This window comes from Ranitomeya imitator, chromosome 8, assembly GCF_032444005.1.
Source record: "Ranitomeya imitator isolate aRanImi1 chromosome 8, aRanImi1.pri, whole genome shotgun sequence".
Classification (NCBI taxonomy): Eukaryota; Metazoa; Chordata; class Amphibia; order Anura; family Dendrobatidae; genus Ranitomeya; species Ranitomeya imitator.
The window spans coordinates 38,269,600-38,413,778 of record NC_091289.1 but is presented as its reverse complement, the minus strand read 5'-3'; the positions used below and the strand labels follow the sequence as shown (position 1 = coordinate 38,413,778).

Genomic DNA, 144,179 nt, shown 5'->3' with positions numbered 1-144,179 from the left:
GACAGGTTCCCTTTAAAGGCTATGCACAAAGACAAAGCCAAGAAACAATTATAAGCAGAGGAATACAGTAATCTTCTACAGGTGTCCGCTACTTTTTCTCCTTCCTCTTGAGGATGGGGGACTGCCTCCCCCTTCTTCCTGAAGCTCGATTCCCAGATACCTGGGCTGTAAGTGACCTAGTTACAGGTAGTGACGGTGCCGACAAACAGAAATGGGCAACAGCCCCTTGTGTCACCTGCACCATCGGCTACTCACACATAGGAGGTGGGGAACCCCAAGGACAGTACGATCTCTCAGGAGTGGTAGTAGCGCTGCCTCAAGCCACCTCAAGGAGTCTCTCCTAGGCCCAATCATTCCTCAAGAAGGGTTCATCATGGTCCCTTTCTTCTGGGATCACATCCACTGCATACCAGCGATGTTGGCCCTCCATCTGCAGTCCGCCAAAACCCCAGCAGTAAAGGATGCGACCTGGGTTAAAGGGAAGGTGCCACCATTTTTTTAATTAAAAATTATTGTTTATATAAACAATTATTTTTAATACAAAATTATTTTTTTTTAACTTTAATATCTTTTTTATTATTAATTAGTTTTTTAGCCACTGGGCGCCGCCATTTTGCTTTGCCGGAGTGTTAGAGTTCCAGCATGACATTTACACTCTGCAAATACGGCTGCCCTGGGCATAGGAGACTGCGGTTGGCGTCCAACCCTATACTTTACATTGAGCTGCTCCCTGCGCTGATCTGGCCATGTCCCCTGGGCCATCCACATCACAGCAGATGCAGATGATCGGCACCATCTTTCTAGAGTATCTGTGAGCTCCACTTGAGAGCTGTGCTGTTGGAGGGGCAGCTCCATCTGTCTCCCCCTTCACACTGTCAGCAGTAGCCATTCCCTGCCCTCTTCTATGCTGCATGTGCCCGGACTGTAATCTCTAGAATCGCTATAGAGGGTGAAGGAGTGCTGCGGTCTGATGTTCTCTTATCAGGAGCTACAGAGAGGTAACAGAGGGGGAGGGGGAGAATCTCTATGCTGCTCCCGCCCTGCCTCTCACTGCAGCTCTTCATCAGGACATCAGACCATGTATCTAATTCTATACTGTGTGATACTGACTGCTGACCCGTGTATCTAATCCTCTCCTGTGTGATACTGTCTGCTGACCCATGTATCTAATCCTATACTGTGTGATACTGACTGCTGACCTGTGTATCTAATCCTATACTGTATGATACTGTCTGCTGACCCATGTATCTAATCCTATACTGTGTGATACAGTCTGCTGACCCGTGTATCTAATCCTACACTGTGTGATACTGACTGCTGACCTGTGTATCTAATCTTATACTGTGTGATACTGTCTGCTGACCCATGTATCTAATCCTATACTGTGTGATACAGTCTGCTGACCCGTGTATTTAATCCTCTGCTGTGTGATACTGACTGCTGACCCGTGTATCTAATCCTCTCCTGTGTGATACTGTCTGCTGACCCGTGTATCTAATCCTCTCCTGTGTGATACTGTCTGCTGACCCGTGTATCTAATCCTCTCCTGTGTGATACTGACTGCTGACCCGTGTATCTAATCCTCTCCTATGTGATACTGTCTGCTGACCCGTGTATCTAATCTTCTCCTGTGTGATACTGCCTGCTGACCCGTGTATCTAATCCTCTCCTGTGTGATACTGACTGCTGAGCCATGTATCTAATCATATCCTGTGTAATACTGCCTGCTGACCCGTGTATCTAATCCTCTCCTGTGTGATAATGCCTGCTGACCATGTATCTAATCCTCTCCTGTGTGATACTGTCTGCTGACCCGTGTATCTAATCCTCTCCTGTGTGATACTGACTGCTGACCCGTGTATCTAATCCTCTCCTGTGTGATACTGTCTGCTGACCCGTGTATCTAATCCTCTCCTGTGTGATACTGCCTGCTGAGCTGTGTATCTAATCCTCTCCTGTGTGATACTGACTGCTGAGCCATGTATCTAATCATATCCTGTGTAATACTGCCTGCTGACCCGTGTATCTAATCCTCTCCTGTGTGATAATGCCTGCTGACCATGTATCTAATCCTCTCCTGTGTGATACTGACTGCTGAGCCGTGTATCTAATCCTATCCTGTGTGATACTGACTGCTGAGCCGTGTATCTAATCCTATGCTGTGTGATACTGTCTCTTGAACTGTGTATCTAATCCTCTGCTATGTGATACTGACTGCTGAGCTGTGTATCTAATCATCTCCTGTGTGATACTGACTGCTGAGCCATGTATCTAATCCTATCCTGTGTGATACTGACTGCTGTGTTGTGTATCTAATCCTATCCTGTGTGATACTGACTGCTGAGTCGTGTATCTAATCCTATACTGTGTGATACTGTCTGTTGAGCCGTGTATCTAATCCTATCCTGTGTGTCACTCTCCGCAAGGAGAAACGATACTTCTTGGATCCTGGTCAGACGCCTCTCACCCAGCCAAACCAGATCTCCACTTTGCACTGACGAGCGGCACTACCCCGAAACACAGTGTCGGCAAATTGAGATTTGGTTTGGCTCTTATAGTGAGTCATGTGACAAGGCTCATTAAAGGGTAGACATTGACTGTTAGGATTGCTACTTCCAATAGGTGGCACTAGAGTTCTAGTCCTCTTCCTCTCTGAAGAGACAATTTGTATATTTCCCAGAGGAGCATTGCAGCTTTAAGTCTCCTCATCTCAACATGCTTAACGTGTCACTCTCTGCAAGGAGAAAAGATACTTCTTGGATCCCGGTCAGACGCCTCTCACCCAGCCAAACCAGATCTCTAATTTGCACTGACGAGGTGCAGTACCCTGAAACACAGTTTCTGCAAATTGAGATTTGGTTTGGTAATGCAGCTAACTTTTTCAACACTTTTTTTTAGAGTGTTAGATATCACTGAAATGTACCACAGAACATATGAAAGTGTATGGCTGAGAAATTTAAGATTGAACATTTTTAACACTTTTTTCAGTTTTATAGATCACAGGAAATGTAACCCAGATGATGGAATAGTGTATGAATGAGTATTGTAATCCAGTCAGTTTTTTAACACTTTTTTGTACTATTAGGTAATATCACATAAATGTATCCCAGATCACAGAATAGTGTATGTGTGAGAAATGTAATCCAGCTAATTTTGTAACACTTTTTTTGTAGTGTTAGATAATTTCATAGAAATTTACTCCAAACTATGGAGTAGTGTATCGATGAGAAATGTAATGCAGCTAATTTTTTTCATCACTTTTTTTTTAGAGTGTTAGATATCACTGAAATGTACAACAGAACATGTGATACTGTATGGCTGAGAAATTTAAGATTGAACATTTTTTAACACTTTTATTCAGTTTTATAAATCACAGGAAATGTACCCTAGATGATGGAATAGTGTATGGATGAGTACTGTAATCCAGACAATTTTGTAACACTTTTTTGTACTGTTAGATAATATCACAGAAATGTATCCTAGATCATTGGAATAGTGTATGTGTGAGAAAAGTAATCCAGCTAATTTTGTAGCACTTTTTTGTAGTGTTAGATAATTTCATAGAAATTTACTCCAGACTATGGAGGAGTGTATCGGTGAGAAATGTAATCCAGCTAATTTTTTAATGCTTTTTTAGAGTGAAAGATATCACAAAAATGTACAAAAGAACACGTGAAACTGTATGGCTGAGAAGTTTAAGTCTGAAAAAAAATAACACTTTTTTTTTCAGTTTTATAGATCACAGGAAATGCTCTGAAAACCACTTATCTAAAACACTTAGGCTACTTTCACACTTCCGTCAGTATGGGGCCGTCGCAAGCCTTCGGCCAGACTAAATTTAGCACAACGTGGGCAGCGGATGCAGTTTTACAATGCATTCGCTGCCCATTGTGATGAGCGGGGAGGAGGGGGCGGAGTTCTGGCCACGCATGCGCGGTCGGAGATGGCGGACACGTCGTACGAAAAAACGTTACATTGAACTTTTTTTATGACGACGGTCCGCCAATTACTGACGCATCCAGTGCACGACGTATGGAACGTGTGTCCATGCGTCGTGATGCGTCAGTAATACAAGTCTATGTGCAAAAAACGCATCCTGCGGGCAACTTTGCAGGATGCGTTTTTGGAACGGAACGACGCATTGCGACATCTTTATGAAGACGGAAGGGTGAAAGTAGCCTTAGGCTAAACTTATGAACAGCTAAAATGTTGAGCATCAGTTGATTTAAATCCATATGAGGTAAAGATTCACAGAATTCTCAGACATATCTCAGACAGACACACTGTTAGCAAATCATTTTGTCCAACATGGAAAGTTAAGAAACTTTGTTACCTGTAATACACACTGGCTGCAGCAGAACATTGCAATCACCAAAGATGGAAACATCAAAAAAATAATCTTGGCATGTTCCTTTACCTCCAGAAAGACAAGAAAAACTTTGTTTTTTTCAGTTGTGGTTTGACAAGAAAAAAAAAAGCAAAAACAATTGAGTTTGTATGCTATAATTATACCTGCCACAGAATATGTCTCATAAAACAGGAATAATCTGTCTGTATAAGAACATCCAATTATGATCTATTGATGTGATGAACAGAAGCGTTTGTTAAAAGTGCAACTGATACATGCTGAATCTTTGGAGAAAAAAAAAATCAAATAAAAAGTGGATTTTCATAATCTCTCTATGGAATAAAACTGACTGCTGAAAATGATCCATCATAGTGAGAATTTCATTAAGCTCCTTTCTGGCAACATAACAACAAACATATTGGATGAAAAGTAGAGTTAACTTGAGATACCAGGGATGATGCTTCGATCTTAAGTCTGAATTTCAATGTTTTTTTTCACCTTTTCCAGTAATGTAGATACTATTTGCGATTTAAAAAATTTAGCTCAAGAAAAGTGAAAGTCTTTGTCCCCCTTCCCACTGTATTTATGGCCTCCTCTTGGTGCATACATTTATCATTCATCACAGTAGCACAGTATACATTTTTTGCTGTATACTAGAGATAACCGAATCGACTCAATGTGAACAAAATCGGTGTTGAATCTTTAGGAATTCGCTGAATCAGCAAATTTGAAAAAAATTGTGATTCAATGTGCACAAACTGTATAAAATAGCCAAGGCACATTGGAGAAGATTGCGTCAGACATAGAAGGCTTTCCTGACCTTGAGCAGCTTTTCCCATATAGCCTTTTAGTTATCACATGATTTAGAACAGCCAATCTGAAGGGAGTATCATAGTTATAGCCAATATAAAAGCTGAAACAGGGAAGGCAGCAGCCACTGTGGTGAATCTTGTTCACGTGAGGATGTCACAGATCAGAGTTTAGCGATATCTCTCTAGAGATAGGGAGAGAAAGCCATAAGACGCCAAATAAACATTACAGATAGTGTGTGAAGAACAGTTACCATCTACTTACCAATAGCAAAATAAAGTGAGCACACTTTAACATGACTAAAATTGTGTTTGCACTAAAAGGGCTTAAAATGAGTTAAATGAAGTCCTAGGAGAACTCTGAGTGTAATTCATGTCTTTTCAGGTCAATTGATGTGCTTCAAACTAAATTTTTGTTAAAAATTCCGCAAAGCTAAGAAATTAAATGTAAAAATATTCAATTATCTATGCTGGATACTATTAACTAGAAAAGCAAGTGTAGTCTACTACAACCAACACAGGCCTCTCTAATGGAGCCCTAAAAGTATAGGATAAAGTAATGGGACACACGTCTAAATCATTGTATTTGAGATTTTTATTGAGTCTCATTGCCGCAGATGTATAAACCAAAGCCATGTAGTCTGCAGTTATAAAAATTTTGATAAAAAAAAGGATAATTAAAAAATGTCCCTGATACCAGTGTGGTCTTGTTAGAGGTAGATACCATCCTTGTAAAAAGACAGTTCATGAAAGTTCTTCCCTCTAAAATATCCCATGATCAACTATGAGTTCTATTATTGAGAAGTTGAAGCATTTTGGAACCATAAAAACTCAGGCATGAGGTGGAGACCACGTAAAGTTACAGAGCGGGGTCACCTGAGTGCTGAGGAGCAAAGTGAAGTAAAGTCACAAACGCTCTTCAGACCCCATAACTGCAGAGTCCAAAACTCCTCAGGTAATAATATCAGCACAAAAACTGCGCCCCTGCTAGGAGTTTCATTGCCAAGTAGCTGCATGCAGTCTTACATCACCAAACACAATGCAGGAGCATCAAATGGTGTGATGTGAAGGCGCCATCACTGGACTATGGAGCAACGGAAATGTGTTCTGTGGTGTGGTGGATCACACTTCTCCAACTGGCACAATGATGAATTCCAGGAGAATGTTACCTGCTTGACTGAATTGTGCCAACTGTTGAATTTTGTGGAGGAGTAATAATACCATGGGGTTGGTTGTCAGGGGTCGGCAATGGCTCTTTAAATGCAGTGAAGGGAAATTGCAATGCTTTAGCGCACAAAAAAAATTGGGACAATTGCATGACTCTAACTTTGAGAGAATACTGTAGTTTTGGGAAGGATATTTCCAATCTTACTGTGTTCAGTGAAAAAATAAAGTCAATAAAGGACCTCAACCCAATGGAACATTTTTAGGATGAACTAGAATGGAAACTATGAGCCAAGCCTTCTACTCCAACATTATATGATCTCACAAATGCTCTTCTTGAAGAATGGGAGAAAATTCGAGACACCTCCAAAATCTTGTAGAAAACCCTCCCAAAAGAGTGGAAACTGTGAAAGGTGGAACTAACCCCATATTAACACCTATGGATTTGGAATGGAGTGTTATGTTATCTCCTGTAGGTGCCATGTGGAGTTATGCAAATTCTTTTTGTTTGGAACTTTTCCCTTGTAAACTAACCAGGCTTAGGTCACACAACCGTTTTCTCCACATCCAAGAAAAATTGACTGATTATTCTGATCAGACTCTGATCAAAATTTTTTTTTCTCCACATCTGAGAAAATCTGATCCTACACTGGATCAGATTTTTTCGGACATGGGGAAAAAAAAAAAGTTTCTCCACCTTCTCCATTCTCAGTCCGTGATAATCGGACCGCACTCAGATGTCATCTCAGATGTCCCGACACTCAGACATGTCAATGATATATTCCAAAGACAACTTGGTCAGAGGAAAAAAAAAAAAGCAGACGTGCACAACAACATAGAATATAATGCGTACGAGTGCCATCCATGAAAACCAATAAAATAGCACTTGCATGAGAAAATCGGTCATGTGCACGAGCCTTGTTGGAAACAATATGACCCTAAGTAACAATTGCATAGGTATTTCTAATTATCACAAAAAGCACAAAAACCATTTAAAAAAACAAATCTCAGCATCACTTAGTAAATGGCCCTGTTGCCTCCAATAAACTGAAAGTTAGGCACTTTTTATTTTGCCTTTTCTGGGTAAAGGACAAGAAAGATTTAAAGCCAATAAAGACCGAATAAAAAAGGAATGAATGGAATAAGACTAAAAGGAATTAATCAAATTTTAATACACCCATTCAGGGAGACATTCCAGCCTTCACCCTGTGACCAGTTCATCTCAGGGATATTCAGCAGCACAATGCAAGGACTTCGTAAAAAACCGTAGGGGGAATTTTTTATTTGGTCTTTTCCCTATAACATGATGATTATGGACTGACTGCACAGTTAATTTCAGTTTCTCGACTCAATCAAAATAATTGAATTTGACGACTGAATTAGTTTACAGTGGTAATGGGGAAAATGCTTTGGAAAAACTTGATTGTCTCAATCGGAGAGCCAGGGATCCGGTCACTACTTTATAAGCTCTAAAATGTCAATGACCTTGAATAAAATGTATCATACTTTATTTTTAAAGTAATTTTTTCCAAAGATTACTGACAGCATCGCAGACTACTAGATGATGCCAGTGTAGTCATTGTGTATATCCTGCATATATTTACTTAAAAGGAGCTGTCCAGGCATGGAGCTCAAATCTGCAGTCAATCTATGTGGTTGCAGACTTGTCAGTCCTCGCAGTGTGCACTCTTAGGATTTTCTGGTGTTGGGAGTGCAAGTAGGGGATTTGCATTCATACAGTCATGTGCTGCCTAGACCAAGTGAGTTGAGTGAGGCCGGACACGTCAACTTGGATTGTAGCCGGAAGTATGCAAATCATGTTTGGAAGTACGGAATTGTACAAAAAACATTTCTAGCTTTTCTGGAATCAACTTTTCTGATAGTTTAGCAATCTTGAACAATTAAAAAAATATTCAAAAATGTATCAGTTATTTGTGTTTTAGATAGATAGAACAGATCTTATAGGCTGTAAGCCCACAAGGACAGGTCCCTCTCCTTTTTGCACCAGTCTGTCATTAGTTTCTTGACTATAATTTTTATTTGTACTTTGTATGTGACCCCTTCTCATGTACAGTGGGTGCCAGTAGCGTAGCTACTGGGGGGGCAGAGGGGGCCGTTGCCCCGGGCCCAGTAACCTGAAGGGGCCCACCAGGAGATCCACTGCCGAGTCTGAGGTGTCAGGGAGAGAGCAGCACAATGCCGGCTGCAGAGCCCTCCTCCATGCAGAGTGCGATGTGGTCTCACCCGAGGAGTCTCTTCCTGGCTGGCAGCAGCAGATGCAGTTACTTTCTGGCTGTGCAGGCTTGGTTTGGCTGAGGCACGCTGGGTCCTAGTGCCCTCCTTGCATCTCTCTGGACACTTCCTGGTTCTCCTCACTGCCTGAAAACTTCATCAGTAAGTGGGGATGGAGTTTGTTAGAGTAATTCGGTTTAGGCATATCATGGTCACTGTGGGGGTGAATGTGAGAGGATTGTGGTATTGTAGGGGCTGAAGTGGGAGAGGAGGACAGGGCACTGTGGGGTAAATGTGAAACGATGGGGGTTATTGTGGGTGCGCAGGGGGACAGGGCACTGTGGGGTAAATGTGAAACGATGGGGGTTATTGTGGGTGCGCAGGGGGACAGGGCACTGTGGGGGTAAATGAGAGAGTTTGAGGGTATTATGAGGGCTGACGTAGGTGAGGGGGCACTGGGGGACTGATGATTATTATACTGTTTAAAGGGCCACTGTCACCCCCTCCAGCCGTTATAAACTAAGAGAGCCACCTTGTGCAGCAGTAATGCTGCATTCTAACAAGGTGGCTCTTTTAGTTTTGTGCTCATGTATTACTAAAATAAAGCGCTTTGAAACTTTTCAAAAATACCTGTCTTTGTACACGGAGGCAGCTCTGAAGCCTCCTCTGTGAAGCGCCCGACTGCCGTCACTCATCTCTTCTGGGGCGATGGTCGCCCCCTGTTCTTCTTAAATCCGGCGCCTGCGCTGTGCGTCCCTGCCTGGGGCAGGCGCATTGAGAATTGGCAGTCATAGCTCAGATGCCGGGTTCCTGACTGCGCCTGTGCGGGCAGTGCGGCCACCCTGTTATGCATTATGCACAGTGCGGGGCTGGGATTCCTGGGCATGCGCACTGCGCTTGTCAGACGCTCCCCCAGGTTCCCTGCCTTCCAGCATCTGTCTGTGCAGGAATCTGCCCAGGAATCCCAGCCCCGCACTGTGCATAATGCATAACACAGTGCGGGGCGGGGATTCAGTAACAGGGTGGCCGCGCTGCCTGCACATGCGCCGTCAGGAACCCGGCATTGAGCTATGACTGGCAATTCTCAATGCGCCTGCCCCAGGCAGGCATGCACAGCGCAGGCGCTGGATTTAAGAAGAACAGCACGCAGGGGGCGGCGACCATCGCCCCAGAAGAGATGACTGACGGCAGTCGGGCGCTTCACAGAGGAGGCTTCAGACCCGCCTCCGTGGCTTTATTTTTGTAATACAGGTGGCTCTTATGTTTTTGTTCCCTAATAACGCTGAAATATTCACTTTTATAAATTGCGTGCCATACCTGTATTGAGTCTGGGGGGTACGTCTTTTGTCCCCAGACACAACCGCCTCCCAGCCGTCCATCATCCCACCGGGCGCCGATGCCTGGGCTCTCATTTTTCGGGCATGCGCCGTGTGCGCTGCCCTGGAACTCACATCAGCTGATGTACTGATATTGCGTGTAGCTGAGGCCCGAGATCCCGCCCCGCAGTGTGTTATGATTTATTCACACTGTGGGGCTGGGAATCTGGTGCTATGCGCAGGTGCGATCTACTTACATCACTTGATATAAGTTCCAGGGCAGCGCACCCTGCGAATGCTCGAGAAATAATTGCAGAGCGCCAGTGACGGCACAAGACAGAGAGGAGGCAGTGCTCGGTGGGATGATGAACGGCTGTGAGGCGGCTGAGTCAGGGGGAGAAAACGTACCCCCCAGACTCAATACAGGTATGGCGCACAATTTATAAAAGTGAATACTTCAGTGTTATTAGGGATCAAAAACATAAGAGCCACCTTCACAGAATGCAGCCTTAGTGCTGAAGAAGGTGGCTCTTTTAGCTTAATAGGCCCTGGGGGGGTGACAGGTTCCCTTTAACTTATTAAAGGCTTGGGATAATTGTCTGCAGTCACTCTACAGACTGCCAAACCATGATGGGGGTGCACCTGCCGTCATGAGACCCCAAGACCACTGGTGTGATCAGGCGTCATGCGACCACGTCTGCTATTTGCACGTGTTCACTAGACAAGTTTGACTTCTCTCAATAGAAGAAAATCGTCACGTGACCTCCAGCTCTCATCAGCGATGCTGGGGCCATTATTACTGTACATAGGGGGACTACTAAATATTAAGTAGGCACTTACGAAGCATTGAAGCCTAACTACTGGGTGCCAGATAGTGCTGTACCGGCTGTCAGTCTGTCCCGGGGCATCAGTTACAGTCGCCGCTCTCTATACAGAGCGGTGACTGAAAAATGTTGAAGTAATAGTATACACAGAGGTGAAAAGTGAATGGCTCCACTGGAAAGAACGTCCTCTGTAAGTCGCCATCTATAACTGTACTGTGATCTCTCTATGTCATGCAGGACTGGTATCTACCACTATATGGTATTACCGTATGGCGGTAATATCAGTGCTGGTTATTGTATAGAGATTTATTTTGTCTGTGGACACAGACAGAAAAGGGCCTATGTGCAAGAACAATATATGGGCCCTTTGCAGCCCAAGAACTTCTAAAAATACAAAATTGCACCTTATTTAGAGGTAGAAAAGGGCCCCCTTAACTCTTGGGCCCATGTGCTGCCGCATAGTTTGCACTAATGATATGTCCACCTGTTAGGGGCCCACTCACATGTTTCGCCCCCCCTGGGCTGAACCCCTAGCTACGCCTCTGGTGGGTGCGGAAAGTATTCAGACCCCTTTACATTTTTCACTCTTTGTTTCATTACAGCCATTTGGTAAATTCAAAAAAGTTAATTTTTTATTCTCATTAATGTACACAAAGGCCATTCTAGTAACATGCACAGATTGTAATAAGAGAATGTTAAAGAAAGGTGAAAAGGCACAGCAGGTGGGCCCTAGCCAGTTTGTCGACTGCTACTGGCCACCGCACTGCTGAAATTAGCACACCAAAACCAGGTAAAAAATGTTCCCTGCAGTGGGATTTATTCAGGTAATGTCCTGATGACAGGCGACGGGTGGTTTTTGCACAATGTGCCATCAGAGCCTGAAACGAGGCATAAATATTCTGAATTTCATACAAATTGTTATGTCCCAGGGTATCAGAAAAAATCATAATGAAAAAACCCCATTAAAAAGATATAACCTTTATTTTCTTTCCACTTAAATCACCTGAGGAGGTTATAAGTGCACACTACTGATGAGCGAATATGCTCGTTACTCGAGATTTCTCGAGCATACTCGGGGGTCCTCAGAGTATTTTTTAGTGCCAGGAGATTTAGTTTTTCTGGCCGCAGCTGAATGATTTACATCTGTTAGCTAGCATAAGTACATGTGGCGATTCCCTAGCAACCAGGGACCTATAGTTTTTCAAAGTGTTTTTGGTCCACTGTGTTTTTTGTGTTTGGTGTGCACTTATCACCTCCTCAGATAAATATTCTGAACCTGAGCACCACCTCCATGGTGACGCATCTGAATTCCAAGCAGTGAAGTACACACCTTGAAAAGCATGGCAGACCTGAGCCTCCTCATGCTCACTCTTCTGCTGCGGTCTCAGCCACTTCTTCACGCTCACGATCAACAGGGCCGCCTGCCTCCCCGCAAATAGAGGATGTCACAGCACCACCACAAGCAATGTCACCGAGCATCTCCAGACTGTCCCATGGAAGTGTTCAGCTCTCCATCCCCCAAACCCTCCAAAGAAAGAGGAAATACCCCTCTACCCACCCATGGACCATGATCCTGAATGACAGCATTTTTAAATTATTGGCCTTTGAAATGCTGGCATTCTAGCTGATGGAGATGAACAGTTTTAGAAAACTGATGGCAGTGGGCTATCCCACAGTATGTTGTTCCCAGCCACCATCCCTACCCTGCACACACATGTTGTGGACCAAATAAGGTGTGCACTGCACAAAGCCATCAGTGCAGAGGTCCACATATCCAACAATACGTGGACCAGTAACCACGGCCAGGGATGTTACATCTTCATAACAAACAAAAAAGAAAAAATTGAGTCCGCACCAACAGCACGCTAGATCATCAGCACTTACTGGTCACTGCTGACTTTGCATTATATTGCCAACTAGCTGAAGAGCCCGGCGTTGCCTGGGCATAGTAAATATCTGTGGTTAGTTATAGCACCTCACTTTTCTTATTTTCCCATCACGCCTCTCATTTTCCCAATCACATCTTTCATTTTCCCCCTCACATCTCTCATTTTCTCCCTCACTCCTCTCATTTCGACCTCACATCTGTCATTTTCCGATCACTCCACTATTTTCCCTCACTCCTCTCATTTTGCACTCACACCTTTTCATTTTCACCTCACACCTCTCATTTTTACCTCAGTATATACATGTTTGTCATCTCCCTTATATATAGTATACACCTGTATGTCATCTCCTGTATGTAGTATATACCTGTATGTCATCTCCCCTGTATATAGTATATACCTGCTGTGTGTCATCTTCCCTGTATATAGTATATACCTGTATGTCATCTCCTCCTATATATAGTATATACCTGTATGTCATCTCCTCCTATATATAGTATATACCTGTATGTCATCTCCTTCTATATATAGTATATACCTGTATGTCATCTCCTCCTGTATATAGTATATACCTGTGTGTCATCTCCCCTGTATATAGTATATATCTGTGTGTCATCTCCTGTATATAGTATATACCTGTATGTCATCTTCTATATATAGCATATACCTGTATGTCATCTCTTCCTGTATATAGTATATACCTGTAGGTCATCTGCTCCTGTATATAGTATATACCTGTGTGTCATCTCCTCCTGTATAAAGTATATACCTGTATGTCATCTCCTCCTGTATATAGTATGTACTGTTCTGAACAGGTAATTCAGAACCACAATGGACCTTGAAGTTCAGAGCACAGAAAGTGACCTGACAATTACCAAAAACATAGGACGAGCTCTGAGACGTGGGAACTCTGCTGACCGCAATCCCTAATCCTATCCAACCACACTAAAGGTAGCCGTGGAGCGCTCCTGACCAGTCCTATGCGCCTCGAGCACAGCCTGAGAAACTAGCTAGCCCTGAAGATAGAAAAATAAGCCTACCTTGCCTCAGAGAAATACCCCAAAGGAAAAGGCAGCCCCCCACATATAATGACTGTGAGTTGAGATGAAAATACAAACGCAGAGATGAAATAGATTTAGCAAAGTGAGGCCCAACTTACTGAACAGACCGAAGATAGGAAAGATTGCTTTGCGGTCAACACAAAACCCTACAAACAACCACGCAGAGGGGGCAAAAAGACCCTCCGCACCGACTAACGGTACGGAGGTGCTCCCTCTGCGTCCCAGAGCTTCCAGCAAGCAAGAAAAACCAATATAGCAAGCTGGACAGAAAAAATAGCAAACAAAAATAACACAAGCAAAACTTAGCTTATGCAGGACAGACAGGCCACAGGAACGATCCAGGAGAAAGCAAGATCAATACTAGAACATTGACTGGAGGCCAGGATCAAAGCACTAGGTGGAGTTAAATAGAGCAGCACCTAACGACTTAACCTCATCACCTGAGGAAGGAAACTCAGAAGCCGCAGTACCACTCTCATCCACCAAAGGAAGCTCATAGACAGAACCAGCCGAAGTACCACTCACGACCACAGGAGGGAGCTTGGCCACAGAATTCACAACAGTACCCCCCCTTGAGGAGGGGTCACCGAACCCTCACCAGAGCCCCCAGGCTGACCAGGATGAGCCACATGAAAGGCACGAACCAGATCGGCAGCATGGACATCAGAGGCAAAGACCCAGGAATTATCTTCCTGACCATAACCCTTCCACTTAACCAGATACTGGAGTTTCCGTTTCGAAACACGAGAATCCAAAATCTTCTCCACTATATACTCCAACTCCCCTTCAACCAAAACCGGAGCAGGAGGATCAATAGATGGAACCACAGGTGTCACGTATCTCCGCAACAATGACCTATGGAACACATTATGGATGGAAAAAGAAGCTAGAAGAGTCAAACGAAAAGACACAGGATTAAGAACCTCAGAAATCCTATATGGACCAATGAAACGAGGCTTAAACTTAGGAGAGGAAACCTTCTTAGGAATATAACGAGATGACAACCAAACCAAATCCCCAACACGAAGTCGGGGACCCACACAGCGCCTGCGGTTGGCGAAACGTTGAGCCTTCTCCTGGGACAAAGTCAAATTGTCCACTACATGAGTCCAAATCTGCTGCAACCTATCCACCACAGTATCCACACCAGGACAGTCCGAAGACTCAACCTGCCCTGAAGAGAAACGAGGGTGGAACCCAGAATTGCAGAAAAACGGCGAAACCAGAGTAGCCGAGCTGGCCCGATTATTAAGGGCGAACTCAGCCAAAGGCAAAAAGGACACCCAATCATCCTGATCAGCAGAAACAAAACATCTCAGATATGTTTCCAAGGTCTGATTGGTTCGTTCAGTCTGGCCATTTGTCTGAGGATGGAAAGCCGAGGAAAAAGACAAATCAATGCCCATCCTAGCACAAAAGGCGCGCCAAAACCTCGAAACAAACTGGGAACCTCTGTCAGAAACGATGTTCTCTGGAATGCCATGTAAACGAACCACATGCTGGAAAAACAATGGCACCAAATCAGAGGAGGAAGGCAATTTAGACAAGGGCACCAAATGGACCATCTTAGAGAAGCGATCACAAACCACCCAAATGACCGACATTCTTTGAGAGACGGGGAGATCCGAAATAAAATCCATAGAGATATGTGTCCAAGGCCTCTTCGGGACTGGCAAGGGCAAAAGCAACCCACTGGCACGAGAACAGCAGGGCTCAGCCCGAGCACAAATCCCACAGGACTGCACAAAAGAACGCACATCCCGCGACAGAGACGGCCACCAAAAGGATCTAGCCACCAAATCTCTGGTACCAAAGATTCCAGGATGACCAGCCAACACACGAACAATGAACCTCAGAGATAACTTTATTCGTCCATCTATCAGGGACAAACAGTTTCTCCGCTGGGCAACGGTCAGGTATATTAGCCTGAAATTTTTGCAGCACCCGCCGCAAGTCAGGGGAGATGGCAGACAAAATTACCCCCTCTTTGAGAATACCCGCCGGCTCAGGCAAACCCGGAGAATCGGGCACAAAACTCCTAGACAGGGCATCCGCCTTCACATTTTTAGAGCCCGGAAGGTACGAAACCACAAAGTCAAAATGGGAGAAAAACAGCGACCAACGAGCCTGTCTAGGATTCAACCGTTTGGCAGACTCGAGATAAGTCAAGTTCTTGTGATCAGTCAAGACTACCACGCGATGCTTAGCTCCTTCAAGCCAATGACGCCACTCCTCGAATGCCCACTTCATGGCTAGCAACTCTCGATTGCCAACATCATAATTTCGCTCAGCAGGCGAAAATTTCCTGGAAAAGAAGGCGCATGGTTTCATCACCGAGCAATCAGAACTTCTCTGCGACAAAACAGCCCCTGCTCCAATTTCAGAAGCATCAACCTCGACCTGGAACGGAAGCGAAACATCTGGTTGGCACAACACAGGGGCAGAAGAAAAACGACGCTTCAACTCCTGAAAAGCTTCCACAGCAGCAGAAGACCAATTGACCACATCAGCACCCTTCTTGGTTAAATCAGTCAACGGTTTAGCAATACTAGAAAAATTATTGATGAAGCGACGATAAAAATTAGCAAAGCCCAGGAACTTCTGCAGACTCTTCAGAGATGTTGGCTGAGTCCAATCATAAATGGCCTGAACTTTAACAGGGTCCATCTCGATAGTAGAAGGAGAAAAATGAACCCCAAAAATGAAACCTTCTGAACACCAAAGAGACACTTTGACCCCTTCACAAACAAAGAATTAGCACGCAGGACCTGGAACACCATTCTGACCTGCTTCACATGAGACTCCCAATCATCCGAGAAGACCAAAATATCATCCAAGTATACAATCAGGAATTTATCCAGGTACTCTCGGAAGATGTCATGCATAAAAGACTGAAACACTGATGGAGCATTACAAAGCCCGAATGGCATAACCAGGTACTCAAAATGGCCTTCGGGCGTAATAAATGCTGTTTTCCATTCATCGCCCCGCTTAATACGCACAAGATTTTATGCACCACGAAGATCTATCTTGGTGAACCAACTAGCCCCCTTAATCCGAGCAAACAAATCAGACAGCAGCGGCAAGGGGTACTGAAATTTGACCGTAATTTTATTTAGAAGGCGGTAATCAATACAAGGTCTCAGCGAACCATCCTTCTTGGCCACAAAAAAGAACCCCGCTCCCAATGGCAACGATGACGGGCGAATATGACCCTTCTCCAAAGACTCCTTCACGTAACTCCGCATAGCGGCATGCTCAGGTACAGATAAATTAAACAGTCGACCCTTAGGAAACTTACTACCAGGAATCAAATCGATAGCACAATCACAATCCCTATGCGGAGGTAGGGCATTGGGCTTGGGCTCATCGAATACATCCCGGTAATCAGACAAGAACTCTGGGACCTCAGAAGGGGTGGATGATGAGATAGACAGAAATGGGACATCACCATGTACCCCCTGACAACCCCAGCTGGACACAGACATAGATTTCCAATCTAATACTGGGTTATGAACTTGTAGCCATGGCAACCCCAACACGACCACATCATGCAGATTATGCAACACCAGAAAGCGAATATCCTCCTGGTGCGCAGGAGCCATGCACATGGTCAGCTGGGTCCAATACTGAGGCTTATTCTTGGCCAAAGGCGTAGCATCAATTCCTCTCAATGGAATAGGACACTGCAAGGGCTCCAAGACAAACCCACAGCGCCTAGCAAACTCCAAGTCCATCAAATTCAGGGCAGCGCCTGAATCCACAAATGCCATGACAGAATAGGAAGACAAAGAGCAGATCAAAGTAACGGACAAAAGAAATTTCGACTGTACCGTACCAATGGTGGCAGACCTAGCGAACCGCTTAGTGCGCTTAGGACAATCGGAGATAGCATGAGTGGAATCACCACAGTAGAAACACAGCCCATTCTGACGTCTGTGTTCTTGCCTTTGAGCTCTGGTCAAAGTCCTATCGCACTGCATAGGCTCAAGTTTATGCTCAGATAATACCGCCAAATGGTGCACAGATTTACGCTCACGCAAGCGTCGACCGATCTGAATGGCCAAAGACATAGACTCATTCAGACCAGCAGGCATAGGAAATCCCACCATGACATCCTTAAGGGCTTCAGAGAGACCCTTTCTGAAAATAGCTGCCAGCGCACATTCATTCCATTGAGTGAGCACGGACCACTTTCTAAACTTCTGACAATAAATCTCTATCTCATCCTGACCCTGACACAGAGCCAGCAAATTTTTCTCTGCCTGATCCACTGAATTAGGTTCATCGTACAGCAATCCGAGCGCCAGAAAAAACGCATCAATATTACATAATGCAGGATCTCCTGGCGCAAGGGAAAATGCCCAGTCTTGAGGGTCGCCACGTAATAAAGAAATAATGATCTTAACTTGTTGAACTGGGTCACCAGAGGAGCGGGGTTTCAAAGCCAGAAATAGTTTACAATTATTTTTAAAATTCAAAAACTTAGCTCTATCTCCAGAAAATAACTCAGGAATAGGAATTTTAGGTTCTAACATAGGATTCTGAACCACCAAATCTTGAATATTCTGTACATTTATAGCGATATTATCCATCAAAGAAAACAGACCCTGAATGTCCATGTCCACACCTGTGTTCTGAACCACCCTGATGTAAAGGGGAAAAGAAAGACAGAACACAGTGCAAAGAAAAAAAAATGGTCTCAGAACTTCTCTTTTCCCTCTATTGAGAAGCAGTAGTACTTTGGGCCTCCAGTACTGTTCTGAACAGGTAATTCAGAACCACAATGGACTTTGAAGTTCAGAGCACACAAAGTGACCTGACAATTACCAAAAACATAGGACGAGCTCTGAGACGTGGGAACTCTGCTGACCGCAATCCCTAATCCTATCCAACCACACTAAAGGTAGCCGTGGAGCGCTCCTGACCAGTCCTATGCGCCTCGAGCACAGCCTGAGAAACTAGCTAGCCCTGAAGATAGAAAAATAAGCCTACCTTGCCTCAGAGAAATACCCCAAAGGAAAAGGCAGCCCCCCACATACAGTTAGGGCCAGAAATATTTGGACAGTGACACAAGTTTTGTTATTTTAGCTGTTTACAAAAACATGTTCAGAAATACAATTATATATATAATATGGGCTGAAAGTGCACACTCCCAGCTGCAATATGATAGTTTCCACATCCAAATCGGAGAAAGGGTTTAGGAATCATAGCTCGGTAATGCATAGCGTCCTCTTTTTCAAGGGACCAAAAGTAATTGGACAATGGACTCTAAGGGCTGCAATTAACTCTGAAGGCGTCTCCCTCGTTAACCTGTAATCAATGAAGTAGTTAAAAGGTCAGGGGTGGATTCCAGGTGTGTGGTTTTGCATTTGGAAGCTGTTGCTGTGAGCAGACAACATGCGGTCAAAGGAACTCTCAATTGAGGGGAAGCAGAACATCCTGAGGCTGAAAAAAAAGAAAAAATCCATCAGAGAGATAGCAGACATGCTTGGAGTAGCAAAATCAACAGTTGGGTACATTCTGAGAAAAAAGGAATTGACTGGTGAGCTTGGGAACTCAAAAAGGCCTGGGCGTCCACGGATGACAACAGTAGTGGATGATCGCCGCATACTTAATTTGGTGAAGAAGAACCCGTTCACAACATCAACTGAAGTCCAGAACACTCTCAGTGAAGTAGGTGTATCTGTCTCTAAGTCAACAGTAAAGAGAAGACTCCATGACAGTAAATACAAATGGTTCACATCTAGATGCAAACCATTCATCAATACCAAAAATAGACAGGCCAGAGTTAAATTTGCAGAAAAACACCTCAAGAAGCCAGCTCAGTTCTGGAAAAGTATTCTATGGACAGATGAGACAAAGATCAACCTGTACCAGAATGATGGGAAGAAAAAAGTTTGGAGAAGAAAGGGAACGGCACATGATCCAAGGCACACCACATCCTCTGTAAAACATGGTGGAGGCAACATAATGGCATGGGCATGCATAGCTTTCAATGGCACTGGGTCACTTGTGTTTATTGATGACATAAGAGCAGACAAGAGTAGCCGGATGAATTCTGAAGTGTACCGGGATATACTTTCAGCCCAGATTCAGCCAAATGCTGCAAAGTTGATTGGACGGCGCTTCATAGTACAGATGGACAATGACCCCAAGCATACATCCAAAGCTACCCAGGAGTTCATGAGTGCCAAAAAGTGGAACATTCTGCAATGGCCAAGTCAATCTCCAGATCTAAACCCAATTGAGCATGCATATCACTTGCTCAAATCCAGACTTAAGACGGAAAGACCCACAAACAAGCAAGACCTGAAGGCTGCGGCTGTAAAGGCCTGGCAAAGCATTAAGAAGGAGGAAACCCAGCGTTTGGTGATGTCCATGGGTTCCAGACTTAAGGCAGTGATTGCCTCCAAAGGATTTGCAACAAAATATTGAAAATAAAAATATTTTGTTTGGGTTATGTTTATTTGTCCAATTACTTTTGACCTCCTAAAATGTGGAGTGTTTGTAAAGAAATGTGTACAATTCCTACATTTTCTATCAGATATTTTTGTTCAACCCTTCAAATTAAACGTTACAATCTGCACTTGAATTCTGTTGTAGAGGTTTCATTTCAAATCCAATGTGGTGGCATGCAGAGCCCAACTCGCAAAAATTGTGTCACTGTCCAAATATTTCTGTCCCTAACTGTATAATGACTGTGAGTTGAGATGAAAATACAAACGCAGAGATGAAATAGATTTAGCAAAGTGAGGCCCAACTTACTGAACAGACCGAAGATAGGAAAGATTGCTTTGCGGTCAACACAAAACCCTACAAACAACCACGCAGAGGGGGCAAAAAGACCCTCCGCACCGACTAACGGTACGGAGGTGCTCCCTCTGCGTCCCAGAGCTTCCAGCAAGCAAGAAAAACCAATATAGCAAGCTGGACAGAAAAAATAGCAAACAAAAATAACACAAGCAAAACTTAGCTTATGCAGGACAGACAGGCCACAGGAACGATCCAGGAGAAAGCAAGACCAATACTAGAACATTGACTGGAGGCCAGGATCAAAGCACTAGGTGGAGTTAAATAGAGCAGCACCTAACGACTTAACCTCATCACCTGAGGAAGGAAACTCAGAAGCCGCAGTACCACTCTCATCCACCAAAGGAAGCTCATAGACAGAACCAGCCGAAGTACCACTCACGACCACAGGAGGGAGCTTGGCCACAGAATTCACAACAATGTACCTGTATATCATCTCCTCCTCTATATAGTATATACCTGTGTGTCATCTCTCCTGTATATAGTATATATCTGTGTGTCATCTCCCCTGTATATAGTATATACCTGTGTGTCATCTCCTCCTGTATTAGACCTCGTTCACATGTTATTTGCTCAGTATTTTTACCTCAGTATTTGTAAGCTAAATTGGCAGCCTGATAAATCCCCAGCCAACAGGAAGCCCTCCCCCTGGCAGTATATATTAGCTCACACATACACATAATAGACAGGTCATGTGACTGACAGCTGCCGGATTTCCTATATGGTACATTTGTTGCTCTTGTAGTTTGTCTGCTTATTAATCAGATTTTTATTTTTGAAGGATAATACCAGACTTGTGTGTGTTTTAGGGTGAGTTTCGTTTGTCAAGTTGTGTGTGTTGAGTTGCGTGTGGCGACATGCATGTAGCGACTTTTTGTGTGTCGCGTTGCATGTGACAGGTTAGTGTAGCAAGTTGTGTGCAGCAAGTTTTGCGCATGGCGAGTTTTGCGTGTGGCGAGTTTTATGTGTGGTGCCTTTTGAGTATGCAAGTTTTGTGTGAGGCAACTTTTGCATGTGTTGCAACTTTTGTGCATGTGGCAATTTTTCCGCGTGTGCAAGTTTTGCGTGTGGCGAGTTTTCCATGAGGTGAGTTTTGCACTTGTGGCGAGTTTTGCGTGAGCCTAGTTTTTGCATGTGGCGAGTTTTGCACGTGGCGAGTTTTGTGCGGCGACTTTTGTGCTTCGACTTTTATGTGGCGAGGTTGGTGTATGTGTGGTGAAATGTGTGCTGAGGGTGGTATATGTGTTCAAGCATGTGGTAGTTTGTGGCGCATTTTGTGTGTGTGTTTATATCCCCGTGTGCGGTGAGTATGCCATGTCGGGGCCCCACCTTAGCAACTGTACAGTATATACTCTTTGGCGCCATCGCTCTCACTCTTTAAGTCCCCCTTGTTCACATCTGGCAGCTATCAATTTGCCTCCAACACTTTTCCTTTCACTTTTTTCCCCATTATGTAGATAGGGGCAAAATTGTTTGGTGAATTGGAAAGCGTGGGGTTAAAATTTTGCCTCACAACATAGCCTATGATGCTCTCGGGGTCCAGACGTGTGACTGTGCAAAATTTTGTGGCAGTAGCTGCGACGGTGCAGATGCCAATCCCGAACATACATACATACACACACACACACATACACACACACATTCAGCTTTATATATTAGATAGCGGAATTCGGGTGCTCATTCAAGTGAAGAGTGAGTCCAAACAAATATATTGGTATAGAAGAAGAAGAGCACTCACCCTCCGCAAACTTTTTCAGTCCTTATTCAGGCATCATATAAATAGCAGGAACATATAGGGAGAACAGTGGATCCAAAAGACGACGGCCGTTTTGTGAACATATAGGGAGAACAGTGGATCCAAAAGACGACGGCCGTTTCGCGCAGCCGCGCTTCTACGGGTCTCTCGTAGAAGCGCAGCAGCGCGAAACGGCCGTCGTCTTTTGGATCCACTGTTCTCCCTATATGTTCCTGCTATTTATATGATGCCAGAATAAGGACTGAAAAAGTTTGTGGAGTGTGAGTGCTCTTCTTCTTCTATACCAATACATCTTCATAACTGCTCACTGAGTAAATGTAGTGGAGGCTGTGCCTGAGACAGAATGTGTTCAAGCGCAAGTCCTGCCACCACCAAGGATTGCTGGATGGTCCTCTGACCAAGTTGACTCTTACTCCTACTCTGTTTCCTTCACCGCCTCCTCATTTGGTCACAATAAGACGTGCTCCACCAACTTTAGCACAGCCAGGGTGACATGACAGCCGGCTGTTTTGAAACTCATCTGTTTGGGGTCAAATCCCATAACATACAGTAGCTGTGGACAAGGATCAAATAACAGACTGATGAGTGGTTGGTGCTGCTGAACCTCAAGCTCAGCCTGGTGGTGAGCAATAATGGGCAAAATCTCGTAGCTGCTTTGGGACTAGCCGGTTTGACGCACATTCCTTGCCTGATGCATGTTCAGAACTTGGTGTTCCAGAGCTTCCTGAAAAACTACCCACATATGTCAGAGCTGCTGCTGAAAGTGCGAATTTCAGCTGCAGATGATTTGAATACTCCACCAATATGGCCAGCGTTGATCACATCATAATCAGCAGTACTATATCACCTATATGCCTGCTGGGAAAAACAATTCAGGCCATGATGGATGAGGTGGTGGAGGAGCAAGAGGAAGAGGATCAGGAAGAGCAGGTTTCTCTTCACACCATTATCAGGCCTGTCTTTGACACATGGCTCGGAGGGTGGGTTACTGTCCCAATAGAGTCCAGGTTTCCAACTTTACTGCCAGGGGACAGTTTGGGAGGATGAGGAGGATGGACAGCCATTTTCACAGCAGAGTGGCACTCAAATCAGCTGATGGGCATCCCTGTAGTGTGGCTGGGGGGATACAGAGGACCCAGACCATACACATTCCAACAGGGCAGCTTGTCATTGCATCTGGGCAGCCTGGCTCACATAAGCTAATACATGCTGCTGTGCCTGCTTAATGACCCCCAAATTGCCCGGATTGTTATCAGTGCTGATTACTGGATGACCACCCTGCTGGATCCCCACTACAAGGAAAATGTACCATCATTATTTCCGACACTGGAGTGGGATCGCAAAATGCATAACTACAAAAACATGCTAGTAGACAATCTAACGATGGCTTTCCCACCTGACAACTGGGGCTCAGTTGAAGAACAAGGTGGAGGAGGAAGTCACCAATGCAATTGGGGCACCACCACCACCTCAGAAGGCAGGGTTAGTATGGCAGAAATGTGACAAAACTTTCTCAGAATATCACATCATTTGGTACCACCATCTGATGCAGTTTGTAGAAGCAGGAGGCAGCTTTACAATAACATAGTGGAAGAGTACATGTCCACATGTCTCCATGTCGCAACTGATAGATCTTCCCTATTTAACTTCTGGGTGTCCAAATTGGACACATGGTCTGAGTTTGCCCTTTATGCCTTGGAGGTGCTGGCCTGCCCTGTGACAAGTGTACTGTCAGAACATGTGCTTAGCTTGGCAGGGGGTATAATCATAGAGGTGCATCCACCTGAAAAGGCTAATATTTATTAAAATCAACAAGGCGTGGATCCCACAGGACTTGTCCATACCTTTGGCTGATTAGACAACTATACCAGCTGCACCCAGCCAGCATTCAACACTATTTGCCATTCGTTTAATTTGGATGCCTCATCTCCGAAAAAAACGGTGTTGGCTTTTTCCCTCACCCCTTCCATCTACACTGCTACGTAAAAGTCATCAGGGATTGAATCAAGTTAAAACATGGTTGTGAACAGAAGCTGGAGTACACCAAAGTCTTGAATCTAAATCCTAAAACACAGGTGTGTGTCCTATTAGTCCTTAAATAGAATCATGGAGATGATGTCACTGAGCCATACCAGGCAACCTGCAAAACCCAATGTGAAGTATAAAATAGGGCAGCGGACTGAGGTGAAGGAAGCAGAGCCAGAGATACCTGGGACAAGTGGGTGTCAATAGGCATTCATTTAGCCTCAAATGTTGGCTACAACAAAATTAATTTGAAAAGCAGCTCCTAGCAAAATTCTGTAAATGCATAGTTGAAATTTTAATATTAAATATAAGTTTACCAGGTTCGGATTTGGCAAAAAAAAAAAATTGGAAATTTGCATTTTCCAACAAAAGCTTATATATTGTTCCCATGGTAAAACTGGTAAGAAATGGAGTTTTCTGTGGAAGCCTTGGGGAGTCTTTGGCTACATGGCCCCAAAGTGGGCTTTTAGCAGTGACAGGACTAATCCCATTCTTAGTCTTTTCCCAATAGAACTGTGTTGCCATGGAGACAGACATTACATTGTATCTTTTAGAGATGTAAATTCTCACTCAGTATACACAACCAGTTGTGTTTACATGGGAAGTGTTGCTATTATTTTACTCACACATTCTTGTTCATCTCTATGATTTTCACTAGTAGCCAGATTCTTAATGTCACCATATTTTTTAGTCTTCTGCATTATCAGAAGCAGATAGATTAATACAAGCGTTGTGCTTTTGCCCATTCAACAAAACGATATTGTAACAATAGTAATTTATTAATTGTATGTTTATTCCAGATATTTCCTATTTTAATATAATTCATAAGAGTCTAAAATAAAAAAAATCAAGGGAATTCTTTGTATTGCATTATGAATGATGCATATGAATGAGCAAACCCGAACTGTAAAGTTTGGGGGTTCGTACTGAACACCTATTGTCCAGTACCATACCCCGAACACAGATTTTTTACCAGATGTCCGGTTAACTGGTCAGGTTTGGATGTCTAATAATTTTCTTGAAAGACTGCAGCGCAGCCAATACACAAGCTTTCAGGCTGTGGGCACTTCTGGAGCCATAACAGCCATGCCAGGTATTGAGATGGCTGTGATTGGCCAGCGCACCACATGACCCTCACCGTATAAATGCCGGATCATGAGTGCCGCCGCCATTCTGCTGTTAGTGTAGGGGCAGGACAGAGCTGAAGTGAGAGACAGTATTAGATTTTCTGTGTGAGCACTTTGCTAAAACCCTCTGTGTGAGTACTCTCCATGTGGCTCAGTGGGAGTACTGTGCCAAAAAGTCTCTGTGTGTACCCTGCACCCATGCCTGTGGGAGTACTGTGCCTTTAAGCCTTTGTGTGTACTCTGCACTTGTGTCCGTGGGAATACTGTGCCCAAAAGCCTTTGTGTACTCTGCACCAGTGTCTGTGTGAGTACTCTGCTAAAAAGCTTCTTTGTAGTCTGCACCCATGTCTGTGGGAGGATTGTACATAAAAGCCTCTGTGTAATCTGCACCCATGTCTGTGGGAGGATTGTACATAAAAGCCTCTGTGTAATCTGCACCCATGTCTGTGGGAGTACTGTGCCCAAAAGTCTTTATGTGTATTCTGCACCCATGTCTGTGGGAGAACTGTGCCAATAAAATTGTTATACTCTGCAGCTGTGTCTGTGCAAGTAGCATGCCTAGAAAATATACTCTGCAGCCATGTGTGTGCAAATAGTGTGCCTAAAAAATAGTGATATTCTGCAGCTGTGTCTGGGCAAGTAGTGCGAGTAGTGTGCCTAAAAAATAGTTATACTGTATGACACTAGGAACAGAAGATTTTTTTGTGGCCTCTGGATTAGGTCTTTATAACACACTAGATGCTACAAACTATTTGAAAGTCAGGTCCCCTACTGTATGACACTAGGAACAGAATAATTTTTAGTGGCTTTTGGATCAGGCCTCTGTAACACACTAGATGCTATAAACTATTTAAAAGTCAGGTCCCCTACTGTATGACGTTTAGCAACAGAAACATTTTTTTGTTATGTGCGTGAGATCTGCAGACAGCTTAATTTCAACCCAACAAAATAACAAAGTGTGATACGGCGGGCTGTCTAACGTTTTGCAACTGAAAAATTATATTTTTTTTAATGTGCGTTAGGAGTCAGACTGCAGACAGTTTCATATCACCACAGCACTAAATGACAAGGTGGGATACAGAAGGCTGTTTCACATTTAGCTAGTGAAAAAATATTATTCAGAATGCTATGCTCGTGCATGGAGCACAATTGAAGCAGTGCACAACACACTTGATGGACATGTGCCCTGTTGGCTTTGTCTGTGGCCCAAAAAATGCTGGAAAGTAAATTTAACAGCCACACTGAACACTAGCTAGCTACACTACCTGACTGATATACAACCGCCTAGCTAACTAGCTAAAATCTTGCTGCTAACATTGCCAGCGTCAGGAGCAGCCTCTCTGCGCTGTTGCAGTGTCAAAATGGACCTAAAACAAGATGTCCGCTCTTTTTATGGAGAACATGTGATTTCAGCAGCCAATGACACAAGCCATTGTGTTAGGACATGGTACATGCTTCCTGCGCCCTTATTGGCTAGCCGAAGTGTGCACACATAAAGTTAAGGGAAAAAAATTACTGTTCACAAGAATGCCGCGCCTCTGAGCTCTGTAAACCCCTTCCCCTCGTCAAACACGTGCCAAATGCTCATGATACACCACCTTTATTGTTGCTAAAGTGCTGAAAATACTTTTGTGGCAAAGCAAATATTTTCCTACACTTTTTACTGATTTCATAAAATTTTGCTTGTGTTTCCGATCACGAATCCGAATGTGCCATATTTGTGCCAAATTTATATTTGATGATCGTTTTCTGAACAAATTCACTCATCAATAGTTGAGAGCTTATATAGAGACACAGGAAAGATACATATCATGGTACCCTGTTAGCCAGTGGACACTCTCAGTGCAGGAATAAATGTGTCGCATGGATTTATGTCTTTTTACATCAACTAAAGAATTTGCTCCTCAGACCATGTGGGGTCATCATAATAGAACCAGAGCCCAATCAGAGGACAAAAAAAATTCACACTCCTTAACATTGAACTGTCCTAATATTTATGGACATAACTGTTTATCACTCACATAATGGTAATTCTGCTTCACGTCACGTCTTATCTATGGCGTTTTTTTGTGATGTGTTATGCATAAATATGTGATTCTTCAGAATTTGCATTAGTCTATGCCTGATGAAGAGACCGGAGTAGTCTCGAAAGCTTGCAATTTGTTACCATCTTTTTAGTTAGCCATTAAAAGGTATCAACCACTGAGGACTCTCAATTCTAAATATTTTCATATAGAGACACACAGTCCTGGCTATCTTTGCCATGATCATGCATATTTTATAAAATGTTTTCTAATAATGTTCATAAAAGAGAATAAAATGGCTGCTCTTACATTAAAGTAAATCTTTTTTTTAAAGGGAACCTGTCACTTGATTCCTGATACCCACACTCTGGGCAGCATGGATCAGAGCCTGGCTATATGATCCCATAACAAGAGGCATATCAATTAAGCGGAGAAGAACTTGACAGAGCTGCCAGGGAATGGCGCTGAATGAGTCTTGTCTCTCTATGGTCCCAATCAAATCTTCGAATTACTTTATGGCCGCGTTGTTTACACAATGCGAGTTCAACATAAAGCGTCTAAATTTCCAAAAACTCACAAAGTATGGGAAACATCGTCCTCTGGATCGCAGCTGAGTCATCCAAACAGTCCATATCAAAAGCCATAGCCGTGGGCAACTGCACCACCATATCCCTCTTGGGTGCATCAGAAGCTCTGGTTTCCTTAACTCACACTGGTGGGAATCGAATAGAGCCTGGTGCTCTGCAGCTTGAAAACAAAACACTGACACACCCAAACCTCAACTCAAAATTTAAAACCCGGAGTGGAGGGAGAGATTCGCAACACCACCAAACCTGCAAATCTCTCCAAAAATAAAAACCTATGTTGGGTTTTCCTAAAATCTGACTTGATCAAATAGTTTGACCAAATCCATAATCTTTTTTATTCTGCATTGTAGCCACAGGTGTAGCTTTGATTACAATGTGCTCCAGCGGACTCAATATACCTCTATGTGCATCCTAGAGGATACATAATGGTCTTCTCATATGACTCCCCTCACTGCCTCACATTATATTTCCTCTGAAATTCTGGAGCGTTTCTAGTAAAAATATACCTGGCTACAATTGTGCAGCCAGGACCTGAGTCACCCTATCCACGGTAAGGCTGTGTTCATACCTGAATTTATAGTTTGATTTCTCTGTTTTATCAGCACAGAAATGGAATTAATATGGAAAAAGAATGCGATACAGAGAAGATACAGACTGAAATAAAAGGACCCTGTTGACTATAATAGGGTTTCCCTTTTGTACCCATTTTTGAATGGAAAAAAAGCGATGCATTCTGCCATTTGCAAAATGAAATCCAGATGAACTCTATGATAGTCAATGCTTCAGTTTTCCTTAATTTTATAACAAATCTGTTTTCCACATGAATTCCATTCTTCTGTTCCTGAAATGGAATTGGAAACACATGTGTGAATGGAACCTAATACTTATATAAATAGGGTTGTCCTCTTCAAAAAATAGGGTCAGAGTGGCTTAAAAATAAATAAATAAATAGAAAAATAAATTTAAGAAAAGCTCCTTCTTCAGGATTCCCACTTTGGTCTGTATTGCCTGGACACTTTCAGCAAGAAGGAAATGGTTGCTCAGACAATAATTGGCCAGAGAACTGTCCAGCCTCAACCAACCGTTGGCTATAGTGCTCACGTGTCCCTACGTCGGGCAATCATGACTACAGCAGGAAGTAGATACTGCCTGGGGACTCAGCATCACCAAAGTAGAAGAGAACAGGAACTGGTGGGAAAAGGTGACAAGAAGAGGGGTAAAAGAAAAAGGTCCCTATTTGCTGTGCACCCCTTCTATCAGTCCATTACTGCAAAGATTATAGATGGTTAACTGCCCTAGTGTTAGGCCACTAGACTTTAGTAGATGTCAGAGACCCCATTCTGGTTCAACTCTTTGTTCAGGTGGTAATCCAGGTTTCTTTTCTTCCATACCTGCATGTAAGTAGGATACAGAAATGATAATTTATGCAAAGACTATACTACAGCAATCTGTTCTTAAATTATCTAATGGTGAAGGTCTTGAGATGGGACATTTTGCATCTAGCTTTGTTAAGCCAAAGATTGGGAATGTCGACCTGCGCAAGTGTCAGTTTTTTGCTCTCTGGATTACCATAGAAAACCATGTATGTAGAATTCTGACCTCGATGTATTACACAAGAGCCTTGGCATATGGAAATAGTAGGACATCAATTTCATTATTTGATAATAGAAAAGAGTTAGCCAGTATTATCCAAAAAAAGAAAATAATTGCTGGATTAGCTGGGAAGGTAATTCGAAACCTGGCTGGAAAATGGTTAAGTGGAAGATGAGGCGGAATTCTGTAAAAGCATATTGTAGTAGGATGCTGTACTTCCTGAATACTCATGTGGCGCACAGGAACCTGAGCAAACCTTAAAAGGCCATGGTTGATGATGTCAAAGGTCTTTGCGAAGTTAGCACGGTAACTCGCCACTGAACAGGTTCTGGAAAACCAGTAGCTTTGGCGCAGTGGTTAGCACTGCAGCCTTGCAGCGCTGGAGTCCTGGGTTCTAATCCCACCCAGGACAACATCTGCAAAGAGTTTGTGTGTTCTCTCCGTGTTTGCGTGGGTTTCCTCCCACATTCCAAAGACATACTGATAGAGAATTTAGATTGTGAGCCCCATCAGAGACAGCAATGATAATGTGTGCAAAACTGTAAAGCGCTGCGGAATTTGTTAGCGCTATATAAAAATAAAGATTATTATTATGTAATTCTTCTATTTAACCCATATGTTATTAATCACAGAATTATTTTGTTTAAACCATATATAATATTGACCTGCTCGGGGGACATTGTGTATACACTAGTCTCCTTTGAAACATGGTGCCTATTGACGCTGTACTTAGAGTATTTGGAAATTCAGTAATTTAGTGCTCATACTCTGATTTTCATAGTGATGCAAAGCTTAGGACTTCTAGAGGTGGGTCATGTTGACGATGTTTAATTGTGGTTCCCATGACAGTGTTCATCCACACAATACCATGATCATCTGACTTCCATTCGTAATCCTCAAGTGGTCCACTGCACATACACACCAAAATAGACCTTTGGGAAGACAATGTTTAACAAGCTACAGTGCTCATGCCTCTACAAGAGCACCCCTATCAGAGAACACACGCTATCCAGCCTGAGCAGGCTCAATAAAGACCCCATCTGCTTAAACTCTTCTTAAAGAGAACCTGTAAACATGATTTTCTAATGAAAAGTAAAGATATGGCTGTAATACAGAATAAATTGTTACCTTTGGTGATGAAATCTGCTTTGTGATTCTTTAATCACCAATTGAAGTTTTCCGCTAATTAGATTTCAAGCACACCTGCTTGACTGTGCATTTGGTCTTCTCCTCCCTGTTTGTGATTCACTTGCCCCTCAGCCTGCCTCCGGTCTTTGAATGACAGGTCACTGCTGAGATTTCAAACAAAGGAGGCAGGTCATTTAAAGATTGGACTCATCGAAAGCAGAAAGAGGGGTTGGAGAGTGACAGACAGGGATGAGAAGACCCAGTGCACAGTCCGGCCCCTGTGCACCAAAATCTAATTAGCAGAAAACTTCAAATGCTGATTAAAGAAGAACAACAAAGTGTATTTCTTCACCAAAGTTATTGATTTATATATTAAAGTGCCATTACAGCCAGTCTTTACATTACAAAATTCTGCTGACAGGTTCTTCTTAAGAATAGTTGAAGCCGATGGGGTCTTTAGCTGGTTAAGATAGTTAGTGTGTGGTCTCTGGTGAGGGTTCACGTGCAGTGGCTTAGGCACTGTAGCTTGACAAACATTGTCTCCCAAAGGTCTCTTCTGGAGTGCACATAAAGTGGACCTCATGAGGATGGCGAATAGAAGTCAGATGGTCATGATATTCTGAGAATAAAAAACATTACCATGAGAGGCACAATTTAACATGGCCAAGATGACCCACCTCTAGAAGTTCTTTGGTATGTCCTAATTTATCCACTTAGTTGGAAACTGAATTGTCCTAAGGCGGGTAGAGGATGAAAATGAAAAAATAGAAAGGGTAAACAATTACATATGTGACGCCCAGGAGACCGGGATACCCAGCACCGGACCAATGGAGTCTGTCTCTTGAGGGGGATGTCACGGGTGGCTTGACCCGGTGCTGTGGCCTCAGGCAATGCACAGTGTAAGGGGTATCATGAGGGGACAGGCACTTACTTGATCAGCAGCAGGTTCTCCCAGCGGTGACGATCCTGATCCTGGATAGATGGCTATTGTCCAAATGAAAGACTGAGGCACTGAAACGTTTAACCAGTTTACTTTAACATAAAAGGATTTACAACCAGTCCTGTCACCGGAGTCTGTATGGGAACTCTGAGTTACTTTGACCCTGCCGGGGTCTTCGCCTCTTATTGTGCGCAATTTCTGTGTGGCCCTGCTGCTGTATGTGAACTGGCTGCCGGCCCAATCTGTCCCCTCCGGGTCCTGGTTCGACGGGCAACCCGAGTCCTTTTATCGGTTTACCCCCTCTGGGAGTACCGCTGAACTCTGTGTCTGTTGCTGCATCCGACCCTAGTGAAGCTGATATCACCTCACGTTTTTCCGGTTGCTGTATTATATATAATGAATACAGCCACGGATCCGGTATCCGTCTTTGCGCCTGTTCTGGGTAGTGATTAATGCTACCCGGTTCTCACAATGTCCTTTTTCTCTATCCCTCTTCTCCTCAGGCCCGTGATTTAGGCCTGGTAACAGTCACAGGGCTGTTAGAGATTCAACTGTATGACCTCTCACTATCAGCTCCTTGGCCCAACTGCCATTTCTTCTCTCAGACCAGAATGGATCAAGGGGAGTCTCTGGAGCTCCCCCTTTTGGCCGGAGGTGGTAGTGCAGTCTTGCTATTTTAGTATTTGTACTTACTGTCAGTAACTATTTTTGTGGCAAATACCCCTAGGGGTGCCACATTCCCCCTTAGTTAAGAACAGTACTCCGGGACTGTGGGACAATAACATTTTGAAATAACAATTAATATGTACAGAGTCTTAAAAATGAAAAGTTACAAAAACCACTCAAGGAAATAAAAATAGAGTTCTGTAAAAAGTCACTTCAAATAGCATCCATTAATACAGTTCTATCCTTGAAGGTATTAGGAACGGCACTGTACTTAATGTCCAGGAATTTAGTTCCATTTTTCCAACGGAGTTATCAATATAAAGTCTAAAGAAAGTTCAAAAAGAGCAAAAAGCAAAGTTCAAAAAGCAGTCTTTCCGGAGCTTTGATTTAGTGCCTCCGGGCTGATAAAAAGTTCAAGAATATGCAATAAGTTCATACAGACAAGTCTCTGTAGGCACTGGGCTTAAACGTTGCAGACTGATAGCAATGACTATATTACATTTTCTGTTTAACTATATACGGCATAACATATATACAATTCACATTATGAGCTTTATAGTTGGTAATCTGCATACCTGGCCGGTAATTGACCCTGGGTACTACGCTGTGATCTACGTAATAGCGGTGTCTCTTCATGTGGTGTACTACTGTCTACTGCGGATGTAGTATCTGCCCGCTCTGCTAAAGATAATTCCACGACTATGGAGTTGGCAAGTCCACCGTGAATGGGATTACTCTGACCAGGAATCTGTTCTTCCTGGCCTGGAACCTCCTGTAGTACGGGGTCAGCCTCTTCCTGTCTTGGGACTTCTGGTATTGGGTTCGGTGTTGGGTAAAAGGCCACCATGGGAACCACTACTGCACCATGGTATGTTAGTAGGGTTTTGGGAAAGTCTCCTATACAGGTGTGATACACTTCCTCTTCTTTTTCCTTTACTGGTTGAACCTGTATAGGTTGAATAACTTCTGGTTCTGGCTGGACAACGTCTGGCTCTTTCAATGCTTCCGGACATAATTTAAGATTGTCTCTTGACACTAGTACAGATGTTAAGCCTCCGTTTTTGCTAATGAGACACATTTTAGGATTATCCACTCTTGTTGGTAAAACTGTGTAGGGTACGGCTTCCCACTGATTGTCCAGTTTATTGGTTCGACGATTTCTCTTGAGCACTTGGTCACCCGGTCTTAATGGGGTCGCTAGAGCATTCTGGTTGAAAGTTCGCTCTTGTCTTTCTCTAGTTTGCTGAAGGCTTCTTTCCACACTCTCTTGCACTTGGCGATACTGCTTTTGCCGTATGATATCCCAATTGGAGTCTTGAACTTCTGCGTCTCGTTTCAGAATTCCCATTTCTAGATCGATTGGTAATTGGCCGGGTCTTGCACGCATAAGGTAAGCTGGGGTGCAGTTGGTGGAGCTCACCGGGACATGATTATACAGATCCACCAAGTCAGGCAATTTCTCTGGCCATTGATTCCTTTCTGTCTCAGGTAAAGTCTTTAGTAGGTCTATTACAATATGGTTCATCTTCTCGCATAAGCCGTTTGTTTGTGGATGATAGGCCGTCGTCCGGATCTTTTTGCAACCATACATATTACAGAATTCTCTGAAGATCTCTGATTCAAAGGCTGTACCTTGGTCGGTGAGAACCTGTTCTGGATATCCATGGGGTCTACAAAAGTACGTTTGGAACGCTTTGGCTGCTGTTTTTGCTGTCAGATCTTTTACGGGTACTACTACCAAGAAACGTGAATAATGGTCCACGATGGTCAAGGCATAGACATAGCCGGACCGGCTTGGTGTCAACTTCACGTGGTCCATGGCTACAAGTTCAAGTGGTTGTTTGGTGATTATGGGCTGCAGTGGTGCTCTTTGGTTCTTTTGATCGTTTCTTCTGAGGTTACACAGGCCACAATTTCTGCACCACTGTTCGATTGATTTTCTCATCCCGACCCAATAAAATCTTTCTCTTAGAAGTACTTCTAACTTTTTCCAACCGAAGTGACCAGCACCATTATGGTAAGCTTCGAGGACCATCTTCACATCTTGTTTAGGCACAATAATCTGCCAAACCAATTCATGTGTTTTCGGATTGGTGTATCTTCTACAGAGCTTCCCTTGATACAGGAACATTTTGCCTCTCTCTTTCCAGAGTTGATGCGTCTCTTCTGGGGCATCCTCATAGGGATATGCACTTTGCTCAGTCAACAGTTCCTTCACCAACTTCACAGCCGGATTGCTGTCTTGGGTGTCAGCCCATCTATGGTGTGCTAACGGATTAAAATTCACCTCTTGTTGTTTCTGATAGGTACTTGACTGATGATGTTTTGCCTTGGGACGATGGAAGGCTGGTAGTTCAATTTCTTCAAGCTCCCCCGTTTCCTCTTCTACATCTCTCAAGTGTGGCATCCGGGATAGGGCATCGGCATTTCCATTCTTGCGACCTGCTCGATACTTGATTATGAAGTTGTAATTAGATAACCGGGCTATCCATCGCTGTTCTAACGCACCTAATTTGGCTGTGTCCAGGTGGGTCAACGGATTGTTGTCAGTATAGACAATAAATTCTGCAGCGGCCAGATAGTGTTTGAAACGCTCCGTCACAGCCCAAACTACTGCCAGTAGTTCCAATTTGAAGGAGCTGTAATTTTCTGAATTTCTTTCAGTAGGCCGGAGCTTTCTACTTGCAAAGGCGATGACTTTCTCCCGACCTTCTTGCTTTTGTGACAGCACCGCTCCTAGTCCCACATTACTGGCATCGGTGTAGAGGATGAAAGGTTTATGGTAATCTGGGTATGCCAGAACCTCTTCTCCGGTTAGTGCCTTCTTTAGTTGTTCAAAGGAGTCTTCCCTTTCGTCGTTCCACTGAAAAGGAGGGTTTCGGTTTGAAGGTTTCTTCGTCTGCCCTACCAAGGTGTCTTGCAAGGGTGCTGCCAACTTGGTAAATCCTTTTATAAATCTGCGATAGTAACCCACCAATCCCAGGAATTGTCTCACTTCTTTTGCGCTGGTAGGTCTTGGCCAATCCCTTATGGCGCTTATTTTCTCGGGATCTGGTGCTACTCCCTCCGAACTCACGATGTGTCCCAGGTACTGTACCTTTGGCTTGAGAAGGTGACATTTGGATGGCTTGACTTTCATGCCATACCTGGATAAGGCTTCGAACACTTCTGCCAGGTCTATTAAGTGTTGTTCGTAAGTCTTTGAGTAGACGATCACATCATCTAGGTACAGGAGGACGGTCTCGAAGTTCTTGTGTCCGAGGCAGCATTCTATCAGCCGCTGGAAGGTACCGGATGCGTTGCAGAGTCCGAACGGCATGCGATTAAATTCACATAGACCCATTGGTGTGGTGAATGCCGTCTTTTCCTTATCTCTCTCAGCCACAGGGACTTGCCAATACCCGCTTGTTAAGTCTAAGGTGGAAAAATAATTAGCAGATTTCAAAGCAGTTAAGGACTCTTCTATCCTAGGCAAGGGGTAGGCGTCTTTATGGGTGATGTTATTAATCTTCCGGTAGTCTACGCACATTCTCATGGTTCCGTCCTTTTTTTTGACAATCACTAGAGGGGCCGCCCAGGGGCTACAGCTGTCTCTTATTACCCCGGCCTGTTTCATTTCCCTCAGCATATCTTTTGCACATTGATAGTGAGCGGGCGGTATGGGTCTATATCTTTCTTTTATTGGGGGATGGTCACCTGTGGGGATTGTGTGTTCTACCCCTTCTATCCGTCCGAAGTCCAATGGGTGTTTACTGAAGACTTGTTCATATTCCGTCACTAGCCTATACACCCCTTGTTTTTGATGGGTAGGTGTTGAATTTATGCCCACGTGTAGCTGTTGGCACCAATCCTCCATTTCTCCATCTGAGCCATTGCCTTCCACCTGGCAGGTTGGTTCTAAGGGCTCAATGGTTGTGATGGCATTGTTGTCAACAGTATATAGCTTTGCCATTGTAGTATACCTTGGCAAAGTGACCTCTTCCTCTCCACAGTTCAAAAGTCGTACCGGCACTCGTCCCCGGTGTACCTCGACTATCCCTCGTGCTGTGAGTATAGTGGGCCTGCTGTCGGTGTACACTGGTTCTATTAAGGCTTGATAATCTCGTCCCTTAGTACCAATGGCTGCTCTACACCATACCAGCATTTCTGTTTTTGGTGGGATTACAATAGACGTTGGATCACTTACCCTCACACTGCCGATTTCTCCACCTGCAACTTCTACCTGTTGCCTTAACATCAATACTTTTATTTCCCTCCGGAGAACTCTCTGCTGGCAGGATTGGGCAGTTCAGCAATTTGCTGTAAGACAGAAATGACTTCGGAAAAGCAGTTCTCTAACACATTCATTCCTATCAATACAGTTGGTTCACAGTTCCGCCGGTCAACATCAACAACAATTATACCCTGTTTCTTCAGTTCTACTTTACCAATCTTTATGGTCATCTCCCTGAATCCTAGTTTCGGTACCAACTTACCATTACTGGCCCATATATCTAGTTCAACATCAGAGGGCCCTTTATCAATATCTGCATCAGCCCAGTACCTCTTATAAAGGATATACGGTATAGATGAAATCTGGGAACCTGTGTCCAGCAAAGCGTTGAGGGGAATTCCGTCCAGCACGATAGGGATAATGGGTCGTCCTCCGATGTACCTGTCGTGCCAGGGTGTTGGGCCTTGAAAGTTCATTCCTGCGAAGCGGCCCGCATTCCCAGGGGATTCCCGTTTAAATCACAATCTCGTGCAAAGTGGCCCGGCTGCTGGCAACGGCGGCAAATGGGCTGTCCATCCGGTTGGTAGCGGTCGCGGGGTCGTCCTCTCCATGTCGGGTATCTCCGGGGTCTCATCCATGGAACATCCTCTCTACAGTTTGCCAACTCCATCTTGTGTCCTCTCATCTCCTGCATGGTTTTAGCCATTGAAGCAACAACATCAGCTAAAGAGTCAAGCTTTTGTTGAAGAGCCTCATTAGTACTGGGCCCCAGGGGCTTAGCAATGGCCCCAGACATAGCTGATGTCACTGGCACTCCCTGTTGTTGAGGTGCCTCTGCCATGAGTTGCGCAGGATCCTGATCCCGAGGTGCCTCTGCCAGCTGGAGACGTATAGCGCTCTCCTTTAATTGGGCAAATGTCAATTCAGGGTTCTTAAAAACAAGCATGCTCACATGCCCCCGGTGAGAAGGGGTGTAGAGTCCCTCAATAAATTGATCTCTTAGCAGTTTATCCGCTCCGGTGTTAAAAATGGGTTCAGCCAGTGTAAGTGATTTAAGGGCTTCCTGCAGGTTTAAGGCAAAGTCTCTCACGCCCTCATTAGCTTTTTGTTTTCAACTAAAGAATCGTATTTTAGCTTTGCTGCTGGCAGTGGTTTCAAATGTAGCTTTTAATCCAGCAAATATGCGTTCAACAGTGCCTTTTAGATCAGCTGCCCATGCTGTGACTTCTCGCTTAGCATGGCCACTTAACTGCATCATCAGGAGACTAACACGCTGAACTTCACCCACAGGGAACATGTCAAAATGGGCCAGCATCTTTTCTCTGAAATCGTCAAGGGTATTAGGCTCACCTTCATACATTGGAAGCCATGGGCCACCCGGGGTATATGGCATCAGCACCGGCATGATGGGCGCCACTCCTTGCACCGCTGCGCTGCCGGACTCTCTATTGACACTCTGTCTTTCAGCTGCATTAGCGTTGCCGAGTGCTGCGGCGTCTCCGTGCTGCGACATACTGTGCCCCCTTAGTTAATCCGGACCCTTCCGGTCCTCCGCTTCCGTCGGGATAGTGTAGATTCGTTCCGCTGTGCAGCAGGATCGATTTTCCCCTTGCTCTGATGTCAGAGCGCTCAGCTTGGTGCCGCCCACAATGACACGCCCCCTGCTGCTCCCACCCACCGCGCTCTGTAATGGCGGATTCTGAAGTTTTTCAGTTAGACTGGGGCTCAGGTGATGGCGTAGCTCAATTAACAGTCTCGTGCCTAACGGTTATGAAGTGATTACCTCAGGGGATGGCGGCCATCTTTACTCCATTATAACCAATGGGGAAAAGTCACTTTCAATAGTTTTCAATGGGGAATGGATTTTTCTTTAATAAAGTCAATTTTCAAGATTTTTCATCCCAGTTTTCACAGTTTTGGGCTCCAATCACGGCACACAATACCCGGTATACGGGCTGGCTAGATCCTGTTCGTGACGCCAATTGTGACGCCCAGGAGACCGGGATACCCAGCACCGGACCAATGGAGTCTGTCTCTTGAGGGGGATGTCACGGGTGGCTTGACCCGGTGCTGTGGCCTCAGGCAATGCACAGTGTAAGGGGTATCATGAGGGGACAGGCACTTACTTGATCAGCAGCAGGTTCTCCCAGCGGTGACGATCCTGATCCTGGATAGATGGCTATTGTCCAAATGAAAGACTGAGGCACTGAAACGTTTAACCAGTTTACTTTAACATAAAAGGATTTACAACCAGTCCTGTCACCGGAGTCTGTATGGGAACTCTGAGTTACTTTGACCCTGCCGGGGTCTTCGCCTCTTATTGTGCGCAATTTCTGTGTGGCCCTGCTGCTGTATGTGAACTGGCTGCCGGCCCAATCTGTCCCCTCCGGGTCCTGGTTCGACGGGCAACCCGAGTCCTTTTATCGGTTTACCCCCTCTGGGAGTACCGCTGAACTCTGTGTCTGTTGCTGCATCCGACCCTAGTGAAGCTGATATCACCTCACGTTTTTCCGGTTGCTGTATTATATATAATGAATACAGCCACGGATCCGGTATCCGTCTTTGCGCCTGTTCTGGGTAGTGATTAATGCTACCCGGTTCTCACAATGTCCTTTTTCTCTATCCCTCTTCTCCTCAGGCCGGTGATTTAGGCCTGGTAACAGTCACAGGGCTGTTAGAGATTCAACTGTATGACCTCTCACTTTCAGCTCCTTAGCCCAACTGCCAGTTCTTCTCTCAGACCAGAATGGATCAAGGGGAGTCTCTGGAGCTCCCCCTTCTGGCCGGAGGTGGTAGTGCAGTCTTGCTATTTTAGTATTTGTACTTACTGTCAGTAACTATTTTTGTGGCAAATACCCCTAGGGGTGCCACACATACATCCGTTGTAGGATAATAACCAGTATCAAAAGTCTCCTTGGAGTTCAAGCAGTTGGTTTATTTGAACAACAACCTTAGGACTGTAGTATCCTTAGATACTGCTGGGACCTACATTCTTGAACGATCTCCATATATCTTGGGTCAATCTAGCGGTTGTCAGACTTGAGTAAAAACAAGACACTACTTTGAAGCACTTAATCTTAAGTGAGTTAGTTAAATGGCACATAAAATTAGAGTTCTCCTCTATTCCTAGCATGAATCCTACGGTATTTCATGAAGGTTTATTGCTCCAGATACAACATTAATTACCTCCATAACAAGAGCAAGATCCCAGCATTAAATTTCCATGACCTGTTGAAAGGATATTTGCTTCTCCGTACCGGCCATACATCACGTTACTTCCTCTGCTCAATAGAAAGTGTCTCTGAGTGATTGTGACATCATGTGCTAAACATTTCTCTTTTTTAATGTAAATTCTTTTCAGACATTTCTACCCATTGCCCAAGTTTGACTTTATTTTACGATTCTGTCAGAAGAAAATCCTAAATGTTGTTTGGTTTCACATAGCTCACATTGTGTGTTGGATAGCCAGGATTCTCTCAGCAGCTCAGCAGCATTTTCCAATGAACAGATGCCGTTGTTGTAGCAACTGGTAGCTGATTTGTAGATAAAGGATATGTCAGGGTGGCAATGCAAAGAAAGAGCCATCCATCACCATGTTCCTACCACTCTCTCTGCCCAAGCAAGCCACTAAAATGACGGTGCCGCTCTGGCATTCATTCATATTAACATTTTTTCATGTCGCCAGAAAGGAAAGTGATATGCTTCTACTTGCGTTACATATTTCTGCAACTGTCAAAGGGTTATCACAGCCAAAAAAAAAAATGAATGAGTGAAATCCCAAAGTGTGAACAGTTCACCGAGGAAGCATAATGCATTTCATCATTTCTTAATAGTTTATTTCTAAGCTTTATGTCAGCGAGATTAGATAAAAATGGTTTTGTTTCGCATCAGCCTTCAAAATAAAAAAAAATTGAGTCATTATAAAGGCTTCTTTCTAGTCATTTCACGAAAAGAGGTAAAGCCGTAATGACTTCCCCAAAGATATTTGTCAAGACATCTTGCCATACTTTAAGGGGTGGTCCGAAATACAAATTAATTTTTATCCTAAATCCCTATTTACTTAATGTCATCTTTTTTCGAATATACCATATTTTCTGGCGTATAAGGCTGGGTATACACTGCGTTAGTGTGACCCGTTAAACAGACTACGTTACACCGCGGCATAATGAGGTGTAACGTAGTCCGTTAACGCTGCCATTACTTTCTATGGCGGACGCATCACTAGCGCATGCCCACAATGGGCGTGCGCTAGCGATGTGCCGTCATTGAGTGATGGACCAAAGATGCGGGCTGCAGCGTTTCCGTGTCCATCACTGCTAGCGCAGATGGAGCTAGCAGATGCTCCATCTGCGCTAGCGCGGTGCCAACATCGACTCTTGCGTTAGCGCAGTCCGTTTAATGTATATGTTGAACGGACTGCACTAACGCAGTGAGAACAAAGCCTAAGACAACTTTTTAACCCCTGAAAATCATCTCAAAAGTCGGGGGTCGTCTTATACACTGGATACGGTGTGTGCAAGGAGCCGTCCTGTATGGTTCCCAGGATCTGGAGGAGAGGAGACTCTCCTTCAGGCCCTCAGATCCATATTCAGGTAAAAAAAAAGAACAAAAATAAAAAATATGGGATATACTTACCCTCCGACGGCCTGCGGCTCTCAGCGGTGCAAGCGGCGGCCTCCATTCCTAAGGATGCATTGAGCGAAGGATGGTTCCATTCCTTATTGTCGGGTCCATGGAGAGTCTAGGTAATATCCGGATGCTCCTGGGGTATCGTCTGGCGTACCTGAAAGAAATAGAGCAGCTAAGACTGTACCGACGGCAGGTTAATGCACAGCTCTAGAACATAAGGTGGTGGCCGCCTTCATCCCAAGGAAAAGGAAACAAAGGGGACCCTCCAAATAATAGAATGGCTAACAGCCAAAGATGATCAAAGAGAAAAGGAGGTCGAATATCTGAAAGTGGCAGTTCTACTTAGTACAAAACTAAGGGACATGGACGGTAGTAGACGTAGTAACAAAGAGTCAGACTCAGATCAGTCACTAGGCTCAGCTGGACGGTGGATTCATGACCGCAACAACCGTGGGTGGCGGCCATGGAAAGAAAGTTCACATGAAGGGGCGCACTTGGAAAGTGTGGTGACTAAAGGTCTGGTGACACAGACAGAGTGTGACATAAAGGCCAAAGCTCAATGACTACATGTTGACCGCTGGGGGTGGGGAAAACTTAAAATGAACTGTGCATAACCCGGTTTATGACTGCATAATAAACCGCATGGACTGTTTTTGTGAGAAAAACGTGCCTGTGTGACTGAGTCCCGTTGCTAAGCGAGTGTCCCCCAACACATGCAGTAAGCGCTGTATCACAGGGGTTTTAAAGAGAGTCGTTAGAGTGTAGTGATGCCCAAACATTTGAGCACCCACCACCAGGAGAAAGGCACGTTGGGGGAGGTCAAATAATGTCTGAAGAAGTGGAGGATAATCATGAGGCACAGTTGCCATCAGGTCAGTCTCAAATCGCAGCTCAGAAGGAGGATCAGATTGAGGAAGTGGCATGCCTAGCGAGCACAGCAGTGCAGGAAGATGCATCTATAGCAAGAAAACAGGCAAGAAGAGGTAGTGGTTTGACCAGAGCTAGAACTCAGTCAACTGTTCCACAGGGCCCCCCAACTTGGCTAGATAACAGGCCAAGGTTGCGTTATTCCTCCGTATGGCAGTTTTTTTCTGAAAGTCCTTCAGGTAAAACAACTATAATTTGCAGCATCTGCAAAACCAAGTTAAGAAGAGGCAAGAAGACTTCCAACCTGAGCACCACCAGCATGCAAAAGCACATGGCAGCCAAGCACCCCAGTAGGTGGGTGGAACGCCTGGGTACCAATTCTAAAAACATGTAAAAACACATACAGAACATGGCTCAAAGGGGTCATAATGGCTTAATATAAACAGAAATCCATGAGGTTCTTCCCCTGACAAAGCTACACACGGTAGCGATATGCATAGGGACGCTTCATATGACTACATATTGACTATTTGGCAAGTATAAATTTTGCTTATATGCATGCTTAGCTGATGTTTTATGGGATGTTTCATATGACTATACAGTATATTGACTATTTGAAATGTATATTGTTTGCTTACAAGACCATCTAGTTGTTGTTTCATATTGGGTGATGTGAAGTGCTTTCATTCTATAGCAGATTACTGCTGTATCTGTGATATTACAGACATCTTACATGCTGGTATATATACTTACAATCAAATAGACTATAGTTAAGCCTTTTATTCATCATTTTTTTTATACAGCATTGTTACCATTATTACTGGGTAAACCATTGACAGTCTATCAGCACTTCTAGCATCACTTATGGATTTCTTTTTATATTAAGCCATTATGACCCCATTGAGCCATGTTCTGTATGTGTTTTTAAATATTTTAAATGTTTTTAAATATCTTATACATATATGTGCACTTGTTGTTGCTTCAATAAAGCTTTTTTCACATTTATATTAGGTGTGTGCAAGGTGTGTACATCTCTTTTGCGTCTCTCTTTTTTCTTTTTTTTTCTTTCTACTTAATCATCTATATATAGTACGCAACAGTAGCACCCCTATCATTATTTTCTATATATTTATAAGCCAGCAGTGCCCGCTCACTTTCTTCTATCCGGGTACCAAATCTGTGTTTGATGGTGAAATCACTGCCACTTCCCCTGTGTTACGGCCCTCCCAATCTGCTGACCATGAAGCAGGCGCTGATGCCTTCTGTCCACAACCAGTGGTTGCACACACACAAGTCAGCAGCTATGTCCGCTTCGTTGTCCTAGGGCAGCGTTCAGTTGTCCCTGCCCCAGACATTTACTAGAAAGCAGAAATATCTAGCCACCCACCCCCAGGCCCAAACGCTAAACACCCACATTACCAGATTGCTAGCTCTGAAAATGTTGCCGTTTTGACTTGTGGGAACTGAGTTTTTCCGCAACCTCTTAGCGGTAGTGGCCCCACAGTACTTGATTCACAGCCAACACTATTTTTCCCAGTGTGCTGTCCCTATGTTACATAAGCATGTGTTACACAATATCAGCCGTGCTCTGGCCAACGCAGTCACAGGGAAGGTCCACCTAACTATAGACATACGAACAAGTTCTTGTGGACGGGTACGATACATTTCCCTGATGGCACACTGGGTTATCCTGGTGGAATCTGGGACAGAATCAGAGGCTGGAACATCACACATCATACCCACACCAAGAATAGCGGGTCCAACTTCCATCAGGGTTTCAGTCTCCTTGTATTTCACTTCCTGTCTCTCCTCCTCCTCCTCCTCAGCTGAACTAGCCTCTCCATAACTCTCCATCTGGGAAATCCTCGGCACTGCCTTGGTGGAGCAGCAGCACGCTCTGCTGAAGCTCATCTGTTTAGGTGATAAAGCTCACAACGCAACCGAGTTATTGAAAGGGATAAAAAAAAAACAGACCAATCAGTGACTCTCTCCGCTGAACCTCCAACCAAGTCTGTTTGTGTGCAATAATGGTGGCAGCTTTAAAGCTCGGCAAGCTGGTACACATTGCATGCATGGCCCATGTGCTGAACTGTATAGCGGTTTTTAAAAGCATATCGTGACTTGCCTGACCTCCTTGCCAAGGTATGCCATCTCAGCACACATTTCTGAAAGTCATCTCAGACTTTTGACTGGTCTAACTTCCCTCCAGCAGCGCTTTAATTTGCTTAATCACCTACTGATTTGTTACCTGCCCACACGCTGGAATTCGACCTTCCATATGTTGGCAAGGTATTGTGAGCAGCAGAGGCCAGGCTCTGAATTCCAGCTTCTGAATGCCTGTCAGAGTAACACTCGGCCCCCACACATGACAACTGCTGAGTGGGTGTGGATTCCTGACCTATGTGATGTTCTTCAAAACTTTCAGTACTGCACCAAGATGGTGAGAGCTGAAGGCGCTATTATAAGCGTAACATCCCACTGCTGTCTATGAAAACATTTGCCGCAGAATCTCAAAGAGGAAGCTTTGAATGCCGAACAGGGGGCTATGGAGCAAGATTGTACAGTGGCTGATACCACACAGCCCAGCCTCACAGGCCACATTGGGTGATAACGAGGAACAGGAAGAAGAGGATTAGGAGGAGGAACAGGATCTTTTGCTCTGCACTACAGATGGGTTTCCCAATCTCAGCTTCATGCCTGTTCAGCATGGATGGCCTGAAGAGGATGAGGAGGGGGAGGAGGAGGCTATGCATCGTGAGGAGGAGAGGATGGTTAGTGTTGTTCCTGTTGAGGACATTGATCGTTTGACTCTTTGTAGTCTGCCACACATGGCAGAGTTCATGTCCACATGCCTTTCTCAAGACCCTTAATTGAAAGACATTTTGTCCACAATGAAATACTGGCTGGGCACCATTCTTGACCCACGGTACAAGGAGAAATTTGTTTCAATAATAATGGAGGTAGATGTGCCATTTTCAGTGGATGCATGCCAGAGGGCCATAGTGGAAGACTTGCTCAAAATATTACCTTCAGACAATGCTGGTGGCAGAGGAACTGGCTTTTTTCACCCTCAAGGATTACAGCGGAGGGCCACAAACACCAAGTGCAACTCGGGGGGATGTCCACCAACTGGACCGTCACATCAGCAAGGGCTATCTGTGGGTGTAACTATGACAAGGGAGAAGTTGAGCAAGATGGTAAAGGACTATTTAGGTGACCATACCAGTGTCCTTCCTGATTCTTCAGTGCCCTTTAACTATTGGTTGTTCAAGCTGCACACTTGGCCCATCCTCTCCTTGTATGACTTTGAGGTGCTGCCATGCCGCGAGTGTGTTGCTTGAGCGGGTTTTTAGTTCAACAGGAGCAATCATAACAGACAGGCGCACACGGCTGTCAACAGAAAATGCAGACAGGCTGACTCTTATAAAACTGAACAAGGGCTGGTTTTCCTCCGACTTTGTAAACCCTACGGATGACAGCAACATTACGTAAATGCAGGCCAATTGGGTTTTTTTGGAAGTTGTCTTAATGTCCATCTCTTACCATGCAAAACCATTTTGTTCAGGAAATCAATGCCTCTTCCTCCTGCTTCTGAAACAAGTACTTAGTGTTCATCTATGCATACCCCACGTGGGTATTGTTTGGTACTTTTGCACATTATGCAATGGTGAATCTCGTACTCCCTACCTCTACCTATTCTAATAACTTTAAAATGTATTGTGAGGTCCCCATCACAGTCTCTTTCAGCGTGTATGAAACAGACCCCTTGGGTAATTTTTGGAAAACTTTGCACATTGCGCAATGGTGAAACTTGTACTTCCTATCTCTACCTTTTGTAATAACTGCAAAATGTATTGTGAGGTCCCTATCACGGTCTCTTTCAGTGTGTATGATACAGACCCCTTGGGAAATTTTGGGAAAAATTTGTACATTGTGCAACGGTCAAATTTCTTCTCTCAATCTCTATACAGGGTGGTCCATAAGTAGGTGGACAGTATGTGTATTAGGGTTATGAAGGGGGAGATTTATCAAACATGATGTAATGTGAAACTGACTCAGTTGCCCTTAGCTACCAATCAGATTCCACTTTTCATTCTTCACAGACTCATTGGAAAATGAAAGGTTGCTAAGGGCAACCAAGTCAGTTTCACAGATCCAATTTTCACAGATAAATCTCCCCCAAATCTGTTTTCCTTTCAGATAATTCAGATAACCCATAATGGCAAATAATTTAAATACAGATCAAAGAAAATGGATTTTAAAAGAGAATTGGAAATCTCAAAATGCTGAAACAGTTAGAGCAAATTGGGTTGAAACATTTGGTACTCAAGTCCCAAAGAGACAAACCATTTACCGCATTCGTGACAAATTCGATGCCACTGGCTCAATCCTTAATGCTCTAAAAACTGGTCGACCCAAAACAGCCTGTACAGAAAATAATAAACAACTTGTTGCTGAAATATTTGTTCAGAGTCCAAAAAAGTCCACCAGAAGAGTCTCTTTAGAATTTGGAATTTCACGAGCTTCCATCATGCGAATCCTGAAAGCTTATCGTCCACGTCTAATTCATGGTTTATTGGAGGATGATCCAGAAAGCGGGCTGCAATTTAGTGAGATTATGCTTAACAAAATTGAAGAAAATCCAGTAATTTTAGATAACATTATGTGTAGTGATGAAGCTTCTTTCAAATTATCTGGCCATATTAACATACATAATTGTATTTACTGGTATAATGAGAACATGCATTTAACATTAGAACAACTAAATGAGCCTGGTGTCAATGTTTGGGGTGGTATTTCAAGTTTTGGTGTTTTTGGACCATTTTTTTATGGAACAGTCACAGGAGATAAGTATCTCGAAATTCTAATGAATCAAGTTGTTTCCCAGTTACAGCAACAGCCTAATTCAAATGACCTTTATTTCCAATACGATGGGCCCCTCCACATTATTCTAGAGTAGTCCGCGAGTATCTTGATAAAACATTTCCTAATAAATGGATTGACCGAAGAGGCCCAGTTGATTGGCCGTCACGTTCACCAGACTTGACCCCAATGGATTTTTTTCTTTTGGGGAATACTCAAGGACAAAGTTTATAGTCAAAAACCAAAAAGTGTCAGTGATTTGAAAAATTACATAAGAGATGCATTTCAAGAAATTAATACCCAAAGAGGCTTGTGAAAAAATGTTTGTCGAAAGCGTAAGAGGCAGACTTCAAAGCTGTGCAAATTGTGATGGAAAACAGTTTGAGCACCTGCGTTGATAAAATTTAAGGGCTTTTGTATTATTGTTCAGAATAAAATTCAATTGTCGATGTTATGCTTGTGTTAGTATATCTCATTCTATATATAAGTGAAAATAAATGTTATTATTTTCTGTCCACTTACTTTTGAACCACCCTGTATATTCTATTATTATACTTTTTTATTGTGTTGCCCTTCTCATGGTCTCTTTAAGCATGTATCTGGAAGCCTGATGTTGTTTCTTGGGTCTGCACTTTGACATTTTGGAACATAAATGCATTAATATGCTCCACATAATTCTTCATGTTTGAGCCTTACACAGAATAATAATATGAGTAATGAAACATGCCCTATATATATGATGCTAGTTCTAAATTCTTACCAACATGCCTCTTTATAAAGGGAGATTTGACATAATACTTCTGTTAGCTTATGCCATATACTGCTCATAAACGCAGCTCCCCAGTAGGTGGGCAGAATGCCTGGGTACAAAATATGTGTCTGACGGTGAACCCATTGGCCCTTCCCCTGTGTTAGGCTATGTTCACATTAGCGTTCTGCCGGGCTGCGCCGGGCCCCTATATTTAAAATGGGGGGCGCATGGACATGCGTTGTGCTGCGTTTTGCGACGCATGCGGTCTTTTGCCACAAGCGTAGGGCGCAGAGGACGCAGCAAGGATGCATGCGTCGCAAAACGCTGCGTTTTAGCGTGAGCTTTGTTGCATTTTTGTTTGCGTTGTGCGTTGCGTCTCCGACGCAACATCGCACAACACAAATGTGAACGTAGCCTTACATCATTCCCACTCTGCTGTCCAGGAGGAAGGAGCTGAGGCCTCCTGTCCACAACGTACAGTTGCACAAACACAACAGTGAGCAACTACATCCAGTTCGTTGTCCCAGCGCAATGTTCAGTTGTCCCTTGTCAGAATATATGTCTGTTCACAATTTGTTAGTTAGATAGGGCATACATATTCGTTAGCAATTTGCATTGTACAGTGCTGGAGAAGGACCACTGCTGACTTTTCCGTTCAATAGGCATCGCTGGTCTTGATCAGAGCCTCCTCTCTCCCCACGATCACATTCATACTGTCTTGCTTCATATGGATCCACACAATGCCTCCAATCTCACAACTGCAAGATTGGGGGCAACATAATGAAGCACAGTCTGTGTTATAGGATCTCCTATATTCTATGTAAGCTACTACACACATTGTACTCCTTTAACAGAAGCTTATATTTCACATGGAATAAATGAGAAATACAGTGCTTCAGAAAAGGCGATGCTCAAGGTTCAAAGGTACGATCACACACAAAGGTGAAGCATGAATTTGGTTTATTATATCAAACTATTTCAAGGTTTAATACAGCAGAAAAGGGACAGCAGTGCTTACCTGCCCAGGTCTCCGAACAAATGCCGTATGCCGCAAACCCAGGTATTAAAGATGGCGGCAACACAGGTGAAAAATACTGATGAGAAAACCACTCACAGCCTACCAATTCATGGAGGGGTGATTGCTCAGTATATGATTGCACAAAAGAGGCTTGTATAGGGCGATGTTCACATGCAGCCAAGCCCAGTACGTTAGGTCTTGTAAACTGGGGTGTCCACATGGGATGCATGAGTGGTTGTCTTACTAGTATTTTGCACCTGTGTAGCGCCATCTTTACTACCTGGGTTTGCATTTGTTCGGAGACCTGGGCAGGTAAGCACTGCTGCCTCTTTTCAGCTGTATTCTTAAATTTTTGGAGCATTTTTAGTCCTCTTTTTGTGGCTTTGTTATTAAGTTTACCGTTTCAAGGTTTTCAGCCCTCTTCATCAGGACCAAACCACAATGATCGTGATGAAGAGGTTTAAAAACATTGAAACGCATTGACATAATAAACCGCATTCATGCTTCACCTTTGTGGGTGATCACACCTTTGATCCTTGGACAGCGTAGATTCTGAATCAGGCTGGGGTCACACTTGCGAGTTCAATGCCAGAAACTCACACGAGTCTCCCTGCATCAAGTCCCGGCACTGCCGTCGGCACTCGGGACCAGAGTGTGCGGCTGCATGTATTTCTATGCAGCCTCATGCTCCAGTATCGAGTGCCGGGTGTTGATGCGAGAGACTCATGCAAATTTCTCGTATTGAACTTGCAAATGTGACCCCAGCCTCGTCGTATTCCTCATTTATTGCATCATAGGTAGTCCTGCAGCAGTCTTCATATGCTTCTATAATAGTTGTGACTGTCATAACCAAACCAGGCGAGCGAACCTATAACATTTTATACCACTTGGTTACCGGATAAGATCCTATTGGCGCTTTTTGTCTCTCCGGTATTCATTGATAAAAAAGGTAGTTTCACACTCCAAAATAGCCAAGAATTTGCGGGCTATCTGACTTAGGCTGGTTTCACATTTGCGTTTAAAAACGCAGCGTTTTAAACGCAAACGCATTTGGTGAAAAAACGCATGTAAACGCGTTTAAATGCTGCGTTTTTTTAACGCATGCGTTTTTGCATGTTTTAATACAAACGCAGCGTTTTGACGCGTTTACATGCGTTTTTTCATGCGTTTGCGTTATTTAAACGCATGATGAGAAGTGTGTGACAGATGCCAATCATCAAAATCAACAAGAAAACTCACTATTAACAAAAATAGCTAGGGTTAGGGTTAGGGTTTGGATCCCTAGTAACCCTAGGGATCCTAACCCTAACCCTACCCCTAACCCTACCCCTAACCCTAACCCTAAGGGATCCTAACCCTAACCCTACCCCTAACCCTAAGGGATCCTAACCCGAACCCTACCCCTAACCCTAACCCTAACCCTAAGGGATCCTAACCCTAGGGATCATAACCCTAACCCTTAGGGTTATGGTTAGGGTTAGGATCCCTAGGGTTAGGGTTAGGGGTAGGGTTAGGGTTAGGATCCCTTAGGGTTAGGGTTAGGGGTAGGGTTAGGGTTAGGGTTAGGGGTAGGGTTAGGGTTAGGGTTAGTGGTAGGGTTAGGATCCCTTAGGGTTAGGGTTAGGGGTAGGGTTAGGGGTAGGAGTAGGATCCCTTTATCAATTTTATGGTGTGGGGTGGCTTATCAGTGTGTTTTCTTGTTTTTTTTAATAAAAACTCATGCGTTTTTAACGCTTAAAAACGCATGCGCTTACATAGACAGCAATACATTTTTTGCGGCAAAAAAGGCTGCTAAAAATTACTACATGTTGCATTTCTGCAATACAACGCATGCATACAAAAGACGCATGCGGCGGCAAAACGCGGCAAAACGCATGCAAAAAAACGCATGCGTTTTTAATGTTAAGTATAGAAAAAAAACGCATGCGTGAAACGCAAATGTGAAACCAGCCTAAGTGGAATGAAAAGGTCCCTTGTCCAATGCAGGCTTTAAACCAGCCAAACCAAATGTCTGCCCATACACGCCTATATTTATGCTCTCACCAAAAGCACACACAATGCCTAGAAAAAGTATTCATGCCCCGTAAACTTTTCCACATTTTTTCACATTACATCCACAACCCTAAATTTATTTTATTGCTATTTTATGTGATGTACCAACGCAAAGCAGCAAGTATTTGTGAAGTGTGAAGGAAATGATACATGGTTTTCTAAGCGTATTAAAAATATAAATCTGAAAATTGTGACATGCATTTGTATTCAGACCCCCTGGATCAATACTTTGTAAGCCCCCTTTTTTTCTGCAATTCCAGATGCAAATCTTTTTGTGTCTGTTTCTACAAGCTTTGCACATCTAGAGGGTGACATTTTTGCCAATTCTTCTTTGTAAACTAGCTCCAGCTCAGTGAGATGGGATGGAGGCGTCTGCTAACAGCAATTCTCAAGTCTTGTCACAGATTGCCAATGGGTTTAGGTCTGGACTGTGACTGGGTCATTCACACACATGAATATCCTTTGATTGAAACCACTGAAGCTGTGGCAGGATGTTTAAGGTCGTTGTCCTGCTGGAAGTGAACCTGCGTCCCAGTCTCAAGTCTTTTACAGCCCCTAACAGGTTTTCACCCGGTATTGACCTTTATTTAGCTCTATCTATCTTCCCAACAGTTCTGACCGGCTTTCCTGTCCCTGCTGGAGAAAAGCTTCCCCACAGCATGATGCTGCCACCACCATATTTGGGGATGATGTTTTCAGGGTGATGTGTAGTGTTAGTTTTCTGTCACACATAGCGTTGTGAATTTAGCCAAAAAAGTTGTACTTTGGTCTCATCTGACCATAACACCTTTTTCCACATGCTCGCGGTGTCCCCTACATGGCTGATTGAAACTGGAAATAGGACTTCTTATTGCTTGCGTTCAAAAAAATGGCTTTTTTCTCGCCATTCTTCCACGAAGGCCAGATTTGTGGAGTATACAACTATTTGTTATCATATGGACAGATTCTCCCACCTGAGCTGCAGCTCCTCCGGACCATGGGTCTCTTTGCTGCTTCTCTAATTAGTGGTCCCCTTGTTTGGGATGTCAGTTTAGGTGGACGGCCATGTCTTGATAGATTTGCAGTTGTACCATACGTCTTCCATTTCTGGATGATGGATTGAACAGTCCTCCGTGATATGTTCAGAGTTTGGGCTACTTTTTATAACCTTACCCTGCTTTAAACTACACCTTAACTTTATCCCTGACCTGTCTGGTGTGTTCCTTCGATTTCATAATGCTGTTTGATCCCTAATGTTCTCAAACAAACCTCCGAGGCTTTCACAGAACAGCTGTAGTTATCCTGAGAAGAAATTACACACAAGTGGACTCAATTTTATGTGACTTCTAGAGGCAATTGGTCGCTCTGGATTTTATTTAGGGGTATCAGACTAAAGGGGGCTGAATACAAATGCATATCACAATTTTCAGATTTGTATTTTTAAAATATTTAGAAAACCACGTATCATTTCCTTTACATTTATAATATTACTTATAAATGTTTGTTAGTTTTGTGTTGATACAGCACATAAAATCCCAATAAAATACAGTTACGTTTGTGGGTGTAACGTTCTAAAATGTACAAAAGTGGAGTGAATACTTTTTCAAGGTACTGTATATATATGTATACCCCCACCAAATGTGTTTTTTTTTCCATAAATTAGGTATTAAAAAAAGACATAAAAAAACGATATTTCACATCCATGATTTTATTGTTGCTAAAATGGATTGAGGAGCTGATATAGTCATTGAGTTCACACGGCATATTACTGATCAATGGGGAAAAAAAAAAAAGAACACATTTCTGGAAGAAACCATCTTAGCTGAATGCTTGAAGATGAAACCATACTGCAAAATTCGAGTTGTGATCATTTACTATCCAAAAATCACATTCTGGACTATGCGATAAATGACTGATGCTTTTTCCAGTGGTAAAACTATGACTCTAGTAAACTGTAGTAAAGCCACTTTGCTGAAAAACAACTACCTTTGATTACCCTCTTACCAGAATGACAGCATTGTGCTTAATATATATATAGATAGACAGATCAGTAGTTAATTAATGAATCCAGAAAAATTGTTTATAAAAATATTTGTCATCTTTTATCAGTTCAGTAGTCGGACAATAAATTAATCTCACCTAGGAACCTATTCCAATATCTTATACACTGGTCTAACACTGTTTACAAAAATTAAAAAAAAAATAATAATATTGCATAATGAATAAAACAAATACTGCACTAATTGTTAACGGTGTATAGGACGTTTTAATTTTTTTTGTTACTTTTTCACTTTTTTAAAATATTACTGTTCATTTTTAGCATCCCACATCTTTTCGAAGTCAAAGCAGGCGAACGGATATAAAAAAAAAAAAAAAAAATCCTGTAAGCTTTTTTTTTGCGTTATCTGCAAGAATCAGGCCGTGTATGTGAAGCGAGTTTGTACAGTCATAGTCTACAGTCTGTCAGTGATAAAATCAAATTTGACAGTAACACAATATAGAGATTTAATAGGCAGCGTACACAGCACATTTGCTAATAATAACCAAAGATGCACGTGGGAAGCAAAATCAGATTTTTCTTTTTTTTTTTTTTTCCTCTTCCGAATGGGATAACCGAGCAAAAATGTAATACTAATCACAAAGTTAAGCTTTGAATTTATTCCCTATGCCAATAATGGAAAATACATAAACTTTCTCACATTATTGATACTAAACTGAAAAAAAAAGAAAAATCATAGTAAGCCGGATGTTAAAAAACTAAATCTGTATGATTTTTTTTTTTGCGAGTAAGAAACCGAGTGCTTTCTGGTGAAAAAAAAACTGAAGATTATAGAATGACACAGGCATAATATAAATAAAATATTCATATAAAAATAGTCTCTTACAAAATATACTCTTTTCCATAATGGTCCTTTTTTTTTTTTCCATAAGATTTTGTCTGGAACATTCCAACAAATGAAATCCAAATTTATTAATTTAGAAAAAAAAACAAAAAAAAAAGGTAATCAGACAATTAAATATAGAGAGCGATGATTCCAGACAGCTAGCAGCAAACAGCATTAAAGTATTTCAGAAAAGATGTCTGCTTTCACCATAAAAAAGGAAAAACAAACAAGATTATCCCTTGTACACAGCTATAAATGGGATCTGAGTAAAACGTAATATTTACACCTCCAGTTTTTTTTTTTGTTTCCAATACAGAGATCTCATTTTCTAAATAATTAAAAAATCAAAACATTTTTTTTGTTTGCTATCAGACAGTTTCAAATGGCAGTATGTTTTTTTTTATGTTAAATAAATTAATATTAGTTTACTCTAAAATATATCGATAAATATCATCACTAAAGTCCCTGTGCCAACAACAACAAAAATAATTGATATATATATATATATATATATATATATATATATATATATATATATATATATATATATATATAAAACAGAGTTTTTTTAACATAAAAAAATCAGTCATGGGGCAATTAATTAAACAAACAAAAAGAATTGATGGTGAAAAATTAGGAACATAAAGAAAATTTGTCAACAGCATTTTGCTTCCTAATCTGAGAGTAGCATAACGTAGGAGCAGAGATTGTGTCACTTACTGTACTGCTTGCTGTAGTTTTAATAAAATCACTGATTTATCAGCAGGAGATTATCACTAGAGGACTAGTAAACCTGCTGCCAGGTAGTCCAACCACGCCCCCATCACTGATTGGCAGGCTTCTGCCTACAGCGCACAGAAAGCTGCCAATCAGTGGTGTGGGTGGGGTTATGCAGAGCTCAACAGTCCAAAGATCCGCTATATCTGCCGCAGATAAGACTGCTTAATAAAAACTGTGGCAGCAGTAAGAGATGTATCACTGGAATCAGGGTCCTGTCTATACATCATGCTCCTTTCAGATAACGTAACAAAAACCTGGCGACAGATTCCCTTGAAGAACATTAATCTGTATAATCCACTTTGAGTGGGGAAAGTCACACAAATTTATGGTTAATGTATCCATTTAACTCTGCTAGCATAGTGGCTGTTTTATAAAATTCTTCCGGTTCCAGTCTTGCCTATTTTTAAGTTGTGAACCATCAGAGGTCTGATTTTTCAGCAGATTCATGTGTATCCAGAAAAAGGGTAAACAAATACAGTGTACGGGATCCAACTACTTATGCAACATATCTGAATCTACAGTGTTTTCCTTGACAGAATGGATCATTGACTGTGTAAAGGAGAAGACCTGCTCGATATTGAGCCCAGGAGATCATATTTCTCTTGTCCTCTTCACAGTTGTAGACACTCTGCACAAATCTACAGTGCAGAATTTTCAACATATTCAGGGTTTCATTAGATGAATGGTCTTAGAATTACTCAAATTAAAGACAACAATGGTCCATTCATTTAGCTTCCTACAAGGCAATGGGACTCTAGGCCACAATCTTGTAGAATGTAGCTTGAGATCTTGTGCAAATGTACGATATTAGTTCCCAGGGCTAAAACGCGTCTTTATCCGGGTAATGTTCTCATTTACAAGTGAACACTTCAGTTCTTTCACTGCACGTGTTACATTTCACGTAGCAGCACCAGTGGAATTTACAGTTACATTGCCAGACACGAGAGTACTGATGGGTATTGTACCCTCTCCCACAGCACATTAAATCACAGCCACTCGTGTGTTGGGCTGTCTTGTTGCACATTCGACCCTGCGTGCCCACACTGCCTGATATCGGGTCTTCATCACAATAATTTGGAGATTTTTCAATATACACCAAGTCTGTGTCCATTGGTTTGCGATACGACAGAGGCTTTTTGATTTTGAGGAACATTGGTCTCTTATTTCTGCTGGCACGAACCGGCTCAACGTGAACAGCTTCACTATATTTGTCCTTCAAGAGAAATCCTATTTCTCTGAACTTTGGCAGTGTGGTCCAGCATGTTTTTGTCGTACAAGATCCCGATACTCCATGGCACTTACACTCCAGTTTCATGTTTTCCTCTAGGACCTGCAAAAAAAAACAAAAATAACAAAAAAGTATTTAGAAAAACTTTTTAGCTAAGAAAATATTAAGGACATTACTAAGTAGTCTACTAAAAAGCTTCTCGAAAAATGTCAAGCAGACATGTCATGATACTCATATTGGCAGGAATTCGCCAACTGGGACACCCAATGTTTGAGTGATCAATGAAGAGGACCAAAAACCTGTCAAGAAATCAAATGGAGTTACAGATGCCTGTGATATCTACTCATATAATGTCAGAACTTTTATTAATTTCAAGGAAATATGGAATGCGTGCATATTCACGTTTGCATGAAACCTAGCATCGGGACTAGAGATGATTGAATCAATAAGATGAAAACTGAATTAGAGTCGAATTTCCTGAAATCCACAGATCCTGATGCATTCGATTTGCATGATTCGGCAAAAAAATAACCATCATCATTTTACACATTTCAGAAGAGGGAACGAGGCCGAGGAGTGGACAGGACCACCTAATATGATGAGCAAATAACCTTTTTCAAATTTTTACCTCTTTTTGACACATAATGCCTCCAAGATGAACCTGCCGACATTTAATAATGGACATTGAGTATTTGGCATATTATTCATACTCTCTTTTCTACTATGGATTAAAGGAATAATTTGCCTCAAACTACACATCTGTCCCGCTACTAAAACTTCAGGTCTTTTCATTGTAAGTATTTTTATGAATCATGGACTCCTGATCTGTTTCTTGGCCAATCTTTTGTACCTTGGGAATACATCACAATTATACCTATAATCATAGACTAATATATGTTGTGAGATTATTACTTCTGTGTAATAAAATAGTAACTTTTTAGCTTAATCTTGACTCCAGGTCTTCCTTTTTAACATTCCTAACAAATCAAGTTTAAACTAGCAACAATGATCTACAAGGATGTATCCATAATCTGTCTCCTCCATATATCTCTGAACTATTCTACCAATACCTCCCCACACGTTATCTCTGGTCCTCACAAGACCTCTTTCTCTCCTCTGCTTTGGTATGTTTCTCATCCAATCACCTTCAAGATATTTTCTTGGAACCTTCAGATGCAACCTGAAAACTCATGTCTTCAGGAAAGCGCCTACTGCCTGCAATAACCCAGCTGTCACCTAACCACAACAGGAGCTGCTGTCTCCTCCCCATTACAATGTAAACCCTCCCCTCTCTACCAGTCTGTCATTGTTAGTTTGTTCATTGCAATTTATATATGTATATTGTATGTAAACCCTTTTCACATGTACTACACCATTGAATCAATGGTACTTTAAAAGTACAGTGGGTAAGGAAAGTATTAAGACACTTTTAAATTTTTCACTCTTTGTTTCACTGCAGCCATTTAGTAAATTCAAAAAAGTTCTTTTTTTATCATTAATGTACACTCTGCACCCCATCTTGACTGAAAAAAAAGAAATGTAGAAATTTTTGCAAATTTATTAAAAAAGAAAAACTGAAATATCACATGGTCATAAGTATTCAGACCCTTTGCTCAGTATTGGTTAGAAGCCCCTTTTGAGCTAGTACAGCCATGAGTCTTCTTGGGAATGATGTAACAAGTTTTCACACCTGGATTTGGGGATCCTCTGCCATTCTTCCTTGCAGATCCTCTCCAGTTCCGTCAGATTGGATGGTGAACGTTGGTGGACAGCCATTTTCTGGTCTCTCCAGAGATACTCAAATGGGTTTTGGTCAGGGCTCTGGCTGGGCCAGTCAAGAAGTTATTCTGAAGCCACTACTTTGTAATTTTACCTGTGTGCCTAGGGACATTGTCTTGTTGGAAGGTGAACCTTCAGCCAACTCTGAGGTCCAAAGCACTCTGGAAGATGTTTTCATCCAGGATATCTCTGTACTTGGCCGCATTCATGTTTCCTTCAAAGACAACCAGTCTTCCTGTCCCTGCAGCTGAAAAACACCCCCATAGCATGATGCTGCCACCACCATGTTTCACTGTTGGGATTGTATTGGGCAGGTGATGAGCAGTGCCTGGTTTTCTCCACACATACCGCTTAGAATTGTCACCAAAAAGGTCTATCTTCATCTCATCAGACCAGAGATCTTATTTCTCATAGTCTGAGAGTCCCTCTAAATGGGCTTTCATATGTCTTTCACTGAGGAGAGGCTTCCGTTGGGCCACTCTGCCATAAAGGCACAACTGGTGGAGGGCTGCAGTGATAGTTTACTTTGTGGAACTTTCTCCCATCTCCCTACTGCATCTCTGGTGCTCAGCCACTGTGATCTTGGGGTTCTTCTTTACCTCTCTCACCAAGTCTCTTCTCCCACGATTGCTCAGTTTGGCTGGACGGCCAGGTCTAGGAAGACTTTTGGTGGTCCCAAACTTCTTTCATTTAAGGATTATGGAGGCCGCTATGCTCTTCGGAACCTTGAGTACTGCAGAAATTCTTTTGAAACCCTGTCAAGATCTGTGCTTTCCTACAATTCTGTCTCTGAGCTCTTTGGCCAGTTCCTTTGACCTCATGATCCTCATTTGGTCTGACATGCACTGTGAGCTGTGAGGTCTTATATAGACAGGTGTGCGCCTTTCCAAATCAAGTCCTATCAGTTTAATTAAACACAGCTGGCCTCCAATGAAGGAGTAGAACCATCTCAAGTAGGATCATAAGGAAATGGACAGCATGTGACTTAAATATGAGAGTCTGAGCAAAGGGTATGAATACTTATGACCATGTGATATTTCAGTTTTTCTTTTTTAATAAATTTGCAAACATTTCTACATATCTGTTTTTTCAGTCAAGATGGGGTGCAGAGTGTACATTAGTTTGAAAAAAATGAACTTTTTTGAATTTACCAAATGGCTGTAATGAAACAAAGAGTGAACAATTTAAAGGGGTCTGAATACTTTCCGCACCCACTGTAAATAATAATAATATCATACAATGTTCAAAATGAGTATGTTTGCCATTTTTTACATTTTATTATTGTTACTTTTAATAATATTATATTAGTCTGGCTTGATATGATCTAAAATAAAAGGAAACAAAGAAAAAGCAAATCTTAGTGCTTTCCAGCCAGAATCCAAGTACTCAGTGGAGCTGCTAATTGAAACTGTCAATATATTGTCTATCCATTCATGTGTGCCTAACGCGCCTCTTCCAAACAGTGTAAATTTCCTATTAACGTATTTCGTTAGCAGTCAAGCTGCAGACAATGGTGATGCTCTGATGGAATAAACAGTTTGATTGGAAAAAGCTGAGTGTGCTGGTCAAGTGGATCAACAAGCGAAAGAGCCCGCCGTCCATGGAGCTCCTATGCAATATCACACAATATGCCAGCTGACTCAGGAGCTCGGTGAGCTCAGAGCATTCCCGGTGTCTCATACCTGGCAAAGGACCACTGTGTGGATTTGGTGTCCCTTCTAAACCAATAATTTGCCAAACCTTTTTATCATGAACCCAGACAGGTTATGTGTCTATTTTCTTCCCTGTTCTACTAAATGTTATATTTGTCCGAAATATTTATATAAATCAAACTGTATAAAATGGAGCAAATTGCAAAGGGAAGAGATATTATGTTATAGTCTTATGTCCAAGACTATATGCTATACTATATTCTACAATAATATTCTAGACTATGTAATTTATGATGCTAGTATACTCAATATTGCGTTATACAACACTGTATAGTAACACAATATTTTGCAATACAATAAAATAGTAAAATAATACTATTCCGCATTAAGCTATACATTACTATAGTATTCAATATTCTAGACCAGAACTCAGGCTGTTCCGGACTGAGATAGCTGAATGCCTAAAAGTTGGGGCACACGGGCCGCACCATGCCCTTTGTCGCCCGCGTCCAGAATAGATAAGACCGCTCTCTGCATCCTCGGGACTGAGACAGCAGATGTGCTGAAGTCACTGCATCGCGTCTGCTATTGCAGAGAGTCAGTGCACTGGAGACTGGAGCAGAGTGCCGGGAAAACAGGAGTGGGGCGAGTATGTGCTCTTTTGTTTATGAGTGATGGATGTCTGCCTGTATATAGGAAGCTATGTGAGGGCTCATTCTGAATATAGGGAACTATGTGGGGGTTCCCACTGTATATAGCAGGCTATGTGGAGGCTTGTACGGTATATTAGGGACTATATGGGGGCTCATACTTATATAGATTGCTCATACTGTATATAGGTGGGTATTTTGGGGCTCAAACTGTATAAAGAGATGCTGTGTGGGGGCTCATACTTTATATAGGAGGCTATGTGGGGGCTCATACTTTATACAGGAGGCAATGTGAGGGCACATACTGTGCATAGAAGGCTATGTGGGGCTCATAATGTATATGCCGAACATCGCACCTCTGTCTCCAAGACTTCTCTTGTGCTGTGCCAGCTCTCTGGAATGCACTTCCCCAGACGATCAGACTGATACTTAGCCCCAACCTATTCAAGCGCGCTTTGAAAACCCATCTCTTCAAACAAGTCTACCACATCAACTACTCAGTAAACTAACTTTGTCCTGTTCCCTCCTTCCAAATATTATTCTGAATCTGCGCCCTACTATTCATCTGTCTCCGCACCCTCCATGCACATAACTGCACTTGATACTTGACTATTGCACTTAAAGGGAACCTGTCACCCCGAAAATCGCGGGTGAGGTAAGCCCACCGGCATCAGGGGCTTATCTACAGCATTCTGTAATGCTGTAGATAAGCCCCCGATGTTACCTGAAAGAGGAGAAAAAGACGTTATATTATACTCACCCAGGGGCGGTCCCGCTGCTGGTCAGGTCGGATGGGCGTCTCCGGTCCGCTGCGGCGCCTCCTATCTTCATTACATAACGTCCTCTTCTGATCTTCAGCCACGGCTCCGGCGCAGGCGTACTTTGCTTTGCCCTGTTGAGGGCAGAGGATAGTACTGCAGTGAGCAGGCGCCGGAAAGGTCAGAGAGGCCCGGCGCCTGCGCACTGCAGTACTTTGTCTGCCCTTAACAGGGCAGAGCAAAGTACGCCTGCGCCGGAGCCGTGGCTGAAGATCAGAAGAGGACGTTATGTAATGAAGATAGGAGGCGCCGCAGCGGACCAGAGACGCCCATCCGACCGGACCAGCAGCGGGACCGCCCCTGGGTGAGTATAATATAACGTCTTTTTCTCCTCTTTCAGGTAACATCGGGGGCTTATCTACAGCATTACAGAATGCTGTAGATAAGCCCCTGATGCCGGTGGGCTTACCTCACCCGCGAATTTCGGGGTGACAGGTTCCCTTTAAACACACGGGCTGATGACCGGATCATCCAGCTTTGTATGAAAATCCCTATTTATTATCATTGCCAGACCTGAAATAACAAGCACTTTTCACCTATTGTGTCCCCCCATTTCCTTGTAGATTGTAAGCTTGCGAGCAGGGACCTCACCCCTAATGTCACTGTTTAAATTGTCTTAACTTATATTGAATTTATTGTTTGTACATGTCAACGCTTAATTGTAAAGTGCTGCGAATATGTTGGCGCTATATAAAGAAAAATTATTAATATTATATAGGGAGTTACAGTATGTGGAGGCTCACTATATACAGGGGCTATGTGGGGGCTAATAGTATATATAGGGGTACTGTGTGGGAGCTAATACTGTATATTGGGGGTGCAATGTGGGGGCTTATACTGTATACTTTAATATACAATAATATTCTAGATTACTATACTATTCAATTGTATTCTGGCTCATGATATACTATATTATACCACGGTATTTCAAGATTTCACTATACTGTATTAATATTATTCTAGATTATATTATATTGTGCAATAATCTTCTAGAGGTTACCAAACTTTACTAAACAATATTATTCTAGACTATAATAAAGTATTTAATATTGTTTTACAATATATTATAAAATTACAATATAGTAGGTGCAAAATAGGGGGAAATATAGCATCAACATGCACATGAATGTCTGGTTTCATTGAGATGGTCCATTTAGGTAAATTTGGAAAAGGTTGGGGTTGCTGGAAAGATGTTTGGGTAACAAATTCTACAGACATCGGTCATCCCTGGAAGAAGTGTTCATGGTGGTCTGGCCCAGATGGAAAAGACAGTACAAGTGAATGACTACAATGCCATTTGATTTTAAGGGAATCTGTCAAGTGATTCATGCTGCCTAAACCACAGTATAAATCCTGCTGCCCGTGGTTTGGGCAGGATGAATTGCCGGACAGGGTCCCTTTCACTGTACTACTGTATTGTCATGATCTGGTGGTAATAATGGTCTTTGTGGGGGATTTTATTCAATAATTTTATGGTCAAATTAATTAGCTGTTCATTCATTTATCATTGATAATGATAGTAGACATGGTGTGGTAGTATTATTTAGGAATTGTATAATGGTATCTGTCACGCTCGCAGGTGGTGTACGTGGCTCGTGGACCCACTGTGCCATGGGACCGGGCTTGCCTGGGATGGGCGTAGCTAAGAGGCTATCTGGTGTTCACTGAAGCTCCAGATGGTGGAGTCCGGCTTGACCTGCAGGTAGCCGCCAGGCTCCCCTCCTAGGCAGTCCTGGTACGCCAGCTGGGAATCCCAGGGGTCGTTTCACTGTACGGGTCATGGCGTTGAAGTCACAGACAGAAAGGACTCAGGGATTTATGGACAGTCTAGATAACATGGATCTCTGACATAAGTTCCTGTTCAGACACGGTTTATCGGTAAACTGTTCAGGTACGCGGTGTCACGGTTCGGATACCACCGAAGTGGCCACGGAATCACGTACACAATATACTAGACTAATGAGACTACACAGGATAAGGAAATAACTATAACAGACAAAGGACGGGGTACCTGGAAACATACAGTTGCACACACCAACACCAATAACAAATTAACTATAGGGGTTGCTCAGGCACATCTATTTTCTGGAAACCACCTTGCAAGTGTACACTTTTACTACATGCCTCCCAGCCAATTTGCGCTGCTCCTTTAGGAGAAGGGGGGTGCTCACGCACTAGGCACACTGCCATAAACCTCTGCTGCAAGCGCAGGAGAAGGGGGAGGAGTTTGAGGATGCTTCTGTGGCCAGGCTGGTGAGTATGTCGGCGTCACCACATGGAGAGAGCAGACAATGCCGGCAATGGCAATTGACGTTACAGTACTCCCCCTTTATGCCCCCTCTTCTTCAAGCCTGAGTGGATTCCATGCAGAGAAGATGGAGCCAGATTTTTCTTCCTAAACTCCCACGACCTCTCATCAGGACCACAATTTCTCCAAGCCACTGGAAGAAAGGTTACATCTCCAAACTTCTTGGTCAGGATGCTTCTCACTGTCTGGACATTCTCGGAGCAGAATGGCGTAGATTTAGGAACAGGAACCTTGAATTGCTGAGTCTATTTTAGCCTGGTAAAACTAGCTATCCCCTTGGAATAAACAGGGATGGACTGTGATTCTTCCTGGTCAGTAAACAGTAGAGACTCAGAAGGTGCTTCCGCCTTATTGTTCCCATCTTTGAACTAGAAGTTACCTTCTCCGGGTCAATCTTCAAATTGGTCTCACTGAGGATATGTCCTTGAGGCGGGGGGATTTCAGGAAGCAGGCCATTGGAACAATCGCCTGGTGGAGAAGATGGCAACACTGGCGGCCCAACTGGAAGTATAGGGACCAGGCACATCTCATGACACAACTGTCTCCAATGAAGCACTTCACCAGACTTCCAGTCTAGCACAGGCTCATGAGTTCTCAGCCTAGGAGAAGTGGGTGAAAAATATCAAACAGCACAAAAAAGCGATTTTCTCCAAATGCAATGCTCCTATCTGGAACTCTACAGGTTCCGTGATGACCTGAACAACTTTGGATAGGTCCTTTCCTTCAAAGGAAGATACTCTCAATGGGTTCTGGAGGCATCAGATGGGAATCTAATACCAATCTACCAGCCGTAAGAAATTTCCCAGCAAACCGGAGTCAAGATAGGGTGTTTCGCTGAACAGGGTACCTCCACAGGACACGGATACGTTCAAAGTCAGTGGTAAAGATTCTCCTCACTTACAACAAAAAAATGCTTCTTTCTCCACTTAAGCTACCGTCACACATAACGATTTCTTTAACGATATTGTTGCTTTTTGTGACGTAGCAACAATATTGTTAACGAAATTGTTATGTGTGACAGCGACCAATGATCAGGCCCCTGCTGGGAGATCGTTGGTCGCTGGGAATGATCAGGACCTTTTTTTTGGTCGCTGATCACCCGCTGTCATCGCTGAATCGGCGTGTGTGACGCCGATCCAGCGATGTGTTCACTGGTAACCAGGGTAAACATCGGGTTACTAAGCGCAGGGCCGCGCTTAGTAACCCGATGTGTACCCTGGTTACCATTGTAAATGTAAAAAAAAAAAAAAAACAGTACATACTCACATTCCGGTGTCTGTCACGTCCCCCGCCTTCAGCTTTCCGCACTGACTGTGAGCGCCGTCCGTAAAGCACAGCGGTGATGTCACCGCTGTGCTCTGCTTTACGGCCGGCGCTGACACAGTCAGTGCGGGAAGCTGAAGCCGGGGGACGTGACAGACACCAGAATGTAAGTATGTACTGTTTTTTTACATTTACAATGGTAACCAGGGTAAACATCGGGTTACTAAGCGCGGCCCTGCTCTTAGTAACCGATGTTTACCCTGGTTACCCGGGGACTTCGGCATCGTTGGTCGCTGGAGAGCTGTCTGTGTGACAGCTCTCCAGCGACCACACAACGACTTACCAACGATCACGGCCAGGTCGTATCGCTGGTCGTGATCGTTGGTAAATCGTTAAGTGTAACAGTACCTTTACATTATGCATCATTTCATCTTCTCCCCCTTGAGAGGGACATACTGTACATCTAAAATTCATTGTGACAAACAAGATGACTGACAGCTCAAAGCGGGATCAGGTTTCAGCTTTGAAGCCTCTAGTGGTGAAGGATAGAAGGATTGGTGAAGGCTGAAAAGAAATAAAGAGACACAAGGAGACTGAGCTGCTTTTAAGTACCTTAAGTGTTTTATCTCACCCCAGAGCTGGATACACAGCTTCACTGCTCACTAATGTTGTAGAATATCCTCAATACTGCTTCTGAGGGTGTGCTACACATAGGGAAGGGAGCTGAATCTCCTCTTCTGTATCTGAGCAGCTAATTTGGAGCAGAGGTCAAGGAAAACTAACAATTAGTGATGGAACATACAGAGGGGGAAATTGCTGGTACATGCAAAACACAAGTCATCCAAATGCCAGAAATAGTTTTACTACTCTTGACAGCTAATGACAAATAATTTTGAAAAGTCTTCTGAAATGATAGGTATGCTGTTATGACTGTATGGGGAAATATTTATCTCTGTATGGTAGTATTATTCTGATAGCTACCAAACCGCTAGAAGAGCTAGAGATCATCACAGCTCAATCTGACCATATTGTTGGTACAATAAATTGGAGACATCATTTTAATTTTTCCAGGACCAGCCTCGTTTGGTGACTTCACCAATCCTTACACTATAGGGGTTTCCTTTTAGGGGGAAAGGCAGGAAGTGTTTAAATCAGAATAAATCAGAATAGTATTAAATGCCTTTATACCTCTAACTCTGCACTCTGAAACACACCGGACAAACGCCTTTAAAAAATAACACTTAAGGGGAACTTGTTACCAGATTTTTCCTTTTAAAACTAAAAGCTCCACCTTTAAGCCATCTTACACATGACTCCAACCGATCAATGAAAATACCTTATAGAAATCTGCGCTCTTATGCTAATCAATGTCGTCCAGACTGATGGATGTCACAGGTCTGTGCTCCATATCACTTCTCGCCCCGCAATTGCTGGCCCTCCTGTCTTGATGGACATGAATGACATCTCCGACATTATCCCCTCGGAGCTGCAAATCTAAGTTATGTGCAGTTGAAGCTTAGACCTGCGTAGGATTCTTGAGTCCAGACTAAAATCCTTTAATGGTCATGCGCTGGCTTAACTTCTGGGTCATCGGCTTTGTCAGGATGGCAGAGTGAAGCATGCCTGCGCCGGTCTGTGCTTCAAATGCCCAGGCTTGAGATTTGCAGTGCTGGTAGGATGACATAGGAGACGTCAACCAAGGCCATCAAGACAGGAGGACCCGCGATTATGAGGAAAGAGGAGGCGCTGAGCCAGAATTGCTGCACCCATCGGACTGGACCATGACAATTAGCATACATCTTAGGAAAATAATGAAAGGTATTTTTATTAATCTGTGGGGGAGCGAGAAGTTTATACCCAGATAGCTGATAGATATGTAAAAGCGCCGGGCAGGAGCCAAAGACCTTACCCACATTCCCGCCCCTATGCACCTAGAGCTAATTAAACTAAAACTTTAAATGCTGATTAAAAAACAACCACCGTATGGATTTCTTCACTGACGGTATTTAAATTGTATAAAAGTGCTATTATGGCCATGCATTGACTTTAACATCCCAAATTCTTATCACAGGATCTCTTTTAAAAAAAATTCAGAACAGTGGTGATAAACAAAATTTGGATTGGTGCCACCATTTTCTTAAACCCGTAACTTTTTTCTTTTTCTGTCGATGGAGCTTGTTTTTGGGCTGTAATTTTTATTGTTACCACTTTGGAATACATAGGATGTTTTAATACCTTTTATAGCTTTTTGGGGGAAGTTTGGAGACCAAAAAACAGCAATTCTGGCTTTTACATTTCTACTTATTTTCGTCAATTTTAGTTTTGCTAAACCGGACTTTTAAGGACACAATATTATCTTTTTTATATTTTGGGATTAGAAGTGAATAAGACCAGTTTTTGTTGGCGTCATTACATTTTGTGCGGTATTGACAACCCATTCATTCTACTGGTAATCATAAGGCAGTTCAAATGAATGGACACACAAATGTTCTGTCTAGTTATAGGTTGGACACTGAATTAAATTTCCTTTGGTGGGCTATGAGCCCAGTCCAACACTGTTGGCTTCACAATATGAGTGATATGATACTAAAAGGTTACTCATTTTCATCGTTGGATGGCGTTGAGGTCAGGGCTCTGTGACGGTCATGTTCTTTCACAACATACTCCTAGAACCATGTCTTTATAGACCTTGTGCACTGGACACAGTCATGGGGAAAAGAAAAAGGCCTTCTCCAAACTATTCCCATAATGTTGGAAGCTTCAATTGTCAAAAATGTCTTATGCTGAAACATTAAGATTTCTGCTCACTGGAACTAATGGGCTGATGTCGACCCCTCAGAAACAAGCCCATACCATTATTTCCCCTCCACCAAACTATACAGTTTGCACAATGCAGTCACATTCTCTTGGCATTTTCCCAACTCAGACTCATCCAATGGACTGCCAGATACAGAAGTATGATTCGTCACTCCACGAAACATCATGGGGGCAGCTTTACACCACTCTAACGCTGGGCATGACGCCCTTAAAGGGGTACAATTTTCAGTTGATGTTGATAACAGAAGAGGTCTGCAGTTATAGAGTCAGAAGAGCGTTGGTGACTTTTCTGCCCTCTGCTCCTCAGCACTCGGTGACTCCATTCTGTAACTTTACATGATCTCCACTTCACGGTTGAGTTGCTGTGTTTCCTAAACTTTTCCACTTTTCAATAATAACATTCAGAGTTGATTGTGGAATATATTGCATAGAAGAAATCTTATGAATGGACTTGTTACACCAGTGGCTCTTATTTCAGGCCCAAGCTGGTATCAGTGAGCTCTTTACCACCAGCCACTCTGCCACATGTTAATAAAGGCAGACAGCATGGCGAGGGACTCGATGTTATACACTGGGGGCAGACACACTGAATGAACCTAAATGCAATTAGTAGGATATATGCACCAAAACTTTTGTCCATATATTGTAGATCATGTCCAAATACTGTAACAATGCCATATAGTTCTCCAATAATACTGTTAAAGCAAATAACGGTGCTCAGGTCCTAGACTTTGTAAAGGTTATTTGGTAAAACAAGTTATCACTAATTCACAGGATGGACTGGGAATGGATCCACACCGATAGACAGAACGTGGGACCTTTTGACCCCATTAGAATGAAGCGTCAGTGCTCCATTCATTCCCTATGGGGCTGCCAAGTGCTGCGTTCATTTTTTTCCGAGAATACATGGAGTAATGGTTGGACGTCCCACTTACCGTGCCATTTTGTAATGGGGATAAAAGTTTCCCATTGAGGACAAGATTCCCCCACCTACCAAACGGTGCTTACCCAGAGGTGGAACATCCACTGATCAGCAAGTGGATAGGTGATAACTTGCTTTTACGGGACAGCCCTAATCCAAGTATCAGAAATTTCAAACCAGTAACAGACACTGCTGTGAATTATGCTGAGACAGCTGGTGAAGAGCCTTAGATAGTGGAAACATAGCAGTATTTTTCTCCTTTGCTGACAATGTAATACAGTCTTGGTCAGTAGGGACAGATAATATAAAGAGGATGTCCACTATTTTATAATCTTTTCCAATTGTTCCTATCAGCTATGAACAAGTATATTTCTAATTGTATTTTATTATAATATCATGCTTCTAAACAGGTCAAGTGATTCAACGAGTCTCCATACTGTGTTCTTCTGGTGACTTTCCTTCCGATCAGCTCCAGGTATTGGTTTGGACCAATCATCACGGACCCTTCACAATCTCCATCTGGAGGAAATATGGTGATGATTTACCTGAATTGGCCCCTCTTCCAGTGCCTGGAAGAGAGGCCAATCGGATAGAAAGGTAATGGAAGAAAACAGGGTACAGATACATTGAATCATGTAATAGTCAGTGACATGTTGGCTTCAAAACAAAAAATATAATGAAATTCAATAAGAAATATGTTTGTTTGCAGCCATTAGGATTTTAGGTCACACAGGGACAGGCTAAATACTCTTGGACAACCCTGTATGAAGGATCCAGGTGTTGACAAGTGGCTTAGAACTTCATGCCTATGTGTATAAAAGGGCATTGAAATGTAATATATTCCAGAAATGCTATCTTAGGGTTGGACAATTCCTTGATAATTACCTTTACTGTCTTGACCTGAGAAGAGGGAGTTCAGACACTTCCAATAAACTGTCCTGTACAACACTTCCAACTATGCAACCAAACAGCAACTCAGCCTGAAGCACCAAGCATGAACTTACACGCATGCATTCATATCAAACTATTTTGAACCTGTCATTTACTGTAGGTCTCGTGAAAGAAACCGGGAGTCATAAATCTTTCTGACGGACAAGGACTTCATGTTATCAATTTCTGTACGTTTCTTTGGTATGTTAATTGAGTATCTGTAGAAAGTGAGTGAATACTTAGCAACAGTTTGGAGGGGAATTACGATACAACGGGAAGTTTTGCATTTTGAGTATTTGTGCAGGATGCTGGTCATAAACTTAGGGATGATTTAGAATAAAATCTGGCAACTTGACCAGTCTGAAGTTGGCTGGTACCCTGTGCAATACCTTCAATTGAAACCTTCACTTTGTACCATCACATAACTTCCAAAAAATAAATGAAAATTGAGTTTACAAATAATCAAATAACCTAGCCAATATAATACTAATCAATCAGAAGACTAGAAAATGTAGCTGGATCCAACACAGTATCCTCTCCAAAGATTTGGCCATCAAGTGTTGACTCAAATGCCATTATAGTTGGCAATGCCATTTTTAGTAGGGATGAGTTGAACACCCCTAAGGCTGGCAAAGATAAAGCAGAATAACTTGTAAGTAATGGGGTTTGTTGGATGCCATTTGGATTTGTCAAACTTTATTAGACACATTTTGATTAGGAAGTGAAACTACAGTGATCAATTCACAAATGGCCCTTTCGATAACCTATATTTGTTAGAAGAGTGCCCAATGATTAGCTGGTCACAGGGAGGAATGCAGCAGTGAGCATTACATTTTACTGCAGCGCCTCCGCAGGAGAAATGGAGCATTACACATTGAAATGAACAAACTGTCCACAAAACGCATAGATATGTTGGGTCGTCCAAAGGAAGAGACAAACTTTGTAGCCTCTCTTTGTCCGCTAAGGCTCATAGATCCAGAAACACATGGGCTACTTGCACATTGAACAAGTCTGTAGAAACACGTTCACACACCACCAAGAAACTTGAAGACACAAAAGAGCACAATGAGGCCAAAAATACTCTGTTGTAAAAAAATCACAGTAATAAGCAAGTGCTAGCCAAAAGATGGAAAAAAACAGGGTATTTAGTTGATATGTTTTTTTGCAAAAAAATGTATACTAAGCTGCTCCACCAATCGTCAAGGTATACCCATATAGAGCAGTCCTACCTAATGTATATATTTGAAAATACATCAGATAGGGATTATATACATTAGATAGGACTGCTCTATATGGGTATACCTTGACGATTGGTGGAGCAGCTTAGCATACATTTTTTTGCAAAAAAAAGTATCAACTAAATACCCTGTTTTTTTCCATCTTTTGACTAGCACTTGCTTATTACTGTGATTTTTTACAACAGAGTATTTTTGGCCTCATTGTGCTCTTTTGTGTCTTTAAGGCTCATAGATGAAGATCTGGAACAAGGGACCCCCTTATATTGACTTATGATAAGGTTCATGGAATCACAGAAAGTTAGGGTACCGTCACACAGTGCAATTTTCATCGCTACGACGGCACGATTCGTGACGTTCGAGTGATATAGTTACGATATCGCAGTGTCTGACACGCTCCTGCAATCAGGGACCCCGCTGAGAATCGTACGTCGTAGCAGATCGTTTGAAACTTTCTTTCGTCGTCTAGTGTCCCGCTGTGGCGGCATGATCGCATGGTGTAACAGATATCGTATACGATGTGCGCATAGTAACCAACGGCTTCTACATCGCACATACGTCATGAAATTATCGCTCCAGCGTCGTACATTGCAAAGTGTGACAGCAGTCTACGACGCTGGAGCGATATTGTTACGATGCTGGAGCGTCACGGATCGTACCGTCGTAGCGATCAAAATGCCACTGTGTGACGGTACCCTTAGAGTTGGAAGAGACATCAAGGGTCATCGTACCCAACCCCCTGCTCAATGCAGGATTCACTAAACCATCTCAGACAGATGTCTGTCCAGCCTCTGTTTGAAGACTTCCATTGAAGGAGAACTCGCCACCTCTCATGGCAGCCTGCTCCTCTCATTGATCACCCTCACTGTCAAAAAGTGCAAATGCGAATAATGATGATCCCTCTACACTGTGACATCCCTCCAGATATTTGTAGACAGCTATTAGGTCTCCTCTTAGCCTTCTTTTCTACAAGCTAAACATTCCCACATCCTTTAGCCGCTCCTAAGACATGCTTTGCAGTCTGCTCACCATCCTGGTAGCTCTTCTCTGAACTTGCTCCAGTTTTTCAATTTTTTTTTTTAAAAATGTGTTGCCCTTCTAAAATGTAGTGCTTTTTTAAAATGGTTTTTCGAAACCTGGTAATTTCTTCAGTAAAAAACTCTCGCAATCCGTAAGGGGACGAACAGCCATTTCTTGAAATAATGGCCACATCTTCCGTTATGTTAAACACGTTGTGTCTTCTATAGAAACCAGTTCTATTTGTAAGGGAGGAAGAAAATGATGTCCATCAGTAATATTGTGTGCGAATACCCGGAGCAGATAAAAGATCCATGGGGAGAGTTCATCTGCTGACTTTTGTTCTCTTTTATTCCCATCCATAACTTAGGACATTAATGTCTTGTTATCTGCTGCAGTTGAGAAGACCCAGAACCCGAATGTCAGGTCTAACCTTCCTATGTAGTATAACATGGCAGAAGTGTTCTCATATCCTCATAATCTCTCCTAGAGATCTTTTCACGCAGAAACAAAATATTGTGTAAACTCAGGGGTGTCAGCAATTTGTCAAGCAGGACACATATTCATCCCATTACATCTGTGGAGGAGTACATGCAAAAGTGTGAACAAGATACCTGCAGTAAGATTGCATTGCTAGGAGACTTCCACTGTTTATAGCGAGATGTCTATTCCTGGAGGAGTGTAAGGAGCAGAGAAGAAATATTCTCTTTAAACTTAGGAAATAATACAGTCTTTATGTATCTTGAATCCAGAGGTGGATTATTATAGGACGACACGTCTGATGACTGTAAGCGATGCAGTTAATGATGTCTGAAACATTACCAAAGAGTCCAATTCTTCCTTTTTTATTAGCGAAAAACAGTGAAGCCGAAAACCAAAGGCCAGTGCAGATGACCGTAGATTCTCTCATCCGTGAGAATCGTGCTCATCATGCAAATGACACTGATTAAACTTTGATCATAGCGTATTCTCTCGGATCAGGAAATTATAAAGAAAAATATTCCCATTTTTCTCCATTCTATCCGTCTGTGGAAATCGGACTGACGTGGATGTTCATCTGAGTGCAGTCCAATGTTTTCCACAGACATAGTAACATAGTAACATAGTTAGTAAGGCTGAAAAAAGACATTTGTCCATCCAGTTCAGCCTATATTCCATCATAATAAATCCCCAGATCTACGTCCTTCTACAGAACCTAATAATTGTATGATACAATATTGTTCTGCTCCAGGAAGACATCCAGGCCTCTCTTGAACCCCTCGACTGAGTTTGCCATCACCACCTCCTCAGGCAAGCAATTCCAGATTCTCACTGCCCTAACAGTAAAGAATCCTCTTCTATGTTGGTGGAAAAACCTTCTCTCCTCCAGACGCAAAGAATGCCCCCTTGTGCCCGTCACCTTCCTTGGTATAAACAGATCCTCAGCGAGATATTTGTATTGTCCCCTTATATACTTATACATGGTTATTAGATCGCCCCTCAGTCGTCTTTTTTCTAGACTAAATAATCCTAATTTCGCTAATCTATCTGGGTATTGTAGTTCTCCCATCCCCTTTATTAATTTTGTTGCCCTCCTTTGTACTCTCTCTAGTTCCATTATATCCTTCCTGAGCACCGGTGCCCAAAACTGGACACAGTACTCCATGTGCGGTCTAACTAGGGATTTGTACAGAGGCAGTATAATGCTCTCATCATGTGTATCCAGACCTCTTTTAATGCACCCCATGATCCTGTTTGCCTTGGCAGCTGCTGCCTGGCACTGGCTGCTCCAGGTAAGTTTATCATTAACTAGGATCCCCAAGTCCTTCTCCCTGTCAGATTTACCCAGTGGTTTCCCGTTCAGTGTGTAATGGTGATATTGATTCCTTCTTCCCATGTGTATAACCTTACATTTATCATTGTTAAACCTCATCTGCCACCTTTCAGCCCAAGTTTCCAACTTATCCAGATCCATCTGTAGCAGAATACTATCTTCTCTTGTATTAACTGCTTTACATAGTTTTGTATCATCTGCAAATATCGATATTTTACTGTGTAAACCTTCTACCAGATCATTAATGAATATGTTGAAGAGAACAGGTCCCAATACTGACCCCTGCGGTACCCCACTGGTCACAGCGACCCAGTTAGAGACTATACCATTTATAACCACCCTCTGCTTTCTATCACTAAGCCAGTTACTAACCCATTTACACACATTTTCCCCCAGACCAAGCATTCTCATTTTGTGTACCAACCTCTGTTACCTCTGGTACCTGGTACCGTCCAGTTTGAAAACTGTTTATACCAGACATGGATCACGGCGTGGGACAGAACGACGGACAAGTGAGGAATATGGTTGTTTGTATTTTTGTTTTAATACAGAAGACAAGGGCTTCGGTGGAATTAGGAGTTAGGTGAGTATAATTGTGTTTGTTAATTTTAAATAAAAAGTAAAAGTGTGTTTTGGTTTATTTCAAATAAAATACTTTATTCTGGATGTGTCTTTGTTAACCATATAACTATAGGATTAGTAATTTATAGGTGTTTTATAGACGACTCTCCATTACTAAGCCGTGGGCTTGATGTCACCAGACAATACAGAGGTAACATTAACCCTACAAATATGAACCCCACTTGCCACCTCTACAGGGCAAGTGGGAAGAGCCAGGCAAAGTGTCAGAATTGGTGCATCTAATAGATGTGCCTTTTCTGGGCAGCTGTGGGCTGCTATTTTTAGGCTGGGGAGGCCAATATCCATGGCCCCTTACCAGCCTGAGAACACCAGCCCCCAGCTGTCTGCTTTAGAAAGGCTGGTTGTCAAAAATGGGGGGAACCCCACATCATTTTTTTTAATGATTTATTTAAATAATTTAAAAAATATAGCACGGGGAACCCACTATTCTTGATAACCAGCCTTGCTGAAGCTGACAGCCGAGGGTTGCAGCCCCCAGCTGTGAGTTTTGCCTGGCTGGTTATCAAAAATACAGACCTGATTTTTTTTTAAATTATTTATTTACAGCACAGGCGCCGGCTGTTGAATACTCCCAGCGGCAGCAGGCGTAGGCTGATGGGAGCAGTAGTCCCATCAGCTGACACCAGTGACTGGAGTTAAACTTTATACCTTAGCAATCTGGCCGTGACAACCATAGAGGTCTGCTGGAGACCTCTGGTTGTCATGCCAACCCATTGGCGACCAACGATCATGTGATGGGGTCACCGATGGGTGTGATTTCCAGAAGCATGAGTTAAATGCCGCTGTCAGAGATTGACAGCGACATTTAGCTAGTTAACAGCCGCGGGAGGATCACGATTCCACCTGCAGCTGTTAGAGGCACATGGAGCCCACATCAAAGGGAGGGAGTTCGACATCGGCATACTATTCCGCTCGATGTCTGCAAGGGGTTAAAGAGTTACAGTAATGTTATTACATTTCTTTTACTGATTAACTTAAAGGGATATTTTCAGTCTTATATAATTATAGCAGTTCCACAGGATTTAACGTAAGACAGAAGCAAAATGAGAAAAAACCCAGTTGTAAGTAAAAAGTAGTAGTACATATAAATAATACATTGTTATTGATTTAAAAAAGAAAGTGTAAAAACCATCCCACCACGACAAGGTATACCCAAATTGGTATGGTCCTATACTACCTCTAATATTAAAACCTTACCATGTCAAAAATGACCTGAATAAGGACTGGAGCTTAACTGTGGACACCCAGTGTAATGCTAATTGGTGTGGAGCCACTGTGCCATGGGCCAAGCTTACCCCGGAGGTCAGTGACTAAGTGCCTACTGGGTGTTCACTAGAGCCTTTGGTGGTGAGGATAGGCTGGGTTGCCGGTAGACAACAGGTAACTCCAGGGCAGTCCCTGACGGGAGGCTCAGAGGCAAAAGTATGAGATACAGTAGGGAGAGACAAAAGTATAATCAGACATCCTGAGGTCAGAGCAGGCAGCACGGGTTCATAGTACAAAGCTGGAATCATTGATGGAGAAGTCAAAGTGAGCGGGTAAACAGGCTGGGTTGATAATGGGAGACAGAGTCCAGTGAAATGCATGAACTAGTGCTGGCAGGTTAGGAAACAACATTGGGGCAAAGAATGGTGGAAGGAGCTGCCCAATATAGACCCTACTGGCACAGCGTAGGCCAGAAACTGAATCTATGCAGAACCCAGCAGCGTTAAATTCCTGTAGAGTCAGTTCTACACCCCTATGGCCAAATGGAAACCACATGCTAATGCAGCAGGGCTGAGGAGTGCTGCAAAAGGCAAACTCAGCGAGATGGCCTGACACGAGCAGAAGCTGTGCATTGACCATGGTGAGTAGGGCGGCACTGCGGAGGCATGCGATTAAAAGGGCGACACAATTGTAAAAGAAATTCTGATGTTTAGCCACTCTACCTGGTGTCCTCCATTTAACTTATGCCACCTCTTATGCACGGATCGGTGTGCCTTTCCTTCCAAGATAGCCCCTGCAGTGACATGGGGAGTGCAGTCGGATGTTTGAACCACACTTCCCGTGCCTTTCCTGTACTGTGGGATAGGTAAAGCAAGGAAGGCATGGTATAAGATTTACCAGTGCCCTCACCATGGCGGCGCCGAGGCCAACGTGGAAGCAGGAGGAATGGTTTTGAGCAAAGGAGGCAACAGGAGGCAAGCAGAGGGCACCAGGTACAGTGGATATATAAAAAACTGAAGTATGTATAGACAGGTTACCATCCCAGAGTGGGATGACGTAATAGCATGACGTATCCCATGGAGGGTGAATACTTTTTAAACATAAATGTTAATATTATTAGGTAACTAAATAAATAAACATATGCAATATGCTACAGTATATAATATAGAACATTCCACATCCTACGTACGATTTGGCATTGGTGTAACATACCCCTCCTAGTGTGTGAGCTCATATGACATACTGTGCTACACAGGGGCCGGGATTCTCTTCCTGCCTCACTAGGACGTTCTTGGCCAGATGACTCTGCCACAAGGAAAGAAAAATGAGCCTCTCTCAGCTGCCATTGTTAAAACCTTGACTTCATTCTTCAGGAAATGCTGCGTCTGACCCATAGATAAAGGCAACTCCCAAATTCTAAATCATTTCATTTTACAAAACCCAGCAGGAAAGAAATACTCTATCACTATCAGGCATGGCTGAATATAAATGAACATTGTTATATAATGTGCTGATGAAAAACGACACTTCCTAGAACTTTTAGAATAAAACAAACACTTTCTATAACTTTTTGTAAAAAATTAACACTTCTGATAACTTTCGCTATAAAACGAAAACACTTCCTATAACTTTTGGTATAAAATGAAAACACTTCCTATAACTTTTGGTACAAAACAAACACTTCCTATAAGTTTTGGTACAAGACGAACACTTCATATAACTCTTGGTATAAAACAAACACTTCCTATAACTTTTGGTATAAGACGAATACTTCCTATAACTTTAGGTGTAAAACAAACACTTCCTATAAGTTTTGGTATAAGACGAACACTTCCTATAACTTTTGGTATAAGACGAATACTTCCTATAAGTTTTGGTATAAGACAACTACTTCCTATAACTTTTGGTATAAAACAAACACTTTCTATACATTTTGGTATAAGACGAATACTTCCTATAACTTTTGGTATAAAGCAAACACTTTCTATAAGTTTTGGTATAAGACAAACACTTCCTATAACTTTTGGTATAAGACGAACACTTCCTATAACTTTTGGTATAAAACAAACACTTTCTATAAGTTTTGGTATAAGACGAATACTTCCTATAACTTTTGGTATAAAACAAACACTTCCTATAACTTTTGGTATAAGACGAATACTTCCTATAACTTTTGGTATAAAACAAACACTTCCTATAACTTTTGGTATAAGACGAACACTTCCTATAACTTTTAGTATAAAACAAACACTTTCTATAAGTTTTGGTATAAGACGAATACTTCCTTTAAGTTTTGGTATAAGACGAATACTTCCTATAACTTTTGGTATAAAACAAACACTTCCTATACATTTTGGTATAAGACGAACACTTCCTATAACTTTTAGCATAAAACGAAAACACTTCCTATAACTTTTGGTATAAAACAAACACTTCCTATAAGTTTTGGTATAAGACGAACACTTCCTATAACTTTTAGCATAAAACGAAAACACTTCCTATAACTTTTGGTATAAAACAAACACTTTCTATAAGTTTTGGTATAAGATGAACACTTCCTATAGCTTTTGCTGTAAAACGAGCACAAATAAACACAAATGCTTCCTATAAGTTTTAGCATACATTCAATTTTAGTATATGTGCTGCCAAAGTGAGTGCTGGAGTGACTTTTTACAACATCAGTGGATCTATGACTAGTGTGTTATGATTTAATATTACTAGTCTATAATATGTGCTCACAATCCTCACAACAGGATTTTGGATCTCAAAATATAAACAGAACTAACGTTATGTTACAAACGTGATAGGAATAAGAATAAAAAATTCTAGTTAAGCTGGAAAACCTACTAAGAACTGTTTTAAAGGTGTCTAAAATTTAAAGAGGACCTGTTACCAGCTCAAAAGTGTCCAGCTTATGCTTTTTTTTTTCACTCGTTTATTTCTTTAAATCTGCAATAAGGTTTCAGAGATATGGGCCTTTTTATTTATTGCTAATTTTTATGGTCTTAGCCAAGGAGGCAGTTCTCACGGGATAAAATATGCAAGAGTATCCTCAAGACACGCCCCTGAGGATCCTGTGAGCCACGCCCCTTAGTAAAGACTGCAAAACTTTTTACTAAATAAAAGGCCCAAATCTCTGGTGGATTTCGAACAAAAAAAACAAGACTAATTACTCAAGGGAGCAGCGGAAATAAAATAAACACAAAAAGTGGCCCTTTTGACCTGGTGTCTGGTCCACTTAAATAATACAAATCACTAAATTACATTAATTAACAAAGCTCTACTAACTGTCCACTGTCAGCACTGATCCCGGGTCCCTGCAGCTCCACTTCCGCCTTTGCTTTGACACAGAAGAGAGCTTATACCCCCACTCTGTGTGTCGGTGGGTGGGGTGTATAAAAGGGGGCTGGCTGCCTGGCTCATGTCTATGGCTAGGTCAGCCCCCTTTTATATAATGGCTGATGCATAGACAGAGAAGGGGGCTGACTTAGCAATTGAAATAAGACAGTGAGCCAGCCACTGTTTCTACAAATTCCAAAAGGAATACCAGAAAAATATTAGTGTGTGTCAAGCAAATGACAAAGGACATAGTCCTATATAACGATATTATACAGCATAGCCCATAAAAAAAAACTGATGCCAAAAAGAAGAAAATAAAAGTCAATTCCTAGTCAATACACGAAGTATAGATTATTCAAATTCATGCGTTATAGTCATACTGGTAAATACATATACATAAGTGTAATGAACAAATTGTATGGATATACGTATACATAAATAAATCATATAACTAGAATGCATCCAGTGAGTATAAGATGCTAAATGGAGGCGAGTACCAGAGAGCACACAAATTAAGCATGCAAATAAAGTGCAATGCAATCTGTTCAAAACATCAAGTCACAGCGAACATGCAGGTACACATGAATACCTGACATATGTAAAGTGCGGAGCAGCAAAACTGTACAGATAACATTCTAAAACCAGAGTGGTCAGCTATTTGTAAATGCCATGAGGTAGTTAGGTGCAACCAGGCTTGGACTGGCCTATTGGAGAACTGGAGAATCCTCCGGTGGGCCCCTGCACTAGAGTGGGCCACCACCCCCGTACATGAGCAGTACTGGGCACAATATACATGAATCTCTATGTACAGACAAAGGCGGCATCTTATTCATTTACCAATCTACCCAGTTCATTGTTATATAAATTTGTGATTGAGGATAATGTCACATTTGTATGTAGCTGAAAAGTGGGGCCCTGGAGTCCGACACTGGGTGTAAAACACATGAATAAGACAAAAATGGTCAAACTTATTAGTCTAGTAGAAAATATTGAAACATGACTGGCACAAGTAAAGGGAAAATCGAAGTATACAATATGAGTAAGCAGCAAAACGGCCCCAACGTGCGTTTTGCATCTAGCTTCTTCCTTGGGGCTTATGTGAGAGGGAATGAAAGGAAGGTCCATTTATAGTGAAGCTGTATCACCCAATGAAAGGAAGGTCCATTTATAGTGAAGCTGTATCATCAGTGGTCGTAAGAGATGGATATGGCTTTCTCACTGCCTAAACAGGAAGCCAGGTGCGCGCTATTCGGCATCAGACATCACTAGGCCAAGCCCCCATCCAACGCGTCAGGATGAAGGTGTAGAAGCTTTATAGCATATTAGAATAATTTAATAGCAGCACAATGTAGGAGAAGAGACTCTGATTCCAGTGATGTGTCACTTACTGGGCTGCTACCTGTAGTCTTTTTTTTATAAAAATCTCTCTTTTACCAGCAGGAGACTATCAGTTGAGGACTAGTAAACCAGCTGCCGTATCGTCTTCCATATTTATGAGCTTTGCATAATCCCACCCCACCACTGGGATCATACAGAGCTCAGCATTCAGAGAACTGCTAGAATTGCAGCAGTTAAAACAGTTTTTTTCAAAACTGCATCATCCAGTATAATAAGTGACACATTGCTGGAATCAGACTTTCTCCCCCTAATTTATTCTGCCCTCAAAGGGAATCTGGTGACAGGTTCCCTTTAAAATGATATTGTGTCAAATTAGAAGAAATCCATTTTTTTTTACCTGGAATACGCCTTTAAGATAAGAGTTAACAGATTTTTATGTGGAAAATCTCTATAGTAAGGAAAAGGTACTGTAAGGTTGTCTGATCAGATACTGATGACTTATCCTATCCATAGCATCTGTCATCACAACATCAGATGGGTGGAAGTCTGATACCCGTTGTCTCCTCTGATCATCTGTGATTTGCTCCGGTAGCCACTGATGTAAATGTTTGACCAAACCTGCAAAGCGCAGCTTCATTCAATGTGTAGCAGCTGCTGCCGGGTACTGCAGAACTACGTCTATATTTTTAAATAGTAGCTGTTTGGCAGTACTCGGCACCGGTTGCTACACACTGAACAGAGTTGCACTTTGCAGCTTTGTTTAACCAGTTTAAATCAAGGTCCCGGTTGTTGGACCCCCACCCATGTGATATTGATGACCTATCTTGTAGACAGGACAGGTCATCAATATGTTGTAACTGGACCACCTCCTTAAAGATTAACTAGTCCTACCCAATATTTTCTTTTTCTTGTTCTCCAAGCTCCAACATACCTCGTAGAGCAATTTCCAGAACTTCCCTAATGCGCAACCATTAGTTTACAAATCTGAATCTATACCCCTGGCTTTACCTTAGACCCGTCATTCCCCCTCGATCTTACCTTCTTTTGTCCCACTATTTTCGTTAGCTTTCCCTAGGTTACCCATGCACTCAGCTTGACGTTATCCTTGTCTAGTGGAGTTTAAGATAGTGTTTTAATCTAAGTGTAATCTGACAAGGCATCACTCACTGTGTATTAAATATTTTACCGAATATGTGAAGAGTAGAATGGACAAAGCTCAACCAATACACCATGTGACGATGCAACACCAGGTCATGGCAAGCTCAAGTGGAAAACAGCAAGACATTAAAAAAGTCACCATGTGAGAAGAGACTATGGAGCTGTTACAGGTACTGTCACGGAGCTACCGCGACAGAGAGGTTCCAGAGAACCTCAGCGCTCTGGGTCTCGTTCACACACAGTGAACATAAGCTCTTCTCCTGTATTTTGACCTGGCTGCTTTGTGCCAGCAGTGCAGGAGTTAACCTTATTTGCTAAGTTGCTGTGAGCTGGGTCTCTCAGCTGAAGTGGATTATTGTAATCTCCTCTATATAGACCCAGCCTTGACTACAGCTAGTGTCAGTGATCAGTTCTGCTGCCTGGCTTGGAGGTTGAAGGAGAGAGATATTTGGAGCTTGGAGGTTTATTACAGAGATTGGTGTCTGCTGTTTTGGTTGCTTGTTAAACCTGTTTTCCTTCCTAGTTTTCTCCTTCTCTTCCCTTCTATGTGTACCCTCTGTGGTTGTGTGAGCATTTGGTGAGTTTGAGACTTTTAGTTACCTTGTCTGTATACCCTGTTTATTGTTGTGTTTATAAACTGGTGCAGTCCTCCTCCCTGGGGGGGAGAGGGGGCCACTTATAGGGCCTGCACAGGAGACAGGGAGACGCTGGCGGCTCGGGCCTCCTAACCATCATAGGTACCCCCGAGATAAGGGAAAGCCAGGGCCCCATTTAAGTGGTAGGGACAGGTGCGGGTCCCAGTACGCCGTCCTGCCCCTTTAATGCCTCTTACGGCGTGACAGGTACTTTATACTGAATACAATGCAGAATGATGAATACTAATGTAGTATACCTGTGCTTAAATACTGTGGGCAACTGCAAAAGAAATCCTAATTTGCTTAAATCAGGAAAAAAACTCATATAAAATTTATAAAACCCAACAATACAGAAGCTCCAAACACTATAGGCTATGAGACACAAAGAACAAAATATATTTGCCCCAGAGAGCAGCGGGGGAATGAACCACAGATTTCAGCAGATTGTTTGTAGTTCCATCAGAACAATTTGTGATGGCCAAGGGGGTGGGCAAGACAGGAAAAACTCTACATATGTTCCCCCCCCCACACTTGTGCCACAGATGTAGTTCATGGACTCCACAAAACCTTATTGTCCTAGTCATGTTCCCACTGTAGGTGTTTTCGGTGGTGGATACTGTGGGTATTTTGATCTGTATGTGGGAATAGGTGTCCCCAATCATGTCGTTGGTTTACTGGTTGTCCTATCTTGGGCTATTTTTGCAGGTTTTAACTACTGCATATGTGAACTCCCATAACACCTATCATTTTGGAGACTCTTGGGCCCAGTCGTCTAACAATCGTAATTTGACCCTTGCCCAAGTGATCTATATCCTTACGCTTATCCATTTTTCTTGCACACAACCACATTATCTTCAAGTATGGACTGGTTACTCGATACCCAATATATCCATTCCCTTGACATACAGTATGTCATTGTCACTAGAAAATATATGCTAAGGTCTCCCAACACATTAGAATAAAATCAACTGAGCCCCCTGATCTCAAAAGGTTCACCTGCAGTTTAATGTGTAGGGGGGCCTCGCCACTATTTGCGATCTGGCCTGTTGCGTTTTCCATAGCGGTTCCTTTTGTTTTTCCTGGAGATAAGCTGAAGATAGAGGCAGCTCTCTCACATAGCATACCAGAGCACTCGGCTGAGCCTACTCTTCTGTGGATGGTGAGACCAGCCAGAAGATGCTGGATTTCTACTTTGAAAAAAATTCTGATTTCTCAGTTGTCCAAGACTCATAAAGTACATTCTTGCTCCTGTCAGCAGGGCGTTTCATCATGCGATATTCTAACAATGATGAATATGAGTCCAAGGTTTGGCACGCTCTATGTAGACTGATCCCTTTAACAGCCACATTTTCAGATGGCTCAAATACAATTAACCTGCAACTTGTGACAATGGTTTGTACAGACAAACCCAAACTAAGACAAGATGGCATGAAGTTTCTTCAATATACCATACGTAGCCTTCAAATTTTGAATTCATTGGAGTTTATTTGTGTGGATTACCAAGACAAAAAAAATACCTTTCGATTCAAGGATTTTACAAATAACTTTTGGAATCTGTGCTTTTCTTTGGGGGTTTCTAAAACATATTGGAGTACAAAATATTGCCTTATAAAAAGTTTACAAAACTACTGGCAATTATTAGACTTGGTATGGTTACTATGACTAGTCACCATATGGCTCCACCTATGGTGGTCACCATGTTGTTCCACTGGTGATTTCTGCTGCTGATAGTGTTACCTCCAGTGGCACTAGGAATGGCATCAGATCTTATAACCATGTGACTAACAACTAGGTTAAAAGCCACATTGCTTAGCCATAACCTGTCCCTAATAACAAAAGCAAAAATCAAGTGCGGGAGCAGGATTTATTATAAAATATATCACATTTTAATGAAAAAAATTATTTGTCATGACTAAAGTTAAAAAACATACAGATGCAAAAAAAAATAATAATAGGCAATTGTGAGCCAGGACCATACAATTTAAATAGGGTAAATACTACTTCATGTGAATCACAATGCTAAAAAATTAATCACATCATTAGGCATAAAGTGATAAACACCATACCATACAGTGATGACAAAAAATACTAAAAAGTAAAGACAAGGAGAGTAAGGTACCTGGATGCTAATCCAAAAATCACATGTACCGTATTTTTCAGACCATAAGACGCCCTTTTTCCCAAAAAAAATTGTGAGGAAAATGGGGGATGCATCTTATAGTTCGAACGCAAGCTGGTTGGTTGCGGCAGTGGTGTGGCGGCGGCAGAGTTGCAGCAATACTGAGGTGCGGTGGGCGGTAAGGTGTGCACCTGAGAAGGGTCCCTTCCTCAGGTGAGTTGACGCCGCGGCCCAGTGTCCATGGAGAACAGAGCCAGGAGAAACATGGGTTTCTCGTGGCGGCGGCCATCTTCCTGAGGCTGCGCATGCGCAGATTGCGCTCTTTGCTTCCCGGGGCTCCAGGAAAATGGCCGCGGGTGGCAGCGCGTGCGCAGATTGAGATCATGGCGGCCATTTTCCTGAAGTCGAGTTCGCAGATTGAGATCTCGGCTTCAGGAAAATGGCCACCATGATCTCCATCTGCACATACGCTGCCTCTCGCGGCCATTTTTCTGAAGCCCCGGGAAGCAGAGTACTCAATTTGCGCACGCGTGGACTCAGGAAGATGGCCGCCGCCACCGAGAAACCCATGATTAACCCGGCTCTGCTTCTCGCCTTGAATACCGGGCCGCAGTATTACGTCACCTGAGGAAGGGACCCTGCTCAGGTGCACGCAGTACCGCCCACCGTGCCTCAGCATCACCGCAACCCTGCTGCCACCACACCACTGCCGTATCCCCCCGTGGACACTAAGCCGTGGCATCACCCACCTTAGCAGGGAGGGACCCTGCTCAGGTGCACACCGTACCACCCACCGCGCCTCAGCATCACCACATGTCTGCCGCTGCCACACCACTGCCGCAACCCCCCGTGGACACCAGGCTGCGGCATCGCCCACCGTGGCAGGAAGGGACCCTTCTAAGGTGCACTCCCCACAGCCCACACCGAACATCAGCACTGTCGACACCCACTGCCTGCCCTCAGGTAAGATACCTTAAATTCGGACAATAAGACAGACCCCCATATCATAAAAATCTTTTTTTCTGCTATTTTCACCCCAAAATTTGGGGTGCGTTTTATGGTCCGCTGCGTCTTATAGTCCGAAAAATATGGTAACTCATAAGACCAATGTCCAAGTATTACAGCTCAATCATCATAACCGATGCACGTTTCACATAATGCTTCTTCAGGGGTGGTTGTTGAGTTTGAGTACAACATATTCATTAAACAAAAAGCCAATCAAGGACAACTTTCTTTAAAAAATATCTTGCATTAATACTCACCAAGTACCCATGATGCCGCAGTATGCAAAACACACATTGGGCTTGGTGTGGGAGCCTTAATACTTTTACATTATTTACTTGGTAGTTTTTACATTTTTAGCTTATTTGAATTGTTTGGTCCTGGCTCGCCCACTTTTTGTTGTTGGATTTATTTTGTGCATTTGTATATTTTTCAATTTTAATCATGACTTTTTTAATGTTTTTGAATAAAATTTGAGAAATTTTCTAATAAACCCTGCTCCCACACTTGTTTTCTTGTTTTGGTATATATATTTTTGGTATGTGTTTTGGGGGACATTGGAGACTAATTGTTTTTGACACTAAGAATAATCATACAAATATACAGAAATTAAGATGTGATTAGCAGAATATGTATATAGCTTTTAAACAATGTTGTTTTTGAGATGAACACAAAAGTGAGTTTTGGAGGGACAAAAAAATGTACAGTAAGTGGCAACGTTTCTATTGAGGTATGGGTCTTCATCAGGAATAAAAACTTTGAAAAAGATTGAAATAGGAATGAGTTCTGAAACGACTTTGCTTTAAAGACTGTCTTAGATCTGGGGTGCTCTTCATCTTAAATATAAACCTATTTATATCCTATATTGGGATTTCAATTCACTGCTGACCCTGTCTAATATAGTTTACAGTAAAGTGCAACCATCGAAAACTCAGTAACATTTAGGCCATGCGCCATTATGACAAACCATGACTATATGTCCATATGGGGAGGAGGATTAGTCGATAAGAAGACTATTTTATGGATACTGTATCCATATAAAAATAAAACTGTATGCCATAATGAATAAATATAGCATACCGGGTAGACACCGGGTTTATGGACCTCAATCACCATTAAAATCATGTACTAGGACTCATACCTTACGTCCGGCCTCATTGTTGTGCAAATTCATGAGAGTCCTTGCATTCTGCTTGATCTCTCTGGAGTCCACAAAATCCTTGGAAAACACTAATCCATAACGGATATCAGCAGAACAGCCACCCCATTTCCAGCCTTCATCTCTGTGGAACTGTCCTTGTTTTTCTTTATCACACCCACAGTCACTCATGTTTCCTTGTGTACAAGCGGACGTGATGGCATGAGCTACACCGGCGGCCACGATGGCGTATGTGAATGCTGCCTCCCTGCTCCCTGCAGAAGAAGAAAGGGTATGTCAAACACAAGCATCAAGTGATAATTACAATATGGTTAGTTTATGGTCAAAGTTGTTTTAAAGAGTAACTAAACTTTATTTTTTAATTACTCATCAGCCTTTGTGATTTTTTGGGGGAATATACTTCATTACCTTTATTTACCTCTTTCTCTCTTTATGCTGCAGTGCTGTTTTAGCTGCCCAGTTGAAGCTCCTTAAAAACCCGCTTTTATCTGCCGCCCAGCAATAACCAGTCCTCTATTTACAAACAATCTGTTAGGGACTTTTTCTGAATAGAGGGGATGTGACTAGAGAGGCTCAGACAGGGAAAGTTCCATACTCTGTAAATACAGTATATTGCTGAGAAACAGTTAAAAACAGATTCTTAGGGAGTTTCAACTAGGCCGTTAAAACAGCATCATAGCATAATATATAGAACAGGAGGATAATGATGGATAGTATATTACAAAAATTCTTAACTTCGCGAAGGTTGATAAATAACAAATTAAAAAAAAAGTTTACTTGATCTTTAAATGCAATAAACATAGGAAAAAACAAGATTCCCTGATTACATAGGGGCATGTTAGGGCAAGTTAGGTTAGGCTTAACCCCTTACCGACATCGGACGTACTATACCGTCCGAGGTCAGATCCCCTGCTTTGATGTGGGCTCCGCGGTGAGCCCGCATCAAAGCCGGGACATGTCAGCTGTTGTGAACAGCTGACATGTGCCCGCAATAGCGGCGGGTGAAATCGCGATTCACCCACCGCTATTAACTAGTTAAATGCCGCTGTCAAACGCAGACAGCAGCATTTAACTACCGCATCCGGCCGGGCGGCCGGAAATGACGTCATCGCCGACCCCCGTCACATGATCGGGGGTCGGCGATGCTTGTGAATGGTAACCATAGAGGTCCTTGAGACCTCTATGGTTACTGATTGCCCGTCGCTGTGAGCGCCACCCTGTGGTCGGCGCTCACAGCACACCTCCATTTCTGCTACATAGCAGCGATCAGCAGATCGCTGCTATGTAGCAGAGGTGATCGTGCTGTGCCTGCTTCTAGCCTCCCATGGAGGCTATTGAAGCATGGCAAAAGTAAAAAAAAAAAGTTAAAAAAATGTGAAAAAAATAAAAAAAATATAAAAGTTTAAATCACCCCCCTTTCGCCCCAATCAAAATAAATCAATAAAAAAAAATCAAATCTACACATATTTGGTATCGCCACGTTCAGAATCACCCGATCTATCAATAAAAAAAAAGCATTAACCTGATTGCTAAACGGCATAATGAGAAAAAAAAATGCCAGAATTACGTTTTTTTGGTCGCTGCGACATTGCATTAAAATGCAATAACGGGCGATCAAAAGCACGTATCTGCACCGAATTGGAATCATTAAAAACGCCAGCTCGGCACGCAAAAAATAAGCCCTCAACCGACCCCAGATCATGAAAAATGGAGACGCTACGAGTATCGGAAAATGGCGCAATTTTTTTTTTTTTTTTTAGCAAAGTTTGGAATTTTTTTTCACCACTTAGGTAAAAAATAACCTAGTCATGTTAGGTGTCTATGAACTCGTAATGTCCGGGAGAATCATAATGGCAGGTCAGTTTTAGCATTTAGTGAACCTAGCAAAAAAGCCAAGCAAAAAACAAGTGTGGAATTGCACTTTTTTTGCAATTTCACCGCACTTGGAATTTTTTTCCCGTTTTCTAGTACACGACATGGTAAAACCAATGATGTCGTTCAAAAGTACAACTCGTCCCGCAAAAAATAAGCCCTCACATGGCCACATTGACGGAAAAATAAAAAAGTTATGGCTCTGGGAAGGAGGGGAGTGAAAAACGAACACGGAAAAACGAAAAATCCCACGGTCACGAAGGGGTTAAAGTCTTCCTTCAACCTTAATAACTATGTAACTATGTAACATAAACTCTGTATTCTATCAAATAAAATGCACATTATATAGTGAAAATGGACTCGTACAAGAATTAATAAGAAAAAATAATGTTGAATTTCCTTAGAACTGGGTTAGGTTTCTGTTACAGTTACGCAACCATTTTCAATCTTGTTTCATTCTATGATTATGTCACTATGTCACCGAACAAACAAATTTGAGAAAATTGGCTTTTATGGCCTGGAAGAAGACACCTATATATATATGTCCTAAATAAAGGCCATAGTATTAATAATAAACACCTACAAATAATGGCAACACATAAGAGAAGGAAATCATAAAAGGTATAACTTTATTTAAAGCAGATAAAAACAAAGGACTTAGTAATAAAAACCAATACAGGCGAGGGTCTTATGAACAGGAAAAAGAGAGGTGGAAAACGCCTGGAAAAAGTATATATATGTGGATGTGGATGATACATATATATACTTTTTCCAGGCGTTTTCCACCTCTCTTTTTCCCTTTTATGGCCTGGGTAAGAAATCACTGCTGACAATTAAATGATCCTTTATACACCCTCATGCAATAAAGTATATATACTCGTATTTGTGTAGTTTAAACCTCTCATTTCAGAGGGCTAAATAATTACTGCAAACAATTTCCTGCAAACAGGTCAATGTTTTGTCTGTTTCAGCAGTTGGACAGATCACTTAGAGAACTCTGGACCAGATTGTTGGCAATATCTAGCCCTATTATGCTTCAATGGTGCCTTGCCTGCTTTTAGTGTCAACCAGGTATCTAGTTGCTCACAGTGACTCAGATAAAGCTAGAAATGATCTAAAAAGTAATTCAAGTGTCTAAAAATTCACCATTTTTTTTGTTGTAGTTTTTATCTTCCACGTGCGACCCGATGCATTTTTTACTAATCCTGTGGCTTTTATTGTGACCTTTTTTGTTAACTACTTTTACAATAAGGGGAATTTGTCAGTAGGATCAACCCTCCTAAGCCGTCTATGTGTTCATGAAGGTCATAGGAAGCTGAATAAAATGATATCTTGATATCTGCAATCCAATATCTTATTTGAGAGAAAACCACATTTTTGTTATGTAAATTAACTGTTAAGATCTGTGGGCTGGACATAGATCTCCCTGAGAATCGGACTCCGGAACTTATTTTAAATGAATGGGGACGTTACCAGTGTGAAACATGTAGGTCCAGAGAGCAGACTGTCAGTCATTACATGTTGCACACTGGTAACACCAACTTTCATTTACAATAATCTCTGGAGGCAGATTTTCAGGGAGATCTATGACCGGCCCATAGATCTCAACAGCTCATTTACATATTAAGAAAAACGTGGATTTCTCTGGAATAAAATATCAAATAACAGATATCAAGGTATCAGTTTATTCAACTTCCAGTGACCTACATGCCCATATAGATGGCTAAGGAGGGTTCATCCTACTGACAGATTCCCTTTAAAATACAAAATGAACTGAAACAATGGGTGAGACTCTAGTAGGTACACACAGAGGTCACGCCACTCATCCGGCGCTCCTGATTACGTCTCTTCTTGAATCAGGAGCGTCTGACTGCAGCACTCGTACTCTTCAAAACAGGTGTGAACAAAGCCAAAAGAGGTGCTGCCAAGACTCAGAACCACACTGATATCTACTGATCAGGCCATTTTTGGATATGCAAATTTAATAATAGGTTTTATATTCACTTTTGTACTAACTGCATAAAATATATTTTTTTTAAATGGACCACTCGGGTCATAGGGTAATTTTTAGCTCTCCCATGGATACAACTGATGCTCACCATCTTTCCCATGAATCAGCTGGTGAGGAAGTGTGGCCCTCACTAGGGTTACCAAACTTCCCTAGCCCAACAGACCAGTAATTGACACTATGTTCACTGATACGGGACATGCCTGCAGCCCCTTGTCGGGTTGAGAGACAGCACTGAAGGCAGGGTATGCAAAATATGAGCATCGCCGTCTTATGCTGCAGTCTATTGGCTCAGTGGTCGTGGGACAACGGCATCTACATGACCTGTGGAGGGACACCTCCATCAGATAAACAGATAATGTTATTAGATGAGTCATTTGGCAACAACGTAGATGCTTCCTGGGCCCCAGGTCGCCCCCTTTAGGTGGCTCTAGTTATCTTATTTTGTGTGTCAACCCCTTTTTGGGAACCTCAGAATGGAGATGTTAAGACCCCTCATTTCCCCAAGGAACTGTCGACCTCCTGGTACCTTTTCACTAGGCACACCAAGACACGGCCATTCCTGAGATCTCCCACGGCAACTCAGGACTGCACCAGCCTTGAAAGAGAGTGTATGAACTTGTCCAAGTCGACCATTTACACTGGGGAGGTGGGTTCCGGTTGCAACCACTTTTGAACCAAGTGCAATAGGTTGAACATTGGAGACCGGGAGGTTTGTCACCGTGAAAGGCCCAGTGGGGCACCCATTGCGCCCTGACAGCCAAAGTTGGTTCTAAATGCGCCAAGATCTCCATTTTCAACTCGGTGTACTTTTTCGTATCTGCAGGCCAGGTCATGTGTCTTCATAATGGGCCCTCTGCAGTTCCTCCATTAGATTTGGCACCAGAACCTCCACCAAATACTCCGGATGCAGTTTCTCCCACTCCGTGACTCTTTCGAACACCGTCAAAAATGTCTGGACATCATTACCAGAGGTCATTTGTTGTAAGGCTCTCCTTTCTGTCTTCCTCACCTGTGAATTATCACCTTGACTTGGCGGTGGAGTGGTGTCCCTGACATGGACAGCTTCTGCCAGTAATTCCATCTTCTGTTGCTGCTGTTGCATCTGTTGTATCAGGAGTTTGTTGGTCTCCTATTGGACCTGGTGCTTCTGATGCTGAAGGTTAGCCTGAACCAACTGCTTGATTAGCTCCTCCATGGCTTCAGACCATGCTTGCACTGCTACAGCTGCCTTAACCCAGGACATACAGATTCTAGACGGCAATCAACTGTGTCCTCTGGGATTTCTGCGGGCATTTGCAACACCAATTGTAAGGGATCAGCTTTCTGTAGACGCTGGTGCGCACACAAGGATCCAGTTCATTGGTTCAAAACAATTGTGCAGTGTATTAGATGTCTGTGAACCATATAGCTTAAAGGGAACCTGTCACCCCCAAAATCGAGGGTGAGGTAAGCCCACCAGCATCAGGGGCTTATCTACAGTATTCTGTAATGCTGTAGATAAGCCCCCGATGTAACCTGAAAGAGGAGAAAAACAGGTTATATTATACTCATCTTGGGGCGGTCCCAGTCCCGGTCCGGTCCGATGGGTGTCGCGGTCTGGTCTGGCGCTTCCTATCTTCATTAGATGACGTCCTCTTCTGGTCTTCATGCTGCAGCTCAGGCGCAGGCGTACTTTGTCTGCCCTGTTGAGGGCCTCTCTGACCTTTCCCGGTGCTTGCGCACTGCAGTACTTTGCTCTGCCCTCAACAGGGCAAAGTACGCCTGCGCCAGAGCCAAAGCGTGAAGACCAGAAGAGGACGTCATCCTATGAAGATGGGACTGGACCGTGACACCCATCGGACCCGGACTGCCCCTGGGTGAGTATAATCTAACCTCTTTTTCTCATCTTTCAGGTTACATCGGGGGCTTATCTACAGCATTCCAGAATGCTGTAGATAAGCCCCTGATGCAGGTGGGCTTAGCTCACTGTCAATTTTGGGGGTGACAAGTTCCCTTTAACAAAACAAAACAGCCTCTTCTGGGTACATATATAGTACAGGCTCAGCCTCTAGCAGAGAATGAGCCACATAAGCAAGGTTTTTCACCTTGCACATATTGTGTCCTAATGATACAGTTGGACTTCCCTATATATACTGTTCTATGCCCTGGGCTGGGGATATGTGGGCAGCCAGTCCCAACCATCTGACTACTAATAAACCCAGGCCCTTGACACCCCCTATTAACTCTCTCAGCACTATACCTGCTGGAGCCTGCTTTTCCAGGCTTGCATCACAAAGGCTATCAGCCTGGATGACACATATCTCCCCTCAAAGACCTGTTTGGCAGCCACCTTACATAATTTATGTTGCAAAGATCTATAGCAAAGCTCCTGCAGATTTCTATAAATGCATAATATGCGTGTCTCTGAAGGATTGCCACTAAGGATGCTTACACATTGCAATCTGTGCCCCAATCGGGGCATATAACCGAAATCCCCTGCAAAACGAGGTCCAGACGCATTCATCAGCAAGGCCATAGACTGTAATGGTGACGTCAGAGCGAACGTGAGTTTTGCCATGCACCTTTTTCTGGAGTGTATGCCTACAGGAGGCGGACTCTGAGATGCAGTATACTACACAGTCTGCCCGGCAGAGCGCATGTTTGCCCTGCCGTCACCACTACAGTCTATGGCCACATCGGCACATGTGTCCGGTGCCTGTTTTGCTAGGGATTTTGGACGTATGCCCCAACGGGGACAGAATGCAATGTGAAAGCACCCTAATGGAGAATTGTTACCGCAGTGTAGAAGACCGATTGCACAGACATTCATGCAACTGAGGAGCTCAGCTGAAAGAGAGTTGATAATTTCATATGGCAGCATAATGGAGAGACAGAGACCCTGGTTCCAGAGATGTGTCACTTACTGGGCTGCTTGCTGCATTTTTTTTTATAAAATCACAGTTTTATCAGCAGGAGATTATCACTAGTAAACCTGTTGACTTGCAGTCCTCCACATTCATGAGCTTCATATAACCATGCCCCATCACTGATTGGCAGCTTTCTGCCTATGCACAGAGTGCAAAGAAAGCTGCCAAACAGAGGTTTGAGCGGGATTATACAAAGCTCAGCAAGATATGCAGCAGAGAAAATAGGGATGTTATAAAAACTGCATTAAGCAGCCCAGGGCAGCAAGCATTGCAGGAATCAGGGTCATTGCTCCTACATCATGCTGCTCTTAGATGGTGTTGCAAAAATCTGGTGATAGATTCCCTTTAATTTACATATCTGCCATTTCTGTTTTTCAATAAGTCATTTTTTCCTATTTAATAAAGTTGCAAAGTTTTAGAATTCCAAACGATTTCCAGAATTTATTAATATGATTTTAGAATAATCTTGAATTAAAGAGGTATATATGGAAATTCCACTTTCTGCTTTTACCAAATGTTTTCCACATGGTCTAAGGAAAGTCTTATCTTAATTTTCCAAGCATAGCGTCTCCTAAAATAGTGGATCTAACTTATTCCAAATCCCAAAGACAAGGGCTTTATTTAGACAAGTTAGGCTTAATCATTTATAAAACTTTGTGTTACAATTTATACTTATTCTCAAGACAGTCAGTGGCTTCAAATATTCCTATCAATATCTAATGGCTGCAAAAGTGCAGATCTGGAAGGAGCTGGATACAACAGAATGAAGAATCTAATGTGAGCGGAGATGACGCAGATTTACTAATCTTGCCTAATAGACAGTACAAACTTTTTTTGCCTATTTATTTAACCAAACTATTGCCCAAAGTTGGGCATCTTAAGTCTTGCCCATACATTTTGTCCACATAACTTTCCAGTTAAGCTACACTCCAATTCCAAGGTCTAAAACTAAATACACCAATTTGTGCCAAAATGTTGCAAAATTTGATGAATTTTTCCATCAATATTATCTTTTAACCCCTTTACCCCCAAGGGTGGTTTGCACATTAATGAAAGGGCCAATTTTTACAATACTGACCACTGTCCCTTTATGAGGTTATAACTCTGGAACGCTTCAACGGATCCTGGTGATTCTGACAGTGTTTTCTCGTGACATATTGTACTTCATGATAGTGGTAAAAATTTCTTTGATATTACCTGCGTTTATTTGTGAAAAAAAACGGAAATTTGGCGAAAATTTTGAAAATTTCGCAATGTTCCAACTTTGAATTTTTATGCAATTAAATCACAGAGATATGTCACACAAAATACTTAATAAGTAACATTTCCCACATGTCTACTTTACATCAGCACAATTTTGGAACCAAAATTTTTTTTTGTCAGGGAGTTATAAGGGTTAAAAGTTGACCAGCAATTTCTCATTTTTACAACACCATTTTTTTTAGGGACCACATCTCATTTGAAGTCATTTTGAGGGGTCTATATAATAGAAAATACCCAAGTGTGACACCATTCTAAAAACTGCACCCCTCAAGGTGCTCAAAACCACATTCAAGAAGTTTATTAACCCTTCAGGTGTTTCACAGGAATTTTTGGAATGTTTAAATAAAAATGAACATTTAACTTTTTTTCACAAAAAATTTACTTCAGCTCCAATTTGATTTATTTTACCAAGGGTAACAGGAGAAAATGGACCCCAAAAGTTGTTGTACAATTTGTCCTGAGTACGCCGATACCCCATATGTGGGGGTAAACCACTGTTTTGGCGCATGACAGAGCTCGGAAAAGAGGAGGGCCATGTTGCATTTGGAGAGCCACTGATGTTCCTAAACATTGAAACCCCCCAAAAGTGACACCATTATGGAAAGTAGATCCCCTAAGGAACTTATCTAGAGGTGTGGTGAGCACTTTGACCCATCAAGTGCTTCAGAGAAGTTTATAATGCAGAACCATAAAAATAAAAAATCATATTTTTTAACAAAAATTATCTTTTCTCCCCCAATTTTTTATTTTCTCAAGGGTAAGAGAAGAAATTGGACGCCAAAAGTTGTTGTACAATTTGTCCTGAGTACACTGATACCCCATATGTGGCGGTAAACCACTGTTTGGGCGCATGGGAGAGCACGGAAGGGAAGGAGCGCCGTTTGACTTTTCAATGCAAAATTGACAGGAATTGAGATGGGACTCCATGTTGCGTTTGGAGAGCCACTGATGTGCCTAAACATTGAAACCCCCCACAAGTGACACCATTTTGGAAAGTAGACCCCTAAGGAACTTATCTAGAGGTGTGGTGAGCACTTTGACCCATCAAGTGCTTCAGAGAAGTTTATAATGCAGAACCGTAAAAATAAAAAATCATATTTTTTCACAAAAATCATCTTTTTGCCCCTATTTTTTTATTTTCCCAAGGGTAACAGGAGAAATTGGACCCAAAAGTTGTTGTCCAATTCGTCCTGAGTACGCTGATACCCCATATGTGGGGAGGAACCACCGTTTGGGTGCATGGGAGGGCTCGGAAGGGAAGGAGCCCCATTTGGAATGCAGACATAGATGGAATGGTCTGCAGGCGTCACATTGCATTTGCAGAGCCCCTAATGTACCTAAACAGTAGAAACACCCCACAAGTGACATCATTTTGGAAAGTAGACCCCCTAAGGAACTTATCTGGATGTGTGGTGAGCACTTTGACCCACCAAGGGCTTCACAGAAGTTTATAATGCAGAGCTGTAAAAATAAAACAAAATTTTTTTCCCACAAAAATTATTTTTTAGCCCCCAGTTTTGGTATTTTCCCGAGGGTAACAGGAGAAATTGGACCCCAAAAGTTGTTGTCCAATTTGTCCTGAGTATGCTGATACCCCATATGTGGGGGGAACCACTGTTTGGGCGCATGGGAGGGCTCGGAAGGGAAGGAGCGCCATTTGGAATGCAGACTTAGATGGAATGGTCTGCAGGCGACACGTTGCGTTTGCAGAGCCCCTAATGTACCTAAACAGTAGAAACCCCCAACAAGTGACACCATATTGGAAACTAGACCCCCAAGGAACTTATCTAGATGTGTTGTGAGAACTTTGAACCCCCAAGTGTTTCACTACAGTTTATAACGCAGAGCCATGCAAATAAAAAAAAAATTTTTCCACAAAAATTATTTTTTAACCCCCAGTTTTGTATTTTTCCAAGGGTAACAGGAGAAATTGGACACTAAATATTGTTGCCCAATTTGTCCTGAGTACGCTGATACCCGATATGTGGGGGGAACCACCGTTTGGGCGCATGGCAGAACTCGGAAGGGAAGGAGCATCATTTGGAATACAGACTTAGATAGATTGGTCTGCAGGCATCACATTGCATTTGCAGAGCCCCTAATGTACCTAAACAGTAGAAACCCCCCACAAGTGACCCCATATTGGAAACTAGACCCCCAAGGAACTTATATAGATGTGTTGTGAGAACTTTGAACCCCCAAGTGTTTCACTACAGTTTATAATGCAGAGCCGTGGAAATAAAAAATCTTTTTTTTCCCACAAAAATTATTTTTTAGCCCCCAGTTTTGTATTTTCCAAAGGGTAACAGGAGAAATTGGACCCCAATAGTTCTTGTCCAATTTGTCCTGAGTACGCTGATACCACATATGTTGGGGTAAACCCCTTTTTTGGTGCACGGAGAGCTTAGAATGGAAGGAGCACTGTTTTACTTTTGAAACGCAGAATTGGCTGGAATTGAGATCGGATGCCATGTCGTGTTCGGGATGGCGAGATGGGATGAACTATGTCACATACTCAGATAAGTTTTTCTATTTTTTCAGTCATGGCAGACCGAACTTAGCACTTACTTATAAGAAAGTAATGAGGGATTGGCCTCAGGCATCTTGGGCTCCCATATGTGTAGGTCCAATTAAAATGAGAGACGCCATATGTGATACCTGATATAGCAGACATGTTTTCATTTGTTTGTGATTATTTGGTTTTGCTTAGTTTCATATTTTATTTATTTTTTAGTTTCTATATCTGATGCTGAGCCTGTATGGTACCTAGGGTGCAAATTTATATATCACCCATCCCAATAAGCTCTCACAGGACGGAGTATAGCATTTACCTATATGCAAAGAATGAGGGATTGGCCTCAGGTGTGTTGGGCTTTTTTCATATATTGGCCCAATCTAAATGAGAGACATCATATGTGACACCAAACATCTCCCAGACGAAAGGGCTCGTGTCCAGTATAGCATTTATAAAAGAGATGGTATTGAGGGATTGGCCTCAGCTACGTGGGGCTTGCTTACATATGGGCCCAGTCTAAATGAGAGACACTATATGTGATACCTGGCATAGTGTTCATTTTTTCATTTGTGTTTGATCATTTTTTCTTCTTTTTTGTTGAATATTTTGCTCATTTTTTATATCTGACATCTTATGCTGAATTCATTTGGTATCTAGGATGTACATTTATATAACATCTAAACATATGAACACCCTTTGAGTAAGCTGATATATCTGCTATTTTCGTATCTTAGACACTTGGTCTAGGAAGTTACCTCTTGTATGGGTGCTAGGTATAGGTCTGCCGCTTATGACATGTGGGTCATGTACTAACAAAGATAGTGACATATGAGTATTAATACTAGGGGTTCTTAATATTTTTTATGACCTCTGAAGCATTTATGAGCACAGGATATTGGTGCTCTACTGTACCCCATAACTCTGGTTTTTGATTGCTGCTTGTATATTATTATTCATTTTTATTTTTTCGAGCAATATATATACCAGTTTGGCTGATATAGCCTTGGGGTACATGTAATTTAGTGGACTTTTACGCAGCACTATTCCTTTGCTGCGGTTTTTTTAGTAGGCTTTGTTACACTTTTTTCACTTTTTTTTTCACAATTTTTTTCACGTTTTTGGTTAGTGTGACCTTTCTGGTCAATTTGTGTGTATGTCTGTGGGGCTCCTGGGCGTGGGTAGTTGGTAGGGCCCAGTTAGGGCAAGAAGGGACAGTCGACGTGGAGCGGGGGCGCCACATCGCTATTTAGGGTGCCAACCTCCGCTGTTAGGTAGGTGTAAGATATTCTAGGGCCACCTAACAGGGACTGCTTCAGGAATACATATGTTACCACTTCCTACATTCATTTTTTTTTTCCCTACCTTACCCGAACCCAGGTGGTTGATGTTGGTAGCATACATTTAAGTATATTTTTCTCTATTACAATTTTAGATATTATCAATAAAGTATTTTTTTTAGGATATTATGTTCTTTTTGGTTGTCTAATCTAAGTATATCCTTATAGTATTCTAGTTGGTTGTCTAAGCCTTAACCCTAGCCCTAACCCTAACCCTAACCCTAACTCTAACCCTAGCCCTAACCCTAACCGTAACCCTAGCCCTAACCCTAACCCTAAACCAAGCCCTAACCCTAACCCTAGCCCTAACCCTAGCCCTAACCCTAACCCTAATGGGAAAATGGAAATAAATACATTTTTTAAATGTTTTTATTTTTCCCTAAGGGGGTGATGAAGGGGGGTTTGATTTACTTTTATTGCGGGTTATTTAGCGGATTTTTATGATTGGCAGCCGTCACACACTGAAAGATGCTTTTTATTGCAAAAAATATTTTTTGCGTTACCACATTTTGAGAGCTATAATTTTTCCATATTTGAGTCCACAGAGTCATGTGAGGTCTTGTTTTTTGCGGAACGAGTTAATGTTTTCATTGGTAACATTTTCGGGCACGTGACATTTTTTGATCGCTTTTTATTCCGATTTTTGTGAGGCAGAATGACCAAAAACCAGCTATTCATGAATTTCTTTTGGGGGAGGTGTTTATACCGTTCCGCGTTTGGCAAAATTGATAAAGCAATTTTATTCTTCGGGTCAGTACGATTACAGCGATACCTCATTTATATCATTTTTTTATGTTTTGGCGCTTTTATACGATAAAAACTATTTTATAGAAAAAAATATTATTTTTGCATCGCTTTATTCTGAGGACTACAACTTTTTTATTTTTTTGCTGATGATGCTGTGTGGCAGCTTGCTTTTTTGCGGGACAAGATGACGTTTTCAGCGGTACCATGGTTATTTATATCCGTCTTTTTGATCACGTGTTATTCCACTTTTTGTTTGGCGGTATGAGAATAAAGCGTTGTTTTTTGCCTCTTTTTTTTTTTTACGGTGTTCACTGAAGGGGTTAACTAGTGATATAGTTTTATAGGTGGGGACGTTACGGACGCGGCGATACTAAATATGTGTACTTTTATTGTTTTTTTTTTATTTAGATAAAGAAATGTATTTATAAGAACAATATTTTTGGGGGGAGGATTTTTTTGGAATTTTTTTAAAATTTTTGCTGTGCAGTGTGTCACATCAGCGATCTGACATGCACAGCTCCAGGCTTCACAGTGCCTGCTCTGAGCAGGCGCTGTGAAGCCACCTCCCTCCCTGCAGGACCCAGATGCCGCGGCCATCTTGGATCTGGGTCTGCAAGGAGGAGGAGGAAGTAAGAGACCCTCGCAGCAACGCGATCACATCGCGTTGCTGCGGGGGTCTCAGGGAAGCCCGTAGGGAGCCCCCTCCCTGTGCGATGCTTCCCTATACCGCCGGCACACCGCGATCATGTTTGATCGTGGTGTGACGGGGTTAATGTGCCGGGGACGGTCCGTGACCGCTCCTGGCTCATAGCGCCGGATGTCAGCTGAGATAGGCAGCTGACACCCGGCCGCGATCGGCCGCGCTCCCCCCGTTAGTGTGGCCGATCGCTATGACGTACTATCCCGTCGAGGGTCAGATAGGCCCAGGTCACCTCGACGGGATAGTACGTCCAAGGTCAGAAAGGGGTTAAGCTCCCTTTCTAAGACTTTAACACAGATAGATCAGCCCCCAATTAGTAGATTGAGGTCAAAAAATATTTTCTCTTAGCATCTACCTTGTCTACATAAGTTGGGGACATTGTTTATGTTCTATATGGAAATCCCAAATAAAAAATTAGCTGGAGTATAAGTTTGTACGCATGCAACATATAGGGGCATGTTCACACTGGCCATTAAACAAACTAAAGTTAAGAAAGGAACAAAATTAGCATATACCCTGCTGTAAGTAAGTAAAAAGTGAGAGTACAAATAAATTAAATAGCGCACTTAATAAACACTATCTTTGATTAAAAAAAGCACCGCGTCAAGGTGTACCCAAACTGGACCATCCCGATTTGGGTACACCTTGTCGTGGTGGAATGAATTTTATGCTCTATTTTCTATCAAAAACAGTGTTTACTAAGTACCCAATGTTATTTATTTGTACTATTACTTTTTACTTACAGCAGTGTATATGCTAATTTTGTTTCTATCTTAGATTTTGCATGTATATGGAGCAGCACTGCTTCATGCGGAGGCATCCGGTAAGAAAATATATACCGTGTAGTACACATTGCTTTGTAGTGGAAGCTTACAGTATGTCCAAGGTGTCAATCTGGAAATTCTTCAGATGAAAACCTCAAAGTGCACTGCAGATATGGTGACAAAGAAGTCTTAGCTCCCAGAGAATAGCTGAGACTTCATACAATTGTTTCTACCTCTCAGATTTCAGAAGTTTTAGATCCGTAGGGATTTCATCCCTATGGGTAAAAACAAGAATGCTCCCATTACCTTGAAAATTTTATCATAACGAACCCCAAACCTGGAGACCATATTCCCTTGGACACGATCATGTCTATGCATAGATGAATGACAATTCCCTCTCATTACCATGTTACTAGGACATAATACATAAAACATACAGTTTCATGAAACATACAGTGTCGGTTTTAGATTTCTGACATCTACTCGTTTGCAGAAACCATAATGTAGAGCATATGAAATTTTTTTTTTTAAAAAAAGGAATTGAATATGATTTTTCTTTCCAAAGTTCAATCCAGCACAAGCGCAAATGTTTGCTGGTTTTGCATTGTTTGATATTCAGTATATTACTATTTTGATGTGAATAGCAGCTTACAAGAATATTCGCTTAAGGTACCGTCACATTTAGCGACGCTGCAGCGATCTAGATAACGATCCCGATCGCTGCAGCGTCGCTGTGTGGTCGCTGGAGAGCTGTCACACAGACAGCTCTCCAGCGACCAACTATGCGAAGTCCCCTGGTAACCAGGGTAAACATCGGGTTACTAAGCGCAGGGCCGCACTTAGTAACCCGATGTTTACCCTGGTTACCAGTGTAAATGTAAAAAAAAAAAAAAACACTACATACTTACATTCCCGTGTCTGTCCCCCGTTGCTGTGCTTTCCTGCACTGACTGTGAGCGCCGGCCGGCCGTAAAGCACAGCGGTGACGTCACCACTGTAATCTGCTTTACGGCTGGCCGGCGCTGACAGTGCAGGGAAGCAGAACGCTGAGGGACGCGACAGACACCGGAATGTAAGTATGTAGTGTTTGGTTTTTTTACATTTACACTGGTAACCAGGGTAAACATCGGGTTACTAAGCGCGGCCCTGCGCTTAGTAACCCGATGTTTACCCTGGTTACCAGTGAAGACATCGCTGAATCGGCGTCACACACTCCGATTCAGCGATGTCTGTGGGAGATTCAGCGCCGAAATAAAGTTCTGGACTTTCTGCTCTGACCAACGATGTCACAGCAGGATCCAGATCCCTGCTGCCTGTCAAACACAACGATATCGCTAGCCAGGACGCTGCAACGTCACAGATCGCTAGCGATATCGTTGTGAAGTTGGTCAGTGTGAAGGTACCTTTAGTGAATAAGAGAAGTAAAATATGTACGTTGCTAAATAAAGATTATAAATTAACATTATTTTTGGAATGTTTGAAATATATGGAATAAAAATAGTTAAAGGTGTTTTACAAAAACTGCTATCCTTTAAGGATTAAATTCCTTAAAAGGAACCTGTCGTGTGTTAAAAATGCTATTAGCCTGCAGATATGGGGTTAATCTGCAGGTTAATAGCGTTCTGAACCTGCCTGATGCCGGCACATAGAGCCCGGCTACAGGGAGGAAATTAACTTTTTTCTTCCTGGGTTTCATGGGGGCGGCACCAGAACAGTTTCAGTCACAGCTCTGTGTATAGAGAGCGGTGGCCGTAACCACGCCCCTGGCTGTGACTGACAGCTCGCTCAGTATTAGGGCTGGATGTTAGTCAAAGTCAGGGGGTTAGTCAAAGTCAGGGGCAGCTGCTCTCTGTACACAGAGCAATGACTGAAACTGTGCTGGTATCACCCCCATGACTGAAACACGAACACTGCCAGGAATAAAAAGTTAATTTCCTCCTGGCAGCGGGGGTCTAATTGGCAGCACGGGCAAGTTCCAAACACTATTAATCTGCAGATTAACCCTATATCTGCATATGAATTACATTTTTTCCCTTGACAGGTTCCCTTTAACGTAGAGTGTCCAGTCAATAGGATCATTTGTGATCCCGAATACGAAACGCTAGGATCCTAAGAGTCAGATTCTGTAGAGCCCTATCTTCAATGGGTTGGAGGCGAATATACTCGGCCTCTGCCCATTCATTGTCTGCAAGACTGACTGAGAATGCCAAGTATCTCCAGCAGTCATATAGACAATGAATGGAGCAAAGGCTGAGCATGCGAGTCTCGACTACATTCCAGATGGGAATTCTACAAATCTTATTCTCAAGCCTCCAGAGTCCAAATTGTTAGGATCCCAGCAGTCGGACCACCAATGATCACCAAGTTAGCTTGCAAAATAACTTTATATTTCATGTGTATTAAACTGTGAAAGTGGGAAAGTGAATTTCCACCTAAAAATAAATCACGATAAAATTTTATTTTTATTTTTTTCAAATTAATTTTGGTCATTTCAAATTAGTTAATATGTATATACAGTATGGCCTCTGACATTCCCAGACTCCAAAATGGCAAAAGCATCAGAAGCCAAGATATAAAGCAACAAAAACAAACTAAATTTATGTATAGTTTTCTGATAATACTTTAGTATAATCTATATTCCTCATTGTTCCAGGCTTAGGAGTCCCCTGGGCAATTTATAGATATTAAACTCTATATTCATCAAAGGTTGTTAGGGAAAAAATGACTATTAGGGCTTGTGCACATGACCAATTACATTGGACGAGTGATATTTGTGGTTTTTATGGATAGCACTTGTCACAACCATGATATTCCAGAGAGCTGAGCACATGCTTGACTTTTTCCTTGGACCAACTGGTCCAAGGATAAAAACCAGACACATGTCCAATTTTGATCCAAGTGTCAGACCGAAATTGGCTATGCAAGCCTTTGGTTACGTGAAAAACATTAGACCACACTCTGATGACATCCGAGTAAAGTCCGACTCTCACAGACTGACAGAATGGAGACAACGGAGAAACTTTTCTATTTTTTTCTCCCGAGAAAATGATCGTGTGCACCTATCCTTAGAGTAGAAAGCATGATTAAAACTAGCAAAAAATAAAGCCCAAAACAAAAGAATTTGGGGAAAACAAAAGTTAAAGCCAAAAACGCAAGAATTTGGGGAAAACAAAAATGAAGCTAAGACTCAAGAATTTTGGGAAAACAGAAAAATTAAGCCAAAAATACAGAATTTTTGTAGAAGCAACTATATGTTCAGCTTCATTGCACATGGTGAGAAGCTGACACCTAGGTCCCTAATCTATAGACTTTGAAGAAGTCTCCATTAAAGTTAAAGTGTTCAGCTTTCTTAAGATGAAAAGATCACCATTTTCTTTAGTCTGGAGAAGGCATCTTTGTATAATAGCATGACAGAGCCACCTTCCCCCATTCCTATATGTCTTCTTGCTCAAAATGATAAGCTGTATACTGAATCAGATAGAAGCATGATGTTTTCAAATCAGTCTTTGTTGAATTTCTCAAATTTGGAAATTCACTTTCATGTGATTTTCTTTATTCTTTTCAAGCCTGGCATTATTTAGAGTCTATTGAATGACAACTAACCCCAGGTCACTAGTGACCTAATCGGCTAACCTTGTCTTGTCTTCTTGAAATGCCTATACATTGGATAAAACACAATTTACAAATCGGGAATATTTAACAAAAATAATCAAGAAAAAAATGAAAAACATTCTAAAACATTCCTTAAAACGTCACGTGTGAACAACTTCATTTATTTTACAAAAAACAACTGATGTCTAATTTTTAGTTTTTTTTTTTAAAGTAAATTGAGTTACTTTGAATTTTGTTATGTTTTTGTTATGTCACAAAAATAATGAATCATTAAACTGTTTATTTGGTTAATATTACTAAATTACCTTGCAGTAAAATAACGATTTCTAATTCACTAGTGATCATAGGGAAGTTGTATTTTGCTACGTCATACCTACCATGTTTGGTTTCAGGGTTTGTTTTACATTTTCTTTCAGGCAAAACTAAAAGATTTGGAATTTACATTTTGAAAATATAACTGAATAGTATAAAACTGAGAATAACTTTTCTAAAGCAACTGTCTTCCTGATTTATTTATTTTTTACAAAATTTACCATATTTTACATGCAAAAAAATTCAAAGAAATAAACTATATGAAATAAAATTTTGTTAGTTTTTAAAAAACATAAGACAAATTGCTATAATTTTTTTTATAAAGTCATGCAGACAAGCATCTTTGAACATGTTGAACTAATAAGACTTTGATAATAAACTTATAATAAACTTTTGTAAAACCATGAGCGCTGACATAGGATAAAGGGTTGAGTGACAATGAAACCTTGGAACAGTTTTCTATAGAGATGGATGAATTGAGACATTCAGAGACTTATTAGCATAGAAGAAAATGCGTGAAGAATTGCCAAGAAAAAGAAGCTAAATATGTCATTCTGTTGTACTTAAATTCAGAAGGTTTAAAAATATATAAGAAAAAAAAAACATGGGGGATGGATGGTACTGAGAAGCATGCAGAACACATCAACGTCGATGAATATTAATAGTGGGAATTCACTTACAAAGTTCAGTATTTAAACAATATACATACACAGGAGTACATACACACACTATATACTTGTACCCATATATAATAAATGTGTGTATCAGCCATAACATTAAACCACCTGTCAAATATTGTTTAGGCCTCTCTTGTGCCACGTAAACAGCAGGCAAAAACGCCACAAGACTTTTTCTAAAGTATCTGGCACCAAGTCATTAGCAACAAATCATTTCCATGGGATAGGCATGTTTTTCTCTATCGTTCATCCGACCAATGCTCAATCAGTTGGAGATCTGAGAAATGTTCCGCAAAATATTTCTCTACCGGAAGAAGTCAGGGCCATTCGGGAATTCTGCTGACATGAAGCCATGTACTTAGTCTTGTACCATGCAGTGAAAGGAAAAAGAGAAAAAGGCGCTCCAAGAAGATACCTCCAATATAACACACAGCAAGGAACAAGAGATTGCACAAGCTCACCTGACTGGGTTGCGACCTGGCTCAACTCCATACTCGTCAGAACGGAGGGATGCTGCTCTGACTGTTGACCCACACGCTGGTGGGAAGAAATGTATTCAAACCAGACAAGAAACGAAGTGGTGATTCCAAGCCACTGTCATAGAGCGAAGACAAGGTTGTATGTTCTCTGGATTTTTAGTCATACATTCAACGTGTTTTGAAGTAACGTTACACCCTTGTCTTCAATCTGTGGCAGGGCTCAGGAATCACTGCTCTTTTTCCTGTTTGGTTTGAATATATTGGTCTGTACTATGGTTAGGCAAGGTTACATAGTTGCATAGTTATTAAGGTTGAAGGAAGACTTTAAGTCCATCTAGTTCAACCCATGGCCTAACCTAAGATGCCCTAACATGTTGATCCAGAGGAAGGCAAAAAAAAAACATGTGGCAAGAGTAAGCTCCACCTTGGGGAAAAAAATTCCTTCCCGACTCCACATACGGCAATCAGACTAGTTCCCTGGATCAACGCCCTATCAAGGAATCTAGTGTATATATCCTATAACATTATACTTTTCAAGAAAGGTATCCAGTCCCCTCTTAAATTTAAGTAACAAATCACTCATTACAACATCATACGGCAGAGAGTTCCATAGTCTCACTGCTCTTACAGTAAAGAATCCGCGTCTGTTATTATGCTTAAACCTTCTTTCCTCCAGACGTAGAGGATGCCCCCTTGTCCCTGTCTCAGGTCTATGATTAAAAAGATCATCAGAAAGGCCTTTGTACTGTCCCCTCATATATTTATACATTAAAATAAGATCACCCCTTAGTCTTCGTTTTTCCAAACGAAATAGCCCCAAGTGTAATAACCTATCTTGGTATTGCAGACCCCCAAGTCCTCTAATAACCTTGGTCGCTCTTCTCTGCACCTGCTCTAGTTCAGCTATGCCTGGAGACCAGAGACTTTACTCAAGGTAGCACATGCCTTGAGTAAATCGGCAAGAAAAGGAGCCAAGGTCACCAAGCAGAAGATTGCCCAGAGCATAACGCTGCCTCCACCAGCTTTTGGACAAAAAAAATAGAACAGGTAGGGTTCTATACCAATTCTTCGTCACCTTTCTCAGGATCTCTAGGGGTCCCAGATATTGGACCTCCACAAGTGAAAAAGTTAAGGCATAGCTAAGTGTTATGCCATGATGTTATTAGACGGGATAATCCTAATATTACTTTTTGACCCAATAATGTTTAGACATTGGTTTGCACTGTTAGTATTCTGCATCTACGGAGCTATTATTGGGTCACTGCATGTCGGTATTATTTGAATACTGTATAGCAGCATTTGTTTAGTTATTGTGTGGCACTGCTACTTGTGTGATGGTGGTAGCACTATATAGCTCTATTTTTGAGAAAATTGTATGAAGTGATAGTCAGCAAACTTACGGCACTGTTAAATATATAATATCAAAATGTAAAAAAAAAATCGAAAAAAAATTAATAATAAATAAAGGCATCGACATTTCCAATCTAAAGAATATCTTGAAAAGAAAAAAAGCTAAACACACCTATTAAATGCAAACTTCTTGCTGTGGAAATTTCCTGGCAATAACAAAGAACAGACTTTGATAAATATTCTGTAGAGATTCTGCGTTGATATATCCACAGTATGTGGCCCAGTTTTGCGGCCGATGAACTAAGACAGATAACATGATTGAAGTGTCAATTTTACAGTATCAAGTCATTGGTAACATACCCACTTTCAGCTCTTTCCCAAACACTGTCCTCTCTCCCAGGGCAGAACAGTTCCACCGTCCATGTCTGAACTGAAACTGACACTCATTGACCCCCATCTGCGCTCCTTCTCCGATCACAATGATAGCATCAGGTCTGTTGAGACAGATAGTCCTCTGTCTAGGTGCCAGGCCTGGAATCTTGCTGCAAATCACGCTGGCCCCCAGTGCCACCACAGAAGAGAAGCCTCTATTATGGGAGACAGGAGAAGAAGTAACATTAGTACTGTCAGTTACATGGTCTAAGGAAATCAATCAGAGCTCTGTCCACAGAGATGGATACTTAGAAATATCCTCAATTGTGGTGATGTAATGTACAAGTATAAATAATGTACTACAATTTATAACAAGGATAATATCACTTCCTTTATTGAGTTAAAGTATTTTCACCTCTTTTATGCAAAATACATAATGAATGCAGGTTTTACAGATCAGTTATACAGCTATGAAGGTAAAAATCCAGCTCTCCCAAAATCAGATAAAAGTCAAATCTTTAGTATTAACTCAATAAAACATAGGCATTGTTGTGCATCGTTTGAGAGGAGAGAGGTGGGTAATAAAATGACCGGATGAGTTTCGAACACGATATGTGTTCTTAAACTCCGAGTTTAAGAACACATATCGTGTTCGAAATGCGTCAGGTTATTTTATTACCATTAAAGATTTGTCTTTTATCGGATTTTGTGAGAGCTGGATTTTTACCTTCATTGTTGCATTGCTTCCACGTCTGGCAGAAATGAAATCCTGTGCTCCACATACGGACCACGAGAAGTCTGTCATGAGGGTGAGCTGAACAACAAACACTTTTTTCATATACTACAGGTCAGTGATACATCATTTATAATCTGCTATGAGCTGTACCGAACCATTGTGTATCTCAAACTTAAAATTATGTCCAGGGGAGTGTATTTTCAGTCATGGGTGATTGGTAGGCATTTTTTATTACTGCATTTAATTTACCTTCTTCTCAATAAACTCTCCCCCCTCCAATCCATGCTGAAAGCATCAGGCTAATATTTACATCCAGCTGCTGCACCGATGCCTCCATTCTGTTCCAGTCATTGCAGTGGTTGCCCATCTGCTATGGAACACAACATAAACCTATTACTCTCACCGACAAAGCTCTCCAAAGACGTGCACAAAGAGCTAGATCTCATCCTTCATCATTACTGTCTACTACTACTCGTGGTTTCCATTCTGTTGATGATCCATAATCAATCTCTTAGTACCATTTCCAAAATTTTGCCAAGCCTATTATTATTTATTATTAAAGCGCCATTTATTCCATGGCGCTTTACATGTGAGGAGGGGTATATATATATAATAAAAACAAGTACAATAATCTTGAACAATACAAGTCACAACTGGTACAGGAGGAGAGAGGACCCTGCCCGAGAGGGCTCACAATCTATCACATCAATTCACTAATTTAACCTCTTTCACTTCTCCTTTCCTACCTTCCTCCTTACAATCTGGTCCCTTTCATTACCAAGGATGCATATTCAACTGAAGTATATTGCTGCACAGAGATCCACCGTCTCCCTTTTCTGCCAACCAGAGGCCAGCAGTTGACATTGGCGTGCTAGTTACTAGAGGCGCATGGCAGTAACGTAATGCGCTGCCCATGACAGCACACTTAAGTCAGCTACAAAAGAGGACACTGCATGTCGTGGGAGGGGAGAAAGGTGAAAAGAATCATTTATTTTGTTTTTATTTAAAGTATTGGAAAAAAGAGGCAGAACATTATATCAGGGCATTATACAAGCTATGGGCCCAGGATGGGGGGCATTATAAAAAGGAATGGGCCCAGGATGAGGAGCATTATACAAGGAAGGGACCCACCATGTGGGTATTATACAAAGAAATGGGCCCAGGATGGGGGGGCATTATACAAGCAAGGGACCCACGATGTGGGGTATTATACAAGGAATTGGCCAAGGATGGAGGGCATTATATACGGAAGGGGCACACAATGAGGGGCATTATACCAGGATAGGGGTCATTATACCAGAAAGTGGCCCAGGATGGAGAATATTACACCAGAAAGAGGCACAGGATGGGGGGGTCATTATGCCAGGAAGAAGCCCAGGATGGAGGACATTATAACAGAAAGGGGCCTAGGTTAAAGAGACATTATCATAGGATGGAAGCCATGATGGGAGAGATTATTGAAGGAAACAACCAGGATGGGGGGCATTACTACATGTGGGTGAATACGGATGTCATTATAAGATCAATAATGCTTCAAGGGGCCATAGATCTGACCTACATGCAGATGGAGGCCCAGATCCAAATTTTACACCAGGGCCCATTGGACTGTAATTACATCACTGCTGTAAGCCAGTAGATAATTGCTTTTTAAAAGGTGGATTCCCATCTTATACCTTTATGGCATAACCACAGGACATGCCAAAAATGTATTGTAGATGTGAGTTTCACCTTATATCAATCTCAAGAACCCTCGTTCTTGCAAAGATATGCACCGCTGTTAGTGGACACTATTTTAAATAGCACCCATATCTACTATAAATTTATTGCATATCTTGTGTATATACCATAAAAGTGTGAGATGGGTACACCCCTTTAACTATTTAAATCATTAAAAATTTCCATACCATTAGCAAAATGCAACTACATTTTAAAGGGATTGTCCAGCATAAAAAAAATTGCTCTCAAAGTTAATAAATTATTAAGGTAATCTATGCAATTTTCTAATATGATGCAAGTCTAAAAGCATGTAATCCCTTTGCAGTGAGATCAAAGCAGGGTATCTAACATCTCACACAGGAGTAGCTCAAAACAGCCAGGCTGCTCCTGTGTGAGATGTAATGACAGACCTGATCTCACTGCAGAGGAATTACAAGTTGCTTGAGCACAGCAGACACAAGTGTAATTACTGACAGATTTAGTAATCAGGACATCTGATACAAGGATTTGTAGCTAGTGATGAGCGAAAGTTCATGAGTCAGTGTGATGGTAGGGGCAGCACAGCGGAGTTTAGCTGTGTCACATTGCAAATAGTGATGAGCAAACGTGCTCAAATAATGTCTTATCCAAGCATGCTCAGGTGTAATCAGAGTATCTTGGGCGTGCTCATATATTATGTTCACATCCGTGTGGCTGCATGATTTGCAGTTGTTAGACAGCCTGAACACATGTGAGGATTCCCTGACAAACAATCAATGAATGTGTTCAGGCTGTCTAACAGCCACAAATCATGCAGCCACAGGGCCGCAAACATAATCTACGAGCACGCCCAAGATACTCAGAGAACACCTGAGCATGCTCGGATAAGATGCTATCTGAGCACGTTTGTTCATCACTACTATTTTTAATGTGACACAACTATACTCAGCTGTGCTGCTCCTCTCCTCATACTGACTCATACAGGAGGTTCGACCAGGAGATCAGAGCTGCATCATTATATCTCACATTCTGAGAAATCTGCTCTAAGTTATGGTAGGGACATGTTCTTTCTCTAGTATGTTGCTTCCTGCTTATGATTGGTCTGCAGCATGCAGGGAGAAAAAATACATGCCTCCAGTGAAAACTGCAATAACATTCACTTAGACTTAAAAAAAAAGTTAACTCATTAGGTGCCAAATACTATGATTGCTAATATCTCTGCAACACAGAGGTGAAAAAAAAAGTTTTATTCAGCTCTGCTGCCACTATTACATTCTGTGTCCAGTTCAACAAACAATTTGTTTAAGCACTTTGAACTATATTTTTTGTTGGGCTGGATAACTCCATTAAGTTCACACCTGCATTAATAATGGGCCGAGCAGCAGTGAAATCGCTGTTGAGAAACTCTTCCCAAACACAAAATAGAGTATACAAAAAAGGTCCATGGTGCAGTGTCCCATGTACAGTACAACAAGGGTAAAGACTAAATATTGCTTGTGACCTACATCAAAAAACAGCAAGTTGTTGGGTGCCATTGTCTACGTCTACTGAAGATGAGCTGCCGAGATGCTGAGAATACAAGCTTTGCAAAGGGACGTATTGTATTAAGGGACAATAGAAAAAAAAACAGAGCGGGCAGAACAAGAGAAGTTATGCCGTGCAGCTGTCTAAATACTCAACCAAGAATAAATGGGATGAATTATATTTCTACACATTCTGCAACAAAAATCTAAAAAGGTCGAGAACTCTGAAATATATAATTTCCCATCCCTGGATGGACAAGTGTCTTTTTGCAACCGTATTAACTATGTAACAACAAAATATTTATTTCCATGTTCTAAGCGGAAAGGTTGGCTAAATATTAACCAGGAGCACCTGTGAGAGATGGAGATTCCCTTGCTTTTATGGATTAGGGAGGACCTTGGCATTTCCTAAGGTGCGGTGCAAATATAATTGGTAAAGTATTATCTTTATTTTTTTATGAACTGTAACCAGTTATCAATATACTTTTTTTTAGATAAAAAATGATACAGGCACTTTTACTTTCATCTAAAATTATGCAATTTATTAACTAATTGTAATATATATACTGTATTTTACGGATGTAAAAAACACTTTTTCCCCAAAATTTTGGGGGTAAATGGAGGGTGCATCTTATAATCCAAACGTAGTTACCGGCTGCAGTGGAATGGGGTCCCAGGGTTGCTGTTGCAGAAAGCTTCTGGCGGCGGTGCCGGGAGTGGAGCGATGATCCCAGGCTGGTAGGAGGGGGTGTTCGGCGGTGCAGGGGCTCCGTCAATATTTTCTGATCCACAGCATTTCCCATGCTTTTCAATGTGGTGGACTCTGGGAAAATGGCTGCCAGAGGCGGCGCATGCGCAGGTGGAGATGTCAGTTGCTCATGTGCCACCTCCGGTGGCCATTTTCATAGTGTACACTACATTGAAAACCATGGAAAGTGCAAGGGCTCCTGACTTTCACAAAATGTCTGCATCCACACCGCCGAACACCACCTCCTACTAGCCTGGGATCCGCAGCACTGCCACACTCCTGCCTGTGCCGAACACCACCTCCTACCAGCCTGTGACCTCCACCAGCTTCCTGCAGCAGCGGCGACCCTGCTAACATGAGGGTGCTCGATCGAGTAGCAAGCAGTGCCGAGTATCATGTGGTGCTCGAGTGCTCGGATCCCGGTGGGTGAATTATCTGAGCTGGGTGTAGTGAGAGAGTTTCCATCCTCTGGAAAAACGCTTGAGTTTGCATTCACTTCCATTATGCTCGCTATTTGAGTCGAGCGTATCCAAGCGTCCGACGTGCTCGACTCCAGTAATGAGCACTCGAGCGTTTCACTGCTCGATCACCACTATGTTCTACTAATTTTCCAGCTTATCCAAATGAATCCACTGTTCCCAATGATAAATGACTCTAGTAATCACCCCTGTTGGTAAATTATCAGAGCTGGGTGCAGAGAGTGAATTTCCGTCCTCTGGAAAAATGCTCGAGTTTGCCATTCACTTCCATTATGCTCGCTATTCGAGTTCAGCGCATCTGAGTGTCCAAAGTGCTGGACTCCAGTACCGAGCACTCGAGCGTTTCACTGCTCGATCACCACTATGTTCTACTAATGTTGCAGCCTATGCAAATGAATCCACTGTTCCCAATGATAAATGACTCTAGTGATCGCCCCTGTTGGTGAATTATCTGAGCTGGGTGCAGAGAGTGAATTTCTGTCCTCTGGAAAAATGCTTGAGTTTGCCATTAATAATAATAATAATCTTTATTTTTATATAGCGCTAACATATTCCGCAGCACTTTACACACATTATCATTGCTGTCCCATTGGGGCTCACAATCTAAATTCCCTGTCAGTATGTCTTTGGAATGTGGGAGGAAACCGGAGAACCCGGGGGAAACCCACGCAAACACGGAGAGAACATACAAACTCTTTGCAGATGTTGTCCTTAGTGGGGCTTGAACCCCGGACTCCAGCGCTGCAAGGCTGCTGTGCTATCCACTACGCCACCGTGCTGCCCTTCACTTCCATTATGCTCGCTATTCGAGTCCAGCGCATCTGAGTGTACAAAGTGCCCGATTCCAGTATTGAGCACTCGAGCGTTTCACTGCTCGATCACCACTATGTCTACTAATGTTCCAGCCTATGCAAATGAATCCACTGTTCTCAATGATAAATGACTCTAGTGATCACATCTACTTTAACCTTTTATCTCCCACAGAATTCCGGAACAATGGCAAATTCTATTTGCTGCACATGGTGCGGAACATCCAGATTTACTGCTCACACTTTATTTTCCATGTTCCAAATTTGTCACTGAACAGTTTTTCCCTTTCCTAAAGTAACTGCTGGTAATCACACCGATGACGTTTGAAGGAAAGAGTGTGGACGTTTCGTGGACGTTTGGGCCTCGCCTTTCCCTATCAGTTTATGTGTGTGTGTTTTTTTCTGCTTTCTTTTACTATAATTATAACACAAGATAAAAAGCCAGAGGCTCGTGCCAAAAAGTGACAAACACTTCCTGAGTCATAAATTAAAGACCGCACGAGCGTACAGCATAGTCTACAGTACGGGGAGCGCTCGGTAACGCTTGGACATTGCAGCAAAAGGCATTTGTTGGATCTTTTTTATGTGTTACTCAATGTTCATTTCCATCTATATCTATGTTAAAGTTAAAATTCAATTGTGGCCATTTTTTCACACTTTTGGTTTGTTTTTTTCGGCCTGTAACATTTTTTTCTGTATCACAGGCATAGAGAAAAACATATTTTTTACAGGCTAGGAAAAAAACACTGCGTTTGAAGGAAGCCTTAGGCTGTGTTCACATGCAGCTTTTTTTTTTGTTTGTTTGTTTGTGCTGCTTTTTTATGCAAATTAAAAACTGAGAATTCGGAAATTTCATAGCTTTTGCGTGTACTGTAAAGTGCATGCAAAAGCTATGAAATTTCAGAAATCTCATGCACACGATTGATTTTTTTTTTCCTGACTTAATTTGAGAACTTCAGCGTTTTTAAAACCTGCAGGAGGTCAATCAATTTTTTCAGTGTTTTTGCGGCATTTTTTTCTCTCTCCCAAAGAAAGCAGTGAGAATGTGAAAAAAAAGCTGTAAAGAGAGCAGAAAATAATGAAACTGTGTGGGAACATAACCTACGGGTACGCACACCCAAGGGTTTTTTTTCAGGGAGGATTCTGCTCTGAAACCTGCCTGAAAAGTGCTCAAAAGAATGAACATTCATTTCTAAGTTAAAAAAAATGACTCGTTGTTCACATGTTCAGGCTTTTGAGGTTGTTTTAACCACTTTAGGTTTCTAAAGACGACAAGCGGTTAAAAGAAGAGATCTGACCATTCTTCAGATATTTTCTGATGCTCTATACTTTACAATTCAAAGGGCAGGTGCACACGATCCTATTATCAGTTCGAGAGCAATCCGACAAAACACAGGATTGCACCCAGACCAATGTTATTCTATGGAGCCGTGGACCTGTCAAGGTTATTTCCTCGGTCAGAGACTGCCTGATGAAAAAAAAAATGCTCAATGCCGAGTTTGAGCCAATATTCATATTGTACTCAGACATGTAAGTGAATCCGTGGAAAACATCAGACTGCGCTTGGATAACATCTGAGTGCGGTTCGATTTCCGAGACACCACAGAATGGAGAAATTTTGTTCACGATCTTCTCCGCATCTGAGAGAATCGGGTCACACTATGATCACAATGTCTGACCAGAGTTTGATCATATTGTCATTTGCATAATTGCCCCAATTTTCTTGGATGGTTGGCGGCAGCGGAAGGTCAAACGTCTTCTGTTAGTGGCCGAGTTTTGGTACTACATATCTGCTCCCTTTTCAAAAGATTAGGAGGCAGATGTGCACTTCCCGGCAACTATCAGAAGACAACCAGTTCCGCCAGTGAGTCCCTCCGGCCAGCAACCGCCACCGGCAACAGTGGAAACAGCTGATCGGCAGGGGTGCTATCTGTCCGGGATATACGTTCATCTGCTAGGAGGAATACAGATACAGCAGAATGTTGCCCTTTAACTTGGATGGCAATTTTAGGCTTCATCATATTTCAATTTCACAAGCCTGTAATGTGGCGGCATTTCAGCATTACTTTGACAGATGTAACATTGCCTTGGTTCTACAGATACGAATATAGGTCCCAATTAAGTTTTTATGGTGATCCAAGTTTGGTTCAGTAGATCCATGGAAGTTTGGTTCTTGCAACCAAAATCTAGATGATAAAATACAGCTATATTATATTAGCGCCCTTTAGATCAAACACCTGCTTCATCTGTGACATACTGTCATGATACTCAAATCACATGGTTTCTCATACACTGACCTTGCTTGTATGTCTGATATTACAAAGTTGCCCCGTCAGCTCTCCAGACATGTCTATTTGAGTAAATAATTGTATTCTTCATTAATTAACAATTTCGGAACGTCTTTCCTTAGCTCCCAACATTGTGTCGCTCCTTTGTTATTCCTTCTAGAACTTTACAAAATCAGTTAACAATTAGGGTATGTGTCCGGAAAGTACGCAGAAATTTCCTGAGAAAATCCTGAGGTTATCCGCAGGAATTCTGCACGCGTTTTTTATTTGTATTTTGCGCGTTTTTTAATGCGGATTTTGTGCGGATTTTTCGCTTTTTTTTCCGGAGGTTCCCAATGCAATAATATAGTGGGAAATCCGCTTAAAATCCGCAAAATTAATGAACATGCTGCGTATTTTTCCGCCTGCGTTTTTTTCGCGGAAAAATGCGCAACATGTGCACAAAAATTGCGGAAACCATTATAAACGATGGGATGCATATGTATGCGCTTTTTAAGCGTTTTTTAAAGCTTTTTGGTTGCAAAAAAACGCGCAAAAAACTTGAAAAATCCGGAACGTGAGCACAGCCTTAGAGTAACACCAGTTGGGGGCGTGTCCCAGCACAGTTCGTCTCTGTCCAATCAGTGCTGACAATATCAGACTGTGTGGAGACACGCCTCTCTGGCAAAAAGAATGGTAACACCCAGTTGTCAATGTCATCCTAAATTTCTACGAGGAATACCAATTACCGTATATGGCACAATTCAGAATTATTAGAAAATAAGCTTTAAAATTCCTTTGTTCTACATAATACAATTATTTACTAAATTAGACAAGTCATGAGAGCTGGCAGGTCCCTTTTAAAGGGGATGCCCATTACTCAGACATCGCCTTCTCAGTGGCTATATTCACCAATGTAAAATAAAAACAACCATTCCAGTGATGTCGGTGCTGTGTTTCCTGAGGATCGCATCATGTTGTTATGTCATGTGAGCCCTGCAGCTAATCAGAGGCCGCTAATGGTTTACCTTCGGACGAAACTCACATCCGGATGACCTGAGACAGTGTTACAGTTCTTTGACTTCCTCTGAATGTCAGTTACATCCGAAGGAAGGGAGAGAGTGATTGGCTGCAGGGCTCACATGTCATAATGTCACACAAGCCCCGGGAGACCAGGAGCTGATGTTGTTTGAACAGTTCCAGCACCAGAGGAACATACAGTTATCGGAGTAGTGGGCAACCTCTTTAGGTTCTGATGAAGCTACAACTAAACATAATTAACACAAGAGATTTGATCTTTTGTATTTTCCTTTACACCCGTGGGAAAAATCTTGAACCTTGAATCTTTTTTTTTACGTGGGGAATACACTAATCGAGAAGTATTTGTCAGAGTAGTGGACATTGTAAGCAAAAATTATGAACTTCTCTTGCGTCACATGGAAAATTCTTAGCCAATTGATGTGTGACTACAATATTATCTTTGAGCACCGTTCACTTATCACATCTCATCGAGATTTCCTTCTAGGCCCAGGAGCTGACGCTCCCGTTGATCACTTGAACACAGAGGCTGTGGTTGCTTTCCAACCACCATTGTCCTTTAGCTCTTGGAGGCAACAATCAGAAACGCCACTATTACCACTAATACCACTAAGGTCTCGGCACCTGTACACCTACTAGTATATTAGTTTGGCCGGTCTCTATGGATGCCAGGAAATTATGCACTAAGGTGAACCAATTCAGTGCCAGGCATAACAATTATTACTGGTTGCGTGAGATATTAGCGAACATCTGAGAGTTTACTTACCGTAAGTATCCATAGGTAATAGCGTATTTTTGAAGCTTCTAATAGATCTTAATCACAGAGCATGGAAATTGCCAAGCAAGAAAATCATGGCAATACATTGACTTAGTATATATGACTTTCGATAATCAAATATTTGTCACAACTTATCAACGATAAGTTAATTATTAATCAACGATCAATAAAAATGTTGGAGCATGTGAAATCAGATTGGTACCATAAAGGCCCATGGGACAATTTCGGCCATAAACAAGTACTCAAGTAATGGCCCGTTCACAAGGGCCAACACAAATTGTCTGGGACAGATGACTAATTTGTTCAATCCCCAGCAATACAGTTCCTCTTTCCCCGAGCAGATGGGTTAGGGCAGGTGCAAACTGTGTTTTTAGTCTGAGTGCAATCCGACAAAACATCAGATTGCACTCGGACTAATGTTAGTCTTTTGGACAATTCACAAGACTGATTTTTCCTCAGACCAAGGTGTTCCAAGGAAAAAAATCACTGCATGCCTGAGCTGGATCTGATATTTGGATTTCATTTGGCCATGCAAGTCAATGAGTCCATGGAAAACATCGGACTGTACTTGGATGACATCTGAATGCAGTCCGGTTTTCATGGACTGACAGCATGAAGGAGATGGGGACTTTTTTTTCCATCTTCTCCTCATCCAAGAAAATCAGATCATACTGGACTCACACTCTGATTAAACATTGATCAGAGATAGATTTATAAAATTGGTCTGATTCTCTCCGATGAGAGAAAATATCCTGGTGTGATCCTAGCCTTACAGATGGAGCTGCAGAACAGGTCCATTGGCCACGTCAGTAATTTGTGGCTGCTCTTCAGAAGTCTGGAGAACAGCCTCTTACCTGACAACTCTTCCTTTGATTAGCCGGCCTGGCGTGGTGTCACATGTGCGTCACACCACAACAATAGCATTACTCCAGGCTAGATAATCAAAAGAAGAGCTATGGATGATGTCAGGTAAGAGGCGCATCTCATTGCTCCCTTCCAGCGGACACAAACTACTGATGTATCTGATGGACCAGGTGTCGAGAATCGATTTGCCCCAACTCTAGTTACCGACAGCAATGATTTTCATGCCGGCATAACCAATCCAATTATCTAAAAAATGGTTTTCCCATTTGTCGGCTTATTGGCAGATTATCTACATGGGCTGATAATCGGGAACAAGATTTCTCATGGGTAGTGATGAGCGAATATACTCATTGCTCGGGTTTTTCCGAACACGCTCGGGTGGTCTCCGAATATTTATGACAGCTCGGAGATTTAGTTTTCGTACCTGCAGCTGCATGATTTACAACTGCTAGCCAGCCTGAGTACATGTGGGGATTCCCTAGCAACCAGGCAACCCCTACATGTACTCAGGCTGGCTAGCAGCCATAAATCATGCAGCTGAGTCAACAAAAACTAAATCTCCGAGCAGTCATAAATACTCGGAGACCACCCGAGCATGCTCGGGAAAACCAGAGAAATGAGTATATTTGCTCATCACTACTCATGGGCGCTGACACAACACAAAAGGTAGGGGACACAGCATTAATTTGTTATACCCCCATCTAGTATGCAAGGTGTCAGCAACGCATCCCCTGTGTACAGATATATTACAGATAGAGTTACAGGACCCAGTCAATTGCCACGTAAGTAATCTGTGGCCACTGTAGGAGAGCCCTGAGAACCACTGAAAGGGCTGATAATCACTGGTTATCAGCCCCACTAGCGGATACAGACAGAAAAGACCCCTGTGCAAGAACAGTATACGGGCCCCTCTTTGTGCCAGTGACAAAAGTTGTCTACTGCTTTGGAGGTAGAAGTGGCCTCCTTAGTTCTTGGGCCCCAGGATGCATCAATGGTGTGTCCACCTATGATCATTAACAGGGTTGTCCACTAGTAGGACAACCCCTTCTTGAACAGAATGTTTGGCCCCCATATAATAATAAAGCCTATACTCACCTCCTGTGCTGCCACCATTCCCGCAATGTCGGCACTCATTCTCCTCAGGGTTCTCGTGCGGTGTTGTGATTGGGTGCTGGCGTCACGTGCGACAACAACAGCACGGGAGCCCAGGAAGACCTAGTGCCAACACCGCGGGAACGGCACCAGCACAGGAGGTGAGTACAGGCTTTATAATTTTATGGGGGCCAAGCGAGGGATATGAGAAGAAGTTGCCCAGGTTTTGGACAACTTCTTTAAGGACTCAATCAGACATCTGTGATTTTTCACATATGCAATAAAAAAAGGTCCAAGTTTCATCAATAACTGGTTTGGTCACTTTTTACCACCAATGTCGCATCAGTGATTATCTTGTATAAAATACTGCAAACATAAATGAGAAAGCTTCTCCTATTAATTACAATGTTAATAACAGGCAGCACATGGACTGTATACTGAAGCCATCTATGTGCTGCCTATTATTTTTGCTGGCCCATAGACTTATATGGGTGATTTTCTTCTGTGACTCCAATCAAAATCGGACATGTCTGATTATTTTACACACACAGTCTCCAAAAACCAAGGACATGTGAACAGCTTCATAGACTATAATGGGTACATACCCAATGCGTGTAAATCACAGATAGAACAAGTACGCGGTAAACAGACGTCTGAACAAGGCCTAACATGCTGGTTATGATTACGAGGGCTGCGTAATGGGAAAATAGGATTAGGTTTATTCCTTTCTTGATCAGGTTAATGAAAAATTTCAACATTTTACAATATCATGAGCCTCCATCCAAGTGTCCGGCTCCATGCCGCACCGTGTCACACAGAGATTCTCCCCGCGGAAAATACTCATTTTAGGGAAGAACAATTTCCTAATCTCAACATCCAATGGAGAATGACACAATGTCTGCAAGGTTCATATGGACTAAACAGTTTGTAAGCAAAAGTAGAAGCATTTGGCTCCATAGACTTCTATGAGTGATGTTTTGTAGCCCAGTTCTGCTGATCTATCTGTTGACGTTGCTCAACATAGGAGCACAAAATGGAGACCGAGTGTTCATATGGGCCATGTCTGTCTGAAATGGAAGAGATGAGTAACTATATGAAAGCGTTGTTTTCCTTGGTTGGTGTAGCATGTAGGCATGTCATGTTTTATTTTCTGTTCTAACTGCAAGTTAAAGGGATCGTCCAATGGGAAATTCGGACCCACATTGATCTTATATCATCAATATCGTCTAAAATGAAGCCCCTTTCAGGACTATATTAACATTTATTTTAGAGACCCCATAAATCCCTTCCATTACAGATTCCATCATATTTGACAGTAAAAAAATAGCTTTGGATGGAACCAAAATGATGGAACCCGACGGAGCACATCGACATTGACAGAGTCAATGGTGCCCTTTGTGCCATGGGTCCGGCACTGTGACGTGGTTTCCTTTGAGATAATATTTTGGTGTGTGAAGTCCCATGTAAGCCAAGAGAAACCAATGAAATGAAGAGAGGTGGAAACAGGATGAATTGTCCAGGTTGAGTCGGAGACTTTTCTTTATAGATCTATGAAATTCATTCGTTCTGCATGTCATTAATTAACCGGGAAGGTGGCACCGGGGCGATTAATGATTTACTCCACGGAGGATACAATTAGACACTGATAAACCCTTCCATTCATTACTCTTCTTTGTACATGAATGATGTAACCTATGATAAGCTCGTCAGAGATGGAACGATTTTTCCCAACAGAAACATAAGCAAATATTCGAGAGTCCCTTGAGATTCCCTGTAAGCACATGGGACCCAAGGTGAAATCGGTACCAGGGGCCCTGCCCATAATGTGCCAGCCATGATGTGTCCTCTTACTGCTCCCTCTGCAGCCCCTATAGGTACACTCCTGCCTACTAATGTATTGCCCAATAGAAGTAACCAATCACGAGAACAAATATCAAAAAGTTGCCTAATCTTTTAAAAATATTTATACTGTAAAATACACCCGATAAACTCTAGCAATCATTCAAAGGATTCTGATGATTTGTGTCCCGAAGGCAGGAGAGTCGACCTCGGTGACTTGTATTTACTGTAGCTTCACTAGTCAGGACAATGGCATCCAAATATCTATTCATACATTGTATCAGTCGTACTGTGGGTCCTCCTCACACAAGCTAGACAGAGGGCGTCCATGATCAGGTGATGGCCCCGGGGGAAACACTTCACAAGTTACCGATTTCACAAAAGTGACGGTGAAGGAAAATCAAAGAATTGCAGCATTTATCAAATCTATTGTTTTCTAAGACTTCTAGATGACTTTGTTAATCCTCCAGAGCTGCAATCCGCTCTTAACACACAGAAACGCACCCCACCGAGTTCATCTATCCAATGGGTCATATGAAAAGTGGGATGATAAAATGGATGGATGGATGGATGGATGGATAGATAGATAATAGATAGATAGATAGATAGATAGATAGATAGATAATAGATACATAGATACATAGATAGATGGATAGATAGAGATGATAGATAGATAGATAGATAGATAGATAGATAGATAGATAGATAGATAGATAGATAGATAGATAGATGATAGATAGATAGATAATAGATAGATAGATAATAGATAGAAGATAGATAATAGATAGATAGATAGATAGATAGATAGATAGATAATAGATAGATAGATAGATAGATAGATAGATAGATAATAGATAGAAGATAGATAGATAGATAGATAGATAGATAGATAGATAGATAGATAATAGATAGATAGATAGATAGATAGATAGATAGATAGATAGATAGATAGATAGATAATAGATAGATAGATAATAGATAGAAGATAGATAGATAATAGATAGATAGATAGATAGATAATAGATAGATAGATAGATAATAGATAGAAGATAGATAGATAGATAGATAATAGATAATAGATAGATAGATAGATAGATAATAGATAGATAGATAATAGATAGAAGATAGATAGATAGATAGATAGATAGATAATGGATAGAAGATAGATAGATAGATAGATAGATAGATAGATAGATAATAGATAGATAATGGATAGATAGATAGATAGATAGATAAATGATAGATAGATAGATAGATGATAGATAGATAGATAGATAGATAGATAGATAGATAGATAGATAGATAGATAGATAGATAGATAGAACAGAACGTTATGTAGATAATTGGTAAGAAAAAACAGATATTTAGATACACTGCTATTTGATTATAGATATAATTGGTGACAGATGGCTAGCTGGAAATCGATATTCAATGGATGTTTAGAAAGGTAATTGATAAGGATAACGAAAGAGATATTTGGCAACAGATAGATAGATGCATAGATAGAAACAACTGATAACAGACAAACACAGCAGACAGAAAGGTACATACATAACTGATAATAAACAGGTACTTTGATACGTAACTATTTGATGATAGACATAATTGATAGATGGATGGCGGGAAAATTGATATGCAATAAATATTTAGAAAAATACAAGGATAATTGAGGAGTACAATGAAAAAGAGATATTTGGTAAGAGATACATAGATAGAAGGATAGACAGACTACAGTATGTCCTGGCAAATGCTGGGAGTTGTAGTTTTGTACTGCCACATGTTGGACACCTCTTGTAGGCAGAGAGTTCCCTGCTGCAGAATCACCTGTCCCTAGTGGGAGCCTTTTCCCAGTGACCCCATCGGTGAATGGATGGAGGTTTGACTGGTCGGTGGTCATCTGTGGTCACCACTTACCCGATCTTAATGTAGACAATCCCCAGACTGAGAAAGATATGAAAGATCCAGCGTCTCGTCTTCCTGTTCATATTCCTTGATTAGGGGGCTTCACCAGTGGTCGGTGCTGACAGTTTAGGGGGGATCTGCTGGACCAGGCAGGGGAGCTCCAGGTCAAAGTATCAAAGCCCCAGCAGCGCAGCAAACCAAGCCCACTTTGGTGATGTGACCGGGCAGTTTTTGTAGTGTTTGTAAATCCCAAGAGAAGCTGAGCCAGGATCAGTGAGTGCTGTCAGCCCCCTCTCCTCTGCCTCCCCCGATCAGGGGGTCCTGGGGATTTTGTATGCAGGTCACACTTGGAGTTTGTGGTGATGGGATTGTGCAATGCTCCCACTAGTGATAATGCTGCACCATCAGCCAGTCCATGTCTCCTTGCACTGTCTTTTCACTTTCTCTCTCTCTCTGGGGTGTGGATTTGGAGTGTAAAAAAAAAAAAAGAAAAACTCCAAGAAAAATAAAAAAAAAACCCCACAGAAGATGAAGATAACTCTGCAGAACAATCACCTGTTGGCTGAAGATCTGCAGCAGCTGTGTCCCTGTGCAACAAGCATGGTGCTCCCTCAGCCAGGGTGCTCTTCATGTGCTAGTCACCAGGTAGACTGTCACCAGGTAGACTGTGGGTGAGGACTACCTGGAGCCAGGAGGACACTGGGATCCTGTTTCATTGTGCACATTCCTGTGCTGTTGTGAATCTCAGCCAGTGCTGTCAGGGAGGGATGCAGCTGGGTGTGTAGATATTGGTGTCCCCCTACTGTAGTATGGACAATGCTGCAGGGGGGCTGGTTATATCTGTTTACCACTCATACAACTGCCCCTCCCTTCGCTCCTTTGACTTAAATTTTTTTTTTTTTGTAATTTTTTTTTTGTGTGGCTTCCTTCCTAAAGTTATGTTATGTTGCCCTGAGATATTCTAACAGCGTTCACACTGCCCCCCTCTCCTCCTTTTGTGAGTCAGCAGATGAGGAGGGAGTCCGCCACCCTCTTCTATTTAGATCTTATCAAAATTTATTAAAGAAAAGCTAGACAGCACCCACAAAGAAATAGACCATTGTTGTCTAAAACAGATGCCCTCCTCGCTTATTTCTCATTGATTGACTTAAAAACCATGCAGAAAAAAAAAACTCCAACCTTCTGCTTCTGGCACGGAGAGGGATTCAGGTGCATACAACCGTATACAGGGCTAGTCATCCTTATACATGAAAGGGGGCATTTACTTATGGCTGTTTCAACTATGACAAAAGAGCGAGATTGTGTAAGGTGCCTGAGCGAGGTAGTCGTGGACAAGCTGCTGATTCTGCACAGGAAAATCGTGTCCCAGTCCCGATGTGCTGCTGTTGTGTGGGGTCCATCACACTTACTTGTGGCCCATACGACTCCACTGGCTCCAGGCTTGAATCAATCAGCACACAATCCAGGTGACACCGAATACTTTATAACAGTCAAACTTTTACTTGGCAGTTTACAGTCATTATAATGAAGAATATAGGATAGGGATCAACAGGTTTCAGCCTTTCACACAGGTACTGGAGATAACTTTATCCCTAGTTCTAATTCTGGGTACTAGGGTTGAGCGACCTTGACCTTTTTAGAGTCGAGCCGTGTTTCGCGAAACCCGACTATCTTAGAAGTCGAGTTGAGTGGAATCGGCCGATTATCGCGAAAAGTCGGGTATCGCCCGAAACACGAAACCCAATGCAAGTCAATGGGGGAGCATAGTCGGCAGTGAGTGGAGGCCAGGAAAACACCTACACTGCCCATTTTAATGGCAAAAACATCCATTCTTGTTAAAGAAGCTTGTCAATCGTAATTTACCTTATAATAATTGGAAGGCATTTGAAATTGGGGGTCATTTGGCTAAAGTTGTGGGGGGTAGGGCTGCTTCAAGTAATTAGTGGGCCCAGTAAATCTGGACCACGTCACGGCAGTGGAGCAGGGAGAGGTAAGTATTTCAACTTTGCAAGTGCTGTGATCCTGAGCAAGCAGGGGGGGCCACTCGTTGGCATTGGCACTGGCACAGGGCCCCTCAAAGTACAGCGGTGTGTTTGCATGGCGGGGGCGCCTCCCACCGGCAGCAACACTTTTGCGTACTATGAGAGGCCCTGTGCCAGTGACGTCGCCAACTAGTATTCCTCCCCCCACCTGATGAAGGAACCTGCACTTTCATCTGCACCTTCCTCTTTGTCCCCGTGTAAGGTGGTATGGTATGCGGGAAGAGGAACCTGACTTTCAGCAGGGTCACAATCTTGCTGTGTAGCGTGCACGGGGAATTTTGCGTTATGGGTCAATGTACCAGCAGACTCATCTATCACTGGCTGGGCAATGGGCAAGATGAGGAGGAAACACAGATATAGGCCCAAAGAATAAAGTTGGCTAAATGCAGTTCAAAATTGGTAACACAGGACTAACCAGGGGGCATTGCAGTGGAGGACAACTGGAATGAGAGGTTGACACAGAGAGTAGGCCCAAATCAGTAAGTAGTCGAAATGCAGTTCAAAATTGGCAACCGTAGTAAACAGGCGGCACAGCTTTGTTCAGTGGAGGAGAACAGCAAGGAGTGGCAGACACCGATAGTAGGCCCCAACCCAACTAGTAGGCCAAATGCAGTCTAACATTAACAACTACTTAACGAGAGCCTGAAAATGGAATTTCAGGACAGGAAACCAGGAGAACAGCAAGGAGTGGCAGACACCGATAGTAGGCCCCAAACCAACTAGTACGCCAAATGCAGTTGTTCCGTTTAACCACAATTTAATGAGAGCCTGAAGATAGAAGTTCAGGAAAGGCAACCTGGAGAACACCTTGGAGTGTAACACACCATCTCTCTACACCCCATACCCAATTTGTAGGCCTAATGCAGCGTAGTTTCCAACAACTACTAAACGAGAGCCGGAAGATCGAAGCTCAGGAAAGGCAACCTGGAGAACACCTTGGAGTGGAACACACCATCTCTCTACACCCCATACCCAATTTGTAGGCCTAATGCAGTGTAGTTTCCAACAACTACTAAACGAGAGCATGAAGATCGAAGCATTGGCGAGGAAACCTGGGGAACACCTTGGAGTGGAACACACCATCTCTCTACACCCCATACCCAATTTGTAGGCCTAATGCAGCGTAGTTTCCAACAACTACTAAACGAGAGCATGAAGATCGAAGCATTGGCGAGGAAACCTGGGGAACACCTTGGAGTGGAACACACCATCTCTCTACACCCCATACCCAATTTGTAGGCCTAATGCAGTGTAGTTTCCAAGAACTACTAAACGAGAGCCGGAAGATCGAAGCTCAGGAAAGGCAACCTGGAGAACACCTTGGAGTGGAACACACCATCTCTCTACACCCCATACCCAATTTGTAGGCCTAATGCAGTGTAGTTTCCAAGAACTACTAAACGAGAGCCGGAAGATCGAAGCTCAGGAAAGGCAACCTGCAGAACACCTTGGAGTGGAACACACCATCTCTCTACACCCCATACCCAATTTGTAGGCCTAATGCAGTGTAGTTTCCAACAACTACTAAACGAGAGCATGAAGATCGAAGCATTGGCGAGGAAACCTGGGGAACACCTTGGAGTGAAACACACCATCTCTCTACACCCCATACCCAATTTGTAGGCCTAATGCAGCGTAGTTTCCAACAACTACTAAACGAGAGCCGGAAGATCGAAGCTCAGGAAAGGCAACCTGGAGAACACCTTGGAGTGGAACACACCATCTCTCTACACCCCATACCCAATTTGTAGGCCTAATGCAGTGTAGTTTCCAAGAACTACTAAACGAGAGCCGGAAGATCGAAGCTCAGGAAAGGCAACCTGGAGAACACCTTGGAGTGGAACACACCATCTCTCTACACCCCATACCCAATTTGTAGGCCTAATGCAGTGTAGTTTCCAAGAACTACTAAACGAGAGCCGGAAGATCGAAGCTCAGGAAAGGCAACCTGGAGAACACCTTGGAGTGGAACACACCATCTCTCTACACCCCATACCCAATTTGTAGGCCTAATGCAGTGTAGTTTCCAAGAACTACTAAACGAGAGCCGAAAGATCGAAGCTCAGGAAAGGCAACCTGGAGAACACCTTGGAGTGGAACACACCATCTCTCTACACCCCATACCCAATTTGTAGGCCTAATGCAGTGTAGTTTCCAACAACTACTAAACGAGAGCATGAAGATCGAAGCATTGGCGAGGAAACCTGGGGAACACCTTGGAGTGGAACACACCATCTCTCTACACCCCATACCCAATGTGTAGGCCTAATGCAGTGTAGTTTCCAAGAACTACTAAACGAGAGCCAGAAGATCGAAGCTCAGGAAAGGCAACCTGGAGAACACCTTGGAGTGGAACACACCATCTCTCTACACCCCATACCCAATTTGTAGGCCTAATGCAGTGTAGTTTCCAAGAACTACTAAACGAGAGGCGGAAGATCGAAGCTCAGGAAAGGCAACCTGGAGAACACCTTGGAGTGGAACACACCATCTCTCTACACCCCATACCCAATTTGTAGGCCTAATGCAGTGTAGTTTCCAACAACTACTAAACGAGAGCATGAAGATCGAAGCATTGGCGAGGAAACCTGGGGAACACCTTGGAGTGGAACACACCATCTCTCTACACCCCATACCCAATTTGTAGGCCTAATGCAGCGTAGTTTCCAACAACTACTAAACGAGAGCCGGAAGATCGAAGCTCAGGAAAGGCAACCTGGAGAACACCTTGGAGTGGAACACACCATCTCTCTACACCCCATACCCAATTTGTAGGCCTAATGCAGTGTAGTTTCCAAGAACTACTAAACGAGAGCCGGAAGATCGAAGCTCAGGAAAGGCAACCTGGAGAACACCTTGGAGTGGAACACACCATCTCTCTACACCCCATACCCAATTTGTAGGCCTAATGCAGTGTAGTTTCCAAGAACTACTAAACGAGAGCCGGAAGATCGAAGCTCAGGAAAGGCAACCTGGAGAACACCTTGGAGTGGAACACACCATCTCTCTACACCCCATACCCAATTTGTAGGCCTAATGCAGTGTAGTTTCCAACAACTACTAAACGAGAGCATGAAGATCGAAGCATTGGCGAGGAAACCTGGGGAACACCTTGGAGTGGAACACACCATCTCTCTACACCCCATACCCAATTTGTAGGCCTAATGCAGTGTAGTTTCCAAGAACTACTAAACGAGAGCCGGAAGATCGAAGCTCAGGAAAAGCAACCTGGAGAACACCTTGGAGTGGAACACACCATCTCTCTACACCCCATACCCAATTTGTAGGCCTAATGCAGTGTAGTTTCCAAGAACTACTAAACGAGAGCCGGAAGATCGAAGCTCAGGAAAGGCAACCTGGAGAACACCTTGGAGTGGAACACACCATCTCTCTACACCCCATACCCAATTTGTAGGCCTAATGCAGTGTAGTTTCCAACAACTACTAAACGAGAGCATGAAGATCGAAGCATTGGCGAGGAAACCTGGGGAACACCTTGGAGTGGAACACACCATCTCTTTACACCCCATACCCAATTTGTAGGCCTAATGCAGCGTAGTTTCCAACAACTACTAAACGAGAGCCGGAAGATCGAAGCTCAGGAAAGGCAACCTGGAGAACACCTTGGAGTGGAACACACCATCTCTCTACACCCCATACCCAATTTGTAGGCCTAATGCAGTGTAGTTTCCAAGAACTACTAAACGAGAGCCGGAAGATCGAAGCTCAGGAAAGGCAACCTGGAGAACACCTTGGAGTGGAACACACCATCTCTCTACACCCCATACCCAATTTGTAGGCCTAATGCAGTGTAGTTTCCAAGAACTACTAAACGAGAGCCGGAAGATCGGAGCTCAGGAAAGGTAACCTGGAGAACACCTTGGAGTGGAACACACCATCTCTCTACACCCCATACCCAATTTGTAGGTCTAATGCAGTGTAGTTTCCAACAACTACTAAACGAGAGCATTAAGATCGAAGCAATGGCGAGGAAACCTGGGGCACACCTTGAGGAGGCAGACACCGTTAGTAGGCCCTACCAAAGTTGTACCCCCAATGCAGTTTTAAAATTCCTAGAGGCTGAAAACAAGACTATTGACGCTCAGCTTTTTTCAAAGTAACACAGCTGAATTGAGTGGCGCAGACAGACACAGGTAGTAGGACTTAACCCAAAAATGTGGCTCACTGCAGCTTAAAAAAGTTACAGGGGTACACAAGCAGCAGTGCTCTGGGCAGTGGAGGACAATTTCAATAGTGGACCGCAGACAGACTTTGTACGCCTACTATTAAAAAAAGGATGCTCTATGCAATTAAAAATAGGTTCCAGGGGTCCACGGGCAGCAGTGGTGTGGTCAGTGGACGAGTATTGGAAGGAGGGACCGCAGTCAGGCATAGTAGGCCTAACATAACAAAATTAGGCTGTAGACACTGTAAAATTGGTTCCAGGGGTACACGGGCAGCAGTGGTGTGGTCAGCGGAGGAAAATTGGAATTAGGGACTGCAGACAGACTTTGTAGGCTGTCCCCTGTGGACCATGCATCCAACACATTAACCCAGTGCGCCGTAATGGACACGTAACTTTTTGTGGACATGCCTACTGGTCCATGCGTCTCTTGTCAGGTGCACCTTTCTACTGTTTGATTGCCTGAGTGCTATGACAATGCAGACTTTTTCATGCCGGTGGAGGGCTGGGATGGCTTTTCTCGCATAAGAAATGTCGACTGGGTAGCTTGAACCGTTGCACAGCGTAGTTCATCTGGGCTTTCTAAATATAAAACAAAGAAAAAAAGGAGGCTACATGCACTTTCAGCTGAGTTCCAGGGGTACACGGCCAGCATTGGTCTGGTCAGTGGAGAACTATTGGAAGGAGTGACCGCAAACAGGCATCGAAGGCCTAACATAATAACACATTGCTGTTGGCAATTTTAAATTGGTTCCAGGGGAACACGGGCAGCAGTGGCCTGGTCAGTGTAGTAGTAGTAGAAAGAACGGACCGGAGACAGGCATCGAATGCCTAAAATAAAAAAATTGGGCTGGCTGTAGGCAATTTTAAATTGGTTCCAGGGGTATACGGGCAGCAGTGGTGTGGTCAGTGGAGGCCTAGTGGAAGGAGTGACCGCAGACAGGCATCGAAGGCCTAACAATAATAACACATTGCTGTTGGCAATTTTAAATTGGTTCCAGGGGAACACGGGCAGCAGTGGCCTGGTCAGTGTAGTAGTAGTAGAAAGAACGGACCGCAGACAGGCATCGAAGGCCTAAAATAAAAAAATTGGGCTGGCTGTAGGCAATTTTAAATTGGTTCCAAGGGTACACGGGCAGCAGTGGTGTGGTCAGTGGAGGCATATTGTAAGGAGTGACCGCAGACAGGCATCGAAGGCCTAAAATAATAACACATGGCTGTAGGCAATTTTAAATTGGTTCCAAGGGTACACGGGCAGCAGTGGCCTGGTCAGTGTAGTAGTAGTAGAAAGAATGGACCGCAGACAGGCATCGAAGGCCTAAAATAAAAAAATTGGGCTCGCTGTAGGCAATTTTAAATTGGTTCCAGGGGTACACAGGCAGCAGTGGTGTGGTCAGTGGAGGCATAGTGGAAGGAGTGACCGCAGACAGGCTTCGAAGGCCTAACATAACAAAAATGTCAATACAATGGTATTGTCAGTGGCAGGCATTGAAGGATGTCAGCGCATAGACTAAACATTGGTGGAGCTGTGAGATAATTTTGCAAGTGGTAGAGCACTGTTTGAGCTGGGGGGGGAACTGTCTTGTGGCCGGTGGTACAGGCCCAGGGCCCCTCATATTACAACGGTGTGTCTGACGTTGGGTGCGCACCACCACCGCCAGAGACACTTTATTGTACTAGGAGGGACCCAGTGGCAGTGCCGTCGACCAAAAGCGGGCACACCCACCTCTTCAGACAAACAGCACTCTCACGGGTGCTGTCGCCAAGTGTCGATACCACGGCCCCGTGTGGGGAGTTTGGCCATTTAGTGAGGTGTAAACATGTCGTATGCTGGACAATCAGGTGCAGAAAATTACGAGATTGGAAAAGGCATTCAGAATAGTCCACAGGCAAGACCTTTTCATAGGAAAGCTAGGTGTCAGCCGGGCAAGGTGGGGCAAAAGATTTTGAAATCCAGTTGTGGTTCATTTTAATGAAGGTTAGATCATCTACATTTTGGGTAGCCAGACGAGTCCTTTTTTCTGTTAGTATTGAACCTGCAGCACTGAATACTCTTTCTGATAGGACACTAGCTGCCGGGCAAGCAAGCTCCTGCAATGCATATTCTGCCAATTCTGGCCAGGTGTCTAATTTTGATGCCCAGTAATCAAATGGGAATGACGGTTGAGGGAGAACATCGATAAGGGATGAAAAATAGTTTGTAACCATACTGGACAAATGTTTTCTCCTGTCACTTTGAATTGATGCTGCAGTACCTGTCCTGTCTGCGGTCATAGCAAAATCACTCCACAACCTGGTCAGAAAACCCCTCTGGCCAACGCCACTTCTGATTTCTGCCCCTCTAACTCCTCTGGTCTGCTGGCCCCTGCAGCTCGTGTGAGAACGATCACGGGCGCTGTGTGCAGGGAATGCCAGAAGCAAACGGTCAACAAGAGTTGATTGTTTGGTTGCTAATATTAGTTCCAAGTTCTCATGTGGCATTATATTTTGCAATTTGCCTTTATAGCGAGGATCAAGGAGGCAGGCCAACCAGTAATCGTCATCGTTCATCATTTTAGTTATGCATGTGTCCCTTTTGAGGATACGTAAGGCATAATCCGCCATGTGGGCCAAAGTTCCAGTTCTCAAATCTGCGGTTGTGCTTGGTTGAGGGGCAGTTTCAGGCAAATCCACGTCACTTGTGTCCCTCCAAAAACCAGAACCCGGCCTTGCCGCGCCACCAATTTCCAGTGGCCCCGGAAAAGCTTCCTCATTAAAAATATAATCATCCCCATCATCCTCCTCGTCCTCCTCCTCCTCTTCGCCCGCTAACTCGTCCTGTACACTGCCCTGGCCAGACAATGGCTGACTGTCATCAAGGCTTTCCTCTTCCTCAGCTGCAGACGCCTGATCCTTTATGTGCGTCAAACTTTGCATCAGCAGACGCATTAGGGGGATGCTCATGCTTATTATGGCGTTGTCTGCACTAACCAGCCGTGTGCATTCCTCAAAACACTGAAGGACTTGACACATGTCTTGAATCTTCGACCACTGCACACCTGACAACTCCATGTCTGCCATCCTACTGCCTGCCCGTGTATGTGTATCCTCCCACAAAAACATAACAGCCCGCCTCTGTTCGCACAGTCTCTGAAGCATGTGCAGTGTTGAGTTCCACCTTGTTGCAACGTCTATGATTAGGCGATGCTGGGGAAGGTTCAAAGAACGCTGATAGGTCTGCATACGGCTGGAGTGTACGGGCGAACGGCGGATATGTGAGCAAAGTCCACGCACTTTGAGGAGCAGGTCGGATAACCCCGGATAACTTTTCAGGAAGCACTGCACCACCAGGTTTAAGGTGTGAGCCAGGCAAGGAATGTGTTTCAGTTGGGAAAGGGAGATGGCAGCCATGAAATTCCTTCCGTTATCACTCACTACCTTGCCTGCCTCAAGATCTACAGTGCCCAGCCACGACTGCGTTTCTTTCTGCAAGAACTCGGACAGAACTTCCGCGGTGTGTCTGTTGTCGCCCAAACACTTCATAGCCAATACAGCCTGCTGACGTTTCTAACCATAGTCTCATGTAGGGTGAGCTGGACTGGAGAGCTGGAGATCGTGGAACTAGCGGGGGTGCCGGTGGACATGGCAGACTGAGAGACGGTGGGAGATGGTATTGTTGCCGCCGGTGCCCTAGATGCAGTGTTTCCTACTACGAAACTGGTGATTCCCTGACCCTGACTGCTTTGGCCTGGCAAAGAAACCTGCACAGATACTGCAGGTGGTGCGGAAAATGGTGGCCCTACACTGCCGGAAGGGATGTTGCGTTGCTGACTAGCTTCATTGGCCGAGGGTGCTACAACCTTAAGGGACGTTTGGTAGTTAGTCCAGGCTTGCAAATGCATGGTGGTTAAATGTCTATGCATGCAACTTGTATTGAGACTTTTCAGATTCTGTCCTCTGCTTAAGGTAGTTGAACATTTTTGACAGATGACTTTGCGCTGATCAATTGGATGTTGTTTAAAAAAATGCCAGACTGCACTCTTTCTAGCATCGGATACCTTTTCAGGCATTGCAGACTGAGCTTTAACCGGATGGCCACGCTGTCCTCCAACAGGTTTTGGCTTTGCCACGCGTTTTGGGCAAGATACGGGCCCGGCAGATGGAACCTGTTGCGATGTTGATGCCTGCTGCGGCCCCTCCTCCTCCGCTTCAGAACTGCTGCCGCCTGCACCCTGTTCCCCCAATGGCTGCCAATCGGGGTCAAGAACTGGGTCATCTATTACCTCTTCTTGTAGCTCGTGTGCAACTTCGTCTGTGTCACCGTGTCGGTCGGTGGTATAGCGTTCGTGATGGGGCAACATAGTCTCATCAGGGTCTGATTCTTGATCATTACCCTGCGAGGGCAATGTTGTGGTCTGAGTCAAAGGACCAGCATAGTAGTCTGGCTGTGGCTGTGCATCAGTGCACTCCATGTCAGATTCAACTTGTAATGGGCATGGACTGTTAACTGCTTCACTTTCTAAGCCAGGGACGGTATGTGTAAAGAGCTCCATGGAGTAACCCGTTGTGTCGCCTGCTGCATTCTTCTCTGTTGTTGTTTTTGCTGAAGAGGACAAGGAAGCGACTTGTCCCTGACCGTGAACATCCACTAACGACGCGCTGTTTTGACATTTACCAGTTTCACGAGAGGAGGCAAAAGAGCTAGAGGCTGAGTCAGCAAGATAAGCCAAAACTTGCTCTTGCTGCTCCGGCTTTAAAAGCGGTTTTCCTACTCCCAGAAAAGGGAGCGTTCGAGGCCTTGTGTAGCCAGACGACGAACCTGGCTCCACAGCTCCAGACTTAGGTGCAATATTTTTTTTCCCACGACCAGCTGATGCTCCACCACTACCACTACCCTCATTACCAGCTGACAATGAACGCCCCCGGCCACGACCTCTTCCACCAGACTTCCTCATTGTTTTAAAAACGTAAACAAACTAACGGTATTTGTTGCTGTCACACAACTTACACAGTGAGCTATAACTTCAGTATGATTTAGCTACCCCTTTACAGGTGAGTGAGACCACAACGAAAATCAGGCACAATGTTACACACTCTGTTGTTGGTGGCAACAAATGAGAGAGATGCCACACACGCAGGACTGTCACTGAAGCACAAATGTAAATATTAATCTCCCACTGATTTAATTTTTTTTTTTTTTTCAGGGAGACTTTAGGAAAAAAAAATAATAGAATAAAATGATTTTTTCAGGAAGAATTTAGAAACCAAATAAAATAAAATTATTTTTTCAGGGAGAATTTAGAAAACAAATAAAACAAAAAAAGGCTTTCTATGGCCCACTGAGTGAGAGATGACGCACACAGGAGTCAGGAGTGGCACACAAGCCCAGAGGCCAATATTTATCTCCCACTGATTGATGTAGTGATTTTTTCAGGTAGATTTTGGAATCCAAATCAAGCTAAAAAAATAATAGGCTTTCTATGGCCCACAATTGGAGAGAGAGAGAGAGATGGCACACCCAGGAGTCAAGACTGGCACACAAGCAGAAAGGGCAATATTAATCTCCCACTGATTTGTTTTTTTTTTTTTTTTCAGGGAGACTTTAGGAAAAAAAAAAATAGAATAAAATGATTTTTTCAGGAAGAATTTAGAAACCAAATAAAATAAAATGATTTTTTCAGGGAGAATTTAGAAAACAAATAAAACAAAAAAAGGCTTTCTATGGCCCACTGAGTGAGAGATGACGCACACAGGAGTCAGGAGTGGCACACAAGCCCAGAGGCCAATATTTATCTCCCACTGACAGATGTAGTGATTTTTTCAGGTAGATTTTGGAACCCAAATCAAGCTAAAAAAATAATAGGCTTTCTATGGCCCACAATTGGAGAGAGAGAGAGAGATGGCCAACCCAGGAGTCAAGACTGGCACACAAGCAGAAAGGGCAATATTAATCTCCCACTGATTTGTTTTTTTTGTTTTTTTCAGGGAGACTTTAGGAAAAAAATAATAGAATAAAATGATTTTTTCAGGAAGAATTTAGAAACCAAATAAAATAAAATGATTTTTTCAGGGAGAATTTAGGAAAAAAAAAAATAGAATAAAATGATTTTTTCAGGGAGAATTTAGAAAACAAATAAAACAAAAAAAGGCTTTCTATGGCCCACTGAGTGAGAGATGACGCACACAGGAGTCAGGAGTGGCACACAAGCCCAGAGGCCAATATTTATCTCCCACTGATTGATTTATTGATTTTTTCAGGTAGAATTTAGAACCCAAATCAACCAAAAACATAAATAGGCTTTCTATGGCCCACTATTTGTGAGAGAGATGGCACGCTCAGGACTGGCACACAAGCCCATAGGCCAATATTAATCTCCCACTTTTTATTTTTTTTCAGGGAAAATTTATAAACCCAATAAAAAATAAATAAATAGGCTTTCTATGGCCCACTATCTGAGAGAGAGAGATGGCACGCTTAGGACTGGCACACAAGCCCAAAGGCCAATATTAATCTCCCTTTTTTTTTTCAGGGAGAATTTATAAAACCAAAAAAAAAAAAAAATAGGCTTTCTATGGCCCACTATTTGTGAGAGAGATGGCACGCTCAGGACTGGCACACAAGCCCAGAGGCCAATATTAATCTCCCACTTTTTTTTTTTTGTTCCAGGGAAAATTTATAAACCCAATAAAAAAAAGAATAAATAGGCTTTCTATGGCCCACTATCTGAGAGAGAGAGATGGCATGCTTAGGACTGGCACACAAGCCCAAAGGCCAATATTAATCTCCCTTTTTTTTTCAGGGAGAATTTATAAAACCAAAAAAAAAAAAAAAAAATAGGCTTTCTATGGCCCACTATTTGTGAGAGAGATGGCACGCTCAGGACTGGCACACAAGCCCAGAGGCCAATATTAATCTCCCACTTTTTTTTTTTTTGTTCCAGGGAAAATTTATAAACCCAATAAAAAAAATAATAAATAGGCTTTCTATGGCCCACTATCTGAGAGAGAGAGATGGCACGCTTAGGACTGGCACACAAGCCCAAAGGCCAATATTAATCTCCCACTGATTGATTTATTGATTTTTTCAGGTAGAATTTAGAACCCAAATAAAGCAAAAAAAAAAAAAATGGGCTTTCTATGGCCCACTGAGTGAGTGATGATGCACACAGGAGTCAGGAGTGGCACACAAGCCCTGAGGCCAATATTTTTCTCCCACTGATTGATGTAGTGATTTTTTCAGGTAGATTTTATAACCCAAATCAAGCAAAAAAATAAATAGGCTTTCTATGGCCCACTGAGTGAGAGATGGCACACACAGGGATGGCACTCTAGCAGAAATGTCAATCTTAATCTCCCACAAAAAAAAATAAAAAATAGGGAGTGTCCAACAATTACTATCTCCCTGCAGTAATCTCAGCCAGGTATGGCAGGCAGCAATAAGGAGTGGACTGATGCACAAATTAAATAAAAAGTGTGGACAAACAAAAAAGATAGCTGTGCAAAAAGGAAGGAACAAGAGGATTTGTGCTTTGAAAAAAGCAGTTGGTTTGCACAGCGGCGTACACACAGCAATGCAGCTATCAGGGAGCCTTCTAGGGCAGCCCAATGAGCTAAAGCGCTGAGGGGAAAAAAAAAAAAATGTAGCTTCCACTGTCCCTGCACACCGAAGGTGGTGTTGGGCAGTGGAAATCGCTACAGCACAAGCGGTTTGGTGGTTAATGGACCCTGCCTAACGCTATCCCTGCTTCTGACGAAGCGGCAGCAACCTCTCCCTAAGCTCAGATCAGCAGCAGTAACATGGCGGTCGCTGGGAACGCCCCTTTATAGCCCCTGTGACGCCGCAGACAGCAAGCCAATCACTGCAATGCCCTTCTCTAAGATGGTGGGGACCAGGACCTATGTCATCACGCTGCCCACACTCTGCGTTTACCTTCATTGGCTGAGAAATGGCGCTTTTCGCGTCATTGAAACGCGACTTTGGCGCGAAAGTCGCGTACCGCATGGCCGACCCCGCACAGGGGTCGGATCGGGTTTCATGAAACCCGACTTTGCCAAAAGTCGGCGACTTTTGAAAATGAACGACCCGTTTCGCTCAACCCTACTGGGTACAGCATCCCTCCTACTAAATCTTCTAGCACCAGGAGTCCTTCTTCCCCAAAGGCAGTGCACTCGGATTCCATTACCTTCCACCTCTGAGAGTCTGAGTCCTTATTTCCATGCAGCACATACGGTCTGCCTACGTCTCCACCACTCCTACACTCCCCCACACTTTAATTATGGTCGTCCTCAACCATACCGGACCTTAAAAGAAGGGTTAGTGCATACATTACTGTAAAAACATCTGTGCTGAAGTCTTGTCCCAATATCTTCATTTTTAGGACACCCAGCCCTTCTTGGTTAAATGCTTCGGTACAGCAGGCGTCACAGTTTTTAACTTTAAAACTTTTATCAGCACCGATCCTTCTCGGTTAGGACCTTGGAAGCAAAGTGTCCATGAACATTTTTTTTCCTTTTTTTTTGTTTAAACAGGAGCCCATGGGTCAACACAATGGTAGCCCTCTTTGTTCAAGGGCACAGCCCTCAAAAGTCCCTTGATGATAATGCTTGTGAGCAACAGTGTCCATAAAACAGCTGATTTGGCTTTCACAGACCTTCCCAGCCTCAAGGTATTATAACAGTCCCTCAGATTTCTTCCAAGTGTTACAAAAAAAACCATGAACTTTGAAAACCAGACAAACAGTCCTCAACCGAAATGGAGGCAGATCATACCCCAACAGGAATTCTGCAGATGCCTCACACAATGATTCGAAGACAAGGTAAGAACGGTTTCCTGATAAATTGTAGCTCCAATACAGGGGTGCTATGGCCCAAACCACTTCTCCCTTCAAGATTTCTTCAGGGTGTCCCTCTCCTTCATGAAGGCAGCCCAGGCAGTGTGGGAGTTTGGTCTCTTCCACTTCCAGGGCTAGTCTGGAAATTTGACTAGTCCAGGATCATCTCATCCGGAGACAGTGGGTGGGCACATAGCTGGTTACCTGGAAGTTCTGGACCACTTGACTTGCTGTGACCCTGTTTTGCTCAGATGGTCCTAGATTCATGCACCCCGAACCTTTGTTTTGTGGTTCCAGCAAGTACGGCGACTTCACCTGGGTGGACAATTTAACCGAACAACAACGGATTCAGGAGAAATCTGGCATTTTACTAGGTACAGAAATTACATCTTTATAGTAGGTGTCGGGACCTCTTAAACCCCTTTACCCCCAAGGGTGGTTTGCACGTTAATGACCTGGCCAATTTTTATAATTCAGACCACTGTCCCTTTATGAGGTTATAACTCTGGAACGCTTCAATGGATCCTGATGATTCTGACATCGTTTTCTCGTGACATATTGTAATTCATGATAGTGGTAAAATTTCTTCGATAAGACTTGCGTTTATTTGTGAAAAAAATGAAAATTTGGCGAAAATTTTAAAAATTTTGCAATTTTCCAACTTTGAATTTTTATGCCCTTAAATCACAGAGATATGTGGATCGCTCCCACGTAAGGGCAATGGGGTACTCGGTACCGGGTCCTTCAGTTCCCTTGGCAGGGATGTCACGGTGGCTCGACCCGGACCGTGGCCCTATGAGGGGCGCCCAATAAAAGGGAAAAGTTTGTAGATAACGGTAATGTTCGTGACGCCACCTGTGGTATTCGGTCAGGGTGACTGACGCTGCTTAGGGGTCTGCTGGGGTGATGGAATGGCAGCTAGATGGTATACCTTCCCACAGGTGAAGTATGACCCCAGGGCTTCCCAGAAGTGTAGATGATGATGATGGATGGTGCAAGGCGTGGTGAATAACGAGGACACAATGGGTGCAGTCTCTTTACCTTTACTGAAGGCTTCAGCATCCACAGTCCAGGGTGCCGGATGACAGGGTAGGCAGAGTCTGGCCGGTCTGATGGCAATTCCAGAGTCCCCTTATCCAGGTGGAAATCAGTAGCCTTCCCCTTGCGCACAGTAACATAGTAGGTCCCTACTTGCATTAGCTACCATAGGGTCCTCACTCTTGTTACTTCTCTCTCTCTGTCCCCCAGATGGATAGGACATAACCCGTATGACGGTGGTGGCCTGAGACTATTTTATAGGGACCCTAGTGTCGCCCCTCCTTCGTGTTGCCACCTTGTCTGCTTAGGTTCTTAGGACGGACAGCCAACTTGGAATCGACTGCCCTGCCGGTCTCTGAAGTTAAGCGTAGAGTCTATTACTCCCTCGGTGTTCCGGCCACCGGACCTGTGCTCAGTGGGAGGCAGCCTGCTTCTAGCTGGTCTCCCACTGATGTTTTACTCCTGTTGCTATGACTTCTGTGCTCACTCACTATGGCACACTTCCTCTCGGGTCCTTTCTTAGGAGACTGCCGCATGGGTTGCAGGCGCAGCTCCGTGTCCTTCTTTCCTTTTTCCTGGGCCAAGCCCAGTCTGCTCCTCTCCTCTCCTCCTCCTGGCTCCAACTCGTTTCCCCTCCAGCCAGCTTCTCTCCCACTTCCTAACCAACCCCCAGTTTTACCCAAGTGTGAGGAGTGGCCTAATAGATAGAACCTTTTGCTCCCCCTGGTGACCGGCGTGTGAAGTGTGTGTGTGGCTGTGATACCTGGCAGGGTGAACTCCTTTGGTGCCATCAGACGTAACATCGCTCCCCCTGGTGGAAGAACGACATTACTGCAACGACCAGGGCTCTGGGGTGCTGCATATGTCACACAAAATACTTAATAAGTAACATTTCCCACATGTCTACTTTACATCAGCACAATTTTGGAACTAACATATTTTTTTAGGGAGTTATAAGGGTTAAAATTTGACCAGCAAATTCTCATTTTTGCAACACCATTTTTTTAGAGACCACATCTCATTTGAAGTCATTTTGAGGGGTCTATATGATAGAAAATATCCAAGTGGTACACCATTCTACAAACTACACATCTCAAGGTGCTCAAAAACACATTCAAGAAGTTTATTAACCCTTCACGTGTTTCACAGGAATTTTTGGAATGTTTAAATAAACATAAACATTTAACTTTTTTTCACACAAAAAATTTTTTCAGCTCCAATTTGTTTTATTTTACCAACGATAACAGGAGAAAATGGACCCCAAAAGTTGTTGTACAATTTGTCCTGAGTACACCGATACCCCATATGTGGGGGTAAACCACTGTTTGGGCGCATGGCAGAGCTCGGAAGGGAAGGAGCACTGTTTTACTTTTTCAACGCAGAATTGGCTGGAATTGAGATTGGACACCATGTCGCGTTTGGAGAGCCCCTGATGTGCCTAAACAGTGGAAACCCCCAATTCTAACTGAAACCATAACCCTAGCCCAAACCCTAACCCTAACCCTAGCCCTAAGGCTAGGTTTGCATTGCGTTAGTGGGTGTCCACTAATGGAATCTGTTACATGGTGAAATTGGTGCAATTATCACTAAGTAACGGATCCGTTAGCACACCCATTGACTGCAATGTGCTAACGGATCGTAACGCATCGCTAAACGTTTGCCTTTTTCGGCATGCGTCAGCGATGTGCCGTTAGTTTCGGACGGACCTCGAACACTGCTTGCAGTGTTCAGGGTCCAATCTACGCTAGCGCAGATTGGGCATCTGCGCTAGCGGGATTGCCAAACGCAATCCCTTTTTGGACATTGCGTTAGCGCAATCCGTTAGCATATCCGCTAAACGGATTGCACTAACGCAATGTGAACCTAGCCTAACCCGAACCCTAGCCCTAACCCTAGCCCTAGTGTTGTGAATTCTGTTGTCGGGCTCCCTCCTGTGGTCATGAATGGTACTTCGGCTGGTTCTGTCCATGGACTTTCTCTGGTGGCTGTGGGTGTTTCTGAGTTTCCTTCCTCAGGTGACGAGGTTAATTCGTTAGCTGGCTGCTCTATTTAACTCCACTTAGATCTTTGCTCCATGCCACCTGTCAATGTTCCGGTATTGGTCTAGTTCACTCCTGGATCGTTCTTGTGACCTGTCTTCCCAGCAGAAGCTAAGTGACTGCTTGTTTTTTTCTGGTTTGCTACTTTTTCTGTCCAGCTTGCTATTTTGATTGTTCTCTTGCTTGCTGGAAGCTCTGGGACGCAGAGGGAGCGCCTCCGCACCGTGAGTTGGTGCGGAGGGTCTTTTTGCGCCCTCTGCGTGGTCTTTTTGTAGGTTTTTGTGCTGACCGCAAAGCTACCTTTCCTATCCTCAGTCTGTTCAGTAAGTCTGGCCTCACTTTGCTTAATCTATTTCATCTCTGTGTTTGTATTTTCATCTTTACTCACAGTCATTATATGTGGGGGGCTGCCTTTTCCTTTGGGGAATTTCTCTGAGGCAAGGTAGGCTTTATTTTTCTATCTTTAGGGCTAGCTAGTTCCTTAGGCTGTGCCGAGTTGCATAGGGAGCGTTAGGAGCAATCCACGGCTATTTCTAGTGTGGTTGATAGGATTAGGGATTGCGGTCAGCAGAGTTCCCACATCCCAGAGCTCGTCCTATATTGTCAGTAACTATCAGGTCATTCCGTGTGCTCTTAACCACCAGGTCCATTATTGTCCTGACCACCAGGTCATAACAGTACAGGTGGCCCAAAGTACTAATGCATCTCAATAGAGGGATAAGAGAAGTTCTGAGACCATTTTTTTTTCTTTGCAGTGTATTTTGTCTCTCTTTTCCCCTTTATATCTGGGTGGTTCAGAACACAGGTGTAGACATGGACATTCAAGGTCTGTCCTCTTTGATGGATAATCTCACTATAAGTGTACAAAACATTCAAGATTTTGTGGTTCAGAATCTGATGTCAGAGCCTAGGATTCCAATTCCTGATTTGCTTTTTGGTGATAGATCTAAGTTCTTGAATTTCAAAAATAATTGTAAATTGTTTCTTGCCTTGAAACCTCGCTCCTCAGGTGACCATGTTCAACAAGTAAAGATCATTATTTCTTTGTTACGTGGTGACCCTCAAGACTGGGCATTTTCCCTTGCGCCAGGTGATCCTGCATTGCGTGATGTTGATGCGTTTTTCCTGGCGCTTGGATTGCTTTATGACGAACCTAATTCAGTGGATTAGGCAGAGAAAATCTTGCTGGCTCTGTTTCAGGGTCAGGATGAAGCGGAGATATATTGTCAGAAGTTTAGAAAGTGGTCTGTGCTCACTCAGTGGAATGGATGTGCGTTCTTTTGTGCAGTCCTGTGGGACTTGTGCTCGGGCTAAGCCCTGCTGTTCTCGTGCCAGTGGGTTGCTTTTGCCCTTGCCGGTCCCGAAGAGGCCCTGGACGCATATTTCTATGGATTTTATTTCGGATCTCCCCGTTTCTCAAAAGATGTCGGTGGTTTGGGTGGTTTGTGATCGCTTTTCTAAGATGGTCCATTTGGTACCTTTGTCTAAATTACCTTCCTCCTCTGATTTGGTGCCATTATTTTTCCAGCATGTGGTTCGTTTACATGGTATCCCGGAGAACATCGTTTCTGACAGAGGTTCCCAGTTTGTTTCGAGGTTTTGGCGATCTTTTTGTGCTAGGATGGGCATTGATTTGTCTTTTTCCTCGGCTTTCCATCCTCAGACAAATGGCCAAACCGAACGAACTAATCAGACTTTGGAAACATATCTGAGATGCTTTGTTTCTGCTGATCAGGATGATTGGGTGTCCTTTTTGCCGTTGGCTGAGTTCGCCCTTAATAATCGGGCCAGCTCGGCCACTTTGGTTTCGCCGTTTTTCTGCAATTCTGGTTTCCATCTGCGTTTCTCTTCAGGGCAGGTTGAGTCTTCGGACTGTCCTGGTGTAGATACTGTGGTGGATAGGTTGCAGCAGATTTGGACTCATGTGGTGGACAATTTGACATTGTCCCAGGAGAAGGCTCAACGTTTCGCTAACCGCCGGCGTTGTGTGGGTCCCCGACTTCGTGTTGGGGATTTGGTTTGGTTGTCGTCTCGTTATGTTCCTATGAAGGTTTCCTCTCCTAAGTTTAAGCCTCGTTTCATTGGTCCGTATAAGATTTCTGAGGTTATCAATCCTGTGTCATTTCGTTTGGCCCTTCCTGCTTCTTTTGCCATCCATAATGTGTTCCATAGGTCGTTGTTGCGGAGATACGTGGCGCCTGTGGTTCCATCCGTTGATCCTCCTGCCCCGGTGTTGGTTGAGGGGGAGTTGGAGTATGTGGTGGAGAAGATTTTGGATTCTCGTATTTCGAGACGGAAACTCCAGTACCTGGTCAAGTGGAAGGGTTATGGTCAGGAAGATAATTCCTGGGTTTTTGCCTCTGATATTCATGCTGCCGATCTGGTTGGTGCCTTTCATTTGGCTCGTCCTGGTCGGCCTGGGGGCTCTGGTGAGGGTTCGGGGACCCCTCCTCAAGGGGGGGTACTGTTGTGAATTCTGTTGTCGGGCTCCCTCCTGTGGTCATGAATGGTACTTCGGCTGGTTCTGTCCATGGACTTTCTCTGGTGGCTGTGGGTGTTTCTGAGTTTCCTTCCTCAGGTGACGAGGTTAATTCGTTAGCTGGCTGCCCTATTTAACTCCACTTAGATCTTTGTTCCATGCCACCTGTCAATGTTCCAGTATTGGTCTAGTTCACTCCTGGATCATTCTTGTGACCTGTCTTCCCAGCAGAAGCTAAGTGACTGCTTGTTTTTCTCTGGTTTGCTACTTTTTCTGTCCAGCTTGCTATTTTGATTGTTGTCCTGCTTGCTGGAAGCTCTGGGACGCAGAGGGAGCGCCTCCGCACCGTGAGTCGGTGCGGAGGGTCTTTTTGCGCCCTCTGCGTGGTCTTTTTGTAGGTTTTTGTGCTGACCGCAAAGCTACCTTTCCTATCCTCAGTCTGTTCAGTAAGTCTGGCCTCACTTTGCTTAATCTATTTCATCTCTGTGTTTGTATTTTCATCTTTACTCACAGTCATTATATGTGGGGGCTGCCTTTTCCTTTGGGGAATTTCTCTGAGGCAAGGTAGGCTTTATTTTTCTATCTTTAGGGCTAGCTAGTTCCTTAGGCTGTGCCGAGTTGCATAGGGAGCGTTAGGAGCAAACCACGGCTATTTCTAGTGTGGTTGATAGGATTAGGGATTGCGGTCAGCAGAGTTCCCACGTCCCAGAGCTCGTCCTATATTGTCAGTAACTATCAGGTCATTCCGTGTGCTCTTAACCACCAGGTCCATTATTGTCCTGACCACCAGGTCATAACACCCTAGCCCTAACCCTAATGGGAAAATGGAAATAAATAGAATTTTTTAATGATATTATTTTTCCCTAATTATATTATTTTTCCCTAACTAAGGGGGTGATGAAGGGGGGTTTTATTTACTTTTATAGCACTTTTTAGCGGATTTTTATGATTGGCAGCCGTCACACACTAAAAGACGCTTTTTATTGCAAAAATAGTTTTTGCGTCTCCACATTTTGAGAGCTATAAAAAAATATTTTTGCATCGCTTTATTCTGAGGACTATAACCTTTTTATTTTTTTACTGATTATGCTGTATGGTGGCTCGTACCATGGTTATTTATATCCGTCTTTTTGATCGCGTGTTATTCCACTTTTTGTTCTGTGGTATGATAATAAAGGGTTGTTTTTTGCCTCTTTTTTTTTTTACCCCATTCACTGAAGGGGTTAACTAGCGGGACAGTTTTATAGGTTGGGTTGTTAAGGATGCGGCGATTCTAAATATGTGTACTTTTATTATTTTTTTATTAATATTTAGATAAAGAAATGTATTTATGGGAACAATGTTTTCTTTTTTGGGGAATTTTTTTTCTTTTTTTACACATATGAATATTTTTTTTTTTCACTATTGCCCCGGGGGGCATCATGTTATAGGGTTAGATCACTGATCTGACACTTTGCACAGCACTGTGTCAGATCAGCGATCTGACATGCAGGTCTGCAGGCTTGCCAGCGATTGCTCTGAGCAGGCGCTGGTAA

The 144,179-nt window shown here is 42.8% G+C and overlaps 1 protein-coding gene across 1 annotated transcript; it reads right to left on the bottom strand.

Moving 5' to 3' along the window:
* Positions 1 to 52,363: 52,363 nt before the first annotated feature.
* On the bottom strand, positions 52,364 to 122,845 carry WNT7A (Wnt family member 7A). The gene is made up of 4 exons (XM_069736760.1): positions 122,066 to 122,845; positions 106,272 to 106,498; positions 85,349 to 85,620; positions 52,364 to 55,666 (listed from the first exon to the last, which is right to left on the bottom strand). Exons 1-4 carry the CDS (start codon positions 122,134 to 122,136, stop codon positions 55,187 to 55,189), a joined length of 1,050 nt encoding a protein of 349 aa, XP_069592861.1. The 5' UTR covers positions 122,137 to 122,845; the 3' UTR covers positions 52,364 to 55,186.
* Between the last annotated feature and the right edge of the window lie 21,334 nt (positions 122,846 to 144,179).

Excerpts from the sequence above, each read along its gene's own strand:
- WNT7A (XM_069736760.1), bottom strand. The coding sequence starts at position 122,136 with ATGAACAGGAAGACGAGACGCTGGATCTTTCATATCTTTCTCAGTCTG. Across the intron at positions 85,621-106,271 it reads TGGGAAAGAGCTGAAAGTGG|GGAGCAGGGAGGCAGCATTC; the intron begins GTATGTTACCAA and ends CTTCTTCTGCAG. Across the intron at positions 55,667-85,348 it reads ACAATGAGGCCGGACGTAAG|GTCCTAGAGGAAAACATGAA; the intron begins GTATGAGTCCTA and ends TTTTTTTTGCAG.